Raw genomic sequence first — 144,179 nt, 5'->3', positions numbered from 1 at the left:
GAAACGGAACAAACGTTTCGTCATTTAATGGATTGATTGATGGCGTTTTGGTCATTTTTTGTAGTATGGATAAATTTCGAAAAATCGGGGATTTTCGTATTCTTTTTTTTAGGTTGAATAATGATGGTTAATGTTGATTAAGATAAGATGTAACGAATATTGGTTGCTTTTTATGGATAAATTTGGATTAAAGCTAATGTGGGTTGCTATTGGGGTTCTTGTATATATCTTGTTTTTGTGCCAAATTTAGGTTTATCCAATTGTGGATAGTAGCATATATAGTAGGAAAAAGTTTACATAAGTTGTTATTTTTATTTCATTAAAGAAAGGTGCATGTAGAAAACCCATAGGGAAAAGTTGCTTCGATCAAATACATTCGCTCCTCTTTTGGCCGAAGAAGCCCAAGTATTTGGATTTTTGTTGGATCGAAGCAAAGCGAAGCCCGGATGCATCCACTTCAGCAGCTTCGATCCAAGCTCGGATGCATCCCACTTCGGCAGCTTCGATCCAAGCTCGGATGCATCCCACTTCGGCAGCTTCGATCCAAGCTCGGATGCATCCACTTTGACAAAGCTCCGGGGTGTCCAATTGGGCTGGCTTAGGATGTTTGGGTATAATTTGGCCCCTTTGTTTGAAGCTTCCGGTGAAGCATCGAATTGTCTTTTTAAAATACCATTGTGCTTTGGCTCACTTCCATGTAATTCGGCCTCTTAAGCCAAAGCACATAATTGTCTTTTTCATTGACAATATTATTATTTTATTTTTTGAATTTTTATTCTTTGAATATACTTTTATATATAAATATATCTACTATCATCATCATTTTAGCTTTTTTCTCATTAATTGAGATCGGCTACATGAATCATGGTTCTCCATTCAATTCTCTTTATTAAATGTCCTTATATCTTTTTAGACTTTTATATATAAATATATACTTTATTTATTTTAAAAATTTTCAAAAGTTCCAACGTATTCATTAGAATCGGACAACATCGAATTTCTGTCCAAACCAAAAAAGGCTCCAAAGCAAATATGACAATATTAGTTTCGATATTCGAAAATGGATTATTTTTTAAAAAATTAATTATTTCTATTTTTTATTCTTTAGATCTGTGCACCTTTTTAGAGCTTTAAATTGGAGTTATAATTGATTTTCATGCCATCACACGATTTTCAACGCCAAAGCTGTATTATTAAGAGACGTTGGTTTTGCCTTCTTTATGGATCGGTAATTAATGGGGTAGCTGGTTTGAACCAATTTAGACATATCATCAAAATGAATTTATAGTCATGCATCGACGTAGGAAGAAAAGCCACCATTAACTTCCTTGATGTTAGGAAGAATATAAAATTTGATTGGTTCTCTTGTCCTTGCCCCAAAAATAAAAATTCCATTTTAATAGGTACAGGAAAGATTCTCTCGATGAAAATTAATAAAATAAAATTCATCGATCCTATTCAGAATTGTCCCCGTCAAAAATTGCCCGAGTCCGAGTCCGGATCACAAGGTGCGTTTTTCTAACTCAAAGAACCCTGTAATTGCCTCGGTTCTCTTGATTTTTTATTTTTTTACGTTCTTGGTTAACTATCTATCATTTGTTAAGTCTCTAGAATTACTGATAAAAAAATTCCTGCATACCTGATTGAGAGATAGAGTATTGGAAATTATATTGTTTGTAGTCTTTTAGAAATGTCATTTAAAATAATAGTTATGTTATTGGGCAAGTGGTTAATATTATATCAAAGTGAGGTCCACTTGTTCTTCAGAAAAGTCATTAGAATAATGAAAAAGATAAGAGACATTGATTGGATGGGACGATATTGGCCATAGAGTCAAAATCAGACAAATCTGAAGTCTAATACGAATGTAAATACATTCACCATCTTTATTGTGTTGGAAGCCTCCTAGTCAACCTCATGATATGGAAACGCTAAATAAATAAATAAATAAATAAATAAATAAAAAAAAAGGGAAGGAAAAGAACAATTTAGTCTTAGAAACAATTCTGTCTCTCTAGGCAAGAAAAATGTGAGCTTGGGCTTATCCAATTTGCATATTTTCTTGGTAGTAGGTAAATATGGGATAGGACTCCATAGTTTGAATTCAAACAATTATTTATTCATGTTCGCGAGGAAGCATAGTGCAAACTAACTCTCTCATGATAAAAAGGTACTTAGATGCTTTTTTTGGATTTAAAAGTTTGAAGTCCATTTAAAATCACCATATAATTATTTCCAAAGTAAATGAATTTTGGGTTTTGAAAGATTTATATCCACCCATCCCCCATTCAATATTTTGACATTAATCTTTTAGCCGGTCTGCATTGAAGTATTTGTTGTTATTATTATTATTGATTTGCCATTAGGTTCGATATATTGCGTCCCAAAATTTGGGGTCCTAGAAATACTCTTACCTTGAATTTCATTTGGGGAGCAAATAGACAGTACAGTCAGTCAGGAGCACAAAATCGATTCAGTTATTCATGTTATTTATGCCATATCTTCTTTGTCGTACACGATAAGGTCGAATCTTAACGTAATAAATACTTTGTTGAGCCAGTCCATCCCCAACTGTTTTCCTATTATTTTGTTATTTAATGGGGTTGGATTTGGAAATAGGGTGGAAGCCAGGAGCTTCAACTTAGCCATGCACCTAGGCTTGGGTCTATCTTTCCCTTTGGGTTTGAGCCAACTATCATGGACTTGGCACAGGTCTTGGCTGAAGAAAGGCCATGAAAAAGTAGGGTTGCCCCCAAGCTAGAATTGACCTGGGTCCCAGGGTTGGACCTAACCCGGTCGGGTCTAAATGTGTGTATTTATCTTACAGGACTCGGACCTAGCTGAGAGTCCTACCTAGCCTTAACCCATATATTTTGGTGGGTAGTAGGTGCTTCATGTGTTTAGGTCCCTAGAGCCCTTGAGCTTGGACTTCGGTGGTTAAGTTGTAAGTCAAATGGTTATATAAAAAAAAAAAGGAAAAAAAAGAGTCAGTAGTGGGAATTTAGGCCCTTAATCTTTGGCGATAAGGGAGTTATAGACTTCATCAGGCTAGTTGGTACTACGGCCAATTCTTTAAACCATTCTCAAAAGGCCATTGACTTGAAATTGGGCTCAAGGCTAGGTTAATATTTTTATCCTTTCACTTAGTTCTCCGGGAGCACCTACCAGAGCTCTGTTTTAAAGTTTCTTTGTCAATATTGATTCTTATTTTTGTGATTAATTTTATTTGTATCCTACAGGGTGTGGTTTCTTTTTAAGGTTGCAACCTTAACAATCCAATGTGCACCTCCAACTTTTATCATAATATGTAATTTTGGTGTAAAAAAATTATTAAGATTATCTTAAAATCTATTTTCATCTCTAATTATAAAATTTTAAATTCAAGAAATGATTAAAAATCAAGTAGATCTACAAACATATGGAAATATTGAAAATGGACGATCTAAATAATATGTTGCAAGAGCACTATTTTTTTTTTCTTTTTCATATTCATATATCTCTATGTTAAGATGACAAATTAGAGGGTTTTTCAACATTAACACAACATTGTCCAATAGATTTTTGAATGTGAGTACACGGTAAGGTTATTATAGAAACTTTATCTTAGGGCATACTCTCTATCCCAATTGAGTTAAGTATTTTTAGATGTGGTTTGCATATGGTTGCAAGCTTAAACAATCAAAGAAAGGTGTACCTCCAAAGTTTGTCATGAAATGCAATTTTGGTATCGAAAATTTTTAGAATGGGGAGAGATCTAATTTAATCTTTTTATAAAATTTTAAACTAAAAAATGGTTCAAATCAAGCAGATCTATAAACACATGAAAAAACTTGGTCTGTCCAGTTAATTTATTGCAAGAGGTACTAGTTTTAGGATTTGAAATCTCTTTTTTTCTCCATATATATATATATATATATATATATATATATATATATATATATATATATATATATATATTGATATCGAGATGATGTTTTTCCAACGTCAAAATAACATTTTTTTAGAAGGATTTAAGACGTGACCTTAATTCGAATGATTTATGATGTGACCTTAATTCTACATTAAGGTGTCAATCTTATATAAACTTTTTCCAATTTATAAAGTCATATTTTAAGTTCGAAGTTTACATAAGGCATCAACTTTACTATATTAGAAGTACGTTATTGAAAGAAAGACTCGTGTGATCTAGTCAAAGTATATAATTAAATTTTTTTCTTTTTTTTTAAAATTTTTTTTCATGGCTTAGATCACTTACAAATAATTATTTTACAATAAATCAACTTCAAATAAAAAAAAAAAAAATACAACTAGGATCTTAAGAACTTGAAGCCATTCGAAATCTTTCTTTAGATGACAAAAAAAAGATACAACCTACACTTGATAATAAAGAAACTTATGCTTGGGAATAAATAAAGCAATAAATAAATAAGTAAAGAGGGTGCCGGAGATTATCTCAACAGGACTTCTTACACCCCACACCTACCTTCCGATGGTGCAAGAGGTCAACCTTTAATCTCAACTGGAAAAGCAAGTTTTGGACAAACCACACCAATGGAACATGAACCCTTGATAAACTAGTTTGAGAGAGATGCTTATCTTTCTACTACACCCAATAAACTCCGCCCCACTCAGCCCCAATGTGAGATGAGAGATGATGAGAGACAAGAGAGCAACCATGAAAAGGAAAGATTTTGTAGCCATTCAAAATCTTTCTTTCAATAACAAAGAAAAGACACAACTTATGCTTGATAATAAAGAAACTTATGCTTGGGAATAAATAAAGCAATAAATAAATAAGTAAAGCGGGTATTAGAGATTATCTCAACCAGGCTTCTTACACCCCACACCCACCTTCCGATGGTGTAGGAGGTCAACCTTCAATCTCATTCGGAAAAGCAACTTTTGGACAAGTCACACCAATAGAACATGAACGCCTTTGATCATCACAAACTCAATAGTTAAGTGAACCCTCTTAATAACCTAGTTTGAGAGATATGCTTATCTTTCTACTACACCCAATAGACTCCACCCCACTCAGCTCCAATGTGAGATGAGAGATAATCAGAGACAAGAGAGCAACCATGAAAGAGATAGAGTGGGGTGTGCCCCCGTTTAGGGTTTCTTCGAAAGGAGAGAGAGATTTCTTTGAGAGGAGAGAGATAAAACTCAAGTGATCGGGTGTGCCCTTTCCTTTTTCTATAAGAGAGAGAAGAGAGAGGTTTCAGGTGTAAAGATTTGGGTAGGGTACTCCCATTTGTATAGGGCTTAAATAGATTTATAGTTTTTTAAGGTTTTTTTTGGCTTGCCACTCATGTGAGATTGCATATGCACCTGGGGTGAATATGAGCTCTTAATTCCATAGATCGACCATCAACATCCTATGAATGGTGCAAGAACCATTATCCTCCACTTCCTAAACCATTTTCCCATCAATTAATTCAAATAAAAAATTAATATATAACAATATTATCCTTTCTAATTTTATGCTCAAGCATTCTCACACATACTAAAAATATGATTCAAAATCTCTACAAAACTCAAGTTTTCCAAAACACACAAGATAAGAGCTTGTGCTCTTTAAAATAGTAAGTTTCCTAGGTGGGGCGTGCCACCCATTCTGGCACATAATGGGCCCCACCTAATTTGCTATGGTGGGCAGAAAAGTCCTATTGGGTCTCCCATACAATTTTTTATTTAAAAAACATATAAAATCATTATTTGAATATTTAAATCAATATAAAATCAATATCTTTATTTTTATAAATCCAAGTTTAATAAATAAAATATCTAGAGATTTAAAAAAATTCAAATAACAATTTTAAAAATTATATATTATTAAAACAAACAAAATTAAATACGTTGATTGGAAAATGATCCATATGGTCTAGGAATAAATATCCACTAGGGCATTCCATGTCTAACTGCAAATTACGAACCATACCTGCTTTCTCAAACCGACCTAGCATTGCCTATGACCTACCGTCCATGTAGGAGATCATTAGTGGGTCACTAAAGTCTAGTTAATGGGTAAGGGGTTGCAGTCCCAGTATATGGATTTCAAGTCCCCTTGGAGACGAAACTTAGGTCATCCTGACCTAGTGCAATCCATTACCCGTTGGTGCACAGGGGGTATTTCTCGCACATATACATGCTTTACCGTGAAAGATGGTTCGCTTTCCCGAAAACAACGCTTTACCCTAAAAGATGGTTCGTTTTCTCGAAAACAACTATCAATGTACATGTCGTGTGATGGTACAAATGACGAGGCTTTGGCCCCATCTCTGAAAGCATCCATCACACATAAGGGTCACATAATCCCTCGACTCACTCTTCTGGGCATAAAGATAACCCATCTAACCATCATTGGTTTGTTTCTTGATGCCCAAGTAACATGGTTTTTTCTAACCAGATCGGGCTAACACATTAAGCACATTTCGGTATCAACAAACATCTTTTGCTTAGTATGGTCCACATGCGACCATACTCCTACTGAGTTTATATTCATCTATATCAATAAGTTCATGTACAAGCATATATAAGGCCTTTAATGGTCATACACACCCAACAATTACACCTCAAAAGCTCATCGGAAAAGGTTATTCTTATAAGGACCAAAAAATTTCAGCCACGTTGAAGTGCGTCGGCAGATCATCGGCGAGTGGACATCACAAGAGAACTGCCGCGTGTGGCAAACCGCGCATGATGTGTTATCGCCATACACAATTGAATAGGGTAGTCCAAGGTACTACCTCTTTTTCTTCTTTTCCTCTCCCTTGTTCACCACTTGCCCCACCTTGTTTGCTGGCTTGTTGCCACCTCTCCTCTCCTTACCCATGTTAAATCCCCAACCTCACTCCAAGTGCTACACTCTCTCTCTCCCTCTCCCTCACGCCACCTTCCTTGGCCTTAGAATTTTGAGGCTTTCCATTCAACCACCATTGGAAGCTTGGGTAAACCTGGGGTCTCTTGGCACATGTAAGTAGATTATAGTATCCATGCTTTCATGGTTTTCATTTGGTTATTTAGTTTGGATTACAAGCTTGAACATGTATGATAATATGCTAGAATAAGCCTTGATTTTCCAGAACTGTGCATCTTATTTGCATGATAGATTGAGCATTAAAGGCATTTCTGTTGACTACGAAAATTGGTGGGGAAACACCCTTGTGAATCTAGTTTAAGAAGAAAACAACCTTGCATTAATGCTTATTTTGGTTTGGAAGTTACTATTCACTATTTGAAGTGTGCCAAAATTTGGATTTGAAATTCTGAAAATTTTCAGAAAAATGCATGCTCTGTAAATTGAACTTTTTATTGACTTATATGTATCCAAATGAGCTCAAACCAATTTTAAATGAAAGATGGGTAAGTTCGGGTGGAAGAGTGAAATTCCCTGTAAATTGGGAGATAGGTCCAAGTTTCCAAAATACCTTCACCTGAAATTCTGAAATTTTCCAGAAAAATGCATGCCCTATAAATTGAACTTTTCATTGATATATATATATATATATATATATATATATATATATATATATATATATATATATATATATATATATATATATATATATATATATATCAAAATGAGCTCAAACCAGTTTTAGATGAAAGATACATGTATCTATTGTGATTTTTCTGTTTAAGCTTAGTTGAAATTCCTTACAGATTGGGAGCTATGTTTCTATTTGTGAGTGCATGTCACTATTATCAGATTACAACAGATTTCAAAATTTTCGTTCCTATTGTACTGAGTCTTTGAGTGGTCAAACAAGGTCCAAATGTTTTCAAACTACTCCATTAAAAAGATATGTGTGTCTACTTTGAAATTTGTTTTGAAACCATATCAAAATTTCTTATAGATTGAAAGTTACGCCTCTGTATATGGGGATATGTTATTGTAAGAAATTACAGAAATTTCAGGACTATAGTCCATTTTGCACTGAACCCTTGACTGACCAAAAGTTTCCTTTGATTGAAAGATATACATGTTTATTTCAAGTTGATGTTGAAATTGAGTTGAAATTTCTTACGAATTGGATACCATGCCTCCTTTCACATATGTATATCGCTTATGGAAATGGTAGTGAATCCCAAACTGTTGTATGATTCATGAAAAGTGGTGCACTGATTTATCTGTTTTTGAATAAAAAGCTAAAACATCATAAAGAGATCAAAATTTTCTGTCATGAGGCACTAAATATGCATGGTTGCAACGAGACATGCTCTTATGATATAGTGTATGCTTACGAATTATTGAATATGCATGATTGTAATAAGACATATCCCTGAGATATGAATGAGCATAGTTATAATAAGACATGCTTATGAACTATTGAATGCTTATGAAATGATGAATGCTCATTTAATACTGAATGAGCATGGTTCATGCCTATGAAATAGTGAATGTGCATGGTTGTTATAGGACATGCTTTGGAAATGATGAATGCTGAGGAGATAGTGAATGTTCAAGAAATGAGACATGACACAGATGTGATTTGATATGATAAGTAATGTGATATGAAGCACTACGCAACGGTTCATTCGTTGGTAGTGTATTGTGATGTGATTGTAATGTGGTATGATAAGAATGTGATATGTGATAAGACCTATGTGATCAGCTATGTGACATGTGATAGGTGATTGATTGGCATGCTTTGATCGTATTACATGACCACATTGTGAATGTGATTGATGGGCATGCTTTGAGCGTATTGCATGACCATACTGTGAATGAGATCTCTTGGCATGCTTTGAACGTATTGTATGACCATGAGCTGATATGGGATTTGTCGGCATGCTTTGAACGTATTGCATTGTCTGACTTGTGACCTCTGTGACTCGCCCAATAATAGGACGGGAGTCAGGGTAGATGATGATTGGGTGGTCGCTCCCCCATTCATAGTGATTTTGTCACCTAGAAGGTGTAACACTTCTAGCCGTGGTGGCATAAGGGGTAGTGTCTTGCAATGTCATCGCCTATCGAAAGCCTCAAAGCGAGCTGGGGACTGTACGTATGCGTGTGTGAAAGCATTATGAAGTGGGTTACCCACTTGTCATTGTTTTCCTTCCTAAGTAATGGTAGAAATCCTAAACACTGAGATTGGCTTGGCCTGATGAATAAGGCTTCTACTTCGAGAGTAGGCAAAGTAGGGAGTGAGTTAGTGGAAATGGTTGTTATTCACCTCAATATGTTAATTGCCAAGATTTGTATAGTTGCATGATTTGATTGACCCTCGCATCATATCATATATGATTGATCTGATTTGTTATCGCTTTACTATGAACCATGCACGACACACTGATGAATATGATTATGGCACATGACTCACGGTTTATAAGAATGATATAGAACCTTGTACATTCTTGTAAAATGATATTTATAGGCTGGAAATCATGATGTTTGATCTATTTACTGGGCTTTATAACTCATTCGGTTTGCTTCCATCCTTGTAGATTACTAACTGCAGGTCGAGGATGGACAGGTGGCGTTCGTTACTGGCTGTTGAAGACCAGAGCTTGGTGAGATAGCTCCCTTTATATTGTAGGTGTTAGATGGTCATTGGCCATATAATTGTTGTTTGTGAAGGGATGTATTTTGTTGTTGATGCCTTGGACAATTTATAATATTTGTATATATCAAGTTTGGTCTTAATTTATCCAGTGTTTGTTATGGTTTTCTCTTATTTCCTTCTTTTCAAATGCGTTGAGCTCACTCTTACCTGAGTGGTATTTGCTACCTCACATCGCGGTCTCGCATTAAGTCGCACAGTAGGGTCAGGGGTCAAGGGATGCGGTCGTGACAGTTCTAATGATAGAAAACCCTCCAAATGATCATCTCAACATCAAGTTATGCTCGATATATAAAAAAAAGGATGAATCTAAAAAAGTGCATCTTGGCATATACTATTTGTACAGTCTATTTTCTATATTTTCAAATGTTTATAGATCTACTCAATCTGAACCACTTTTTGAGCTTTGATTTTTTCATAGTAAAGGCGGAAATAGATTTTAGGCCATATAGACATTTTTCAAAAATTGCACCTTACAAGATATAGCATTTATAGTATTATACGTGCAGTCACATATTTAGTGTCAAGACATTTGCCATGCACGTGCTTGTGTATAGCAATGGATCAAGATTTTACATATTTATTTACTGTGTGATGAATTTTCATAAATAAGGAAATTTATCAAAATACCTATAAGATGAATTATTTAATAATTTATCATTATAAAACTATTTTGACTCAAGACTATGTGGCTTTTTATAGGTATTTTGAAATTAAATGAAAAGCTATAACTGAAGTGTCAAATTACTAATGACAATTTGATAAATGATGTATGAACGTGTTGTGCCTGAAATATCAATTTAAGTTTGAGTTTTGATGTTTATATCCATGTCAAATGCAAACACTAATTTCTACCACAACCCTATAATCTAAAACCTCAATGAGAGATGAGAGTTCACGAGAGATACCATGAGAGAGATGACAACTCTCAATAGCCTAAACCCTTTAGGTTCTTTCACAATTTGAGAGAAAAAGAGATCTCAAATATAAGAGAGTGGGGCGTGTCCTTTTTGGGCTTTCATGAGAGAGAGCGAAACTTTTCTTAACAGAGAGAGAAAGATATTCTAAGTGGGACGTGCCCCATTTGGTTAGTTAAGATATATATATATATATATTATAAGTGGGACGTGCCCCATTTGGTTAGTTAAAATATATATATATATATATATTATAAGTGGGACGTGCCCCATTTGACAGGTTAAGAGAAAGAGTTAGAAAGATAAAGTGTAGATATAATCATTTTTTATATGCTTTGAACAAGATTAGAGTTTTTTAAGGTTTTTTTTGGATTGCCTCTCATGTGAGATTGAATATACACCATTGATCTTGAGTGGCCTATAGGGTGAGCGATATGAGCCGTCCATTTCATAGATGAGCCATCAATAACATATGGAAGATGCTAGAACCATTATCTCCCACTTCCAAAACCATTTTCTTATTAATTAATTCAAATAAAAATTAATATATGATAATATTATTATTTCTTATTTTATGCTCAAGTCTTCTCACACATACTAAAATATATGATTCAAAATCTCTACAAGGCTCAAGCTATCCCACAATACAAGAGCTTGTGCTCTTTAGAAATGGCAAGTTACCTAGGTCGAGTGTGTCACCCTTTGTGGCACATAATGCGCCCCACCTAATTTACTACGTTGGGCCCAAATTTCCTGATGGGTCTCCCATGCAATAATAATACTTTTATATTGTTAGAAGATCATAAAATAATTATTTGAATATTTAAATCAATATTTATATTTTTATAAATCCAAATTTAAGAAATAAAATATCCAGATATTTAAAAAAATTCAAATAACAATTCTAAAAATCATATATTATTAAAATAAATAAAATTAAATAATTTGATAGGAAAATGATTCATATAATATATGAATAAATCAACGCATAGGAGCATTCCACCTTCAACTATGGACTACGATCCACACTAGCTTTTTCAAACTGACCCAGCAGTTCCCATGACCCACAATCCATTACAGGGGCTCATGATTGGACTGCCAAAATCAATACTGCAGGGGCTCATGATTGGACTGCTAAAATCAATCAATTGGCCAAGGGACGTAATCCCAGTTTGTGGATTTCAGGTTCTCTCCTAGAGACAAACCATGATCTGCTAGACCATGATGCAATTATGACTATATGGTGCATAGAAGTAATCTCTCACACATGTACATGCATCACCCTTAATGGTGGATTACTATCTCAGTACGGCTATCTATGTACATATCATGTGATGACATAACGATGAGGTTTTAGTCTTGTTTCTATAAACTATACATCACACACAAGGGTCACACAGTCCCTCGTCTTTCAATCGAGCATACTTCGACCTCATCAAGGCCTAACCCATCCACTAAACCCTCGTCGTTTTTATCGTTATGCCCAAGTACCTTGGGTTTTCCAACTCTATTGGCCTAGCGCGTCAAGCCAAGACCGAGTATCAACAGATGACATTTGCCCAGTATGGTTTACAAGAGGACCAAACTCCCACTAAATTTATATGTTATTATATTCAATGCTTATACATGCTCTCATAAGGCTTTTAAAGGCCATATAAACCCAACATTTTAAGCTCTTCAATGGGCTTAACCCTCTGCTAATAGTTATGGTAGCGATGGGATATCACAGCTTTTTGTTGCGGATGGACGGTTTATATGATTCGATTGGCCTTATTTTTTATCTGGCCGTCCATTTAACTATAATATCTTAGAAGCCTATCACCGTCAACAGCCCATTAGGCTTTATATAAAGTTAAAAAGAAAAGGTGAGGGAGGAATACCCTTTTGTTTAGTTAGAGTACATACATGATGCACCCATGGGAGCATATTGTTCATTTACTCCCTAGGGAATAAAACCTAGGGAATTTTTTTTAATCTAAAATTTTGGGAACTATCTAAATATTACTAGATGATTATTGTCAAAACGAAAGTTTTAATTTGAACCTCTCTAGCACATATCTCACCTTGAAAACATTGGAGAGTCTTTGTTCAATATTGAGGCATTATTTTCTCAAGTGCATTTCTTTTTTAGATTAGTTCATGCCTTGAAGAGGTCACATCTCAACAAAAAAAATCTCAGATCTAAAAATACTCGATTAGATTTTATCTGAGGGAGCAAATGGATAGTATGCTTCCATGAGAGTATAAAATCTTTGCGGTCAAGAATTATCGAGCATAGTACGATGAAATTTAAGATACTAAACTTTTGGGCCATGCCATACTTAACAAGCAGAGTTAGAAAAAAAAGAGGATTCCGGTTGCGACTTGTTGGACTCCTGCGACCGAGTCAGGTATAACACAATCGGTATTGAGATTGAGACTTGCGAGGTTCTTGAGCCCAAGTCAGGCACGTCACACTCAATCGAGTCAGTAAGAAACGTATTTGACAAAACAATAGCGGAATGTTTAGAATCAACAAAACTAAAATGATGATGATTCATAACCAACCACACAGTTCTCATGTGATTTGGTTCTAAATTAGACAGCCTCCCGAGCCCGAGTTACATGGCTGACTAGGAGCAAGACTCGCCGAGTTTTTCACCATTGTAACTAATCTCCCTCATTATGATTCTATGAAGTATGGTGAAAATTAATTGGAAATTTAGATACCCTGATCAGATATCAAGAACACGAAAGGAAGAAGCATGGAAATTAGGCACTAATGCATAAACTAGAGAAAAGTTGGATTAAAGTTACAAGGAATCAGCCCCTTTCCTCTTTCTAAAGCAAAATGGGACCTTCCAAGCACCCACACAAAGCACCCCTTTTATAAAGCCAAAGCTCATGGTCCAAAGTCTCTCATCAATTTGCATTCTCTCTCATCCATTTCAACATCTCCAATTCTCTCTCTTCTCCATTTTCTCTCCTCAATATGCCAACCCCGAAACCCGAATTCTCGCCAGTTTTCCTCGACGACCTCCTCTTTCCGGCGCCCTCGGCTCGGTCTCGACCTGAGAAACCCGAGGGAGTCTGGCACACCGTGTTCATCGCATCGATGATTCTGCTGTCCACGGCCATGGGCGCCATCAAGTTTTCTCGAAGTCATGGAGAATTTCCTGTGAGGGTACAGGTTGCCAAGATGGTCTTTTGGGCTAGCAACACTGGAGCCATGGGGTTGTGTGGTGGGGTGGTGGTGAGCTTAGTGGGCTTGACATACATCGGTGATGAGGCGAAGTTGGTCGGCATGGTCGACTTAGGCCGGAGACTGATTATGGTTGTCGTAATTTTTCTTCAGCTCTCGTATACGAGTGCAGTTTTTGTTATATGTAATGGGGGACTATAGTTGGTGTGTGTGCATGTGTGTGTGCCCGCTCCAGAGGGAGATCATCTTACATATATGAGTGCAGTTTTTGTTATGTGGAAGAGATAAGACTTTAGGAAATGTGCGTGTGTATGTGCGTGTGCGTGTGCATGTGCGTTTGCGTGTACTCGCATTTGTGTGTGTGGGTGTAAAATAGGTTGTTGGAAATACACACACAAACAGGATGTGTAATATCTGACGTGCACATGAGTGTACACATTGGGGATGCTTTTTTAGGTTAGGGAAATGATTGTAGTCCTCATGACCACATGAGGTATGACATAATGAGGATTATCACCGTTCGATCGATGAATTGATGGTGATGGGTTCGATCCATGAATTGATGGTGATGGACAGAGAGTAGGACTCACCGGAACAGAATATAACCGATTTCGCCCCTCGCACTCTTTCTGAATATTCTATATAACCTTTGGAGGGTGATGAACCTCTTGACCACAAGATTGTAGTCATGAGGATTACAATATATGGACTACTGCGTCATAGTCACCAGGAGAGTACATAGTGGAAACAACCCTTGCACTTGTATATGACTTTTAAGAAGTTATCACAATTTTTCTTTCTTTTATTTTCAGTTTGTATAGTTTTGGTATGTAAATGTATGTGTTCATGAAATATTTCATTTGTTAATAAATATTTTTTAAGTTTGTAACTCTGTGTTTTGTAAGATGCTGTTTGATATCACAGTTCATGAGATGTTAGAAGATTTTATTGTCCGGTGCCATAGAAGCTCATTGCGTTCGAGAGAGAGAGAGAGAGAGAGAGAGGGTGAGAGTGAGAATGAGGGATTCCTTCCGAGGTAAATTGGAAGGAAAAAGAAATATCTCCTAATCAATTCACAAAAATTTCTACGTCTAAAAAACCGGGTTGGGAATAAGGGAGTGTACATTATAAGACCATTTACCTATGATACAAGAAGGTTACAATCACTGCTAACCATTGGAGTTCGAATGGAATGATTTAGGATTTATCCCAAAGCTCAAGAAATTTTTTTCTAAATTTAGAGCTCAATCAATTATACATCCACAACCGCTAGATTTCACATCTAATGGCCAGAGGTAGTTATGATGTCCTTGTGCCAAACATAAACAGTATTATCATATACTTTTCCTAGGGATAAAAAGGTCAATATAATAAATTGGGAAAATTTTATATGGAGCCGAGGCTCTAAACAATCAAATTAGAGCGTACATCAAAATTTTCACTAAAAAATGCCGTTTTAATGCCCAAACATCCTCAAATTGATCATCTGGATATCAAGATGCATAGACATGAGAGAAAATGGATTTCAAGCTTTAGAAATAATGTATTTTGTAACGCATTTTTGGACCATCAATTTTCAAGATTTTCATAGATATGTCGATCTACACTATTTTTGAAGTTTTGAATTTTATAAACAAAAATAAAAATATATTTTAAAGCTATCACAAATATTTACAGTATTGAAACTACATTTTTCGATACTATTTGAAAGTAGGCTCTAATTTGATTATCTCCACATCCAATTAGCCAAATAGTTTGTGGAAATGTTATTATAACAAAGTAAATATGAGACTCGTGACCACTAAATCAGGAGTCCAAACTCTAGGTCACATTGGTCTCCTATATATAAAGATGTATTGATTTGTGTGGAGAATATAAGTTTCTGGTTGGATAAATGGCTAGGAGATAACTACCTTCAAAATCCACATCCTCGACTTGTTCCAAAGAGCAACTCGTTTGGAAGCCAGTGTGTAGTTATACTATCCCGAGAATGTGATCAGGTAGTGTGGATCATAAATTGCCTCTACATAAAAGTTGGTTATATGGTTATTGAACGGTGTACATCTTTTACTAAAGTTATTATGTCTGACTGAAGGGATGACCCTTAATAAAGCAGAATGGTAAAATAGTATACGTATAATCGAAATCAATTAGTTGAAATAAGACTGAGATGATGACAATGATATTAAATGACATGTAATATTATTTTCTTATAAGTAAATCAGTAGAAAAAGTCGGTCCCCTCCCTATTTTCATTAATATAAAAAATAAGATGCATGAATCATTTACTATTAGGTCCTTAGAGGATTAGAGCGACTTCAAATGGGGATTTTTCAGTGACCTCATCATATTGGCTCTTGTATAGCGATAGAAAAGGAACACAATCAAAAGAGTTACCATCTCCTCATAAAGTTCAAAGGATTTATGTGATTAACGGATCATGGGAAGATCCTTATCGTTGATAATTTGAGAAAGAGAGGTAAGTTTCTACAAATGTTTGCTTAATGTGCAAAATAGATGAAAAACTATTAATCACTTGTAACACTAAAAAAAAAAAAACCTAAACTATTGATCACTTGTTTGTTCCAACAACTGGTTGATCAATGGTTAAACCATCCATTAACCAGGACAGGCAAAACAATGTGGAGGACAATTATTATGGTATTACTGTGGAGTGGGGGAAGGTGCAAAATCCAATAATTTTTTGCTTAATCACTCATATAAACAAGGTCAAAAAATCCATTCTAGCTAATGAGGTAGGCCGAAGAATATTGGGGAATATCGAGAGATGACATCATAATCAAGAGTCAACAGATAATTAACCTGATGATTTATAGAGGCAGATATGGTGTTGAGAAACCCCTCCCCCTATTGAAATGGTAAAGTTTAATTTTGATGGAAGTTCTACTGAAAACCAAATGTCAGATGGATGGGAGGAGTAGTAGACATTCCAATGGTGATGTCATAGTCTTGGTTTTTAGTTTAGATGGGATCTGTAAAGCAAATAAGGGAGTGATAAATAGAAGGGGATCCAAGTAATGTCATTAGATGGATTCAAGTAATGTCATTAGATTTAGTAAAGGAGATTAATACATCCCATGGACATTAGCCCCTATTTTTTTACCAAATTTGGTGGAAACTTGGTAGGATAAATGTTGAATACACATATTGTTGCTAGGAAAGTAATACCCTGACAGATGCCCTTGCAAAATAGGGGTCTAGCAATACAATTTTGTTGGTCAATACTTATTGATACATTTATGATTACTTAGAGCTAGCAATGGGCCCCGCGAGTCAATCTTAAATAGGGCTTGGGCCACAAAATTCGAGCTGAGTGCTTGTCTAGGGATAGCCACCACAACTCGTGAGCTGGACTAGGCTTGGTCCAAGGCCGTGAGAGGGCCGGGGCTCCAACAACCTAGCCCTGTCTATGTTTTTTTAGGAATTGTTTATAAGAAGACTATTTATCTTTTGTACATGGAGGTCACAATCCTTCCCGCTCAAATTGGATAACTTACGGTGAATCATGAAATCCAAGAATTAACTTTTTGGAACTTTTTGTCTATTCGATGACATTCATACAACCACCAATTTTGAAATTTAAAGGACACGAATGATTGTTACCTCCATGTACAAAAAAATAAAAGGAAAAAATTTATAAGAGCCGAGGTTCTAAACAATCAAATTAGAGCCCACCTCAAAATTTTCACTAGAAGAAGTTGTTTTTGTGACCAAATATCCTTAAATTGACCATCTCGACATCAAGATGCATGTACATGAGAAAAAAAAATGGATTTCAAATTTTGGAAATAGTGCATCTTATAACACATTTTTTTACCATCAATTTTCAAGATTTTCAAGTTTTCATAGATCTGCTCGATCTACTCTATTTTTGAAGCTTCGAATTTTATAATTAAATATCTATTTGAAGGTGGGCTCTAATTTGATTGTTTTGAGCCTCGACTGTATACAAACTGTACCCAAAGATAAATGGTCTTTTGGTAGACAATCCCTGTATTTTATCGGTGTGGTTTTTATAAGGTTGCAATATTAAACAATTCAATTAAGGCGCACCTTCAAATTTTATTATAACATATAATTTTGATGTAAAATATTTTTAGGATTATCTTAAAATCCATTTTCATATCTAATTATAAAATTTTAAACTTCAAAAATGGTTAAAATCAAGTTGATCTATAAATATATGAAAAACTTGAAAATAGACTGGCTAGATGATATGTTGCAAGAAGCACTATTTATGGGACTCAAATTCTTTTTTTTTTTTCTATATTTATGCATGTCGATATCCAGATGATCAATTAAAAGGTTTTTCAATATTAAAACAATATTTTTCGATAGGTTATTGAGGTGCATTTTTAGTTCTACATTTTAAGGTTTTAACCTTATATAAATTTTTTCCTTATTTTATTTGTTTCTATGTGTTTTAGGGTCTATGAAGGAGATACTGTTTTCTCATAGTTATTTCGTTCTCCAAAAACTTATAAAAACCTGAGTGATTCTAAGTTCTCAATTTAACGTACAGTGATGAGTTTTTTTGGAAGATTTTTGTTAAAAAAAATTTTGGAAATTTTATTTTTCCATATTTTAATAAAGAAAGGGCGGCAAATTGTTATATTACTACTTAAATTCCATAGTCGAGTTTCTGGATTTCACAAACAGGTTTCACACAATCCAAAGTTGCAGACGATCGATTACAGTAAAAAAATGTTAATAAATAAAAAACCCTAATTCATTTCCTCGATGTATTCGCTGCTTTCTCTGTCCTTTTATCCACACTCTCTCTCTCTCTCTCTTCTCTCTCCCTCTCTCTCTCTCTCCCTCTCTCTCTCTCTCTGCAATGGCAGCAGCTTCGGTCCTGCATTTCTCCATTTCGACAAGGCCCAAGTATCTCATGTAACTTCTCCCCCACCTGTCTCTTGTTTTTTTTGAGTGCTTTCTTTTGATTTTTGTGAATTTCTGGCCAATTTTGTTGATTCTATGGAATGTGATTTTAAATGACAATTACGTTCTTGCTAAATTTGCTATGGAGGTTTATAGAATTAGTGATTACTTGAACCAGAGGATAGAAATTTGCTCTAGAACACCACTGCATTGTGAAACCTGCTTTGTTTTCTTTGTATCTTTATCTATTAGCTCTGTTTATAAAGGAAAAATTGCAGAATGTGTTTTGCTTTACTATGATTCATTTGTTTCTTATGTTATGAAATTTAGTAGTGATGTGTTTCCCAAGTATACTTGACTCTTTATTGTTGTTGCTGTAATTGAATAAATAAATATTAATTTCTTAAAAAAATAAAAATTTGAAATTGAATAAATGAGTTGAAAGTTGTTAATTGACATTGCAAATAATAAAATTGCTGAATGCTCAACCACCATGGAAAAAATTCAAATGGCCAATTTTATTGGCCTCCTATATTTTACCGTAGCTATCCTACTCCATTCAATTTCAAATTGCTTTTAAATTTGATCTTCAATAGATAGATAGAGCAGATTGGAGTCGCTAGGAGATGCTCACACCTGATTTGATTCATTTTATTTGTTGCAGTAAAAAGGAGAATGAGAGATGCATTGTTAATCAGAAATGATACTTCCACTTAGAGAGAACTACAACAGAGAGAAAATTCAGCCCATGAATCCATTCCTTTATGAATATGTCGGGAATCTTATAAAAAAGAACAACTATCTTTAGGATTTCATCGAAAATGTGTTCCAATCTCCTTGGACCTTGATGGTTGTTACTCCATGCAAATATACAATCAAGGGAATCTTCATCCCTCCAAATCATTGCTCTATGAGCTTATTTATGTGTAGTATGAAGATGAACTGATTATTCACTTAAGAATGTTTTACAGTCACTAACTGACAAGAAATTCGCTTTGAGCCTGCCCTTCCATCATGGAACCAGAGAAACATGTGAAACAGAGGCTTAGGCGACAATTGGGCTCCGGCTCCCAGCTTTATGGGGCCTATGGTTCCAATCAAGATCACAAATGTTCCAATCAAGATCACAAATACCTTCTATTCTCATTGGACTCAACTTAGCAGGCGAGCTTTTTTTAAATTTCAGGCCAGGGAGCTCAATGGAAAGCACCCAAACAAACTCCCTCAATACTAACCTTATCTTCCACTCTCACTTGTTTGAATACTTTGAGGAAAATAAGTAAAGATAAATAAAAGAAAAGCAAGAGAAATGAGAAGTGGGTGTCGTATGGAATACTTTTGTAGGCTTCATTTGGGACATGGACTTCAAGCAGACAAATGACAAGTATTCACCTTTTTATGGGTCTTCTTTGCTTCTTCCCTTTTTTTTCATCCCTTTGATAGTGGAAACATAAACCTTGAGCCTGATTCATTGGGCATTACTATTGATTTTGAAAGACCTGTTTAGGGCAGCATTTATCTATTCGCATATTGGTGTCTTATATGTACTTTGGGTTTGCAAACTCCACCAATGAATCATAAATCAGGGTGTGTGCATTTTCTTTATATGATCTCTCAATCTAATTTAGCTCTAGTATTTTTCATCTCATTAGTGAGAATCTCCCAGTCTCTGTCTTACGACACTCATAGCTTTCACCACTTGTAAGTGTGATTGATACATAGTGTCAAGAGTTCTAGATTCATTTTATGCTTTTTCTTGCCTACAAACTTGTTCTATAAAGCGTAAGTGATAACGTGGTTTTGTTTTTCAGATGGGTCAGTTTGTTTGAGTCACCTTTTACTTTCTTTCTCTGGCATCTTCTGTGTTATAATGTAAATTTCCTTTTGTTGTGTTGAGTTGGTTCATTGTTTTTTTTTTGATGAGGTGTTGAGTTGGTTCATTGTTGACTACGTAAGGCTGACAATTTTCACTTCTTGCTGCAGAAAATGGTGTGATGTGGACAACATAAGGAATAATTTGTCCAATCCTCCTGGCCTTATTTTTGGGATGCAAATGTGGAAAATGACTTGTAAAGGTTCAATAAGTTATGGTCCATCAAAGAAGACCATGATGCATTTCATTTCTTCATGGAGACCATTATCTACATTGTCTTTGGCTCCACATTGCATTTATGATAGAAACGTTTGCAGTTCCACAATAGCTCATGGGCTTACTATGGTAAAAGATGATAGTCACAAACTGGATTTCAACTGCATCGATATGCTCATCCAGATTGTGCATGGGTTTGCAGAATCTTTCTTTCTTGCCATAGGAAAGCATGAGACTCTTAATAATGGTCCACAGCTTTCTAAAGCATGGGTCGGCGTGGATGTGAATGCATGGCAGAAGTGTGTCTCATATCAGGTAAGAAAACAACCTGTTTTTATTTCTCATATTTATGTTCTTGACATTCATCTTCGTAAAGTTTTTCCATTGTATCTAGAGACAAAGTATACTAGGCCAATGAAGTGATGGACTATGGTGGCCCAATGGATATGTTTCTACATTGTGTTGGACATTATTATAATTTTCTATTTTTGTACATTTATTTATTTTAATTGGTATATCTATATCCATTTATTGTACCTGGGTTTTCTCTCAGAAAACATCTCCTTCGGCCACTATTATGAAGGAAAACATGTGATCCCCAAATACCTCAATTATAATTCCTTAAAGAGATGAAAAAATGAACACAATCTCCCTCGCTGAAAGCGACATGCCAAACTATTCAAATCATGAGTTAGTTTCTAGAAGGGACTATATCTTATTTGAACACCTAAACTATCCTATGTTTATTAAGGATGAATATGATGCTTTGAAGCTATTTCTATACCCATGGTAAAGCAATGGCCAGGCTGAGGGAGCAAGGTCATCGTGAGTTGTTTGTTTTGTTTCCTTCTTTTGAGGGGATTATTACGAATCTGCAGTTACTGGGACATTGAATGCCAGTTTCTTGGGTACTGGTATTGCATATGCATCTGTTCCAGGAGCTGTCCTATATATAGTTCCGAATTTTATTTTCATCTGTCCTTGTAATGGGATTGCATTCGAGTTCTACTCATAATTTTTTAGAATAACATGGGGAGTTAAATCCATGTGGTGCAGGTAGCTGTTTACTCCTTGTTACAAGCAGTGATAAAACTGGTCATAGTTGATGATGGAAATGGAGTTCCTGATCCAGTTCATGAAATGTGAGTCTTGGAAAATTATTTGATATTTTCTGTTTCTGGAAATAATGCTTACATGGATGTTTTATTTGAGAATGTGCTAAGCTTTTATTGATCGATATACTCTTTCCATTGATTTTCATCTTTTTTTATTTATCTCCTCCTTTTCAGCCTTACCCCAAAAGTAAGATTACTTGAGAAACACATCGAGAATGAATTGAAATTGAGGGACCCATACTCCGTGAATTGGTTGTATTATGAGCAGCTTCCAAGCTTGGTACAACCATTAACACTCCTACTAAAAAGTTGGTTGATGGAACTTACAAGGTTTATACTTACTTCTTTGTTCTGATATTTTTCATCCTTAGTTCTCTCATCTAGTCATTCCTGTCTTGTAAGGAAATTTACTACTATTCCCTGGACCATGGAAAACTCTAGTCCATTGGGGCCACGACCATCAGATGAAATGATGGCAGTGTTGGAAAGAGCAAGACCAACAATGGTCATGTCCTATTCCAGTGAAATCAACTCTCTCTACATCACCATACATCATTTTATTCGAGTATTGGATGATGATGAACCTATTGGACTATATTTTCCATATTCCCGACTCTATCATACTTACCCATCTTATAGTTAGGCTTATTGTGCTTAATGTATCCTTCCCCATACTAAAAGTTTACTTTTCCCATGGACATGGATCTTCTATTAGCTCCCCTCTACTCAATAATGATGAAATGAGTTTAAGCACCAGCAACAAGAAACCCAATGTGGTTGCAGTGAGTATATTGGCACTAAGCAGCATTGTGGCAATAGGGAAGCTGGGCTCAGGAAGAATTTGCTGCCCCATTCTTACCTCTTCTCTTCAAATTGTTATCGGCAGGCTCATGGATTTGTTGCATAGCTTTGTTCTATTGGAGAATGTGCATCAGCTGGCTTTTGAAGCTGGGGTAGAGCAAGAGTTTTTGGAACATTTTGGTTCAAAGATTCTATATTATGAACCAAACAAAGAAGTAACATTTCCAAACAAAGAAGTTATATTTTGGATGGAATTGGTCAGGACAAAATTAAGTACAGCTTTCTTGAGAGAGAGTGTAATCGCAAGCTTAGAAAGTTCCAGTAAAACCAAGGTCAGACCTCTTGTTTTCTTATACGATTCACATCCTGTGTGACAGTGATGCATCATGCCTCATCAATTCCAATTTATATAATCTGTGTACTCAAATTTGATATCTTGTACATTCCATGTTAAAACGATTCACATCCTGTGTGACAGTGATGCTCAATGCCTCATCAATTCCCATTTATATTATCCATATGCTCAAATTTGATATCTTGTACATTCCATGTTAAACAATGTGCGCAGGTCCTTGATGGGGATCTGGCTGCTCTTGGACTTTTCGCTTTGTTAGGAAGGAAGACTAGATATTTCTTGTCATCTAGAGGCATAAAGGACCTTGATGAGCCTGTGAAGGATTTCCTCAGGTTATATCTATCTTAGTCCAAATAGAGTATATGTGAAAATTACATATTAAAGTATTGAGATCTAAAGAGAATAAATTATATCAGGTTCAATGCTTAAATTGCAGCTGTATGGAGTGTGGAATCCTTTTTGTTTATCCTGAGATGTCTTCCTTGCCTCTCTATCAGCTCTTCATGGAGGTCAGTTTTGCTTATACCATCGAAGTCCTAGGATGTCTCTTAACGTTCGTTTATCACTATAGCTTGATTATCTTTACTCTGGACACTCTGTTTTCTCTTTATTTGGCTTCATAGGTGGTTTATCTTTCTTGCCTTCATAGGTGGTAACTGAAGAAGTGGGTTGGCTCGACTTCTATGGGGCCGTTCCTGGGGTAGTACATCAGGAGAGGAAGAAGTCAATTCAAGCCAAGAAAGAGATAATTCTTTCTACTGTTTTTAATGTTTGCTCGGGTTGGTTCTCTAGCTATGCCTACTACAGAAAAACTATGCAACAGTCTCTGGACACCAAAGTAGCAAATTTTTTCATGCAAAGGTAGCTATATCGACAAAATATTCTTCTCCTTTCCCCACAAAAAACTTCAATCTTCCTTTAAGTGCTTTTTGGTTTCCTTAATCCTTGTGCTAATGATATTTTCATGCTTTTCCTTTTTAACAATCAACACCACCATTCCTCTCTCTCTCTCTCTCTCTCTCTCTCTCTCTCTCTCTCTCTCTCTCTCTCTCTCTCTCTCTCCCCCCCCCAAATAAATTAAGAAAGAAAGAGTGTGAGCATCAACTTGTTGTAAATCGTCATTGTGCAGCCAGGATCTACTGAGCACTTGCCTAGATGATTATTGGGCTGCTTATGACAGAACATGGTGAGTTTGTTTCATTTAGTTATGTAGTCTACAGTTATGCGGGAATTCTTATGAATGCAAATTGAGGTATAAAACTTGTTGAAGAATCAAATTCAACTTTTAATTATTTTGTCATGCTGTGTCTTTTCTAATTATTGTTACTGAATGTTATAATTTACAGCTGTGGATATTTCAAAGAATTTCATGTTGTACTGATAAAAAGTATCACAAATCGATTGTAAATCATTTTCCCTCTGAGGAAAGAGAGTTGGCAATCTTGTGCAAGCATTTAAGTTAGCTTTTGTAACTCATATCTTTATACTCATATTTCATTTCTTATTTTCTTGTCATTTTATTACGTACACGATAAAATATCAATAATTTCCAATGAAACAGCTACCAGCCCGAGTCTTCTGCTGTTTTTCCAGAGCTACTGTCAACTTCAAGAGATGAGATCTTAGATTATGAACCCATGTCAGGCGAGGAGAAAGTAAGCCAACGAATGGAGGTTCCATTGATGAAAGGACTCACTGCATATTCATATCCTCAATGTAAATCTCAATTCAGCAAGGTATTCCCCCAAGACCTCAATGTTTCTCCTTGTTATCAATCTACGTCTGTCTCTCTCTCTCTCTCTCTCTCTATATATATATATATATATATATATAGAGAGAGAGAGAGAGAGAGAGAGAGACACACACACAATATATGCACATACATATATGTATATGTCCATGTGTGTGCTTTTTCCTTCATGGTACCATATAGAATTTCTGTAGCTTCACCATTGCATCTGTTCTCACTATTTTTTTCTTTCGGTGGATGAATTTCAATTTCATGTTCAGAAATTCACCATACAACCATGTTCAAATGCATTTGTTAGTAGTTTGGGTGGTTTATCAACATATATCAATTTCCCTGTGCATTCTTTATGTTCTATGGGCTTGTCATTTATTGCTTTTCTGTTATAGTAGTGCCTTTTGTTTTTCTAGATGTGTAATTTTCTTCGGAATTTTAGTCTACCATTTCAGATGGCACGGAACCAGTGACTCTTGAGAGACTTGCCCGTGTTCAAAAAACTATTCCGGTTCGTGAAAGCATGATGAGAAAAACTGGCAAAAAGATGATATCTGCGAGCATTGTAAGATTACCCATCTCTCTCTCTCTCTCTCTCTCTCTCTCTCTCTCTCTCGCTGTGTGTGTGTGTTTAAATACACATTGTCGTTGAAGATGAATCTTGATGGTATTGAATCATTCTGAAGGATATATGGATGGGGACTCGGCTACTCTTCGCAGATGTATCAGCTGCCTTCGCACTACTAATACAGAAGATTTGTGGTCGAGACCTTACTAATAGGGACCGAAAGAAGTTGACGAGGACACTAATCGATATTGCTACTGCAATTCCAGTTACAATTCTCATGCTGCTTCCTGTAAGTATCTCAGATGTTCATGTGGTCTTAAAAGGTTTAATTTTAGATGTTTCTAAACATAAAATAGGAAAATGCATGCTTTAGAACAATATTTTATGAGATTTGCTTAACCTTTTGGTCATGTACTTTGTGGGTGTACTCCTTTTCTTGGACTTGACTATCCACAACCTGAACTGCAAATCAATTTTGGATAGAATAAGTTTTTGCCTTATATTATACGCGCTAAGGCTGACATTCTTGTTATGTCAATGCTAATCAGTGTTCAAAAACTCCAACTCTATTGTCGACTCAGATTGAAATGAGTTTCTCTTCGCTGATGCCAATAGAGTATTGGACTTGCAGTAGAACTGATATTGGCATAATGTCAACTCTGACTGATTCTCATGAATTTTTTTTCATATTGCGATTGGCAATTACACCCACCAAAAATCTATTGCAATATTGTTAAATGAAGGAACTGCGTTAACTCACTTCATTTGTTATCCCATGTAACCACAAGGTATCTGCTGTGGGCCATGCTGCCATCTTGGCTGCTATCAAGAAATACATTCCTTCATTGGTAAATCAATGCAACTCTTACGCAACAAACTTTTCCAGTTGATGATAGTTAAACTGCACTAAACCAATTAAACTGTATGTAATCAATTAAATGCATTTAAAGTTTTCATTTTTGGTAATGAAACTCATAAAAAATGTAATGTGGCTAACTTGTTTATACTGTTGACACAGATTCCTTCTCCATACTCATCAGAGCGGCTTGATCTCGTAAAACAACTGAAGAGGATACAGAAGATGGGGGATAAGCCCAAAGTAAACCCAGATGCCCCACTTTAAGGAATTGTTTCAATTTTAACTTCATAATTGGTCTTCTAATGGATGGTGTTTCCCATGCATTCATTAGAACTTTCTCCATGTAGTCCATTGCCGTAGCTCTTATTAAATTGTACGTCAAGTTTGGCTTATGATCAGGTTTTGGTATCTAATGTGAACGCTCTCTCTCTCTCTCTCTCCACACACACACATTATATGGAAGTGTTGACCGAAGTGTTACAGTAACTTCTGCTTAGCTCTCAACCGTCCATCTCCATCAGATGATTAGGAGTGTGTTAATGAATTTTACCTGTAAAACTTTGTTTGGGCTGAAATTTTGATGGTCGGTGTACTTTATTTCTAAATCATTTTATATTTTTTATTTATTTTTTCAAGTGCCTAAGGGTGAGATATGTGCACGCCCCAAATTTTATTTTAATCCAGTTGTATGTGTAAACAAAAACTAAAATTGAAATAGTAACCCCTACCAACGTCCGATCAAGATTAAATGGCTAGGTCAACCAACATTTTATAGGGATTTGGTCACTGAACTATCAAGCTCCATTCGATATAGCGAGGTTTGTAAAGTAATTAGAAACCTCGCAAAACGTGTTTCGGAAAGCGCGGAGTACGAAATACGCAATTGTTGGGTCGATGCTAACTTAGGGCACATGGGAGATTCACAGGATGGCACCATGATTACTGCTCGTAGTAACAAAGCAAATGAAGGTTCCCCTCACCAAGACGTCCTTAAGCCACCATGCACACTTACAAAGGGACAACCTATCAAGTAGAGGGATGGCAGACTAAGGAAAATCTCAGAAAATGCGCAATTTGCAAGGGCAATTGACAAGACAAAAACAAATTGTACAATGCGCAAGGTAATAATGGTAACTGGTTTGAATTGTAATTCTATACCTTTTGAATTCTGCATATATGGTTCTATCATATAATTATAATCCTTTTGAATGCAATATGAAACGCTAAATCTCTTGCTTTTTTAGGGTTATTGATAATATTGGAGGCATGGAAGGGTCCCATAAGAGCATGGAACATGAGCACTGATGTTGAGGAACAGTATGGACCACGTGTTGTTTTGAATTTCCATTCACCACGTAAAAATTTGGCTTGTTGGATCCTATTTTTAATCCAGGGTAGGTTAATTCCAACCTTTGGATATGGTGCTGATGGGATTTTGTTTTATTTATGGGTAAGTTTCTAGTGGATTAGTGGCTTATTGAGCCTCACCTCTCTTGTTTCTGTCTTTCTTGCAAGTGGCGCACCATCTTGAATTTATTTGTTTGTTTTGGTTTACCATCTGGAATGAAAAAAAATTTGTTATGGTGCCGTAATTTGTCTCAAGAAATTTTCTTTTCTACGGTCCTGTAATAATTGGGATAAGACTTGGTCACTTGGATGATAATGATGTTATAGTGTTGTGAGCTGCCTGGAGAGAAGGCTGATACTTTTTAGGGGCTTTGGTAGCTAGCTGACCTAGACACAGAAGAATGGTGGAGAGGGAGGAAGAAGGGTGTAGTTAGAGATGAAGGGCGGAGAGTAATGAGAGAAAAATGGCGTGACTCTTTGTTGTGCTCATTTTGTTTCTCGTCATAAATATTTCCGAATTTCATCTACATACTCGATATTATTTTAGAAAACCCAGAGAAAAATATTATTTTTTGGCAAATTTATCTAAGGAATTTAAAACTAAAAAAATATACAGATCTTGGGGATCTCTTAACACATTTATATTGCAAAATGGATGGTCTAGACAATTGTTAAAATATGAGATTGTCAACCAAAAGACCATTTATTTAAAATGGTCTGTACATTTTGTTATTTTGGCAAATTTATCCCATCTTTAATTAGTATCAAACGATGTTTCAATACTGAAAATCTTTGCGATGGCCTCAAAATCTATTTTTATATCTAACAATAAAATTTTAAGCTTAAAAAATAATGCAAATCAAACGTATCTATGAATAAATCTTGAAAATTAACAATCTAAAAAATACATTACAAAATGCACTATTTTCAAGACTTGAAATTCATTTTTTTCATGGCCATACATCTCGAGGTCGAGATGATTGGTCTGAGGATTTTTGTTCATTGAAATAACCTCTTCTAGTGAATTTTTCAAGTGTGCTTTAATTTGATTGTTTAGGGACTTAACCTTATATAAAACTTTTAACCATCTGAGATCTTACTCTCTTTTTTTTGGAAAAATCAAGTGCATTTTAATCGGTATTTTAACATATGAATAAAATGTTAAAACAGTTTATCTCAAAGATGCATTTTAACAAAAACCTTTATTTTTCTATTCGACCTAAAATGCGCTCTCCGGGGAAGACCATACCAAATCAAAGCCTGGCTTACACACCCATCCGCCAACAAAATTAGTGGAGGAATGGATACTTTTCAAAATCAGGAAAGGGCAAAGTTAAAGCACTCAACTTAAAGTGATCTGCTGGCCTCAGAAGTGCTCCAGAGATCAAAGCACCGATTTCGCTCCGACTCGGAGCTCAAACACTTCACCTTCAAGCAATCTTATGAGTAAAGCCCCTGGCTAGTACAACAACCTCGAAGCAAAGGTGGTCGGGTCGGGGTAACACGACATCTAGCCAACTTAATATTTTATAGGATAGAAGCGCGATCCATGGCTGGATCACGATAACTAGCTGTGACCCACGGGTGGATCACAGTTACTAGTGTTTTGAAACCTGAAATGGTGGGACGGGTTGTTCACCCACAAATAGTCAGATCGTTGGATCAACAATCCTGATCGGATCTGAATCAATCCGAATCGGTAATTCAAAAATATTAAAATATAAATAAAGTAAATACAATAAAAATAGGATATTCATGGGATGGGAATTTAAGGACATTACACAAGCTCAATAAAAAAAAAAATAGGATGTGGGTGGGGTTTAAGAGGAACTGATTCCGGAACCGGTTTGAACTCAACCACTTCCCATCTAGATCAACGTTCTTGGATAAAAAATTGCTTAATTTAATACACTGATAGCAACCAAGGAGGTCGTCAGGCTTCCTTGGAAAGCAACTTGGTCAGGACTCAATCTTCATAATGTTCAAATATAAATCGGCAACAACCTACTTAAAGCAAATAAAGTCTATTTGGAAAATGGTTTGATAGGGTTGTAGTTATAATAAAAATAAATAAACCTTACCTTATAACCCAAAATTTACAATTCAAGCATTGAGAAACCTTTACATCGATCATTATTTGCATCGATCATTATGACTGTGAAACAAAATTGGGATTTCAAGCTCTTACAAAATTGGGATTTCAGGCTCTTAAAACGTGTACAGTGTAACAAATTATCTAGACCATCCATTTCAACCTAAAAGTAAGTATTCACATATCCACAATATAAAGTAAGTATTCACATATCCACAATATCTATACCATTTTTTGAATTTCAAATTTCATTAAATTGATTTTAAAACCATCATAGAGATTTTTCGTTGCCAAAAGTGCAGGATTTGAAGTGAAGCTTTACTTGGTTTTCATAAAGCCTAAAAGCCTTGTAAACTTCATCCTTTTGAAAATGCCATACTTTCATTTTGCACTCGTCACAAAACAATAGGGTTCACGTCTCATTAAACGAAAAGTGTGGCGTATGTCAGGGGATGCACATCTACATACGCATTCCCTGACGCACATCCACATGTGCATTCCCTTATGCAACTAACATCTTAAAATGTGTTGGTCCCCCACCACCTACCAATTAACTGTCTCAAAAGAATAGATTAAAAAATATCATTTTTTATTTTTTTAGAATTATTATTATTTTTTGTTACATTCACATTCATAAAAATTTTGGATCCAAAATGCATCATTAAGATTTCAGAGGGAGGACTCACATAAATAGATGAGCAGTTATGAATCATCAATATATCTTCTCTATTAATACTCAGGGGAGCTTGTAGTGTATTGAGGCACACACATTTTGTCCTGAGAACATATTTCCATCAGATATCAAATCCGGGAAGCATATAATCAACAATTAAGAGTGAAAAATGATAATGTGAGCCAACCGACTTATAGCATAGAGCCAAGATGGACGGAGAAAGATACACAAGTGAAATTCATCGATGAACCCCATATTTAGCAGACATGGTCAATTCACACAAAAAAATTGAGATAAAATCAGCTATACATTTCCATGGTATCCAGCCCATACCAATTCATGGTCACGTGTATTTTGATGAGTATTTTGAAAGTAAAGAAAATATAGGAAAACATCTTAAATAGTCAAAAACAATTTATGGATTTTGATAACTTCCCTAAAATATGGGTCCCTCATAACGCTGCATTACATAATTACCTACAAAGGGTTCCTCGTAACGCTGCATTGCATAATTACCTACGAAGGGTCCCTCATAACGCTGCATTACATAATTACCTACAAAATTACAACTTCCCATTTACTTTCACTTTATATTACAAACACAACATTCAATGCAGCCTTAACTCTCTCTCTCTCTCTCTCTCTCTCTCTCTCTCAAAACAGTCCAACCCATCCCAGAAATTAAAGACTGAGCAGCTAAATCTGCTCTTATAAAATCGATTATTAAAAATGAATATATGTCCAAGGCATAGGAAATAAAAGTACAGACCTTGTCTTGCCTCCAATTGGTGGACATTAGAAGCAGGACCCCCCCTCCTCAAACTTCAAACAAACATGTTGCATTGGTAAAGGCTTTTTACAATACTCTCTTTGGGTCACGAGCTGAACTAAGATGGTCCTGTCACATATATTCAGGTGCCAATGTCAAAATACATAAGAACATCTCCAAAAAAAAAAAAAAAGAAGTTAACATATTGAAGAATACACAATGCAGAATAATAAGTAAAAAGAATCAGGAGAGATTCAAGCAATCCTATAGCACCTATACAATGTTCAGAGATTTATATAACCATGCAATGCTGCTGATCAAAATACGTTACTGTTTTAATCATCTCCACCAAAATCCGATTCTTAGGAATTTTGTTTTATCTGTAAACAAAAAATTGATCCTAAAACTAGAACAGAATAAACTGCTTCACAACAACAGACAAACAAACCAAAAGGAAGAGGAGGGGGAAGAGAGAGTGTGTGTGTTCTGGATAACTGCTTCAGCAAACCTTCAAACAGAAACCAAAAACTACAAAACCATCCTAACCATAATGTAAATGCATCCCATTTTCCAACAAGAAAAATAAGCCAACAAAGGGAAAAAGCTTTACCGATATAAAGTCAAAAGCTCTAGTCTCCTCTTTCTTTGAACTATCAGCACCCACGAAACCCCGAGTCTGAACAGGATCACTCTGGAGCGTGAAGATATCAGGCATTGCCGAACCATAACCCCCTCCCTCCATTCCACCAAGAGATTGGCCAAATCCCATATTTCCATGCCCACTCACAGCCCCAAACTGTTGCAAATTTGCAAAATTTGCCATGGTAGCGAGTAGCTGCTGTTGTTGTGCAAACAAATTCCCCATTGCTCCATAATTCAATTGCTGGGAGGCCAAAGGCTGATTCACCATGATATTTGGAGGTAAATTGTATTGAAAGGGACCCGATGGGTATAAAAAGTTAGGGTTTAGGTTGATTCCTTGAGATCCCAAATCACTATTTAGGGAATGATGCTTTGTTTGGCTTGTTTCATTGATTTGTTGGTTTGGTTGGCCAGGTACACCGGTTGAAAGGTTACCCACTAATTTGTTCAAGTCTTTGGCAGATTCTGGCTGAAACTGTAAGGAATTTGCAGTGAAAAGATCAAATAAGCCTTGTGTCCCCTTGCTTTCAGGGATATTAACCCCATTGCTAGATTGCTTGTCATCTACAGTTAATCCCGAGAAAAGGTCATCAATATTTCCACCATCTATGACTGCATTATTGTGGAATGAGACACCGGCAAATGGATCAGATTCTTCTTCAGCTGTATTGTTGCTACTGCTAGGAACAGTCATAGAGTTATCTCCAAAGAGATCATCAATCATAGGGGGAGCTGCGATGGTTGTGTTTGGGATGTCGGAATTGGTTTGGTTTTGAGAAGAATTTAAGGTATCAAGAAGAATGGAATCAGAATTCCCAGTGTCGATCAAGTCGGGTAGCTCAACAGCTGGAGCTTTGGTTGTTATATCTTTGGATTGCACCCTTGCAGAACTTTTAGACTCCGGTACATGATCTCCATTGAGAAGGCTTAATACCTATTCACCAAAGATACCCAGGAGAATAGTCAGAATGCAATCATAATAGCATTTGAAAACAACCAATCTGAGAAAAAAGCTATCATTTATTGAAAAACTCAAAAAATTACATGAAATGAACTGTTATCTTATCAAATTACGTAATCATACAAGAGATGTGAGAATAGGAGTCCCAATGGAAATCAATTACCTCATTGCATTTTTTATTGGAAAAAAAAATTATCAGAGTGGAAAAAGAGTACCAATATTTATTTCAAAATTCAACGAGACAAAACATTGTATCAACCAAACTGAAAGTTGCCTCATAAGAAAGGAACACTTAGAACACGAGAAGTTCCGAAATCTCCTTAGAAAATCTGCCTTCTTGATGTTTTTGAATCCAAATTGCACCTCATCAATGAGTGTCACACATCAAAAACCATATCAAAGGTTCTTGAACACATTTCATCACTAAAACAAATAAAATAAAACATTTTTACTTCTCCCATAAAGATGTCCCCCCTCCCCCCCCCCCCCCCCCCCCCCACCACCAAATTCCAGTAACCCCTTTCTTATCTCAAGCAATATCATGTAATCCTTTACATAGCTGATCTACTAGCAGGCACTGGAAAGGATGTTTTGCCAGGCAACATATAGTTTAGATCAACTAACAAAAACATATCTAAGTGAAATGATGCACACCTTTGTTGCCTTTTCCCTTAAAGAATTTTGGGGAGTCTCACTGCATTTAATGATAGCATCTTTATTCTCACTAAAGAATGATGCCACTATAGCAAAACACGTTTCTTCTTCTTTGTTCCTCAAAATCGACTCAAGAACGCATGCAGCTTTCATGCGAACCTGCCACAAATTGCAAATCTAATACGTTAGTAAACCATCATATAGGTAAAAGATGATAAAAGTGACATCATGGAATATTGTCTACGGTAATGGACTAATTACAGAACCTAAACCATAAAACTAATGAGTGGAATTCAAAAATGCAATAATAATTTAGACAAAAATCACAAACATTCATATATGACAAACAAATAGGGATCCTAGATGAGATAACAGAACTCGATTGTTGATCAGGATATCTAATCTAGCTTCAAATGATTCAGAAATAAACACAGCAAATACATAGACTCACAGGTCATTATGCATCCCTGCCTTTTTATTTTGGTGGGGTTCCACTTCTTTTTTCCTGGGTTTGGGGGGAGGGGTCCTCTTTCTTTTGGTGGGGGTCTCCCTCCCTCTTGTGGATGGTGGCACAGTTCAGCAAATTTGACCCAGACCTCGCTTAAATGTAATTTGAGGAATATCAGATTGATGACATTCCTCGGGATCCAGAGGGGTTTCCATGCTTCTTAGGAGGGATAATAGATAGGTGTAGGCATGGGAGTTCAGTGCTGTGTTTGCATGAGAGTTTCCATTTTTTTCTTTTGGACAAGTAACATTATGTTGGAGGGAGAAGTATATATCAAGCTGCATTCAGGTGATACGTAGAAACACAGATAGGAAAAATATTTGTTTTGCGCGTATGGGCAGGGGGTAGGAGAGGAGTTGGAAATCTAAAGAGTGATGGGCCATTTGCACATTTGCATAAAACATTTCTAGCTGGCATCATGCAGCTGGATTCATGTTCTGTTCAAAAAAAAATACGGTAAAAGTAATGGCATATCTCCAAGGATGCTATTGAGGAGTATCGATACTCTGCCGTGGAAGCAGCATCCTGTAATTATGTGGATCAGGGCAGGATCCTTACAGGAAACAAGATTCAGACACGGCATTCTTTTTTTATAGCATTCAAACAGTGGAGTCCAGTAGCCAAACAATTGTGTGAGCAAGCAAGAAGAGATGGCAGATCAACTTCGTGTGAACATTAATTTCATTGGAGGAGTTTGAAATTGCCTCCAGAAAAGTCTTAGAATCCGTTAGGCAATACTATAGACTTGAGGCTTTGAGATTTTTGTGGACACCAGGCCTTTTTCGAAAGCAACGTTACATTTTATTTATTTTTGAAGTATTACTTCCAAGCCATTTTTAAATATTGAACATGGAGGGGAAGATTAATAGCAAACCTGAAAAAGAGTGATGAACGTCAGGCTGGAGGGGAACAAGAACATTGAAATTAGCATTGTCTAATGTGTTCTAGTATGAACAGAGTTTAGACGGATAAGGCTAGAGGAGTCATTAAAGAATGGACAATCTAAAAAAGTGCAGCGTCTCATAAGAAGTTTAAAGTTGTGGAAGTTTTAATTCAGAAAGAGGCTTGCTGGTAATCCAGAAAGGGTGGAAATGCAAAAATTGAGTAATATGACCCAGATCTTAGCAGACTCAATAGATACAACAGCCATCATACTTTTTTGATGGGCGATCATCCTTGGGGCCTTCTCTCACACCCTCATTATTATCAAAAGAAAATATCTTCATGTACTGAGATTTCTGAGCAGTGCCCTGAACAATGGAGGATTCTTTGTATAGGGGAGGAAATTCAAGATATTGGCAGCTCTCAAAAGATTTCATTCTAGCATGTGCAGAAGGAAGTTAGCGATACGAATATCTATATTTTTAACAGGATTTTGATGGCAGATTTAAGAGTGGGAATTATCTGTTCCATTGGACTACTTGTATATGTCTAGGCCACTGCAATTGTTACTAAAGAAGACAATACAAGATCAGAGTACTGATTGTCATTCTACGACAAAACAGCAAGAAGTCATATTTCTACGTGTTAGATTCAGATTTTAGGTGTGTACCTTTATAATACCCTACAAACAAGAGTAACAAAGGTACCTAACACCAGAATAGCACTGCTCCTGTAGTGGTTATTTGTCACCAAAAATGGATACACAACATAGTTTCATGATTAACACTTGGTACCCCTTCTTGTGCACTGCTACTGTTAAAATGCAATCAAATAACAGCATGGATAATGGACTAATAAACACTACAATACCTGAGCGTAAACAGACGCAGTTATCTTCAACTCAATCGACATCCATACATAAAAATATGATAATGCCATTGTGTTTGATACGTATGTGGAGCAAGTACTTCACATATTGTATGCAGGCATTCCAATTTAAGTTTTTTTCTTTAAGAAAAAAAATAGATGCATTAAATTTCAATACCTGAAGTAGAGATATTCATGAAACCTCATCACCACAAACCAAAAAGAGAAAATGGTGAAACTAAGACAAGAGACAATCACATCATAGTGATTTAGAGAGTTGACAATTAAGTCTTGCAAGTATGGGAACGAGCTCAAGGAATAGGTAGTCAAGGTGGTGGGAGCCAAAACATGATGCCTTGAGTTCCATTCCTACTAGGTCCCAAGATAACATTCAAGAATAATACTAGTAGTAGTAGTGGTAGTAGTAATCACAATAACAATAAAATAATAATAATAATTATATCATGGAACCATGAACAAACCATGAGCAAATGATTGCAAGAATAGGAAAGAATCCCAATATTCCTATCTATACATGAAGTAAAATGTATGAAGGAAAAAATGAAAAGATAAAAGTTAGCATAAACAATTTCAACAAACACATGCACATGGACATATGGGTGTAGAACAAAAAAGTAGTATCCAACCAATTTATAGAGAACATGCAAAAGAAATAAAAACAAGGAATGAAAGGATGGATGCATCATGCCTGCCACAAATGTGATTGTAGCTTTGCTTCAATTGCATGACTCAACGCCAAAGCATCTAGCTTAGAGGCCTCTACAAGAAAAACCTGAATTGCATCACGAGTTGGTTGCAAACGCACACCACCAGATGTAACAATGGTCTCCAGGAGTCTTTCCTCACGACTCTTTCCAACTGTTTGACTTTCACCATAATCACCATTTCTCGATTCCATTTCGCTTGGTCTTGAATCTTGGCTCCAAGTCCCAGATTTGTTTTTAGACGAATCTGAAGCACCCCAGTGTTCTCTATACTGTTCTTCTCTATCATATTTGTCCAAGGTATCCGTCTCAGTTGTCAGTGATCTTCGTAAATTTGGACTCCTGTAACTTCCATTATCCATTTTCTTTGATGAATGAGCTGCAGTGATTGTGTTCAGACCCTGTATAATAGAAGCACTTCCAAGGCCTACCACCTCACTAATGAAAGATTTCTTCTCTTCGGATGGCATTTCAAAATTAGTATTCCCAAAACCTTGTATTCGCCGGTTAATGTCTTCATTGAGGGGAAGTTTTTCATCTGAAGCAAAAATTGCAGAGACGGCTTCATGAGCAGTATCACGAACAGCCTTATTGAGGGCATCCCCCTTTAAAGGGTCAACCTGTCCTTTATAATGAAAAAGCTGGCGCATTGCAGCTGAATGTCGTTGCATTTCCCTTCTGAAGTCCACTCCAGATTTCCCCACTGAATACTTAATCAGCCTTAAAGCCTACATATATGATGTATCAAAAGCAATATAAATACAGTAATAGTTAGTTAGTTACCCAAAAATATATCAATATAGTGGATAGTGGAAGACACAGCCACCACAAAACTCCATTGAATGAAAAAGTAGCCAGAATCAGCAAAAGAGGAGGATGAAAATCTAATTGAACAATTAGCATTGCTTACAGCACATGGGGGCATTTTCAAAATTTATATTATTCAAAAAAATAAAATGATGAGAAATGTAATGTGATTCCAGTGACAAGGGTGGGTTCAAAACTCAAGTGCAAAAATAATGAAAAATGCAGGGGTCATCTAATAATTGATGGATCAAACACTGAGCCAAAATGACGGATAAATTCAGAAGAAATTAATTATGCATTCTATATAAGTCCTAGCCACCAAATGGCATTAACACATGAAATTTATTCGGTAGAATATACATAGTTAAGGCTCTTATTCTGATTTTAATCTTAATTAAACATGAATTTCCTAAATTTCAGTGATTCCTAAAAAGAGATTATGTGAGTTCTATATACACAGCCTACATTTATAGTATAATTTGCATTGTACAATATACCATAATTTTGAAGCTGTGAGGAGCCCATGGTTTTTGGCCCCTCCATATTACAATGCTATGTTAGCCTACGATTTCATTCTCCTAAAAATGAGACTGATGATGACTACCATTCATCTTATTAGTAGAATCATTCAATAACCATAAATTTGCAGATTTATGACCCTTTTTCCAATATGTTGAATACTTAGCATACTAAGATTGTGAGTCAGATCAGAATTTTAGACAGTTGCGGTGAGCATTTGTATATCCCTGCATCCATTCACTCAAAAGAATCAATCATAGTTTTTTAAGTACATACACATAAGCCCATAAATTACAATGAATATATCAGGACATATGAATGAAACTATAAAAATCATCCAAAATTATCACAATAATCACAAGCTAAAGAAAAATACATCAGTTTTCAATGAAACTACCACGAACAAACGAGGAAGAGATAAAAATACTAACTAAATAGTAGAAATTGAAGGAGATGCACCAAAGCAATAGGAGAAACATACCTTTTGCTTAACAATTGGGCTCTTGTGCTCTAACCTCTTCAGTATATACTCTGAGACCTCTTTCACTATAGTAAAATGAGAAGTACTCAATAGATCACAGATCTCCTCGAGCTTATACACAGGTGTGACCTTGTCTTCATCAGTTGTCGTATTATCAATCATGCGGGACCTCCAATAAGCTTCCACAGCTCTTCTGCTAGTATCCATGTCGATATAAAAACCTTAAAAACTCTTAATCCACCAGTAAAAACTCTAATCCCTTGATCACTACAAGAATCCCATCAATCTGCTTCACTTCGCCCAAAAAAAATTACCGCTATTTTCACCTCACCAATCCTCACAGAAGCTAAATCAAAGGGAGACCTATGGCTAAATTTTAACCTTGAAGAGGAATTGCAGAGTATTAAAGCATCAAAAAACTCACAAACTCATTAGCAGATTACTCAGATAGGAAAAACCCTTGATTAAACCTTACAAATTCCCTTGAAACTTGCCGTCTACAAATGAAAAACAGATTTCGATCAGGATAAACCCTAGAAAGCAGAATTGGACCTAAAAATTAACTACCAATTGAGGAATTCTAGAGAGAGAATCCAAAGGTTTTAGTTAAAGAAATGATAGGAAAATGGGGGGTGTTTAGGGCTGGATCTGAGAGAGAGCGCTCAGCAAAGCTCTCAAAACAACGCCTGAAGACTCTAAATTTAATATTTTAATTCAATTATGCAGTATTTCTTAGCCACCTCTAATTAATACAAATGACCAAATACGCCAAACATTTGTCGTAATGTCTATAACATCCCTTGTCATTTTAAAAATAAATGCATGGGTGTGGTTTGCATTAGGTTGCAACCTAGAAATCAAATTAAGGAACATCTCGAAATTTTATTTAATCTCGAAATTTTATTTAATGTAATTTTAGTGTCAAAAACTTTTGGAATGGCCTAATACTCGATTTTTATAATTAATTATAAAATTTAAACTCTATGGATAGGTGAAAATTAAGTAAATATATAAACATATGAAAATCTTGAAAATGGATAGTGTAGTTACTTTGTTGCAAGATTTACTATTTTTGTGATTCAAAATCTTCTCGTTTTTTTTATATTATACATCTTAATATTGAGAAGATCAATTAGATAATTTGCCAGCATCAAAACAACTATTTTCAATGGATTTCTCAAGTGCACCTTAATTCTACATTTTAAAGTTGCAACTTTATATAAACTTTTCCTAAATAAGTGACACACTTACAACCAACTACTTTAAAATTTGACACCCAAAAGTAATGGCAACCTCGTTGTGCTAAGAGTAAATAGTATTTTTGTATACTTATTATTTTTTTGGAAAAGTATATAAATAGACTATTTACTTTTGGATCAAGAAAGTCGCAAACACTCTTGTTCATAAAATTTTAAAACGGGTGGGTGCAAGAGTATAATTGACTAGACTCAAAATTTAAAAAATGATCTCGAACTTTGTGATACACCTCAAGCCATCCAAGTTGACATCTAATTATTAGAAACAATTGTGACTTTGTAACAAAGAGAAACCTATATTTTGGGTTAATCCAGAAAAGTGGAGAGATTGAGGACGATGATGCACATAGAATTAGAGTTTGGTTGACAAAATGGAGATGTGCAACTAGAATTTTATGTAATTATCATATACTAATGAAGTTGAAGGGAAAATTCTATAAGATAGCTGTGAGACGAGCATTACTTTACGGGGTAGAATGTTGGGCGGTAAAGAAACAACATACCCATAGGATGAGTGTAATTGAGATGAAGATGTTGAGATGGATGAGTGGTACTAAAAGAAGGGATAGACTTTTAAATTAATACATTCAGAAGAACTTAGGTATGACTCTAATCAGCGATTGGATGAGAGAAAATAGACTTAGGTTGGATGGGCATGTACAACGTAATCCCAGTACCGTACTTGTTAGGAAGAGCGAATTAATTCAAATAGAAGGCTCAAAACAAGCAAGGGGTAAGCCTAAAAGGACATTGTCTAAAGTAATTAAAAAAAACAAGAAGGGACTTATGGTCTCACAAAGGGTATGACCTTGATATTGTAAAATGACGGATCAGAATTTATGTAGCAAACCCCAAATAATTGAAAAAAGACTATGATGATGATGGTCATAATAGTGTACAATCCCTTTTCTTAACCATAAGCACATTATGTATTTCAACATGAGCATATAATAGTGTATTTCAACATGAATACATTTGCTCCTTTAGCTAAAAGCCTGGATAAACATTTGAGCAATGACACCATGAGACCCTCCCACACCCATGTGAGTGGGACCCCAAAGGATCACCATTAAATTTTGACACAGATCTCTAGAAAAGTTATCACTTGGGTGTGGGGCTTGGGTGAATGGGTTTATTGATAACTTTTCTAGAGATCTGTGTCAAAATTTAATGGTGATATTTTGGGGTCTTGCTCACATAAGTGTGGGAGGATCTCATAATATCATCACTCTAAACATTTTCTATTTAATACTTTGCAATCCACACAAGAATCATCACAATAAAAATTTTATTTGGTCGGTTAAATAGATCAAAACTAGCCAGCCTGACAAGTCAAATACAGGTTTTGAATCTAACCTAAGTTTTTGTTTTGGACCAATGTTTTAAAAAACGGATCGGTGACTCAAATCGGTCATACCCATACCTGTGTCGGATCCAGGGAATCAATGGATCGGATCGGAAGAATTGGCAAAAACAATAATTTTTGCCCCAAAATTACTTTAAAAATAATTCAAAAAACAATAATTCATCATTTTTTCTTTTTTCACTTAACTCGATGAAGAATATGTCAGACTCGATGAAGAATCGTTAGAATCAACGGTTCTGCAAAAAAAATCGGCAAAGTTACTATTCTGAATCAACTGAATCCCAATTTTTTACTGAATCCGAGACGGTCATGGCGCTTTTTTATTTGGATTGTCCAGTTCCAGACAAATCATCAATTTTAAGTCATTGGTTTAAACCATACTAGTCAAGAGACTCGAGGCACCGGTCGGTCCAACCAATCAAATTGGCCTGTTGAATCTTGAGAACTGTGAGTCCTAGCTTTGCGTGCCAAGAGCATGATGCCTTGGATTTCATATTTTCATATATAACATTTGGATTGCTGTGCTATTTATTGAAACGGTTGGGGCCCTTGGCTCTCATTATTTTGTCCTCTCATTTTTTTTTCTGAGGTGAACATCCTGCGCTTCTTTTACACGTGTGAATCATCACCACATTCGTAAAGCAGCATGGTTTTGTGACTCATGGCTGCTACACGTGGGTGGCGACAGTCGTCACGTACGTGGACAAAGTGACCGTTTTTGTCAAATTTAAAGCTCCAAATCTACATGAAAATTTTGAAGGTAGATGGTCTAGTATATTATAATATCCATTATTTTTAAAGATTTGAAAAAAAAAAAAAATTATATTCATATATCTCGAAGTCAAAATGATTAATTTGTGAGTTTTTCATAATAAAAAAATTAAAATAATTTTTTGAAAAGTACAAAAAAAAAACCATGATCCTTTAACCCAAAAAAGTCATAATTACTCTGACCTTTTAGATTTGAAATAAGTAGTTGTAAACAGGTAATTAACTCATTCAAAAAAAACTTCATATTTCAAGATATTCAATTTGATACGTAATGATTAGGAATAATTGGGACTTTGAGAGAAATATAAGTGGTCTCATAGTATACATTTCCTTTTCTTTTTTCCTTTTTTTATATATTTAATGTTAAGAAGGTAAAGTGGGATGTCATATTGAGGCATCCATCCCACAAAACATCAAACTATTTTTTTTTATGGGTTTTTGATGTGCACATCAGTCCTGACACCTTGTATAAATTCTCTCTCGTTGTAAATTGCATGATTAAATTGTACAAATAGCGGATAAAGAAAGGGGTTTACAATGAATAATAAAAAACAAATAAAGTCTCTCGTCAAAACCTCTGGCTCTCAATAGCATGAAAGTTTTTCTTAGCCCCTGATTATGTAATGCGTTAGCTCCAAAAATAGCATGCCTCTAGCAAATATGTGAAGGGATTAACTACAAAGAGACTATTTATCTTTGGAAAAAGTTTGTATAAACTTGCGACTTTAAAATGTAGAATTAAAGATGCACCTCAAAAATCCATCATAAAAAGTTGTTTGGATGTTGGAAAAACCTCTAATTAATCATATTGACATCGGGATGCATGAATATGAAAAGAAAAAAAGGCTTTTGAGTCCACAAAATAATGTAATCTTGCAATATATTATCTGGACCGTGCATTTTTACGATTTTCAAGTGTTTGTAGATCTACTTCATTTGAATCATTTTTAGAGTTTAAAATTTTATAATTAGATATGAAAATAGATTCTCAAGTCATCTTAAGAATTTTTTATATCAAAATTATATTTATAATAAAATTTAAAGGTGCGCCTTAATTTGATTGTTTAACGCTGCAATCTTATGCAAACCACACCTTTTATCTTTTTCTTCATGGAGGTTGTAATCATTCTCACTCATTCAATATCAAATTGGATGGCTTGGGGTAAGTCACAAAGTTCGAGAATATTTTTTTTTGGAACTTTGTGTCTATTCAATGACACTCATATAACCACCTATTTTTGAAATTTTAGGGACAAAAATGATTGTAACCGCCATGTAGAAAAGATAAATGATCTCTCTTTGTAGACAATTTCATATGTAAATGCTAAAAATTCGATGGTCTATACGACATATGCTTTTTTTAAGGCTATAAATCCATTTATTTTCATATCTATAATGGTCCAGATGGCTTGAAGAATTTTTTAATGCCAAAATTGCAATTTTTGTAACATTTGAAGTGCATAAAGCCAAGCCTAGGCATCATGCTAACCATTTCCTTAAGTAATCCATTACTTTAAAATATGCACTAAGGTTTGGATCAAAGCTAACCTACAAAAAATGAGTTTAAAATTTGTAAGTACGTGTCATAAAGCACCAAATGGGTTGTCAATGAGTATTTTCAACACAAGTAATGTATCTTATATCAGGTTGTTTATTGTGGATGGCAATGAGCCGGGTGGCCCAGCCCGGCCTTAAAAAATTAGGGTTTGGGCTACAAAATGTAGCCCATGGCTAGGCTGGGCCTGAGCCATGGCCATGATAGGGTTGGGTAGGGCCAGCCCAATCATTTTTCCTTTATTTTTTTTTTTATTTTTTCAATTAAATTTGGTATTGTCCCATCCTGCCCTGATAGGGCTAGGGCCAAGGCTTCTTTGGCCCTGATAGGGCTGGGCAAGGCTTAGGGCAGCCCTATGGAGAGTGGGACCAAGCTAGAGGCAAGGGTGGCTCAGTCCAAGCCCCACCCGCTGCCAGCCCTATGGGGACTCGGGCCGGGCTAGGGGCAAGGGTGGCCCACCCGTTGCCAACCCTATTCTTGGGCCAGCCCATGGGGTTTCAACTATTATGCTAGTCTAAAATATTTTTAGGTTGGGCTTGGGTCAACACTGGCCTAGTTGCATAACTTTTTTTAAGTACATATATCTTACATGTAGCAAATGAATGTTTCTATATTTACATAGGGTCCAGCCGATTCCTTTGTGACCAGACTGGGCTCAGATCTCATTATCATAAATTTGAGCCACGCCATGGCTGGGCTTATGGGTGGCAACAGGTCGTGTTCAGGTACGGGCTGGACCCAAGCCCAAATTCATTGGACCCAGATCCGATCAACCCAACCTACCATATCCAATTGTTGAACCCATACCTGGACCCAGATCGGGTCCATCCCTCGGATCCAAGGTCAGGTGCGGGTCCGGGTCCAATGCCACCCCTAGCTGGGATTGAGACTAAATTTGTAGACCCTGGCAAGGCTTGGGCATACCCTACATTGTTGAGGTCTAGACCAAATAATGGCATAGCAAGTTTCGGTGAGATTTGAAATGCAGTTTTACTTTTGATGATAAAGCCAGAGCTATCATTCTCCATGAATAATCAATTGCTTTAAAATAAATTATTATTCAAAAGTTAGTTTCCTGGGTAACCTACCAAAAAACAAGTTTATAAAATTTGTATGCACCTGTCATAAATCATGAGATGGGTTGTCAACGAGAATATCAAACATAAATATTGTATTCCTTCTACATTGCTGAGACCCCATATTTAGAGATCTAACCTTCTCAACCTACATGTCAGTAGAAAAATTTTCAAATCGCATTCTCCACAGGCTTGAAAAAAAAATAATGCCTCTAGATTGAAAAGAAACCATCTAATTTTTTTATCAAAATGTTGAAAACTCAAATTTTCAATCTTTTTAGTTCTTTTTAACATAGTAATCTAGTGGCTTTTAGGTAATTCCCAAAAAAAATTATCAAAAGAATCTTCCTGCAGAAAATATTTGATTGATTAAAAAATAATGATGTAGAACCTTTAAATCTACAAAATGAATCGACTAATTAGTCAAAAAATCAATGAAAATTCTATAAAGCAGAAAAAATTCAACTCAAGGTCTTCCAAAGGGGTGAATGAAATGGTAGAAGTTAGTTCGATTGGTTCAATATCGATGAGCCTAGAAAAGAGGGACCACAAGCGGGAGAGATTTTTTAGGTTATCAAATGATACATGCAAGAACTAATGAACGATTTTAACAACTATTGATTCTAACAAATAAGATAAAAATTGATAGTCTTTGATTATTATTTTTTCAGCACCTTTGGTTGCTTTGCTACTTAATCTTATAGACCAATGAAATACTTATGATTTTTGTTTGAAAGAGTAAGTGTATAGTATACTTCTGCTGGAGTTATGATTATATTAACATTGACACAAGTTTCTCTTTCTTTTTATTTTTTATTTTTTCAGAGAGAGCGAACCCACGATTGTTGAGGAGACAAAACCTTGGACCTTGCTGGCTCATTTCCTTTGCTTATTTAGTAGACTTGCTTGGGATGGTTTTTAAATTAGAATCACCTCACTAGATCATTATTTTTTTAAAAAAAATTAAATTTTGAGTTTTTTATACTTAGATTTCGCCCTTCAAAAATTATATGGTCAATCTTTAGACATTATTTTTTCAAGGGCATATAGAGAGCAATTTGTAAATTTTTAATAGAGATTAATCTATGGGTGAAAGAAATTACATCTCCAAAATTTGAGGTCATAAAATAACTACAAACTGTAGGGATAACTTTAATTACAATGTCATACCTAGTATTATTTTATAGAAAAAGTTTATATAAGGTGTCAACCTTATGCTGTAAAACTCATGGGGAAGATTGTTTCATCACGAAAAAACCCTCCAACTAGAAAACCCTCCAATTGATCATTTTGACTTTGATATGTATTGATATAAAAGAAAAAATGAATTTCAAACATTAAAAATAATACATTTTGTAATACATTATCTATACCATCCATTGTCAAGATTATAGAGTATTTATAGATCTGCATCATATTTGGAGCTTTCAATTTCATTATAGGTGTGATAAATATATTTTTAGACCATCACAAGAGTTTCCAACATAAAAAGCGCATCTTTTAACAAGATTTAGATGCGTACCTTACCGTGATTGTTTAAGGTTAATACCTTATAAAACCTTACCTTTATTTTATTTTTAAATTTTCTACAAATTATCTTGACGTGAAATCAGGGTATTCTCACTCCTTGCAAGGGCGTACTCAGAAGGAAAAAAAAAAAAAGCAATATAAATCAACTAAAATATCCTAAAAAGTTTTAGGCAAATATAGGTCGTTTGTTTGATCAAAAATATTTTTTATTAATCTTGTCAAGTGCACCCTATGAGAAATGGGCACATACCAAATTTTATGCCAAAATAATTTATAAAATAAAAATAAAGTATCATGAACCATCCGATCAAAATCAGATGCTAAGAGGCGAACTTGTGACATTGTAATTAAAGCTATTCTAACCATCTATTCAAATACGACGTATGTGCGGCCCCACATGCAAAGGATTCCAATTAATGAAGGGTGGCATACATTCCATGCATTAAGCAAATGGATCGATAAGTAACCTTTCGTCTCTTTTACTTACGAGTGAAGGCAACATGGTTCCTATCACCTTGTCTAAGCCAAATATCCAGATGTTATTCTTATGGAAAAAGTTTATATAAGATTGCAAGCTTAAAATGTAGAATTACATATGCACCTAAAAAATCTATCGGAAAAAATTATTTTAATATTAAAAAAACCTTTAATTGATCATCTCGATATTGAGATGTATGAATATAAAAAATAAAATAAAAAAGGTTTTGAGCCCAAGAAATAGTGCATCTTGTAAGACATTATCTAGACCGTCTATTTTCAAGATTTTCATGTGTTTATAGCAATGTTCGTAAAATCGAACCGAAACGGTTAACCGGTCATAAGGCTGGGAACAGTTTGAACCGGAACCGGAACCGGAATAACCGGTCAAGTAGATTTTTTTAAAAAAAAAGGGTCAAAATCCCCATAAAAATTAAAAATAAATAGAAAAACTTAGATTAAGTATACAACATCATATTACATACATTTATCTTATAAAAAATTTTGATACAACTTTTTATATAATTTAATAGTTGAATATTATGAAAATATACAAGACAATTTATAATTTCACATAAATTTAATGGGTAAAGTCCAACTAACAATGGATGATGCAACAATATATGCTTCTATATTGTTTTAATGTTGATGTTGAGAAATGTTATTTTAATGTTGAAAAACCTTTTAATACAGTTTAGAATTGGGTTTGAGAGCGGAGTTTTTTGTAGCATGACCTCATTTACTTGGTAACTTGGTTATCAAATGCAGGGTGTGGGCCAAGGTGTTCAGTGCTGCTTCCAATAGCCAAATCGCATATTTTAAAAAAATATGGCCAAGTCGATTTTCAAATGGCCAAATCGATTTTGAAATGGCCAAACCTCACTTACTCAGTAACCTTTTGAGTTGGGTTTTAACATGAAATAAAAAAATAAAAAATAATATATATATATATATATATATATATATATGATGGCAACTTTAAAATGTAGAATTAAGATGCATATTAAATAAAAAAAAAAAACAGGTTAAGCTTTTATCCATTTCAACATGACATGAGGGATGAGCAAAACACTTTTTAGTTTATACCTCTTTTCTTCATAGAGGCTAATAAACATATTTAAGGCGTATGAAGGTGCAACAAATGATAGATAGCTTGTAACAAATAAAAAAACAAATTAGAAGAAAATGTCACAACTAAACAAGAAGCTGAGAACACAGATATCAGTAACATACACCAAAAATAACCTTAAAAATAAATAATTTTTTTCTCATATTCATCACAAAATAATTTTTATAAAAAATACATAAAACATTAAAAACAATCCAACAAGCTCACCAAAAATGTATAACATTAAAAAGAAACAAATTTTTTCCTCATATTCATCACAAATAAACATATTTTTGTAAAAAAAAATATAACATTAAAAACAATCCAACAAGCTCACCAAAAATATATAAATTTTAAAAAAAATAATATATTCCTTTTTTCTCATATTCATCACAAATTTCATATTTTTATAAAAACAAAACATAATTTTATTAAAAAAAAATTGTTTTAAGAACTTTAAAATCGAGCCAAAGAATATAGAAACTTTAGAGTCGAAATCAACCCCAAATCTTTCATTTTTTGAACAAATTGATATGGGGATATGATAGATACTTCAATTAAGATTCAAATGCTCCAAATTTCATGAAAACTTATTCACTATTGAGATCTTTATTCAAAAAGTTACGAATTTTTTACTTCACAAAAATTTCAGGAAAAAACGCAGCAAAAAAAAATTGATATAAAAAAATTTAATCAATAGTTATTTGATAGATAAAGACTTTATGATCAAACTTCAGTGATTAATTCGATAAAAATCGATCAATTGATTGATTAGAAATCAATTTGTTTGGATAAAAACAGTTCATCGAGCAGCAGCACTTCAGGCCCAAAAAAACCTCAAATCTTCATCATTTTGGAAAATTTGAAATATGCAAACATTGAATCCTTAAACAATCAATCAAAGCCCTCCATTTTTATGAAATCTATAAGGTATTAAAGCTATATTTGATAGAATGATGGAAATTTATAATTTTCAAAAATCACCATTTCAATCCTCCAAGAACTCTTTGTTTTTCGACTTTTGATTCAATAATAGATAATCTATAGAAACTTTACGGTGTATAACATCAATATTTGATTGAAAAAACAAAAAAAAACTACAAAATGAAAGAAAAAAAAGCTGCAAAATCTTGATCTATGAAAATAACGGGTATGTGTCAAATAACGGCCGTTATGCCCTAACCGGATTCCCCACCCCACCGGTAACGATCTAACCGTCCGGTTCTGGTTCTTACCGACCGAATTTGCGAACACTGGTTTATAAATCCACTTGATTTTAACTATTTTTAGAGTTTAAAATTTTATAATTAGATATAAACATAGATTTTGAGATAATCCTAATAATTTTTTTCAACAAAATTGCATGTTATGATAAAATTTAGAGAAGCGCCCAAATTAGATTGTTTGCAACCTTATAAAAACCACACCCTATTCTCATAGCTAACCAACAGAAGACTACAAGTTATTTATTACTTCCATCGCATGCAATCAAATTCGGTCGGTAAGAACCAGAACCGGCCGGTAGACTTATGGATGGGCGATCTAGATCAACTTTGGATTGATCCGCATCGATGATCCAAAAAACATTAAAAAATAAATAAAAATTATAATAGGGATTTATAAGGTGGTTATTTAAGAAAACCTAAAAAACGTTAGATAATATTAAAAAAAATAAAAATAAAATTAGGGTATTTAGGGGAACACGGGGACCCATATCATCCCGAACCGGTTTTGGGTCCCAACTTATTCCCATCCAAATTGATGATCAGTTAACCACCTCCCCTGGTTTCTACATTCAACATCTCTGAGATTTCGTTCATAGCCATCTCACTTTTTAACAGAAGCTAAAGAGAGGCTACAGCTAAATTTAAAAGAAACAGAAAAATTACAAAAATACAAGAAACTCAGAGTTCAAACTTATTGATTTACTGCTGGTTCTAGATCCAAAATCTCTTCAGTTTCATCGGAAACCATCTCATTTTTAAATAGAAGCTTTAGATGTGGGACTACTTTAGGAAGCAATGGCAAGTCTGCAATGTTAATACTCATCATGTCAAAACCAATGCAAGTGGAGTGCATGTGGGTTTCGTCGAAAACTGGGATTTTGGGGTATCTTTGGCTGAAATGTGTTAATACAACCCTGTAAGCTCCTGCGCTCGCTCCCACTTCAACTGCTTCTTTTGTTGTGCTGTGGTTTCTAGCTATGGCTTCTTCAACCATGCCATCCTCAAAAGTGGCCTGCAAAAACCGGTAAAAAACACGATCAAGACCTCATTAGAACACATAATTGACAGTTTTCACGATTCAAGTTGTTTATAATCAATGGTTTCCACAATCCGAATTGTTGTATATCAAAAAGAGAATTCAATAGAATCCTGAGCTTGTTTCTATCAACGCAATGCACAAGTGTGCTCAGTGTGTGTGGAGGGAAGGATACATCAAGCGTAAAAAGTAGAGTACGGAAACGACTCCACTTCCAAAGAAAATCCAGATGATTCAATCCAAAAAATCAGCACAAGGCAAGGTTTTTGGGATCATGATCACACTACCCTAATAAGTTTTGCATAACGAAGGAAAAACATGTCATCTCCAAAACTAACTTGCATAAGTGATATCTTCTATGCGAGTATGTGCATGTGCAAGCACACACAAAAACACGTGCCGGCACGTGGAGGGGAGGGGGATGGGTGGGGGAGAAGAGAGAGAGAATCGAATGTAAATTATTCAAGGAAAAGAAGGAAAGGCTACTTTCTTTTTCCCTTTTTTTTTTTTTTTTTTTAATTTTTTTTTAGAAGGTTAAACCTCGGAAAGGCTACTTTTTACGGCTCAAATGCTTCACCACATCCTCCCATTTCTCGAGATGGGTTTCATGAAATTTTCCAAAACTTGAACAGTTTATAGTTGGATGATATTTGATTTTATCATATTCTTTCATGGATTCACCATTTCTTTCAAAATTCTGAAAGCTTCTGGAACCTTTTAAAAGTTAAGAACTACCTGAATATCCTTAACAACCAATCCCCTGCAGACAACACTAACTACAATGCAAAGAACCCAATGTTCTTTAGAAAGAAACAAGATGGCTACTTCCAAAGACGTACCTCGTGTATCAGAACAGTGGCTTCTTGAGACGCTTCAATCAAAGCTTGGCAAGGCCTCGTGTCCCCTGAATATACAAGCTTCCAACCAGGTATCATCTCTCCTAAGCTGTTTTTTCCATTAGCAGCCTGCAAAACCACTCCAAAGGCCTGTGGACAATGCACCACTGGGACACTGATCAAAGTATCCAACCCCAATTCACATAAAACACACTTCAATTTCTGAATCCCTGAAATATCAACAAAAATATTGCCCTGAAATCCCGGTCTTCTCCAAAAGCTTTGCATTTTACCACCTTCAAACAGTGTCGACTTTCGAGGTGATACATGCCCAACTTTGTCATCTCTTTCTGTTATTCCTCCCAATTCCATGAACTCTTCATCATCTGACACAAACTGAGAATTATCATTTTTCCCATTTTGCGTTTCAGGAAAATAACCATTTTGCCCATGTATTGTTTCAAGAAATTTACTATTTTGCCCCACATTCATTTTAAGAGGATCACCATGAGCATCTTTCATGGCCAATGTTGTTTGTCTGCAATCTAAGAACTGCATATCTAAATCCTCAAGTCTTGAATAAGCATCCAAGAATATCTTTAGTTGTCTTGGCCCTATAACAAGCAAGGGTTCATGGGGTTCATGTTTCAGCAAATTGTGACGCAGAGCAAGTATCCTGGCTAGGCCTGTGTGGTGATCCGCATGAATATGAGAAACCCAAATACATTTCAATCTTTTCACAGCATCATCTGCACCCTTTACACCAAATCTGAAATGAAAGGGAAAAAGCCCACCATCCATCAGCATATAACAAGCGAGAGCAGCATACATATATAGCAAGCGAGAGAGAGAGAGAGAGACCAGTGCACACTGTTAATGTGCAAAAGTTACAAGTTTTCTTTCAACCAATACTTTGCTGGAATTTGGTGTTAAAAAGAAATATTTCTTTAGTTAAAAGGTAAGGAAAAGACTGAAAATTCACAAAAGTAAACAATCAAATTTGAAATCTTTCAGTCCATGAAGGGGAAAAGAAGCAGAATATTTCAGACAATCACGGCAAAAGTTCCAAGAAAATCAAACAAGTATACCTTCTCTTCAGCTGCCCCAAAGTTCCCTCACCACAATCTAGAAGCATACTTCCTTTCGAGAAGAGATTCAAATAAATAGCACTGACATTGCGATATTTGGATGGCTGCGATGAACCAGTTCCAAGAAGAACAATTTCCAAATCTTCCCTTGTTATATGTTCCAGACATCTTGGTATATAAGAGTCATAAATTTCCACGTCACCATTACTGCGTATTCTGGAACTAAAATTCTCTGATCCTGAGGTAGTTAGGCAAGCATTTTCATTCATCCAAGGCTCTTCAACAACAGAGTTATTGGGTGCATGTGATATGGGTTTCACAGCCTTTTCAGCCCTTCTCCACAGTTGCCTAACACATTCCGTAGCTTCAACAATTTCGGGAATCTCTGAAAGTAGCTCATCAATAGCCTCTTTTGGGGTCAATGCACTTGGAACCACAGATCTATCCAACCCAAGCTGGGAAAATGGGCGCAGCTGAAACTGAATAAAATAAAATAAAATAAAAGTTCATTACTGCAGAAGTTCAATTGATGAGGAAAAAGATGTAAAAATCATTTAGAGGCCCCTTATAAACCCTAAAAGGCATAACAAAAATAAGAAATCGTTTGTTTTGGGTAATCAAGTCTGGTTCAATGTGAAAAGGAAACATGAATAACACAACAGAGGACACCATTTCTCTAATGCCTGATTCCACAGTCTCTCACTAGATCAACTGCCAAAATTATCAGCTGTCAAACTTTCTAAAGCTGATATCCCACGACAACTATATGAATCTAAATATATTCTTTCCATTCCTGCCCTCATTGATCTCATGAGAAATGTTTTTTAGAGAATCTCAAATAAGAAGTTATGTAGGTAAGTAAGATGAGAATATATCATTAACAAACCAAACAAAATTCTGGATTTATATAAACATCAACAGGATGATTAAGTTGTATTCACGTAATGTTCAAGATTACATCTATCACCTCAAGACAGTATTCCAATGGAAATTATGCACTAAAGAGAATGGCATCACCTTCATGCATCATTCTTCCTGAATTATAGTAATCAATAGAACACTTCTAGAAGGCACTTAAGAGAATGGCATCACCTTCATGCTTCATTCTTCCTGAATTATAGTAATCAATAGAACACTTCTAGAAGAAACATGAATATAATACTGTTTTGATTGATCAACAAACCTAATGAATGGGGCAAGAGAGAGAAAGAGAGAGAGAGAGGAACTTCCAAGGTTCTATGGCTCATCACATAGGACAGCATAATTATGTGCAGAGGATAGTAGAATTTGATTCAGTATATATCCTTCCGGCCCCCCAACCCCCCCACCACCAAAAGAAAAAGAAGAAGAAGAAGAAGAACGAAAAAGATGAAACACAAAGTAAAATCAAGTGACTAATGTCACAGTCAAAAATATATGAGCTTTAGCTCATACATACCTTTAGAAGATTCTCCGCAGGTATAGTTTTGCAGATACTTGATGGAACAGCCTAGGAAAAAGAAATGAACATCTCAGATGATTTGAACATGTTAAAAGTAAGTGCCAAACTGTACTCATAACAGGATATTTGTAACTACCAGGCCTTCCACTTCAAAGGAGAAACAACAGAACAAACCTCACTTGAAGTAATGGGGTCCACTGGATGGTAGTCAACTTGATTAAGAGACCAAAATCCTGGAGATGGGAACAGCTGTGGGCAGAGATAATTAAACCTAGAAGCGAATCGAGCACTGGCTAATAGAATTGGTACTTCTATGTTCTTTCTGCAGAGAAGTAAGAAATGAAAGGAAGGACAACACTGTATGTAAATTTGCACATGAAAATCAGCAAGATATGAATATATTCATATAGAAAATTAGAAATGAAATCAGAGATGCATGAAACAATCTTCAAAAGAAAGCTTGCATACACATGGAACAGTGAATACGCGAGTAAGGTGTAGTTAGAGCTAGTTTGGTTACTTATGTAAAGATAGTTTGGATGATTATGAAAAACCCAAGTACTTCAGCCACAACTAAGAAACCATGGGTACTTTCACGTCCATAAATAAAGGATATTTTGCCCTTTTCTGAATAATCATCCTTGATTCTACCACTTAAATGGATGTTATTTTCCTGATGGTTGTGCATACAAGATTCAAAGTTGCACAACACAGTTTGGCTTCATTTAGGTTACGAGAGATATAAGTGATCTCTGCCTTTGTTCTGAAAGCTTCTTATTTTTCTGCAATTTGTTCAGTCGAAGCAGTTCATACATCAATAGATATAAAACAGTCCCAGAGAATTAAAGGCATTTGATAGATAGCCAATAGATCTAGAGGCACATTTGATATAAAAGAAAGAGAATTTACGCTCATGTCAACCTACATAACCGTTATTATAGAAAACCCCATTTTATGTATTTATGTCCAAATTATTTCCCCTTTTTCCCCAAAATGTCCCCACTTTGGACCTTGAAAGTCCGAAGTAACAATGACTTTCAGACAGAAGTTACAACTTTTTTTTTACTATGATTCTTTTACTGAATTCTGACTTTCATAGTCTGAAGTCAAATTTTCTCAAAATGACTTTGTATCTTCAAAGTCTGAAGTCATTTCAACAAGTCTTGACTATGGACCTTGAAAGTCAAAACTTTCGCAATCTTTTTTAAGTCAAGTGAGTTCCGACTTAAGCCAAGACTTCAAGTCTTAGCTTCGGATCTTGAAAATCCAAAGCTAAAGATTGTCTTCTCCAGTGTTCGCAAAATCAAACCGGAACGGTTAACTGGACATGGGGCTGGAAGCAGTTTGAACCGGAACCGGACTAACCGGGGTGGTTAACCGGACTAACCGGTCAAGTTGATTTTTTTTTAAAAAAAAGGGTCAAAAACTCCCAAAAAATTTCAAAAAAAAAAAACTAAAAATATTTAGACTAAATGTATAATATCTTATTACATATATTTATTTTACAAAAAAAAAATTGAAGCAACTTTTTATAAAGTAATATTCAAATACTATGGTCCTGTGCCTGAAAATAGCTTAGGATATTTTTTTTGAAGATATTTTTGTCATATAATATAGAAAAAACTTCCCATATTGATAAAAAAATATATAATTTTACTAAGCAAAATGAAATTTTTCTTTTTTAGAAAAATCAATTTATCAAATGAGGGATGATTTGAAATTAAGATCTTTGTATAACTCTCTCTCTCTCTTGAATCGGGCCAGATCAGGATCGGCCAGTGACTGATCCCGAGTTAGTCGGCCGATTTTTTAAAAAATGGTTGATCTTTTAAAGGCTATTTCCATAACATTCCAAAAACTTGATAGAGAATGAACAAAAAAAATAAATAAAGAAAAAGGAGAAGAACAAAGCACATACAAGACAGTGTAGTGTTTCATTGAACATAAGGCAACCATAATTTTTACATGCACTTTAAAAAACAAAATATCCCATTTCCATAATTACAAGTATAAATATATCAACTTAAAAAAAAAAGATAACTAAAAAATCGAGCGACATTATCATGCACTTATCAAAAAGAAGAGTCAATTTTATCAAAAAAAAATTTTATCAAAGGAATAATTTTATTAAGCAAAATAGAAAAATACTTCTCATATTCATCAAAAAAATGTAATTTTATTAAAAAATCATAATTCTATTAAATATAATTTATTAAGCACAACAGAAAAACACTTCTCAATTTTATCAAAAAACATAATTTTCTTCAACAAAATATCTTTTTTAGAAAAATCAACTTTTCAAAAACCCAAAAAATGAAGCAACATTTTGAGCAAGAAACAACCCTCAATGTTTGGATAATCGAAAAAATAAACATACATGCATTGTAAAGGCTTTGATTATCTTTCAAACGCACCCAATATCATCAAAAAATATTCGTAATTTTTTATTTAATTGAAGAAAATGCGGAAATTCAAGATCTATGAAATTTTCATTATATGATGCAACGAAAAAATTGATATAAAAAAATTTACTCAATAATAAATAAACATAGTAATTTTATTTGAGCTATAAAGCCTCAATTATTGAAATACACAACTTTTTTTGATAACAAACAACCAATAAATGGACAAAAAATCCGCAATTTGGGTAGAACACAGGTTCTTGGAGCAGCAACCATTAAACCCTTTATTTTTTTGTTTTATGATCAAATTAAAGTTGAATCTAGTAAATGCTTCGAATAGCAATCAAACTCCTCAACTTTCTTGAAGAATCATTAGGTATTAAGGAAATTATTGAAAGAATGGCAGAAGTTTTCAAAAACCTAAAAAATCCGCCATTTCAATCCAAGAAACTCGTTTTTTTCAATGTTTAAATCCAAATTTATTGTTTTAGATTCATTATATAGTGATTTAAACCATTCAAACACGAAAAAAAACCAAAATATTGCCGCAAACTGAATAAAAAGTGGTGAAATTTGGATTCACAGTTTTCGTTCTACAAATAACGGTTTGAATTTTAAAATAACGATGTTATTTATAAGTTACTGTTATTTACCCTAAAACGTTGTTATAACGACGAACCGGTCTGGTAAGCTGAAAACCGGCCGGTTTTTAGAAAATATCGCCGGTTCAATATCGAACTGGCCGGTTTTTGTACCAATTTTTTTTGAAGATAAGCGTCTATTGAGTAGTACCGCAAAACCGGCCTTAACCGGTATCGGTACCTTGCCGGTACCGATCTAACCGGCAGGTTCCGGTTTGGACCGGCCGGTTTTGCGAACAATGGCCTTCTCACTGTGGACCTTGAAGGTCCGAAGTAGGGCATTTTTTGTTTGGGTGGGGGGGGGGGGGGGGAGGGGGGAAGGATGATAGAGAAAAAAATGGTATAATGTAATAACAAAAATTCGGGGCAGATTTCTATAATAACGATATTTTCGGGGGACATGTGTATAGATTTCTCTAAATGAATTTCTCTAAATGAAAATAGGAAAGAAGCACACTTTAATCGATGCTTAGGTCTCTAATCCAGTTAGAATTTGAAAATTGGTTTCAAGACAAACAACCCTTTTTTCAATTATGAACAACAATATTTTTTTCGATTAATTTAGCCAATCCTATATTGAAACTGGCTATTCATTCTCAATACTATAGATACCAACATAAATAGTAAGAAGACATACATTTCATGACCAGCCATAATATGCTGGGCCTCAGTAAACCTAGCCATCCACTCTTGATAAGTTGCAGTCTTTGTAACAGAAGAAGGACCCAAGTGAATCATACAATTCACAGTCTTCTTACTCCCTTTAGATGGATCTGAAGAATCCACATAATAATCATTAAGAGATGAAAGTGACACCAAATCCTGCACATGAGATAATGTGGGGCAGTCCACAAGAATAACTATGGGTCCAGGAGATGAAGGGCCGAGCACATCATTTGGATGGACCTACATAAGAAATAAAACTATTATTAAAACGAGTATATAAAAGTGAACACAAGTTGATTTCACTCGCTCCAGCAAATTTGGTTTGGAGCATGAATGAGTTTTAGAAAACTCTAGTTTGGTTATATTAAATATACCAGAATTTATATGCAGACACCTTTTAGGTTTCAGAATTTATATGCAGACAGTCAGACACCTTGTAGTTTTTGTGGTAGTAAGTACTCCACCCAACTTTGAAACTTGTCGATGACACAATATATTTTACCAGATTTGGAAAACTCACTAGTTTTTTGAAAGATTTTCAAATAAATACAAACTAAATGGGGTTTGGCTTTGTTCCAGTTGGGAATGGAGTTCAAGTTTTTAAAAAATTATTAAAAGCAACACATTATAGAATTAACAATGATCATCATCATCATCAGCCTTATCCCAGATAATTGGAGTCAGCTATATGAATCTTGGTCCTCCATTTCAAGATGTGGCAAAGTTTTATGCCGGCTGTCTACCTAACGCAGCCCACCTCTTTTACCCGGGCTTGGGACGGGTCAAGGGAAAGTTCAAGGTCCTCACCCTTCTTAGATCCTCAGAACCCATGGCATGCCTATAACTAATAGGTGCATCATATGTAGGGTATTATGAGGAAACAATGCATCAACTTTTTCTCCTCTGCAAAGTAGCTCAGGTAATAGTACGCAAGGACTTTTCAAGGTCAGAACCCATATTATGGTTAATTTGGTTTTGAAGAAATGCAACAAATTTTTAAGGTCAAAACTCTGGTTCAGCCAAAATCAAAGAAAAGATTTCGGTTGTGTTATTGACTGGTAAATCGCAAGAAAAGAGTTATGAGGCTATACACATAGAAATCTACATCTGCATTAGCAAAATATAGCTTGGACCCCAAAGTGCAAAAGATATTATTGGATCCCACCTCCCCCAAACACCATCAAATTGAATTTTGATGGCAGTTCCAGGGACAAACAAGCCCCAGATTGATTGGAGGAACTTTACCGAACTACCAAGGGGAAATATGTGGGAAATATCACACCTCCCCCAAACACCATTTATAGAATTAATAATGATATGATGTATATTAGGTTTGGCTTTTGGACATCACCAAAAACTGCATAGTTCTGACTGCACCAGATAAGTATGCAGTCCCAGGCAGTGAAGGTATGAGTCTTGTGTGTTTTATATTTCTTTTTTGAAACCTCTAGTAACCAGATTGGGCCTTTTAATTGGCTCTAGAGTGGGAGCCCAGAACAATCCAGTTTGATGTTAGTTTCATCAGTCACGGAAGGGATGCCCATAAGTTGCCAGCTTTGTCAATCTGGCTGTACCTAGAAGGCTAACCAGTCCAATTAAAAGAACCCAATTTGGGTTATTTCGGCTTCAAGCCTTCAACCAGGTTTAACTGGCTGCTCCAGTCTAATTTCAAGAATACTGGCCAATTCAAATAATAATAGCAGTGATGGTGATGATGATGACGACAATGATGATGAGATGATGCATAAAAGGAATGCGAAATTTTTGCTCACCATGATGTCTTTACGATCAGACATAACAGAATTCCCAAGCTGCAACTCCCTGTATTTTGGTCCAGCCTTTAAACCAAGGGCCACAGCTTTTGCTAGATCAAATTTTCCCTTAATTTCAGGCAATTCACAAACATAAACAACAGAAAGATCACCAGGCTTGGAAACCGTATCTTCCTTGGTCGGTGCCTTCGGAAAATAACCCAACTTCTCTTGTGAATTTGAACCCATAACTCCGATATTTTGGTCACCTTTGGAGCTTTTAGGTCTTAGAAGAATCGCTGATATTTTGATGACCTCATCATCAATAAGAACAATGGGCTCTCTATATAAGCCTATAGTTTCACTGGCATTAGCAGGTGGTCCAAAACTATGAGTGTGCACCACAGCAGACCTTGTAATGAATACACGCATGGCATCTACTAGATATTTGAGATCAGAAGGACCCCAAATTTTGATCTACAAGACAGAAATTACAAATTATAACAATGAAGAACGAACATATATATGTTGCCATATACAACAATGTAATGGACTATGGCATATCCAGAGTCCATTTGGGTTGTCACCATCTAATGCAAATTATGCAATGATTGGGAGAGAGGAGACCAGAACAGGACATGACCACAATTGTGGGTACCACTCTCTTCCTCCTTGCCACTCACATTTCATTGGACATCATGACACTATTGGGCTATGGTTTTCTGTAATCCATTGAATTCATAGTATACTTTCCTTTGCTATTACAGGAAGGAAAGAAAACCCATTTTTTGAATGGCTACCCCGTTGATTATGATGGCTCCAGTACAAAATTGTAGAGCTATCTAAGCTATCGACGAATTTGAAGAAAACATAGGCAAATTCATAACGTTTGAATTGATACTTATTACTTACAGTCATCCCTTCCTCTCCTATGCCAGCCAACGTCAAGAGCAGACCTATGCAACATTCAGGTAAACCTCTCATGTAAAAGCCCATTATAAAAAATATCATATTGATGAACAATGACTTTAATGACCCAAGTTAACCAATGGCAATATATAAATGAAGGTACATTATAATTCGACGGACAACGGAAACCATGACCCATGGGGATCATCAGCATTCAATGAAATAATGGGACGGTGAAGGAGGAGGAGACCCACCAGAAAAGAACAAGAACCAAAAGGTGAGCACCACTCACTCTTCATCACCATTGGCTATTTCATTGAATGGTAATGAACCCTGTGGGAACCCTTGGTCCATTGGATTACGCTATATTTGCCATTTTGCCTTATAAACAATCGATAAGTACTGACCTGGAAGGCCACCAGCAGTTTCTGAGCAAACACGAGTCATGAACATGTGATCAATCTGAAATAAGAACACAGCATAACTAAGGCTGCTTTTTTCCTTATACTTAATAACTATAATACAAAAAACAAAAAATTATCACAATCAAGTCAGTGGAAGCTATACAATTATCCATGTGTACCTGCATCAGTGTACTTGAATGGGTACACTTAACAAATAATCATTTTTTATCATTAACTGAATCCCGTTAATCAATTCTGTTTTTTTTTTTTTTTTTGAGAATCCAGTTAATCAAAATTGTTGTAATCTTTTTCTATTTTTGATATGTATCACTAGAAACAAATCTTAAAGAATATTCACCGTACCTTTGATAATCTAATCTTGTGCTCAGTGCAAAAACGCTGCAAACCCTGGTACACCAAATTTTTCTAGTAGTGAGTCAAGAAGCATCCTTTTAATCCTGCTAAAACTGTAAATTTCATGAAGGTGGTCGAGCAAAACTAATAAAAATTTCATGAAGGTGGTCGAGCAAAACTAATAAAAATTTCATGAAGGTGGTCGAGCAAAACTAATAAAAGAGTATATACTTTGGAAAAGAGAAAGATAAAAAAACCAAAAGAAATTCATCAGAGTTTATGAGCAAGAGTTCCTCTATCATTACCTCTCCAGCTCTGAATACGAACCTGCTAATACTCTAAATTTTATGAAGGTGGTCGAGCAAATCTAATGAATAGCATATACTAAGGAAAAGGAAAAGGAAATGACGAAAAAAATAAAATTAAAAGAAATACGTCTGAATCTATAGCAAGAGTTCCTCTATCATTACCTCTCCAGCATTGAATATGAATCTTTGCTTATCAAAAAACAGCAAAACAGATGGAGAAGTGTCTTGTGTATCCATTCCAGTCCCCAAAATCTATCCCAAAAAAGCAGTTATCAGTATAGAAAACCCATTAACAAAACCCACCAAATAACACCAATAAGGGGGAAAAAAAAAAAAAAGATGAAAAAAAAATTCGATCACCAAAACCCATTACAAAGGCCATTAATCAACACCAGAAAGTCCTAATGAAAAAACCCATCAAAGAAACGGAGAATACCATTGAGGGAGAAATTTAAAGTCCCAAAATATCTATTCCTCGTGATAAATCTTAACCAAAAAACCTAAAAAAAAAAAGAAAAAAAGCTTCAAGCCAACACCCACCATAACTCTATTTACTATTTCCATGCAGAATGATAAAAAAAAAAAACAAAAAAAAGGAGAAATAATGCAGACAGATAAAATTAGACACCCAAATATCCCTTAGCTGAGACATATTTTTACCAGAAAAAAATAAAAACCCAAAATTTCAAAACCAGACATTTCAAAGCAAAACACGAATTTCTATTCACCCCAGCAAAAATGTCAAAACACGAATTTCTATTCACCCCAGCAAAGCAAAAATGTCAAAAAAAAAAAAAAACTCAGATTCACTTACCTGAACATAACATATAGTATTAACGGGATTCGGTTTGCGAGTTTTCAACTGAAGGTTCTTCGGCTTGTCCCTATCGTTCCCTTCAGCTCGCTTCCTATTAAACACAGGTTCCATTTCCTCTCTCTTCTGCCCCTCTTCACCCTCCTTTTTATCTCTAGAAGTACTGCTTCTTCTCCTGACGGGGAGACCGCTATTTCTCCTATTTGAGGCAGAAGCAGCAGCAAGAACAGGGAAAGAATTTGAATGTTGAGAAAGAAAGGAGTGGGTGTTTTTGTAGAGAGAGAAAGAAGAGGAGGAGGTGTAAAAGAGTCTTCTGAGATTTGTAGAGAGTGAAGGGAGCCTCACATGGTGGGGGTTTAATCGGAAGAGAGTTGAGGCAGACAGGTAAGCCTGTGTAAGGGAGACCATGATAGTAGTTGAGACCTTAGGGGTATAGTGGTTTTTGGTGGTATTTATTATTTAGGGAAATTTATCAATATCATTTTATTCCTTTATATTTTGATTTCATTTCAAATAAATTTGTCAAATATGAAGTATTCAATATATTAACTATTTAATATCTTAACTATTTCTTCTTATGAAGTATTTAATCCTAGGTTTTTTTGTCTATTTAATTTTGAAAACCCCATCAAATGATACGTGATCATGAGTTAGAAATTTGAGATTTCATGTGTGTTTTGATGAATGTGAAATGTTAAATAGATGTATTTTAAAATGTGTTTTGATAAATTTCTATCATTACAATAGTTTCATCAAAGGACATGGGACATGAGCTAGAATAATTGATAATTTAGGTGTGTTAATGGATGAAATTCTAGATAGATGACATTTTAAGTGTGATTTGGCCCTATGATTATTTAAAATATGGAAAATTGTCTCATGGGGGGACACATTTCTACATTTGCTTCCCTTGAGGTTTTAAAAATGGATGGTCCATCTAAAAACAGTTAAAACTAATCGGTCCAACTGTTTCTTTATAAAATTATTATTTTCAATTTTTTTATTTTTTCATATTCATGATCTCTACGTTAAAGACACTATATTTTTAAAAATTAGGCTCAAAAATCTATCTCAAAAATAGGTACTCACTTTTACATGGACTCATACAAACAGTGTCCTTAGAATATTGGTAATTGAGAGTCCTATTTTTTGTTGGTAAGACGAGAAGGTAAGAACTTTCTTCGCATAATGGAATTAGGGCTTTAAACTTGGTCTTTGGACCCGATTTGAGGTGGACTTAGAGCCCAAGGGCTGAACTCATGTGATGTAGCCAATTGTGAGCAGTGGGCTTTCAAAATGTTTTTAACTTTCAAAATGCAGGTAGAATTAGGATTATTGGTACTCTATGAAAAGGTCTTTTAAATGCATGCATACAAAGTTATGATATCCAATTTTGTCAAAAAGCCAGAGTGAGCCATGTTTGTTATGTAAGCTTTGTAATAGGTGGCCCAAATCACATTCTGGTTAGGGTTAAGACTATAAATACTTATGATGCAAGAGAGAGGTTAAGATTTCTATCTCTTTCTTTAGGTTTTACCAGTACTCTTTTTTTTTTCTTTTTCTTTCGGCCATTGGAGGCAAGGATAGCATGGTCCTCCATCACCAGGTTTTGTATGCAAATTGTGAAAGTGAGTAACCAGTTAACCATTTGCCATCCATTTTCAGCTAAGCATGACATTGTCTGGCTCCACATTTCACTTCAAATATATAATTGGACATCAAATATGTATTTAACATGGCTTTCAATTATATTGAGGATGCAATTGAGAAGTTTTTTTAGATGAATTTATTTGATAGGCTTTCAAGTTTGTTTGCAAAATTATTCAGAGTTCGCTTTGATTTGGTACTGCTCTCATGGCCCGCAATAAAACTGTGCTTTACTTACCCCTAGATGTCCAATCAATTGCTACGATTTCAGGGAGAACTTAATATAACCAAAATATTACCATTGTAGAATGTAACAAGATTGGAAAGTGTTCAAACTATGAGAGTTTTGCTACCACTATGTTTAAGCATCCGATGTAAAAAACCCTAAAAGTAATCCACAAAAACAAGAAATAAGAAACAAACACAAAAGAAAGAGATGACCAACCAACACAAAGATATATATGGTTCGGTAACGTGCCTACGTCCATGGGAGATGATAGCTTATTTATTGGCAATAGAGAATAGGGTTACAATAGCTCTATTCCTCATGCATCTATGTTCACTCTGATTATAAAGAAATCTGTGTTTTTTCTTTAACCCTAAATGACCCCCTATTGCAACAATATATATCGAGTCTCAGATAAATGGTACAAAATACCGAAATACCCCATGTACGGATACAAAAATTTCCCTCGGGGCTACCGCCCCCGAACCCCCATAGGGGCCGAGTTCACCTAGTCTACCTAGCAGGACGACCCCTCCAGCCCTCAAGCCCTTCGGGCTTTTAACGGCCCTCCGGAGTCGTCTCCTTGACTCCACCTTTGGTAGATATTTTCTCTCAGAATACAAGACATCAATCATCAACATCTGATTATTTTATATTATGAAATTATACATCTTCTTCAAAGCCATGAGATTAGAAATCAGCCCTATATCTCTGATGAATACTCATAGATAAGTCAAAATATAGCCTTTGTTAGACAACAATTTTTTTTTTGGACGCAACTGACGTAAACCGAATTACAGAGGTAGAGGGAGAAACAACTTTAGTAGTCAACAGTTCTTCAACTCTCAAGGATCGTGGTTTTGATCAAATTAATCAAATAAAACATGTGAGTCATGGAGTGAACCAGAAAAATTAAGAAAGTGGTGATACACTTTCTCCACGACACATGGATCAAGCCTTCCAATAAGATTCCTAGATACAATAGTTTGCTCAGACACCTCGGGAAAAATGTCAAATTTGTGGGAAACTTGGACATACTGCATTCAAGTACTGGCATCGATTTAACCACAAGTACCAAGCAGGAGATATTCCTCAGACACTTGCTGCAATGACTATAGTTGATTCACAAGACTCATAATAGTTCCCGGACACAAGTGCCTCCACTCATATGACAGGATATCCAGGTAAGTTACAAAATCTTCGTCTCTTTAAAGGCACAAATACAATCATCGTTGGGAATGACGAATAATTAACTATTTCACATATTAGTGATGCAAATATTGCTATTGGATCTACAAAATTCAAGGTTCCTAGTGTTCTTTTGGTGCCTGTAATGAAAAAGAACTTGTTTTTTGTTAATCAATTTACAACAAATTTCTCTTTTATGTTTTAATTATCATCAAATGGTTTTTTGATTAAGGAAATGAGTACAAAAGAACTCTATCATCGATAGTAAAAAGGGAAAGATCGGAAAGTGTACACTATACCATTGTATTACCATTATATATAGAATAAAAGAACCAACACAAGAAAGTGTGTGGGGCACAATTATCTTTTCCAAAGTTCCCTTCTCGGTAGAGTTCTTTAGAACCATGTAGCTATAGGCATTTCAGCCGTAAACACATTCATGTAATTAATTGGTTGTGGTATATTTGATGAGAATTTCTAGCATATTGGAGTCATCGTATGATTTGTTTGAGATAAAATTATTTAATATAGTTATTGGGAGAAAATTGTATGTATGGAAGGGCTTTGAAATTCTCAAACTAGTTTATATTAAGCCTGTGGTCATATTTTAGATGTCTCATCTATCAACCGCATTAAAAGCCCATTGCAGTGACGGATGGGTTTCATGTTTGATAGAAACCCATGTCTATGAAGAGGTGAATGCTGTAAATAGCAATTACCAATTGAGCGTAAGAGTAAACCCAAACAGTAATTGAAAGATTGTCCAACCCAAACAGTGATTGAGAAATCGGCCGAGTAGTTTCTACTAAGCCGAGTTACTCAGGCTTAGGCCCTTGCCGAGCCTCAGTTGTCCCAAGGTATCCAACTCAAGGATATTAAAACAAATTAAAAATTATAAAAGATATAAAAAATAAAGAATTTATTGGGCTACGTTTTTATATGTTTTCTATCATTTTGGCAAAGATTGGAAAGTGTTTTGGTCATAAATACTTTTTTTACATTTTTACATTTTTTAAGTGTTTCAAAAACACCCCCAGTCACAATTTTTAAAAAAATTTATGGTTTTATTATTTTTTAACATCATTTTAAAATGTTTTTCTTCATCTTACTTCAAACGTACATTTCCTATTTTTTTATCTTTTTTTTTGTTGCTACAGTACTTTACACTAATCAGATCGAGTTACTTAGACTCGGCCCGAGTAATCGGCTCGGGCGAAGACTGATTACTTGATCCAAATCGAACTTTCTAACACTAGACCCAATTAATAGAAAACCAACAAAGGCATCCCGTGTGAGTGAGTTAGTGATTAATTGAATCAAGATTATTTGATTTGAACCATTTATTTTGTAACTAATACATAGTATATCTTATGACAAAAAAAATCTCATTCAATAGACAAACTTCAACCTCTAATCTATGACCTTTGTAACAAATATGTTAAGAGAAATGATCTTATAGGACCTTCTCCCACCCTATGTGTGTAGGACCCCAAGGAATCACCATTAAATTTGGCACGGATCTATAGAAAAGTCAAGTCACACATCCATATGATAATTTTTTTAGATATCCTTTAAGGTCCTACATACATGGGTGGGGGAGGGTCCTATAAAAACATTACTCATATGTTAAAATAAGCGGATTTCCAAATTCTCAAGCTTCTAATTTAACCAAACAAACAAAATTGAAATAACTTGTGAATACATACAAGTTTTTTTTCTTCCATATTTTTAGGTAATTTAGTGGGGAAAACTAGCCCCTACCAGTTTTTCAGGTAGATTAGCGAGTTAGTTTTTTTTAACGTGTCAATGGGTGATGTCAACAGGATTGGAAACCATAATGTGGTAACTAGGTATGAAGGTGCTACCACCATGACCTAGCCCTTCTCCTGGTACAAACGACGTACCAAACAAAAGATCCCAACTTTCAAAATTTCCATTTTCCAAGGCTCCTGGTTCCCGGGGACAACCTATTCAAGCGATGCTATCTAGATTTCCCCATATGATTCGACTCTATTCAATTTCTCCAAGATCCACCTAAAATACTCGATCTTAAGGAAAAAATAGCATAAAACAGTTAATGGGTTGGGTATTTTCCCAAAATCGAATGAAGGAAATGTCATGTAGGTAGCACGTTCCCCACAATCAAACACTTAGGTGTGTTTGGTGCGTGTGAATATACTTCTATAAAAATATTTTCACATAAAAAAACTCCCCCATGTTATTAGATGGGGGTTTTCTTTCAAACCAATTGATTACGGATGTGTGAAAACCTCTTGCACCTGAACTTCACGTGAAAATACTTTCACAACATTATTTTCACACGTACCAATCATGTTAAGGTTTCTTTGAACTAAATGCACGAAGAGAAATAAGTTTCTTTACCTGATTTGTGGAACAAATGAAGAAACTTCAAAAGTTGTCCCGCCTTGAAAAGCCTATTTGTCAGTGGAGAATCTCAAAATCTTTGGGAAAATGAAGGAATAATATGCTGAAAAGTCAGAATTACGTTAGAGGATGCTTTTATGAAGTTTTCTTTTAGAAGATTTTTCATGGCTAATTGTGGTACATCTAATTACATAGAATGGACAGAATAATCACCATGAGAAACCGATAAAACTTAAAGGTTTTAGGATTTTTCATTGATAAACACACACCCACGCACACGAGGGAATAGCCTCGAGAATTTCTATAAGGAAAAAGTTTATATAAGGGTGCAACCTTAAAATATAGAACTATGGATACACTTCAAAAATCCATCGAAAAAAGTTGTTTTAATGTTGAAAAACTTTCTAATTGATCATGTCGACATCGATGTATGACTATGACTAAAAAAAATGATTTTGAGTCTCGAAAATAATATATCTTACAATACATTATTTAGACCGTCCATTTTCAAGTTTTTTATATGTTTATAGATCTACTTGATTTTAATCAGTTTTAGAATTTAAAATTTATAATTAGATATGAAAATAGATTTTGAGATAATCCTAAGCATATTTTACATTAAAATTATATATTATAATAAAATTTAAAGGTGTACATTAATTTGATTGTTTAAGGTTGCAACCTTACGGAACCACACCCTTCATATGACCAACAAAGGTCATTTAGGTGAGCTTCAAAATATTTGGAGTACCCCTTTCTCCAAAATACCCTTACATGTACGAAGTGAAAGAAGGACTCATGTGATCTAGCCAGAGTATATAATTAATTTTTTTTTTAAATATAATAACTTCAAATAAAACAAGAAAAAAAAAATATAATAAGATCTCAAGAACTTGAAGCATTCAAAACCTCACTTTTCATTAACGAAGAGAATACACAACTTATGATTAGGAATGAAGAAAGCAACAAACATATAATCAAGAAACAAAAAGAGGGCGTTAGAGATTACCTCAACCGGGCTTTTTACACTTCACACCGAGTCACCACCTTCCGATGATACAGGATCTAATGGTTAACCTTCAATCTCAACCAAGAAAACAAGTTTTGAACAATCCACACCAATGGAAGATGAACCCCGTTAATCACAAAACTCAAACCCTCAGGTGAACTCTGATAACTTGGTTTGAGAGATGACAACTCGGAATAGCCTAAACCCCTTAAGTTCTTTCACAATATGGGAGAGAGAGATCTCGAAGATGAGAGAATGGGGTGTGCCCCTTATAAGAGTTATGAGAGAGATAGAAAGTTGTGGGTGTAGAGATTTGGATAGGGTACAACCCTTTTTATAGTGCTTGAATAGATTTAAGGTCTTTTAGTGCACAATTGATCTTGGGTGACTTATGGGGTGAGACATATGAGCCGTCCATTCTATAGATGGGTTATCAACTTCATATAGAATGTGCTAGAACCATTTATCCCTCACTTCTTAAACTATTTTCTCATTAATTAATTCAAATAAAAAATTAATATATGATAATATTATTCTTTCTTATTTTATGCATAAGTCTTCTCATACATACCAAAATTTCATTCAAAATTTTCTAAAGGCTTAAGCTTTCTTAAAACAACACTTTCTTATCCCTCAAGCTTTAGAGCTTAAATAGAAAGTATCTTAGGTGGGGTGTGCCACATATTAATGTACATAATGGGCCTCAGTTAATTTGCAATGGTGGCCCTATAAGTCCTATTGGGCCTCCTATGCAATATTTGAAATAAAAATATTTTTAAAAATTCATAAAATCATATTTGAATATTTAAATCAATATATTTATTTTTATATATCCAAATTTGATAAATAAAATATCCAAAGATTTAAAAAAATTCAAATAACAATTATAAAAATCATATATTATCAAAATAAGTAATATTAAATACTTTGATTGGAAAATTCATATGGTTTAGGAATAGATGTACACTGCGGTACTCCACCTTCTACTATGAACTACAAACCATACATGCTTTCTCAAACTGACCCAACGTTGCCCATGACCCACAATCCATGCAGTGGATTATTAATGGGTCACCAAAGTCTAGCCAATAGGCGAAGGGTCGTAGTTTCAGTCTATGGATTTTAGGTTCTCCCCTAGAGACGAACTAAAGTCGCAGACATTAATGCAATATATAACTCAATGGTACACATAGGTTATCTCTCGCATATACATACGCTTCACCTTGAAAGGTGACTCGCTTTCTCGATAATAACTATCAATGTGCATGTCGTGTGATGTCATATGGATGAGGCTTTAACTCCGTCTCTAAAGGCCTCCATCATACACAAAGGTCACACAGTCACTCGGCTCACTCATCTGAGTATACTCCGACCTCATCAAAGATGACCTTTCATAACCCTCATCAGTTTAGTTCTCTATGCCCATTTAACATGGGTTTTTCCCAACCAGACCGGCGTAGCACATTAAACACAGTCCAATATCAGCAAATATCATTTGCTTAGTATGGCCCACACGGGACCACACTTTATCTTTCTACCATATAAATTTATTTATAAGCACTCATAAGGCCTTTAATGGCTACACATACCCACGGTGCTCAAAATATGAAAATGGGTTATTTTTTGACACTAAGTCTTTAACCACAATGAAAAATAGCAAAGCAATAACGTTATTTCTTTTAAGTATTATCAATGCAGAGAAAATAATAAACGGGAAGTGGCAAAAATGCCACAGGATGCATTTGAATCAGCCACACCCCTCAACTTGAGCAATCCCTTTGTTACTCGATTTGAACAAATTGATTGCTCGATTTGAGAGCATTACTCATTCAAATGCCATTTAGATTATCATCATCATCGTCTTAGCATTATCCAACTATTTATAGTCGGCTACACTATCACAGGCCATACGTCAATCATGATTCAAACACCTTTTAGATAAATCTTAATTTATTATTGTTTGGCTTTTGCAGATTTGCAAATGGATACCGAAATAATTTCTTAGTCCAACATTCTTTTGAACACTCAAATCTTTTTTGTTCGGAGGTTCTCCTTTTACTCCTTCCATCGATGAAAATGGGGTGTTAGTAAATGTCATATCATGTTGAAATTATTCGCTTCAAGTATTATCAATAAAAAGAAGAAAAAGTTTTATATAAGGTATAAACCTTACACTATTGAAATGAGGCAGCCTCAAAACCAATCAGAAAATGTTGTTTTGATGCTAAAAACCTTCAAATATTGTCTCAATGTCAGGATGCACGGATATAAAAATAAAAAATAAAAATTTTCAAGTCATGAAAATTGCCCATCTTGTAACACATTATCTAAATAATCAATTCTAAAAAAAATTAATTGTTTAAAGATCTGTTCGATGTGCATCATCGTTGGAACTTTTGTGCACATACACATGAAAATTCGTGAGTATTTTCATGTGAAAAGCTCCCTCATGTGACTAGGTGTGGCTATTTTTTAATACCAATTAATTATAACTTATTTTTTCATACCAATAGGTAGCCAATCGATGTGCAAAAACTCCCATACCTGATTACATGATGGAGTCCTTTCACATAAAATTACATTCACGAAAGTATTTTCATGTGTGCCAAACATGCCCTTAAATTTCATAAATTGGGTTGCGCTTTTCTTGCTCACAAACACCCCCTTGATAAAATGCACAACAAAATAATCATTGTAAATCTCAAAAAAAAAAAAAAAAAACCAAAAAAAGATATTTCCATGACACATTTATGAAATCTCAAGAAAATAATTTAGTAGTCTTTCATCATTTGAGGGAGAGAAATCATGGGAATTATCAATGAAATATATGCTAGCCTCCCAATTATAGATTAAGAAATAGGGGGTTGGTTTTATCTTTTTAGAATCTTCTATTATTATTATATTTAGAGTCTTATATTATTTAGGGTAGGGTTTCAATAAGGTTGCAACTTTAAATAATCCAATTAAGACGCACCTCCAATTTTTATCATAACATATAATTTTAGTATAAAAAATTATTAGTATTATTTGAAAATTTATTTTTTATAGCTAATTATAAAACTTTAAACTCTCAAAATAGTCAAAATCAAAGAGATCTATAAACATATGAAAATCTTGAAAATGGACGGTCTAGATATTGTGTTGCAAGATACACTATTTTTAAGACTTAAAATATTTTTTTTTTTTATATTCATACATCTTGATGTCGAGATGATCAATTAGAGAGTTTTTCATTATTAAAACAATTTTTTCCAATATGTTTTTAGGTGGCAACCTTATATAAACTTTTTCCTATTATTTAACATGAAAAGTAGGTCTTATATTATTTGGTTTTTGAGTGGAAGGAGGCTTGTGTGGAAAATCTCATGGTCTAAAAAGATGCCCATCCAATGTGAATTATTGCAGCCCAATGTTAATACGGAAAATATCCCATTGTGCAGGGGCAATCCTAAAATAGATAATGTCGACTCTACACTTAGATTATCCAAAATACCCTCGTGGCAAAACCTTTTTTTGGAGAAATGACCCATATGCTCTTTAGCAGCGCAGCTATTGAAAAAGGGCAAAAGTTTATATAATGGGGAGATTTTTTTTACTGTCAATTTTTAATAGTTTGAAGTGTTTATAAATATATTCAACCTGCATTATTTTTAAGCTTTAAATTTTATAATTAGAGATAAAAATAAACTTTCGGATCATCACAAAGATTTCTAGTACTGAAACAACATATTTTGATACTCTTTCAAGGTGCGGCTTACTTTGATTGTTTAGGTCTTTAGCTTTATACAAGCTCCACCTTTGACAAAAAAGCATTAATGAAATTTGATGCAAAGAAATATATGCAATAAGACCATTTGTTACAAAGAGATCATAGCCATTATTGACTATTAGATGTGAAATCAAGCGGTTGGAACTGTGTCATTGATCATATACAATGTCCACGATAAAAAATTCTCCATTATTGTATCACATTTGAATTTGTTTGGTTTTAGATCCAATGACTAATAATGATTATGACCTCATTGTACAAAAAATGAATTGTCTTATAGTATACAATCCCAGAGTAGCTATTGAAAGATAGTGGATCTCTAAATTTAATTCTGAATATCATGTCAAAGAATTCGAGTAAAAATTGAAAAATACTAAAGTCTCTAAATTTAATTTTGAATACCAACTCAAATAAATTAAGTATAAATAAAAAAAACAACATTAGCTTGTTCTCAATTTTCTTTAGCACTTTATTAAATGCAGTTTTGGTACTAAAAACCACTATGACACTCTTGAAATTTTATTTCCATGTCTGATTATGAAATTTAAAGTAAGAAAGTTGGTGCAGATCTATCTGATGTATAAATATTTGAAAATAGATGGCCAACATAATGTTTTACTAAATGCATGATTTTAGGGCTTGAAATTTGTGTCGTTTGAAATCGATAATCGTCAAGGTTTGGGTTTTTTTTAAAACCAAAACAACATTTTTTTTTTTTTTTGATATTTGAGCTAGGGTCGTAGTCCCATTCTAGCTTATCTTTTGGAACTTTTAATGGACTCTAGAAGGATCGGTGAAATTGGAGACGTCACTATTTTCTTTGGCCAGGCATTCTTACTTCAGCTATTCATGCAGTGTATCCTCTACTTCAAGCAATTGAAATAAAAGAAAGAAAATAAAGATAATATTATTGAGAAATATAAGTGTCCGTATGGGTGCGGTTTCTATAAGGTTGCAACTTTAAACAATCCAATTAAGACGCACCTCCAAATTTTAGCATAACATGTAATTTTGTTGTAAAAAATTCTTACGATTAATTTAAAATCTATTTTCATATCTAATTATAAAATTTTAAACTCTAAAAATAGTTAAAATCTAGGAGATCTATAAACATATGAAAATATTGAAAATGCATGGCCTAGATAATGTGTTGCAAGATGCACTATTTATGAGATGCAAAAACTATTTTTTTTTTATATTCATACATCTTGATGTTGAGATGATCAAATAGAGGGTTTTTCAACATTAAAACTACTTTTTCGATAGATTTTTGAGATGCCTCTGTAATTCTACATTTTAAGGTTGCAACTTTATATAAACTTTTCCTATATGTATTGACCATTTACTCATTTGGTACAATGACATCGCAATCATCTTTGTTAGATTTGAAATTGATGTAGTGCTCAAAGTTAAAAAAAAAAAATTTCAAATTTATTTACATGCTCCGAACTTCTAGATTTGACATGAGATGATTGAAAGACATATTTGTACGAAAGGCAAATGGCCAATATATAAAACCCTATAATAAAATTTGCGGGGACATACATGCTAGGAATGGTAATGGGTTGGGTTTAGGTCCAGGTCGACTATGTCTTATATGAACATGGACGCAACCTAGACATGGGTCACTTGGACTCGAGCCCAACTTGATAAGTCAGTTGAAGGGTCCAAGTCTAAAAATTTTTAAAAATAAAAAATATATTTATATACTATATAATATTTTGGGATTGTATGCTATGAGATAATTTATCTTTGGTAAGGAAATCACTATTCGTACTATATATTACATGCTAAATTATATGGCTTGGGTTATCTTTGGTAAGGAAATCACTATTCCTACTATTTATTACATGCTAAATTATATGGCTTGGGTTATGTCGTAAAGTTCAAAAAAATTAGTCTAGCCAGTGATACATTCATAACCACCCGATTTGAAAATGAAAGTGATTGTGATATTCTTGTATTAAAAGTAAATGGTCAATTTGTATACTTTTTTGTATATATTTTATATATTTTTTATTGGATCGTGCCGACCTAGACTGGACCCAACTTGACCTAATAGGGTCCAGACAGACCCTAGTTGGGTCCAAGCATTTGGACTTGGACCTGACCCATCGCATCCAAATTTTGGACATTGACATGGACCTAAACCTAGCCGTGTGGGTCGACTTGACATGATTGCCACCCCTAATACATGGCAAATGTGTAGGGGCCTTCTACTAGGAATAGACCCCATGTTAGGTGTTAAGGTACTAGAGTACCACAACATGATGTTTTGAATTATAGTTTTGTTGTGGGATGATAATTCCTACCGCTGTGGGATGATAATCCTTACCTGGGTCGACTGCCAAAAAAAAAAAAAAAAAAAAAAAAAAAAAAAAAAGAGCATCCCCCAATAAAAAAAGTGGGCATTTTAATAACTTTTCCATTTTAATTTTTATTCCCTAATAGAGAATTGTTTGGTGCATCCAAGCCCATGCCTCTTACTATGCGGGCTTGGAGATTTACACCACCCACCAAAGAAAGTATAGATCAACAAATAATAGTCCTCTAAAGAAAAAGTAAAATCATTGGTTCAAATATTTTTTCAAAAAGTATTATTTATAGTTTCTAAAATTTATTTATTTTTACGAATTAATAATCTACTTGTTAAAGATTATATATTCTCTAAAAATTAAGATTAAATTCTATTTCAAAAATAAATTATTAAGATGGCCGCATTTATACATGCGAGTCTGTGGACTCATAGAAACCGTGTCGCTCCTAATACTCGTTGTTCAAAGACAAAAAACCAGTGGGTCCAAACGAGCGCATGGAAATCACATGCCAAATATTAGAAAGATCAGAAAAATCAATGCAGAAAATATTCCATTTATTTTAGTCCGAAGGCCGCTCGGTATTTTCCTTTCCAAAACCTGGGACTTTTTCTCCATTTCTCAACCCCACCTGCATTTTGACTCGTTGATTTTGGACCTAAAGTCTCTCTTGGACCTAAATTCTGCCTCTCTACAAAACCCAAATACCGAAATCCAGTTTCATGGCGGGTTTTTGGATTTATGGGGTTTTCAGGGCTTAATCTGCTTCAGGTGTGTAGCTTTACTCAATTGGAAAGCTTCTAAAAGTTGCAGTTTTTGATGTGGTTTCTGCATCTTGATGTTGGATTTGATTTGGGTTGCTGTTGATTTTCACTCTTTCCTTTTTGGTGTTTTTGTTTTTTTCTTTCTGTATTGATGTGAGTGTTGCAGTTCTTGATCTGTTTTTTGGTTCACAATATTGGGTTTTGATTTGGGCCACTGAAAATTTGACAATTTTTCTTTTGATGGAGGTCAAAATTGCAGTTATTGATCTGTTTTTTGGATCTTGATATAGGTTTTGATTTGGGTTGCTCGAAATTTCATACTTGTGTTAGGTTCATTGAGTTGGTAATCACTTTGATGGATCTGGCTCTGGTTTTGCATCTCTCGGTCATTAGTCCTTTTGGGATTTATGTCGTGGATTTGCCTTTTGTCTAGCTGAATATGTTTTGTACTGTGCTTAATTGCTTACTTGAATAGGATGCTATGCTTTATTTGGGGTTTTCTTTAGAAACCTTAGTAGTTTAGAACATTCTAGAATGCATATTGGAATTGGTGGGAATAGGGGTGATAGTTTATGATATTTTGTAGTTTATGATATTTAGTGTTCCAGAGGACGTGTGGTAAGTAGGTGCTTTTGGTGCCATTTTTCTGAATTTTATGGGATTTTACTAGTGTTTGTATTGTGATTTTCTCTGCTCCTTGTGATTATCTTGTCTTACTGATCTATTTTATTGGCTTTAACTTTGTGTTTGTATTGCGACTTTGTTTACACACCCTTTCTTGTTTTGATAATGTTAACGTTTGTAGAAAAGAAGAGGAGGTACAAAAGGGATGTTCCAGGGGACCCACAAGCCGGGTCGCCTGGCAAATATAGGTTACCCAAAGGAGTAACCCTATACAAAAAATGGGGCTTATATCAGTTGCCCTTTACAGCAGTGTACAGTGAAGGCCAAAAAGGCTCAAAGAAGCCAGGCCATTTGCAAAAGAAACCAGAGGAGCAGTCCTTTGGTGCCAAAAAGGGGGCCGGCCCCTGTCTGCTAAAAAATCTGTCCATGAAACTCCATGATTCACGGTCTGTGCAAGAGCCCCATCCCTAGCCAGCTGGTCTGCGAGGGAGTTTGATTCCCTCCAGGTATGCATTCATAAGACGGGAAGATCCCTGCATATGTGGGAGATTTCATCAAAGATAGATGCTAGCTACCAAGGAGCAGGGGCGCGGCCAGCAGCCCAAGTTAAGATGTTCTTTGTATCTCCTTCTACCAGCAAGGGAAGGTCCCAGCCAGATTGGAGTGCTTTGAGTCCCGACAGAAGAGCCAAAGACTCATCCAACTGAGAATCAGCGTGACCGATGTGAGTTGAGAAGGTTTCTAGAATGTGTCCAAGAGGATCTCGGAACACCCCCCCAATGCCTGATGGTTCGGGATTCCCAAGGGAACACCTGTCAAAGTTAAGCTTGATGTGATTTACCGGAGGGGACAACCAATTGTTTACTCTCGCTGTCTGTGCGATTGGAATTGAATGACATTTTCGCGCCTATGAATGAAGGCTGTGGCTGAGATGCCATTGAAGGCTTTGTGGTTTGTTGCCCAGAAGATCACTAAGGAAGTGATTCTATGTAAAAGGGCAAGGACCTCACTTTTGGCATCTCTAAATATCCTGGAGTTTCTCTCAGTCCAAATTACCCATATCGTTGCTGCTATGGAGGCCCTCCATAAGAGTCTACTTGCCTTGGGCCAAGGAGGGTCCGCAACGAGGAGAAGAGACCTGGAATAGAGGCTGGAGTTTCCCAGGTCAGATCGAAGAGTCCAAGGATTTTACTCCACAAGCTATGGGCAAGAGTGCAGTGAATAAATAGGTGCGGGTTGGTCTCTTCCTCGCAACAGCACATCACACACTTGTTGGGGATTGGGATACCCCTCCGTTGTAGGTGATCTACCGTGCGGGCTCTTTCAGAACCCGCTATCCAGTTAAAAGCCTGCACCTTTGGTGGGGCAATGGAAGACCATACCTTTAAGAGGACTGTAGATGGGGATGGCGGGGTAGAGGGCGGCAGCAGAATCTTGTAAAATGAAGAAATCGAGAAGAGTCTCAAAGGTGAGGGAGGCCAGATGACTCTATCAGCGACAGAGTGGGCCAAGAAGGTGGAATGAAGTAAGGAGGCAGCGAGGTGAATTCCAGGAATTCAGGATCCAAAAGGATCGTCTGAAACGAGGGTTCCAAACGCTTGGGCCCCCCTAAAGCTGGGAGCTCTTCAACTAAGGAGGAGGATGGATTGGAGGCCAGAGACAATAACAAGGGGAACCTATCCCTCAAGGGGGTGAGACCTAGGTCATACCAAAAACTAATTCTGTGACCAACCCTCCGGTGAAACCAAATATTTTGTTGAAAAGCAGTTAGGGCCGTAGGAAGGATTTCCATGCCCCAGAAGTTTAGGTGGGTCTTTTACCCTCCAGCAGCCAAGCATTATGTGGGATACGGTATTTGGAACGTACCACATTAGACCAAAGTAGATTGTTGTGGTTTGCTAGGCGCCACCACCATTTGCTGAGTAGAGCAGTATTCTGTTTCCTCAAATATCTAATCCCTAGTCCTCCCAAATGTTTAGGTTGGCAGACGTTCTGCCATAAAACAAGGTAAAACTTAATAGAATCAGAGTCGCCCGACCAGAGGAAATTTCTCATAAGCTGTTCCCGGCGATTGGCTACAGCCGTTGGCATGTGGAAAAGAGACATGAGGTAGACCGGAGTGTTCGACAAAGTAGCCTTTATTAGTGTAGTCCTATCGGCAAAGGATAAGAATCTGCCTTTCCAACCAGCTAGATGTCGGTCTACCGTATCTATAACATGAGACCACTGTCTCTTTTTGGGTTTCCCAATGCCCAACGGCATCCCAAGGTAGGTAGTTGGTAGATCTTCAACTTTGCATGACCAAAGGGGGATGAGCTTTTTGGTCTCTAAGGGAGAAAGAGCTAGCCCAATCATTGTAGATTTCCCCATATCTACCTTGAAGCGGCATATTCGAAACACTTGAGAAAGCGGCGTAAGTACTCAATTTCAAGTGGTACAACATTGATGAACACCAACGTATCATCAATGTACTGTAGATGGGTAACAGCAGGGCCTCTTGGACTACTCTTGAAGCTTGAAAGAAGGTGGGATTGGTACATGCGTGAGATAGAACAACTGAAATCCTCGGCTGAAATTGCAAACAGGAAAAGGGACAGGGGGTCCCGTTGCTTAAGACCCCTTGAGGAACGGAAGGAACCTCTTGGTGTGCCATTAATAAGCAAGAAGAAGAAGGGATGGGCGTAACAGCCCCTCATCCATTTTCTCCATCGGGCCCCAAACCCATCCTTGCCATTGTTTCGTCCAAAAGTGACCAGTCGACGTGGTTATAGGCTTTTTCCCAATCGATCTTTAAAGATCAGTCTAGGTTTTTTGGCAAGGTGTCTGGAGTGGGTGCACTCGTGAGCGACGAGGACCCCGTCAAGGATATACCTTTCTTTAATGAAAGTGCTGTGATTCAAGGAGATCACAAAGGGTAGCACCTCTTTAATCCTAGTGGCCAGCACTTTGGACAGAATTTTATATGTTGAATTGACCAAACTAATTGGTCTGAAATCCTTGAGTTCCTCAGCCCCTTCAACCTTGGGAACCAAAGCGATGAAAGTGGCATTCATCGCTTTGTGAAGAATACCACGATCAAAAAATTCATCAAAGAAATTGATAAAGTCAGGCTCAAAAGTATCCCAAAAAATCTTGAAAGGGGCAACAGGGAAGCCGTCTGGGCCTAGGGCTTTGTCTTTGCCCAGGTCAGTTATGGCGTCAAAGATTTCTTGCTCTGTGAAGGGTGTTTCCAACCACTAGGACTAGTGATTAGGTAAAGTAAGGAATTGGAGGTCCACCATCCTAGGCCTCTGTTCAGAAGGGGCAGCATAGAGGGAGCGATAGAAGGAAAGAATAGCATCTTCAATGTCAGCAGGTGGATCGAGAGCATAATTTTCCACCTTAAGCATCGAGATGGAGTTCTCTCTACACCGGCAATTAGCTATTCTATGGAAATAACCAGTGTTGTGGTCACCATGGCGCAACCATTTGACCCTAGAACACTGAAACCAGAAGATCTCTTCTATTTTGAGGATAGAGAAGTAATCAAGTGTAAGTTAGGTCTTGAGGTTCGACTTAGCTGTGGAGAGGGGTAGGGACAATTCAGACTGGTTTAGTGCTTGAATGGTTGACAGAAGAGAGCTTTTGGTTTGACTAAAGTTCTGAGGAATAGTTCTGCTCCAGTTTTTGAGAGCCATTTTCAGAAGTTGAATTTTCCATTGGAGAATAAACCCTACCCTACCCGAGACTAAGGGTGACAAAGAATCCCACCATTGAGGGATAAAAGAGGACAAAGAAGGTTCTTCCAACCACGCCAGCTCAAAACGGAAAGGTTTAGGGGCCCCTGTGAGCCTAGTGGGTTTGGAGTAGAATAGGGCAATGGTATGAAGAAGGTTTAGGGAGAGCCATTGCATGGGATCCTGAGAAGGCATCATCCCATTGCAGAGACGTTAGGATATGGATAGGGAGGGTTGGGAAGAATGATCACACCACGTGAACAGGTTGCCCTGTAGGGGGATGTCTAGTAGTTCATTTCGTGAGATGAAGTCTAAGAAATCAAGCATTCCTTGTGAGATATTAGAGCTGCTGTTGCGCTCGAACGACCACCTTGTGATGTTGAAATCTCCTCCAAGGCACCATGCCGGGTGGGGAAGATTGGCAACGAGATCCAGTTCTTCCTAAAACTCAAGTCCGAGGGACACTGTATTTGGCCCATAAACTGTTGTGAATTTCCAAGGAAAACCATCTGAGATCCTTGTGAGGATTGCAATCACTGAAAAATTCCTAAGGTGGGAAGAGCTTAGGGCGTGTTCAGTAGGGTTCCAAATGACTTGTATGCCTCTAGAGGCTCCGGCCGCAGCAATAGAAATCCACTGGCACGGGTGATGAGTTGCATGGTAGGGGTCGGTTGTTTAGTTCTTGTGCGAGCTAAGATGGAAGGGTTGTGTTTGGCACACAGATCCCTCGCTGCAGAGCGCTTGAGGTCTTGTCCTAAGCCCTGAACATTCCATGAAACAGCTTCATGAGGAACAATGGCAGTATGACGAAGAGTTAAGCCTAGGAGACCTACTAGGGAGGGGCTCCTGATCGGAGGGTGGAGCGAGGACCACCGCAGTTGGCACCGAGTGTGGTTGTTTGTCGTAATTGATGTTGGAGTAAAGGTTTAAGATCCCCCTATGGCCTTTGATCCTTACCTTGAGATTACTCTCAACCTCATCCTTGAAAAAAACGGTGGAAAGGCCCCTTAGGACCATGATATGGGAAGCCCATAACCCTTAGGATCTCCTTGAAGTCTCCTTGTCCCCGGTCAATAGCATTGACATAGTCTGAATCCACTGAAGGGGGCGATTGCGAGTTCGGTGACCAAGGGAAGGGGGAAGAGGCAGGAGAAGGCTGAGCGCAAAGGTCAGCAATAGGGGAGCGGGGTGTCTCAAAAGGGTTGCAGGGGTAGAGGTCAGTAGGTAGGTGGGGTAGGGTTCCACAGGGGGAGAGCCTGTCTGAGATGCAGGGGGGTGGAGGTGTTTTAGGTGCCGGGAGCCGTAAGAGAGGAGGGAGAGCGCAGAGAGGGGTATGCTGTGAGATCATGGAGATGGGGCTAAGACAACTCCAAAGGGAAGTGGTAGGCCGTCGCATGTTGTGAGGGATCGGAAGCTGCATGGGTTGAAGCAGGGTAGGGGATAGCTTGGACAGGTGGGACAAGGGGGTAAGGGTAGGTGGTGGAGGGCTGGAGGGGGGGGGGGGGGGTGTGGAGCACCGACTCAGGCAGAAGCAGAGGTCCGCAAGAGTCTGGGTACGAAAAGGTATGGGAAGCCATCTCTATCTTAGCTTGGTCCAAGAGCATCAAGTTTGGAGAAAAGTGGTGGTAGGGGAAGGGGCTAAGGCCTCAAGATTGGGTGGGGTCGGGTCGAGAGTCTGGGCCACCAAAATCCCAGCAGAGAGGGGAGGCCACTCCAAAGGCGCTGACGAAAGGGGTGGCACCGAAAGAGATAGAGGAGAGAGAGGGTTAAGGTTGGACAAACCAAACACGGATGTGCTGGGGGGATAAGAAGGGTCAGGGGTCAAAGTGGCAGTGATACCACTCCGGGATGGGACCCAGGAAGGGGGGGGGGGGGGGGCTGGGCAAGAGAGACGAGTCAGGGGGCCCCGTCGAGAACTGTAGAAGGAAAGGGGGACCAGAGAGGGGTGGGGAGATAGGGTCAGGTGGAGGGGGTGAGGGTTGGGGTGGAGAAGAGGGGGGGAGGTGGTGGAGAGAGAGGATCTTCGTCGAAGGGTGAGAGAGTGAGGATAGAGAGAAGGCTAGTTGGAAGAGAGGGTGAGATGCAGACTAGAGATGGTGAGAGGGCGAAGATGGGGGTGGGTGGAGATGATGGTAGCTGAGAGTGGACGAGGGGCTCGAGGATGGGGTTAGGTGGCTCAGGGGGTACGGTTATGATACGGGGACGCATGTCTCCAAAAGGATTCAAAGAAGGGTTGACATGGGTTGGGATGTTGGATGAAAAAGAGGAGAGAGAGAGAGAGAGAGAGAGAGAGAGAGAGAGAACAGGGACAAGTGTCACAACGTCATAGGTAAAGAGAGGCGGTGAAGGGAGAGACTCGACGACGGGCCTGTGGGCTGAGACAATGGTGGGCCGGCTACGAGAGGGTCTGCCTGATGGTCTAGCAGTATCATTAATGAAGGCTGCAAAGGTGGGTCCAATAAATCAGCGTCCACCTGAACCTCTTTGCCAGGGCGAGAGGTGAAACCCCTAAGTGACTGCAAAGTTGAGTTTGCCGGGGTGCGAGAAGAAAGGAGAACAGGTGACACATGCGGCTAGATAGGTGGAGTGGGCCATTGATAGGAGGAACAGTTAGGGGTTCGGCATGGGCAGCAGCAAGGTGGGCGGCTGTCGTGCTGTTGTCAGTTTACTCCTATGTTGGTTGTCACGTAACTCCCAAAGGCGCCAAACTTGCAAGCTATGGAACCTTGTACGAACCTCCTTCCCATGTTCTGAAACCACCAACGGGGGACGCCGCCCATGGCGGTGACGGCGGCCGGGCACCACTCTCCAGTCAGCGGGGGAGGCCTTGAGGGAAGGTTGAGCGACATCATGGTTGATGAATTGAGGGGATGGTGGAGAGGCCGAAGTCCAAGACACCGTCACGCGATAGAAAGAGCCATTCACCTCCATCCAGAGAGAAGAAGGGATGAGACGAGGATCCAAAGTTTCGAGTAGCAGGTGAATGGATCCACTAGGAAGGAATTCAAATGATTTCCAGTGGATCTCGACCAGGTCATCACAAGCTTCGGCTATCTTCCAAAAAGCGGTAGGGGACCAAGAGTGTAAGGGAATGTGAGAGGCCGTAAGCCAAATCCGCTGCTTCTTGAAGGAGCCTATTTCTAGCGACCATTTGCTGAGCTCAAGCTGTACTCCCTTGAAGGTGGGCAGAGAATCCGAATGGAGAGTGCAAAGGGCACTGGCTTATGAAGGGAAGTTGAAAAGGATGGTTCGGTTACAGAGACGAAGGCACCCCAGTTCCGGCTCCCCCCAAAGACTCTAACCCCATTTTTCGATAGCCCTGAAATCATCTCTCTTGGGTTGAAAGAAACCTACCAAAGATGAGCGAAGTTTGAATTTGAGGGTAGCAGAGATCTCGTTCGGAATATGAATGGTCTGCGAGAGATAAGAAGAGGAGGTTTTTGACAGAATGGTAGGCGGCTGAGTAAGAGGGGGGTTCACTACCTCTGCCGGACCACCTACGGGCTTAGAAAGCATCGCCTGTGCGTAGGTGGGATTTGGGGGATTGAAGACCAGAGGGCTGAGCCGAGGAAATGGAAGGGGGGAGATAAGTAGAAGAAGAATGTAACTGGCTAGAAAGGCTTTTCATCAAGATAGCTTTGGTTTTCTTTTCCACATATAATTTCTACTATTTCATTTTGATATTATCATAGTTCTTTTTCTTTCCCAATATGGACCATTATCTTATAGTCTGGACCTTTGATTCTAGATGTTATATGTGTTTAGATTTAAGAGCTAATCACTTTGCAGGAGTCATGTTTTACTAGCTGTGGTTTCTTAGCCATTTGCTAGAATGATATCCTTGAAGGAATCTTAAAACATGTTTGTGGGCAGAAGTGTGTGAAATCCTTTCCACTTGTTTGAGATAGTGCCCTACATTATCATAGTTTTTCCAACTAAAGTGATACTCATGAGATGTACATGCATTTTCTTGTGAGCTGCCTATTTTGTAGTCAACATTCAATTTTGAAAGACTAGATCAGGTTTAAGGCTTATATTGCTATTGGGTGTAGAAAAAGGGTCATGTCGGTTAGTAGGAGTTTGGTTTTTATGTATTATCGTGAATATTGATGGCAAGAGTTATGGAATGGATCCTTATCATATTTATAGAAAAGTAATGAATTGAATGAATCCTCAAAGTGCATTGGAGGCTTTCCCATTGTTATAACCATCTATGTGATGGGGCACGGTGAGTGTTTGGGAATATTTTTCCGATTTTTGTGACCTGTGTGTAATGAGGCAATGTACGATACTTCTGGTCATTAATAGCAGTTCATTGTTCCGGAAAGATCATCCAATGGATATAGTTTATGTTTATTCCCTCGGTTGATGGGCTGGATATATTTATTTATTTATTTATTTATTTTGTTAATCTCTCTCCCTTTTCTTGAGTATGGATCTAGTTGAAACCACTTTTGGTTTACTTGAATATGGGTCTCGTTGAATCCACATAGGGGATGCATGGAGGTCTTGATATGGGGTTTAGGGTAAGTTTGTTTTTGACGAGGGACAAACTGTGTATAAGTGATCCTCCTCATCCAAACTGTTGATAATTCTGATGGACCAACAGAGCTATGTCCTTCAAGATGCTATTGAGCTTGTGGATTGTTTTGACTATGATATATGCTTCTTCACTCCATGATAATTAGTTGCTAGCTTTCAGATAGGCATACAAGCAGCTGCATGAAAACTCTTTATTGTTCTTTTACTCGAGAATGCTGTTTAAAACATGTGCTAGATATCTGGTTACTTTCATTTTGAATTTTGATATTGGCATGTAGCTCTTACTTTTTTCTTTCCTCTTAATGTCCATTAGTATATTCAGGTGGGCTTTCCATCTAGGGGGGACCATGAACCATAAGTCTTTGTCTAACAAAGGAATATACGTAACCTAACAGTTTTGTAGTATAACAATGGAGGATGATAGTGGGATCGAGTTAAGCTTGGGTCTATCTTGTGGTGGTTCGTCTGGGAAATCAAAGGCTAAAGATGGTTTCTCAGAGCCTAACTCAGAGGAAGGAGGCAATCACAGACCTAAAGATGGAAATTTCACCATGGGTGATTTCCTTCAAAAAGGCATTGAAACCAGAGGTCCAGATGGTAACGATTCAGGTTCAAAGAACCATGAAAACTTTTTTACTGACCTTGGAAAGCGCCCTGCTCTCGATTCATCAACTGAGCTCCATGGAAAGAGTTCTCAGTTTACTGGTTTTAAAGACTCATGGATCACAAACACAGAGGGTGGTAACAAGAGAAAGATGCTCTTTGAGGATCCAAAGCAACAAAAGAAGGTCGAAAGGGAAGCCGAGAATACTGATAAGAGTCCTTTTGGGGTGAAAAACTCCACAGTTTCAGTAACAACTGAAGAGGTTTCTTCAGCTGATAATGAGGCCACAGCCGAGTCTGAGACTGAGGGCTCGTCATCAAGAACTCTTTCATCAGTGGAGAAGGATGGGATAAAACGTTTTATAGGTGGTGGTTCAGACAAAAGAAAGGATAAACAGGGGTTTTGTGAGCCTAGTTCAACAGATCCTCAAGTGCCCGTGGTTAAGCAATTGAGTGTTTTGGGAAATGATTCAAACCACGAGCTTGGAAACAGGCCCTATGGGATGCCCTATTCAATCCAACCTGTCGGTATCATGGCCATGCCCTATCCACTCCCTAAATTAAACCCTAATAGTGGGCCCCACCCATCTGGTTCGGGGATTCCCATGCCTTATCTTATGCAATTAATGCCTCCTGGTTCAAATGGTGAGCGCCCGACAATAAGGGCAATGAGCCCGGCAATGGGTCAGTTGGCTTTCGGTTACTCAGCTGTTCAGCTTCCAACACTGGAGCATGAGTCTCCTTGGGGTGCTCTATCACAGGCTCAGCAGTTCCCTCTCTTTGGTAATAGAGGTGGAATGGCTAATGGAGAACATGTCGACAACGACTTGAGAATCCCACAAGGTTTACTTCTTTTCCTCCTCACTCTCTTTTCTTTATTTTTCTTTGAATAATTAATCTTTCACAGAAGTATATTATAGTCTAATTGATTGTGGAAAACCGTTATTCATAGCTGTCATGACTATTCAACGAATTCTGGACTGCTGGAGAGAGACTGGAACCCCCATTAGGGGAATTTCTGGTTCTGCGGGGTCCTTTCTCTCTGTTACTGTGATATTTATTGGATTGTTGTGACCCTGATGGATTATGGTTTTTCATTTCCCTTGGAGTATATTATCCTCTCCCGTTTAAATAACCTTTCATGCTATGTAGTTTTATTTGTATATCTAAGTTTGTGGATGCGTGGTCGTGGGTCTGAAATATTAGATATTTTGATGAAACCTTTGGCTGAAACTTCTTGGTATTATAGCTGAAATTTTGACTTGCTTTTTGGTTCCAGAATTCATATAATGCTTCCATTTTCATGAGTAACTAAAACAATCAAACTTTGCATTTTAGCTGTTTTGGCTGAAATTCTCGTTATTAGAGCCAATAACTTGCTGCCATTAAATTGCACAAGGTGAGTCGTAGAATGATAACACAGATTCACATGGTACCCTTTAACTCGATCTGCATTGGTTAGTTGGTGGCTGCTCATTCTGACACAGTCCTTCGAAAATATAGCACCATGATTCATGTGCAGTTTTCCCACCTTCTATTTGTCATCAAATATTTAGCATGAAACTTTGACCATTCTTATATATGGATATCTTTTGCCTCTGTTTTAGCAGCCATGGTTCAGATGCCCAACAGTTCTGATTCTCTGTCTCGAGAAGGCAAGCCATCCGAATCCAAAAGCTCTAGCAAACCAAAGGACCTAGATGGGACTGTGGTGTGTACATCCTCCAATGCAGGCGATGAGCCAAAAGGGACTGAAGTGGGCTCGATGAGGGCTCCGGTTCATGAAACCACTGAACCTCCCTCACAAACTGTCTTTTCTCTTGAGGGCTCAGGCATAAGGCCAGGAATAGCACCTAGTGTTAAGTTTGGGGGAAGTGGCTCTTTTCCTGATCTTCCATGGGTCTCAGCTACTGGGTCTAATGGAAAGACAATTTCAGGTGTGACCTACAAGTATGACAGGAACCAGATCAAGATAGTTTGTGCCTGTCATAGCTACCACATGTCACCAGATGAATTTTTGCACCATGCCAATACTGAGGGCCTGAATTCAGATGGCACTTTAGGTTTGGCTGCAATATCGAATGACAATCAGGCAGCCTCGACCTAGAGCTGAAATGGTGGTCTCTTAATATCTCTCATATTTTACAAAGGTATTGAGCATCAACACAGGGCTGAAATGCTGCCCCCTCTGTTTTCTGTGAGCCTTGTTTAGCTTTGTGAAATCTCTCTCTCTCTCTCTCTCTCACACACACACACACTCACACACATACACATGTGCACGTGCATATACACACACCCACACACACGGTGTTTGGCCCTCAGTGCCAAGCTGTAATGCTGCTCCTATTTAAATATATTATTTGCTTACCAAAAATATTTCGATAGAATCTTATTAACTTCCTGAAACGGAATCTTTCTCTCTCTCTATATTTCCCCATATATATATATATATATATATATATATATATATATATATATATATATATCTGTCTATTTACGACTAAACCCAGAGCTTAAATTGTTGTCTTACCTGTTTTTGCATGGTTGAAATTCAGCCTTAGTCAAGAGATGAAGTTGTGGTCTCTCCCTCTTCTTTTTACCATGATATTTACAGAGCTGGAATGGTGGTCTACGTCTTCTTCTGACAGCCATATTCAGCCTTACCTGAGATCTGAAATAGTGGTCTCACTCTCTATTTACAGTGATACTGAATCTGAGTACAGAGCTGATATAGTGCTCTTTTGTTTTTTGCAGTGATGTTATAACCACTGTTATTGAACAATGACATGAATAATGTAAATTGATTATGGCTCAGAGCTGCTGAGCCCACTTGAACATGGTTTTCCTTGTGAAATGTCGTGGGAATTTCTAAATCTTGTATTTCCGTTATCTGATGCTCAATTTCAATGTAGCATACTATGTAAATCTTATAACTTGAGATGTAATATATACATGAAGCTCTTCTTTTATGTAAAATGTCGAAATGAAGATTCGTCTCTAAGAGTTATCTTCTCTCATTTTGGCTTTTGTATTCGATAAATTCTACTACTAGGAATTTTATAACTCTTCGTTCATTTTGGCTTGTCTTTGATAAATCCTATTATTACAAAATCTAGAGAGGGAGGGAGGGAGTTTAAGGTCTTGGGTCACTTTGAAGAGAGAGAGAGAGATTTTAAGGCCTTGGGTCCCGAGAGAGAGATTTTAAGGTCTTGGGTCCTGAGAGAGAGAGAGAGAGAGAGAGCTAGTTTTTATATTGTTTAATATCTCGAGAGAAAGAGAGCTAGTTTTTAGATTGTTTAATATCTCGCATTCATCACACTATATTCCAAAGTAACGTTGGAGCAACACATGCAACAAATCTTGTCGTCTTTCCAGTTCCCTGTTTCTTGGGAACAAAAGAAATCATCCATCCATCATGTTCATCAGGGCTTCCTGGTCTTGCGACAAAAAAATCCCAGAAAGATACTGGTTTTCCTCAAGCTTATATTATTCGACTTTCACCCTCTCCTTGGATTCCTCCACAACCATTTTCTTTGTGAAAGTTTGGATGCAGCGATGATACGGAACAAGAAAAAGGAATTGAAGAACCCATATCAAATCTCCATTGTAAAGCTGATTACTACCTACCTGTGCATGGCTTTCTCCAAGTTGCTCAAAATTTAGCTTTGCTATCCTATTATATTTGACATATCTGAGAATGAGAAAGAAAATCAGTAACCTCACATTTAAGAAATACAACACCCTCCCACCTATCTATATATCTAAAGCAAACTACAGGGTGTAAGTCCAGATGTTACCAATCCTTGGGCTTTTCTTGGAACCCCTGACTTGGGTATATCCATAGTTATTCTTTAGATCCATTGATAGCTGGGCCATGGAAACCTATGGTTCAGTAAGATACCCCTATTTACCGAAGCATCATTCATGTTCAATCTCCACTCATAAATAAGGGCGACTAATACCCCATCAATACCAAGACCTCCTCTTGTGATTGGGAAAATAGATGTGAGATACCATTCGCATTTGTTGACACCACAATCAGTGTCCAGTATGGCTAACCCCATGGGAGGACTTCCTATCACCACAACCTAGTTTTGTAACAAAAAGAATCATCAATATTATTGGAATATTGATATTGTCAATATTTATTATTATAATTGGTAACAGTTAACAAATTCAAAAAAATAAAATAAAATATTATAATTGGTTCTAGTTAAAAACTATATGATTAATAGATGGATTTGCATAAACAACTTTATGTAATTGGAGCATCTTTCCTAGTATGATACTGAAAAGCAGTCTCACCCCATCACCATCCTCAAAGGAGTTTATGATGTGAAAAGGCAGTGTGGTTCCACGTCGAACCAAGTGATGGAAATTTCATCCCCATACCTAGGCATCCTTCCAATTCTTGCTGTTTGATGCCTATCAAACTTTGTTAACCTGCAATGGAGTAGATGCTCGAGGGATTCAAAAGTCATTTTTTTTATGTTGTATGTGGTGGAAATTTGACAGAAGTAATGGATCTTCATCATGGTCTCTTCTTGCATCAATTCTAGGTGGATAATCCATTATGATGTTGAGGCTTAATTCCATGAAATCATTTCAATCATCAGCATGGAAGGTAAGCACCAATCTCGAAGTATTATTTTTTCATAAGTAGAAATAGAAGAATGAACACGGGATGCAAATCAAAAATCCATTCGACGAGATGAGCCGTAAAGTTTTGCACTACATATAGTTATAGCAAATCCTATATAATCAGAGGGATTCACAAATAATTTCTACAGGTTGAAATTGGTTTTACAAAAGCAATGCTCATTCAGTGTCAACAAATGGAATGAGAAAATGGAAAACTGAATAATAATTTAGATTTTATACAAAAAGTGAACCACAGAGAAATTGAGTGATGTTAAGCAATGTAAACGAAGCTCAAAAGCTCACTTTTTGGTGATGGCAAATCTCATGAGCTAATATGCTCTTTACAAGATTGAGTTTGATTTTATCCAGCAGCTTCTTCCCATCGGTGCAGAGAGAGAGAGAGAGAGAGAGAGAGAGAGAGGAAACCGTTAAAAAGTCAGGTAGCACTATGATTTTACTACTGTCATGGGAGACCTCGAAAAGATGTATGCACTTGCTTTCATGAAAAGAGCACAAGCACAAAGCTAGCATGATTTGTCAACTTGCAGTGTAACAAGTACCTGATATCATCCTAATGCATGCAATGGGGCCTTTCCACTCTATTCCTAATACAACCAACTCTCCAGGTTGTGGATCCTTCTGGTAAAATACATCACACACAGGCGTAAGATTCTGTAGTGTATCTTTAAATCTTATAGAGAAAAGTTAAAGCTTTTTCCCATAAATATCTTTGTATGACACGTAACAGGAAGATCCAATGCTCCATTAACATCCCATTCTCCCTTAGGGTCTATGCTCGAGACATTGATGTCATAACAGGTGAATCTCTTTGACTGTGAAGACCTTTCCTCCAGGTTCAAACACGTTAATATTGTTCATATCTCGATAATGCTTGCCATACCATTCTGTTAAAATTAAGAGCACATAAGGATTATATTTATGCATGAGAAGTTCTCATTTGAGTATTAAATTTCTTCTTTTTGTCTTTTTGTGTTGTTCTCATTTTTAAGTATTCATCTCTTAGGTGTAGTGTTATGATGTCTTGCCTCATTTAGGATTCCACCAATTATCATTGCAGAGTTTTTTCTTCTCTCTCTAAAATAAAGGACTCAGGCTCAATTTATTTATTCATTTATGAAAGGTTCCAGCTGCCTTTCATGTCCTTGTGGAAATACAATACATGGACCATTCTATCACCTTCTACACAAAGAGAGCTTGCTTTTCCATAGTCTGATTCTATGGCTGTCATTTCCCTGAACAAAGGATTAGGGCTTGTGTATACAGTAATGAGAAAGGTGGAAAATGACAAGCTTAGACATTAGGACCCACTATGTACGGGCTTACAAACCATTTCTGATGGAGACCCCTTCAAGAAAGTCATTTGGTATCTCTCCTTCCATACTTGAAATGGTGACTGCCTCACCAATTGGATCTACTGGTGCAAAATTGCCCTAAGATGTTTCCACAGATAAAATTGAAACCAGGATATGTCTAGGTGCAATATGTCTTTAACTTTTTCTAATTTCTAGGTGCAATATGTCTTAACTCAAGTACATTTTGGTTCCTTTTTCCTTTGCTTGGTGAGCAGAAAAAAATGTGGTCAACAGAAATAATTTTGGAAGTGGCAAAGTTTATAGTTATTAGCTCAAATATTACCACAACAGAAGAATTTGGGTGCTTGAATATGAATGTCTTATTGACATATTTTTTATATGTTGATGTTGTTTTGATGGATTGCCTTGAATATCAAATGGTTCCTAACGTTGAGCCGGATCGGGTGGCATACACATCGTACTATTCATGGGCAACACTAGGAATGCAATCCTATCTACTCGCAGGAACCAGATTTATTTACAGGTGCAACTTCGGCAACCTTATTTATTGGTAAAATGTGATCAATAACGAGGTTTTCCCATTAGCTTCCAGAAAGGAAAGGAAAACTACTATTTCCTGTGTGTGGGATACTGTAGAACCTGCTTCGCACGAATCACGAATGCCAATATTCACAGGTGCCCATGGAGGCAGGTAAAGATAAAGCATTAATAACATTATTTAGACATTAAAACAGAATAATGGCACCCTTGCCTGCTCTCTCTCTTTTCAATCCCATTCGAGCATGCACACACATATACATCTTTTAACAACATCAATTTTATTATCCTGACAGCCATCACAGTTGAAGAAAACAATACACACACATATACATCTTTTAACAATTTATTTTCCTGACAACCATCACAGCTGAAGAAAGAAAATAATAGGCTAGGTCAGCTTGCTTGGGCTCTTCGGAATAGACTTCAGAGGTTTTAACCTTTGACCTTTCTCGCCCAAACTGAAATCTCTACTACTAAGCTGAAGCCTGAGAGACAATATGTTAAAGAGAAGCTTTCACCATACCTGCACTAACATCGGAACACATGATCCACATAATGATTCGACATGACTTGAGCAAACTTTTGCATGAGATTTCGTGCAGTCTTAGAAATTCTTGCTCTTAGGGATACTTCTGGGCATTCTTTTAGACAATGAGACTATTACAATTTGCAAAATTACAAACATCAACTTTCTCAATTTCAGTTAGAATTAGAAAAAGAGGCTGTTACAATTTGGAAAATCACAAACATCAACTTTCTCAATTTTAGTCACAAGGAAAATGAACATGAGAGAGAGAGAGAAGCCAAAAGATTGGGCCAATGAAGGTTTTCCTTGTGATCCATAGACACGTACAGCACAAGAAAAATCCATTGGAATAAATAGTTTCTATAGCTAAGGGTGAACCATTTGACTAGCATGTAGGCATATTACCATGATAAAATGCATATTATAAGCCATTCTGACCATGAAAAGAACGTCGTGAACTCAAACAATCTTCGAGGTTTGAGAAAACAATGCCTTGAGCAAGGCTTAAGGTTGTGTCAGTGTATTACCAAAATGGTGCCTAACTTTTCCTTTCTGCCTAATTTCTATCTTAATCAATGTTTAAAAAATCGGATTGGAGCTCTGACTCACTATGAGCTTGAGCCCAGGTCCCTTTGGTCTGACTTGGGTGAGTCAAACTCAGACCTGGCAACTTTTATAAGAAAAATTTAAAGACCATAAATTCTAGAAAAAAAAAAAAAGGGAAAAATAATTATTGGGTTTTTCTGCTTGGAATCGCCTAACTCCCGTTGGATTGGTGATTTTCTGAACATTGAATTTAATGTAGTCCATTCAACACATGCTAAATGGCATATCAAGTTAGTGTTTTAAGATTCTAAGTTTGTGAAGTAATTGTTGGATTGCCCGGGCCCGGTTCTCTGGCCTTGGTGGCCTGGCCCTCGAGTCACATTTTGTAGCCCATTCCCTAGTTTTTTAGGGCCTGTTCATCCAGCCCAGTGCCACCCTTACTGCTATGAAAGCTCCTTAAATTCCACAAAACTCTTACTGCTATAAAAGCTCCTTAAATTCCACAAAACTGAGACATGTTCCATTTTCTAGGTGAGGTTATTTATGTATGGGCCATGCACCCATATTAGATATATATATACCTTTTTTATTCTCTTAATATTGAAACAATTTACATCAGACAGTTGAAAGTGATCTTCCAAAACTATTAGTCTACATCAAAGTTTTAACCGGACCGGCTCCAGGGCTTGGCCAATTACCTTTGGCAAGTCGGACTGTCGAGGGCTGTTTCTAGAAACCTGATTTTTTTGAAGGACATTGATTGGATTTTTTGTAATTTCAGACACACTCTAGTAGACTTGGTTTGGACACTGATAAGACGCAGTTCATCCAGTAACTCGGAATTCTAAGACGGATTCATGAGATTTTTTAAACTCTGATCTGTAGGAATTGACCTATTTATGCAATAAATTCCAATAAATTTTTAGTAGAAGTTATTTATAAGGTTAAAGGCATAGAATATAGAAACAAGCATTTGGAGTCTTATTGATCATGTTATATCCAATTAGGATGGTGGAAATATTTTAGCGGTTCTCGGTTTTAGCATTTTGTGCATTCTCGTCTTATTTATACACATGTGTTTTATTGATTACTTAATGGACTATGATTATCTATGATATATTTAGGAAGCATGGATCATGGTGGAGAGAGATTGTGACTAAGCATTTGGATCATCTCGAATTCTGTCTCCATCACCATACACATTCCATCATACCAACATGACCCAAGTGGATTATGGCTCATTTTAATAGCTTGTCAAGTCTAGTAGCTTTGGCTTTTATCTCTAAATTTGTGGATGGGTGTATGTTGCTATTTCCTTAATGGCTGATACTTATTAGACAAAGATATTGGTTCTCAGTATGACATATTGCCATGAACTTAGTTGAAAGCTCTTATTTCAGCTCAAGTTTTGGTGGCTTTGGGTTTACAATTCATTGCAAATAATGCTTCTATATAGTTTCATTTGTTTATTGATGTTGATAAGCTTTTTTCATGGCCAAAATCAGGTTATACAGGGGAGAACCCTATTAATCTGATAAATGAAAAGTTCTTGTATGTTTGTTGTTTTTATTTTTGGTGGATAGAGATGTTTCTGCACACATTTTTGTGCATCTAGCAAGGTTTATTTTAGCAAACCAATTATCAGACACTACCCCAATTGTAAATATTAACTCTAAACCATGAATCCAACAACTTTAGAAGGTCCACATTATGGATTACCCCATGGTCAATCTGACAGTATTGGTTACTAAGCACTCAGACTTGAAAAAGTGGTCTCTCTTTCTCTATCTCTCGCTCTCTCTCTCTTATATTTTCAAATGATATTCAAGCTGAGTACAGAGCTTCAATAATAGTCTCTCTACTTTTCACAGTGATATTAGAACCATTGTAATTTATTGAACAATGCTGTGAAAAATGTGAACGGAGCTGTTGAGACACCTTGAAGCACATGTTTCTTCCATGGGAATCTCTAAATCATGTATCTCTTCTTTATCTCATGCTCCATTCCAGAGTAGGCACTATCTAATCTTCATTTAAACCCTGTAGTAATATAGATATGAAATTCTCTTTTTATGTAAAGTGCTGAAACATGACTCATCAGCCAGCTTTCGTGCCCAAGAGTTTTCTTGTTCATTTTCTGTGTTGATCCTCTATTAAGATTATTATCAGGAAGTCTAGTTAGAAAATGCAGATTATATGCAGCGCTGCATTAGCATTTCATTACTTTTTGACAGCTAACAATATATTCTATTCATGATAATCTGTTCCAAATCGCCACTTTGGAGCAATGGTTGCACACTATGATTTTGAAGTCTATATACATTTGGAGAAATCGTTTTTGGTTTTACAAATAAAAGTTCCATGAAAACCATAAGGAACCCTACATGGTATAGTTGTTTTAGCAACAGGTGCTTCTGTGAATTTCTTTGCAGCTATCATCTGAACCTGCAGTACAACATTGAAACTATTAGAGACTGAAACCTTGTGGTCTTCAATGTTATGCCATTCTACTTTTTATTTTTCTTTCTTAGAGGGAGGAAAGGAAGAGGAATGAAGGAAAAATTGACATAGAGTTATAAGTCCTCAAAAAAAAAAAATAAAAGGAAAAAAAAGAAAAAAAAAAGGGAAATTCATACTTCAGAGATATTGGTATTCTCATTATGAGCATAGCAAACTATCCATCCATCATCTTCATCAGTGCCCCCTGGTCTTGACACAAATACAGCCCCAGAGCAATGCTGGTTTTCCTCAAGCCTATGGTATTCTATCTTAATTCTCCTCTCCTCAGCACCCTGCATTTCCATTGATTAGTATCTTTGGGAAAGTTTGTATTAAGCAATGGTATGGAACAAGATAAATATGATCTTACCTGAACATGGGATTCCTCAAGGTCCTCAAAATTTAGCTTTGCAAACATATTATATGTTGCCAAACCTAGCAGTGAAAAAGGAAAATCAGACACAAATATCAAATAGACGGATGACATACACACGCACACATAAGGCCTCGTTGTGTATAGTAAAAAAGACTTAATGGCTTAGAATTATGTTAGCGATTCTTGAGCTTTCCGTGGAATCCACAACTCAGGTATATCCATAGTTATTCTTTAGACCCATAAATTTGTTGTTTATAGTCGGGAAATCCATAGAGACATCTAATCCAGTGAGCTATCCTTCTTTTACTGAACCATTTTTCATGTTCAATCTCCATTCGTAAACATGAGTGAACAATATTCCATCAATAGAAGGATCAGATCCTTCTTCTCTTCCAAAGGGTATAAAAGCTCTGCGAAATGATTCAATTTTATTGACACCAAGATCAGGACCCGGTATGATGGATCCTTCAGCCCGGCATCCTCTTACCACAACCTTGTTTTATTGGAAAATGAAATGTTAATATTGGTAATGTTGGTAATTGAAAATTATAAAGTTAATGGATGTATTGCGCATTGCATCATTATCTAATTGTTGCTTGTTTTCTGATATGATAACAAAAATTAGAGTCATATTCTGGTGCTCACCTCATCTCCTTATGTGAAAAGTGCAAGGTGTTTTTACATCAAACCAAGTTGTGGAATTCACATCTCCATAGCGTGGCATTACTCCAATTCTTGCTTTCTGATGTTTCTCAAACTTTATTAACCTGCACTGAGAACTCATGAGGAATTTGTGGTTTCCGTTCCTTTTTGGGTAGGTAAGAATTCAAAACTCCATTTCTTTTTGCAATGAAAGTTTCAGAGAACTTACTGTCCTCCATTGATTAGTCTTTTTGGGTCAATGATAAGGGCATAATCCATTATGACATTAAAGCTGAAATCCATGTAGTAATTTCAGTGATTAGTACGCATCTATGCAATATGAGGATGCGAACTTCTTAAACTTGAACAATTGCAATGAATTGTCAATAATTGCATTGTTTATAAATCTATTAGTTTCAACATGGTTCTCAAGATATGTGCAAAAAACATGCTCATTCAACTCCAGAAATTGCTCGAGTATAGGCATCATTTCTCATCATCGTAAACTATTTGAATGAGAATAGTGACAATATAAAATCATAATCTATAATTGCATAAATCCAATAAGAACTATAGTAAATTAAGTGACGGAAGAAAAGTTGGGCAGAGCTCACTTTTTGGTGATAGCAATCTCATGAACTAAAGGGCTCCTTTCAAATTTAAGGTCAACTTTATTCACCGTCCTCTTCCCATCGGCTGAGAGAGAGAGAGAGAGAGAGAGAGAGAGAGAGAGGCATAAGGCAAGCTGAAATGGAGTGCTTATGGGTAGATTTGCATAGTGTCAATGTAGTAGGTACCTGATATCACTCCTAATACATAAAATGGCTTCTTTGAATCTATGCCCATCATAACCAACTCCCCAGTTTGTGGATCCCTCTAATAATACATTGTGGAAATAAGTATAAGATTCTATCGTAGTATAGTCTAAATAATTTCTAGGACTCTCTTGTAACCAAAGCTCATGTTTAACTGTTATAGAAATAATTCAGGATCACAAGCATTATTAACAAAGTTTGCTTATGTATACCTTCGGATGGCTCGTGAAAGGATGATCCCATGCTCCATTGATGTCCCATGCATCCTTGGTGTCTAGGCTGGAGATGTCAATCTCATAAGGCAAATGATTCTCTGCAATTGAGAAGACCTTTCCCCCATGTTCGAAAACGTTAGTATTGTTCATATCTCCGTAATGCTTTGTTCATATCTCGGTAATGCTTGCCGAATCTCAACTGTAGAAATCAAAAGAAAATAAGACTGATAGACAGGCCTTTCAAGGTTGTTCAGGTGGAGTTCTATATTAATTCTCTCTCTCTCTCTCTCTCTCTCTCTCTCTCTCCATTCTAGGTATTTCTCATTTAAACATGTTGATCTCCTTGATCAAAGTTATGATGGTTTGCCTGATTTAGAAGTGTACCAACTAAAACTGCAGCAGGTTGCCCTTCTACAATGGGAAGAAACAGGGGTTTATTCTTTTCCCTCTCTAATGTAACGGAATCAGACTCAATGTATTTGTTTTTATATGAAAGGCTCCAACCCCCTTTGCTGTCCTTGTGGAAATACAATGCATGGAGCATTCCATCACCTTCTACCCAAATAGCACTTGATCTTCCAAAGATGGATTGAGTTGCAGTCACTTCTCCAAATAAAGGATTGGGGCCTGTTTATATACATCATTGAGAAAGTAAAAGAGAAACTAATAAAGAGTGAGTTGAAACGCAAGGAAAACTTCAAAATCTATCCATAGTGCATGATAATACATATCATTTCTAATGTAGACCCCTTCAGGAAAGTCATTTGGTATCTGTCCTTCGACACTTGAAATCATAACTGCCTCATCAATTGGATTTACAGGTGCATAGTTGCGCTAAAATGATCCCAAGGATGTTATAGAAATAAAGTTCTAAAAATGATAAGATATAACTCATTTCTAGATGAAATATGATATACACCCAAAAGTCGGATCAGGATGTTGGCTAGGTAACCAGGTTCCTCTTTTAATTTCTTATTGGCTTCTCCTTTTAATTTCTTTGTTAAATATGGACTGATCCAGCGAGGGAATCACCCAAGTCGAATGGGATTGAATCAGAATCGATCCCTGGCGAGTCGGGAACCGTCTCCAATATTTGAAACAATGCTCAAAAGTACGTCTTATGACTATTTTTTTTATAGATTGGCAGATGATGTAATCTAAAGGATTAACATTCAATGGCCAAAGCTTCTAACTCAACTACTATGTTATCCAATCGCACACTAATTCTTTTAACCTGACAACCATTAAACTAAACATGCTACAAATTTAGTTATAAGGGAGAATCCACCATACCTCCTGAACCAGCATGGGTTGTTTGACGAAATGAAAGACATTGTCCACAAAAGCATCCAAGAAAACTTTAGAAATACTTTGTAGAGTCTTAGTAATTTTTTCCTTCAAGGAAAGTCCTGAACCAGCATGGGTTGTTTGACGAAATGAAAGACATTGTCCATAAAAGCATCCAAGAAAACTTTAGAAATACTTTGTAGAGTCTTAGTAATTTTTTCCTTCAAGGAAAGTCCTGGCCAATCTTTTGAAGGATGAGGCTATTACAGTTTGCAAGATCACAAACATGAGCTTTCTCAATGAACAATCTCCATTGAGAGAGAGAGAGAGATTAAAAAAAGGGTAAGTCGAGAGAGAGAGAGAGATTACAAACACAAATGATGCATTGTACCTAGACGGTCACATGCACAGTTGACCTTAATTGAGCATGAGATGTGGTCGCTGAAGGTTTTCTTCGTGATCCATAGGCATGAATGACACGGTGACTTAAATCCATTTTCTGATAAGAAGTAGTTTCTGTAGCTATGGTTGAACCTTGTACTGTATTACAAAGACATGCCATGAAGTATTATGCTGTAAGCCATTGTGAAGAGTGTCGCAGACTCGAATGATCTTCCTCCAGTGTTGGATTTGGACCTATGTTTGTTACTTCCATGGTGAAACTTCTTTTTCTTTAGAAGAGAACTCTAAATATCAGCAATTTGAATTTAGCATGGACTGCCAATTTTATTTTGAATAACTATTTTATCCCTGTCCATCTAACAGATGCTACTGAAATGGGGCCCGATATTATATTTCGTACGTGCATGGTGTTCGAGTATTTTACCCAACATTTACCATCCATGCAGTGGAATTGAGTAACTGTTCTGCCAAATCGGTGGCGATAAAAAAGTGGGCAGTAGCTCATCACACATTATGTTGGATAAACATGGATAGTGGATGTTGGGTATGAATTCTGAATAGAATGCTTTCCTCTACTAAAACATGTGGTTTAGGAATTTCATTTTGAGCATCTATGTGACATTTTCCATTATTTTAAGCTGTTTTGTTCATAAATCAAAAGCATCAAATATACTTCTTTGGAAAAAAAAAATGTTTGGCAAAGTTTAAAATTTGAATAATATTTGGGAAATTGTTATATGTAAAGGAAATATTAAGAAATTAGTTTTCGCGGCGCCAAAGGTGGTAAGAAAAAGGGTGAATTTACAGTTTTCACAATGATAAGTTCTTGAAGCTTACAGACAGGGTGCTTTCACTTTTTGAAAACTCTGTAAGAGAATGCCTACGAGCTCCTATATGATTAAAAAAAATGCAAGTAACATTGTATCATAACAAAATGACAGTGAAGCTTTTCTTTTAAATGAATCCCATAATTTGGAAATAGAATTAGATCTGTTTTGCCTCTACCTTTCTTTGACATTAATGTCCATTTGATTCTAATGGAGTTTTAGTTCATTTATCCCCTCTTTTTCTATTGATCCTTATCATAGAGCCAAAATTTTTTGGCTTACCGAGCTATACAGCTTGGTGGCAAGTTTTTGGGTTTTCTTGGACCATTTTCGGGCCGGTCGGGTAGAGGCCCGGCCTAGTGAAGCAATATTTCCTAATTGAAAAAAAAGGCCTATGTGATCTTTTACCGGGGAAATACAATTTTTTTTTATTTTTTTTAATTATAATCACTCCTTATAATTTTGGCAACAATATCACTCACAGATGGTCTTATTACAAACAATAGAAATTCTAAAAATAAATAACACATCAATAAAATAAATCTCGACTACTTGATGCCATTCATACAATCTAATACTGTGCTTGAGAATATAAAATAAAAGAACAAACAAATAAAAGAAATCTACCGGAGATTACCTCAACCTGGCTTTTTACACCCTACACAGAGTCACCACATCCAATGGCGCAGGATATGTGGTCTAGTTTCAATCTCGAACCGGGATAGCTGATTTTGGCCAAACTAGGTAACCACCCCTTAAAATCTCTACTAAACCTTAACCCCCAAAATTAACTTATAACCCTTAAAATGAACTTAGGTCTAGAGAGGAGAGAGGGTACTATCTCAAGTTTTGGAGAGAGAGAATTAGAGAGAGAAATATGGAGGAGAGAGAGTGGGGCATGCTGCTCTAGGAGAGAGAGGTGAAAAAGAGGTTATCGGAGAGAGAGTGGGGCATGCTGCTCTAAGAGACAGAGGTGAGAAAGAGGTTATCGCAGAGAGAGAGGTTGTGTAAAGATTGGGGGGGGAGCAGCTCTATTTATAGTGGATATTAGGTTTAAGGTTTCTTAACGTTTTCTCATAGTTTGCCTCTTTCATGAGATTGAATCTAGACCGTTGATCAAGGTGACTTGTAGAGTGAGAGATTTGAGCCATCCAGTCCACAGATGGGCCATCAACATTATGGAAGGTGTTTGAACCATTATCTCTCTTTCCTTAAACTATTTTCCCATCAATATATTTAAATAAAAAAAATATCATGCATTCCATAAAATTGCATGATCCATGTCACATGTTCCATAAGGATATGTCAAATATTATTAAATAAATAAATACTACCAAATATAAATAAGATAATGTCAGTATTTACTATCTATTCAAATTGACCATATCCCTTTAAAGCAAACTTGCTATAAAATAAATAAAGCCATGGTCAATATTTTCCTTCCAAGATTTGACCACATGCCACAAATCAAACTTACCTTAACTTAAAGTCTTGAACATAAAGCAATTAAAGAGAATCCAAAGGGTGGGGCCTGCTACCCCTTTGTGGCACATGTGGGCCCCCACCCACATGCCACATGGTGGGCCCATGTGCACTTTGGGCCTCCCATGGAAATTTATAATTTTTTTTAAAATTAAATAAAACGAATTAATATATTTTTGAATGTTTACAACTTTGTAAAATCAATAACTGTATTTTTATAATTCCAAAAATCATAATTAAAATATTGAGAGATTCATAAAAATTCAAAAAAATTCAAATAATAAAACTAAAATCATTTCAATAATAAAATGAACATAATTAAATTAATATGATAGGAAAAGAATCCATATGGTTTTAGGAATTCAATCTGTCATAATGGGGTACTCCACCTTCAACTATGGACTACAGACCACACTAGCTTTATTGAATGGACCTAGTGTTTCCCATGACCCACAGTCCAAGCAGGGGTTCATTAGCGTGTCATCAAAGTTATGTCGATGAATCAAGGGGTCACAATCCCAGTTTGTGGATTACAGGTCTTTCTCTCGAGACGAGCCAAGGTCACCACGACCTGATACGACCACAGCTCTATGGCGCATAGGGGTATCTTTCGCACATGCATACGCTTCACTCAAATGTGAATATCTAACTTTTCCGAACGATCTATTAATATGTATACCGTATGATGAAATATGGATGAGGTTTTGGCCCCCATCTCAGTAGGCCTACCATCACACACAAGGGTCACACAGTCCCTCGGCTCTCTCATTTAGGCATAAGCTCCGACCTCATCAAGGGCCAACCCAAAACCCTCATCGATTAATTCTTTATTCCCAGGTACCTTAGGTTTTCCAACCGACTGGCCTAGATCGATAAGCACAGTCCGGTATAAGCAAACTTCATTCGCTTAGTATGGTCTTCGAGGGACCACACTCCCACTGAGTTTATGTTTCACTATAATAAAAGTATTGCAATACACACTCATAAGGCCTTTAAAAGGCCACATAGACCCAACAATTATGACCTGGGCCCATAATAGGCCCAAAATGGCCTTGCCCGAACGCCCGAGGCCTGACCCAAACCATTGGCAGCCCTAGTGACAATGGATTTTTCAGCCATTGTAGTTGTTTTACATTGTTAACTTCCCATTGGATTTGGAGATGCGCTTTACTTTGATTGTATAAAGCACACTCCTGTCATTCCTAAATAATATATTAAGGGAATGGATGCGGTCAGCCCACGGGCTGACTGCTATAATTGTCAGCCAATGGCTTAGATTAAATTTGGGCCGATTGATGGTCACGACCTTGTTTCATATTTGAATTTTTTTTTTCTACAATTTAAATCACTTGAAAATTTAGGCGTACATTATACTCATTAAGATGTACTTAAATATAAAAATATAATTCATAAAATATAAATTGACCAAAATACCCCCAAAGCATTTCAGGGGTATTTTGGTCAATTTATATTTTTTGAATTATTTTTTAAATATTTTTAGTAGATTCTACTATTTTTTGAAAATAGACGTTCTAAATTTCAAGTGATTTGGATTTATATATAAAAAAAAAATGAAAATTCAAATAGAAAATGAGGTTGTGATAATTGGATTGGGCCCAGATTCAATTTGGGCCGTTGGCTGACACTGTAGTTGTCAGGCGGTGGGTGGACATGATCTTTTCGCATATATTAAATCTCGTATATAATAAGAACATTCAAAAAACCAAAACAAAAAAAAGAAAAGAAAAAGAGTTTATATAAGGTTGTAACTTTAAAATATAGGATTAAAGATGCACCTAAAAATTCCACAGGAAAATGTTATTTTAATGTTGAAGAATCTTCTAATTACGCTACGACCTAGGCTCAATTCCTACCAATGGTAGGGGCCCTCTCCTCACTGACTCACCAAAAAATAAAGAAAAACTCTAATTGATCATCTCAACATCGAGATGTATGAATATGAAAAAACAAAGGTTTTGAGTCCCAAAAATTGTTCATCTTGAAACACATTATCTTGACTGTCCGTTTTCAAAATTTTCATATGTTTATAGATCTACTTGATTTTAACCATTTTTGGAATTTAAAATTTGATAATTGATTGTCAAAATGGATTTTAAGATAAAGAAAAAATTTATATAGAGCCTAGGCTCTAAACAATCAAATCATAGCCTACCTCAAAAGTTTCACTAGAAGAGGTGGTTTTGAAAGTATCGTCAAATTGATCATCTTGACACCAAGAAGCATGGACATCAAAAAAAAAATGGATTTCAAGTTATGGAAATAGTGTATCTTGTAATGTATTTCTGGACCGTCAAATTTTAACATTTTAAAGTTTTCATAGATTTGCTCAATCTACACTGTTTTTTAAGGTCTACGTTTTATAATTAGATATGAAAATATATTTTAAGGCTAGCATAAAGATTTCCAGTATTTAAACTATATTTCTCGACTCTATTTGAAGGTGGGCTCTACTTTGACGGTTTAGAGCCTCGGCTCTATACAAACCGCACTTGATAAGATAATCCTTATAATTTTTTACAACAAAGTTACATGTTTTGATAAAATTTGGATGTGCTCCTTAATTGGATTGTTTAAGGTTGCAACTCGTAGAAACCACACCCAAAAAAAAAAAAAACACTCATACACAATAAGGGCACGTTTGGTTCGCTCGTAAATATTCCCCGAAAAATATTTACATATACATTCTTTGTATAATGTTTGGTAGCACATTTAAAAAACATTGCGTAAACAAATTCATATGTTTGGTAGCGCTTGGTTGGTGTGAAGACACAAAACCTTGAATATATAATATAATATATATATATATATATATATATATATATATATATATATATATATATATATATATATATATATATATATATATATATATATATATATATATATATATATATATATATATGAGCAATGATCAATGCAACAGTTGTATCATAGTATAATGCAACGACACTTCTAGAAAATCATGTTTGTGTATATGTATGACCCCAAATTTATACACACACTCTCTTCATCTCAATAATCAATCCCTCAAAATATAATAAAAGTTCAATTTGAACCCTAGATATGGTCAAAATGAGTCTCCTCCAAAAGCGAATCTAGACCATTCATTTTGTGAATTTCAAGATCTTAGCATTTATAAATTCAAAATCAATTTTTAACATTGTTCATCTAATGATAATAAAGCCATCCAAAAAAATTCGAAATGAAAAAATCATTATAAGGCCTAGATCTAAGTATCTTACCAAAATGAACGGCCTATGTTAATTAGACTAAAAAAATACTTTCTAGGTAGTGATTTCAATTTTTTTTTTTTTTGTGATTGTTCATTAGAATGAAAAGAGTGCGTCTTTCAAAATTTGGATCAAACAAATGGTCATAAGATGGTTTTTTTAATGTTGTTGCATCATATTACTATACAACGGTTGCATGAAATCATTACCTCATATATATATATATATATATATATATATATATATATATATATAGGGGAGTGATTTCATGCAACGATTGCATAGTAATATAATGCAACAACCTTCAAAAGCTATGTTATACCCATTTGTTTAACCCCAAATTTTAAATATAAGTTGTATTCAATCTAAAGAATGATCATAAAAAAGGAAAATTTGAAAATACACCCCAAAATATGTTTTTTGAGCCCAACTAATATAGGCCATCCATATTAATGAGATGCTTAGATCAGGGCCTTGGAATGACTTTTTTCTTTTCAAGATTTTTAGATTGCTTTAGTATCATTAGATTAACAATGCTAAAAAATAAAAAATTGATTTTGAATTTGTAAAGGTTTAAATCTTGAACTTCATCAAATAGATGATCGAAATTCATTGTTGGAGGGTGCTCCTTTTGACTATATCTTGGATGCAAATTGAATTTTATTTTTTTAATAATGATTATTAGGATGAAAGGAGTGGGTGTGTAAAATTTGGGGTCATACAAATGTATTAAATATGGCTTTCTAGAAGTGTGGTTGCATTATATTACTCTACAACCATTGCATGAAATCATTCCCCATATATATATATATATATATATATATATATATATATATATATATATATATAACATAATATAATATAATTTATATTTATTTTATTATATATAATATAATATATGATATTTATATATTATAAAATGTGAATAATATAAATACATATAATATAATATAAATATAATATAATATATAATATAATATAATATAATATAATATATAATATAATATAATATATAATATGAATATATAAATATTATATATTCTTCATATTATATTATATTATATATTCTATTATGTTTTATATATTATATAGATGCATAGACATGAGAAAAACATGGATTTCAAGTTTTGAAAATAGTTCATCTTGTAATGTATTTTTGGACTGTCAATTTTCAAAAGTTTCAAGTTTTCATAGATCTACTTGATCTACACAATTTTTGAAATTTTAAATTTTAAGTTTTCATAGATCTACTTGATCTACACAATTTTTGAAATTTTAAATTTTATAATTAAAGATGAAAATATATTTTAAGACTATCACAAAGACTTTCGGTATTGAAACATTATTTCTCGACATTATTTGAAGGTGGGCTCTAATTTGATTATTTAGAGCGTCGGCTCTATACAAACCACACCCTTCATAAAATAGTTCATCTTCGGTGTACAAAAATTCCCCTCAGAATATTTTCTTGAGGTGTGGTTTTATTTTACCATGTTGTGGCCCTTTCACAGTAAAATATTTTACCATCGTAAAATATTTGCACATGCATTTAGACAATTTATGTAAGTAAATATTTGAGAAATTATCAGAAATATACTTTAATTGTTGAAAAAAAAACCTCAACTTTCATAAATCTCGTCCACACATTTTTTTTTTCTCAATTTTGATTTTCTTTTTTAACCAAAATAGCCTTTATAGTAGACGCATGACCGTAATTACTATTGCATTACGATACTTTATGATAGGGCTTTCACTGTAATACAACTACCGTTAAAGCTATTTTGATAAAAAACAATGTCAAAATTAAATATAAAAAAAAAATATAAATGAAATTTATGAAAGTTAAAAATATCTTTCCAATTAAATAAAAAATTAAAATATATTTATGATAATTTCCCTAAACATATCCTAAGGGCAATATGTTTTTGCTGAAACCTTACGTTACCACAGCTGTTTGATGTATCATTCCTTCACTTAAAGCGAGTAATTCATAAGCTAAAACTGGTACTTTTAGCACGATCCATCCCTGCTGTCCGGTTTTGGCATTTAATGGCTGGGGCATGTGAAGTTCCTCGAGAACTTCCATTGTACCATGCAGTGTTTAAAAAAACGCCGAGTCGACTCGGGAATCGCCATGAACGGATCGAATAGGCGAAAAAAATGGGAATCGTCCGGTTTTAGAGAGAACCGGACGATTCAGTGCAGTGACTCGGGCGATTCACTGTACTGAATTGGCGAGTCAGTACAGTGAATCGGCGAGTCCCGTATGGAACTTTTTTTATTTTTTTAAATCCACGATAGATTTTTTTGTAATACTTGATCGATTTTTTTGTAATCCATGATCGAATTGTTTTTTTTTTTTTTTGTAATCCATGATCAAATTTTTTGTTTTTTTTTGTTTTTGTAACCCATGATAGAATTTTTTGTAATCCATGATCGAATTTTTTGTAATCCATGATCGAAATGTTTGTTTTTTTTTTTCTTGCAATCCATGATTGAATTTTTTGTTTTTTTGTTTTTTTTTGTAACCCATGATAGAATTTTTTGTAATCCATGATCGAATGTTTTGTAATACATGATCGAAATGTTTGTTTTTTTTTTGTAATCCATGATCGAAATGTTTGTTTTTTTTTTTGTAATCCATGATTGAATTTTTTGTTTTTTTTGTAACCCATGATAGAGTTTTTTGTAATCCATAATTGAATTTTTTGTAATCCATGATCGAATTTTTTGTTTTTTTTTGTTTGTTTTTTTTGTAATCCATGATCGAATTTTATGTAATCCATGATCGAATTTTATGTAATCCATGATCGAATTTTTTGTAATCCATGATTGAATTTTTTGAAAATTTGTGATTTTTTTTTTTTAATCCATGATCGAATTTTTTTTTGTAATCCATGATAGAATTTTTTGAAACTTTGTGATTTTTTTTTTTAATCCATGATCGAATTTTTTTTTGTAATCCATGATAGAATTTTTTGAAAATTTGTGATTTTTTTTTTTTAATCTATGATCGATTTTTTTGAAAATTTGTTATTATTGTTTTTTAATCCATATTATTCAAAGAGAAAATGAAAGAGATGATGATTCTGAGGCCACCCTATTACAGCCATATTATTCACATATCGAGTCCCAACAACAACAGTGTAGGGATGAGCACGACAGTGCAGGTGAGCATGAAGGATGGACAATCTTCGGGGATTTTAGATTGAAAACACAACAAAACACTAACACTCAGGGATTTGGGAATAGTCAGACACCTGCTAATATCGATAATTCGTTTTTAGATCGAATAAATGAATTGTTAAACGAATTCAATCAATGGCACCAACGTGACCAAGAAGAACAATAACGTCGTTTATCATTTTATTTTTAGATCATATGTTACTAATTTTATGCTTTATTGTAGTCCATGTATGTTGATATACTTATTCCATGATAATTCTATATTTATCCTTTTGTGTGATGTAAATTAAATGCTGAATGGCGGTTCATGCAGGGAAAGAACATATCAATATTCGCATATTCATTCAAAAACATGAAAATTCTTAATGGAGTACCCTCATTTCTTATTGAATTCCTAAAAAACAATATTTATAATGAATTTTAATAATTTTTTTGGATTTTTTTTAAGCTTTATTTTGACCGATTGACCCGATTCTCGATCCGAATCGCCGATTTGCCGATCCGGATCGGTTTTTTGGAAGCCCGATCCGGGTCACCTATCCGTTTTTTAAACCATTGGTACCAAGGGTCGCAATGTATCGGGAATAGGTCGGATCCGGCTAGATCCAAACCCCAACCCAAACCCAATCTCAAATAGGTATAAATAGATCTGTATCCAGACACGGACACAGACACTGACCCAACGGATCCAAAATTAATAAAGTAATAATATAAAATCCCTGAGCTGGAAGACTGTTTTGGATAAAAAAGAAGTTGTGGTAAACCTAGTGTAGTACTTGAGAATAAATATATGAGCACAGCAAAGAGCAAGTATAGCATAGGCAAAAATTATCCCTTGCCTAATAAAAAGTGTAGGCAATAAAGCAAAGGGGCAGAGAGAGAGAGAGAGAGAGAGAGAGAGAGAGAGGGAGGAGATGGCAAATAACCAACATAATCGCAGAGCGGGAGATAGGGGTAAACCTTCATAATCTGATGATCTGCTGCAGGGGAGATTAGGGGTAAACCTTCATAATCTAATGATCTGCTCTGCTGCAGGAGTATGTGGACAGAAAGGGGAGATTAGGGGTAAACCTTCATAATCTAATGATCTGCTGTGCTGCAAGAGTATGTGGACAGACACTATCAATGGCGCTTCTAGCAGTGGATAGAGACTGAGAGAGAGTTGGTGATAATGCTTGGAACCTTGGGAGGGGTGGGGTATTTGGGCATAATTGTAATGTTATGGCATCCTTCCATTTATTTTTTAGGTTTTGTTAAGTTTTTTTTTTTTTTTTGTGGATAATTTAGTGGGAAAGATAAACCTACCCGTTTTTACAAGTAGTTTAGGACTTAGTTTTTATTCGTGGTAGTGTAGAGCCTCATCATGCGTAACAAAAGATTGACCAAACTGTACAAACGATCCAATACTGTCTATATTGTTTACGAGGGCATTTTAGTCCTCTGTAATTATTAAGATTTATTAAAGCATACGGTTTCTATCAGTCCGTGTAGAAATGAACCACCTCTAAAAATTATATTTTTAGGATGGATTTTTCGACCTAATTCATACTGATATATAATCTTTAATATGGAAATCATGAATATGAAAAGTAAATGTTTTAAAAATAAAAAATATTAATTTTATTAAAAAATTATTTAAACTATTAGTTTCACTTATTTTTAAATGAACCACTTATTTGCATCCATCTTTAAAATAGATGCTTTGTACTTCGAAGATTGTAAATATAAAAATACGGTCCCCGTCCTATAAAACAAATTTTATTTACCAAAATGTACAAAAAATCAAATACTTTATATGAAAGAATTTTAGTGCTGTATAACCATTAAAATTTAAAGTTGAGAACCTTTCCCCAAAACTCGCCTCAAGAGAGGAGGCCAGTCGGAGTGAGAAGCAATCTTGAGAGAGAGACTATTGCAAGAGGCGGTCATGAAAGAGAGAGGCTCTATCGATGGTAAGGAAAGGGAGAAGTAAACAACTTCTATTTGAGGATGAAGTTTTTAGAAGGCCTAGGTTTTATGAAAATAAAATAACGTCTTACCTCAAATCTTTGTCCGAAAAGTACTTTTGACAACGGAAATCCCTATGATGACTCAAAAATCAATTTTGAATGCTAACAAAATAAAACTTGAAACTAAAAAAATGTATATATCTTGCGGATCTATAAGCACTTATCTCTAATGCTAAATGGATGGTCTCGATAATTTGCTACAATATATATTATTTTTAGAATTTAAAATCCTAATTTTTTTTGCAGCCCTAATGTTGATTAATATCAAAGTTTTTTAATGCTTGAATTGTAAGTTTCAATGAGTTCTGAGCCCGTTTTCCTTTATTTAACCTTATTGGTTTTATGGTCCAAAGTGTTGGAAGACTTTGCATTTTACGCGATGAATTTATGGTCCTTAGGGATGTAATTGTTTCACATGTTACCCGTAACAGGACCCACGTGGCAATCATACAAAAAAGGGGCTGTGGATTGCTAAAGATAAAAGCGTTGGGGTTTTCTTTTCTTTTTAAATTATTAAAAGAATTTATACTCCCTCGAGAGTACACTGTTCAATGACTGCCTCAAGTAAAACCAAACCTAGGATTACCGTAAGGATCCTAAATTTTTGGGATGTAACGTTTTTAACCCATTGATTAACCTTGCTAAAAATATTCCTAATTGCACCTCTACACACTTGAAAAACATAGTGTCTCACGATGGGATGGAGACCGTCCAAGTTTTAGAGGGTGTGGTCTAAGTGTTAAAAAACTCAAATTTCAAACTTTCACTTTTTGAATCTAATAATCTAGTGATAATTAAGTGGTTCCCAAAATTTTAAATTGAAAAAAAGCCCTCCAAGTAAATGTTTTTACCCAAGTAGTATATTTACACTATACTCCTACATGAGTACGTCCCTTTTTGGATTTATCATGATGTATTAAGGAGCGTGTGGGGTTTATCACTTGTCCCTGTAATTTTTTACAAGAAAGAAAAATGAAAAGAAAAAAAGAGCTCCCAAACGAGTTATGCTTATAACAATTAATATAAGGATTGTCTATAAATAAACCATTTAGCTTTTGTGTATAGTGGTCATAATCATTCTTGTTCTTTAAATTGTGAAATGGATAGTTGTAAGAGCGTTTTTGAATAAACACAAAGTGCGAATTTTTTTTTTTTTAAATTTCGCGATTCATTCAAAACCAATCCCTGTTTAAAACCCATGCACCAATATCTTTTCTAAATCTCCAACACCATAGTTGGTGGGGGTATAAATAGTTCATAACACTTATTAAAATAAAAGAGAGGGGAAAGGGATCATTTTTTCTCGTATGGTTTACGCTTGCAGTTAAGATGAAAACATTGGGGAACGTGGATTTTGATTTGTGCAGCTATCGATATTTTAAAGGGAAAAGTTTACATAGAGCCTAGGCTCTAACAATCAAATTAGAGCCTATATCAAAAATTTCACTAGAAGAAGATGTTTTGATATCCAAAAATCATTAAATTGATCATCTCGACATCAAGATGCATGAACATGAGAAAAAAATGGATTTCAAGTTTTGGAAATAATGCATCTTGTAACACATTTTTTGACCGTCAATTTTCAAGATTTTCAAGTTTTCATAGATCTATTCGATCTACACTATTTTTGAAGTTTTAAATTTTATAATTAAAAATGAAAATATAATTTAAGACTATTACAAAAGTTTTCAATTTTAAAACCATATTTCTTGATACTATTTAAGGTAGGCTCAAATTTGATTGTATAGAGCCTCGGCTCTATATAAACTACACCCATATTTAAATGGAAGAAGAGATAGAAGACTAAATAAATATTTAAATGTAAGAAAATATATCCCATGTGCTCATATAGAAAGATGCGCTCTTTCCAAGACGCTTTTTACCAGCAATAATTATTGATTTCTTATGTATAATATCGATACTATTATGGAAGTCATTTTTTTTTTATATGATTATTTTTTATTGCTTTTATAATTAGGTGATAGTCAGAAGCATGGACGACGAAATTTGAGCTCAATATAATTTATAGAAAAAAGTTATATATTATGAGACTATTTACTTTTGGTAGGAGATAACAATTGTCTTTAGCCATTGAAAGTGATATCTAGTATATTAAGGTGTAGAAATTTTATTTTGAACTTTGTATCTAATCAATGACATTTCTCTATCACTTGATTTTATATCGAACAATCAATATTCATTATGACTTTCTTATGTATAAAAAATAAATAATCGTTTAAATTTTCTTATAAAAAAAAGATAAATTTGAGAATGAACATAAAAATATTAAACATCAAATATAGTTCAAATAAAAGGGCCCTCGTAGCTTTCCTCTCTTGTTTTACTAGTAACTGGGAGGCCCTCTTTCATTCTTCTCTCATTTTACACTGGCCTGGTATACTGTCAGGCCCTCTTTGCTTTTCTCTCGTACTCTTTTTTTCTCTCTCTACATTGTCAACCCCTCTCTCTCTCTCTCTCTACCTGCTGTCACCACGCTGTTGTCGCTTCTCTCTCTACCCTGCCCATCACCACTCTCCCTGCCATGCTGTCATCGCTCTCTCTCTCTACCCTTTTCATGGGATCATATTCGAAGGTATAAGGGCTTTTCTTTTCCTGATTTGCATGTTTTTATTTGTAAAAAGTAATGGTTTGCAGAGTACAAAACAACTAAACAAATGGTATGAGGTTTCTGTTTTTAGAAATGAGGGGAGAGAGAGATGTACCCTGTCAGGAATGTCTCAGAGTAAAACGGGAGAGAGAAAGAGAATAGGAAAGAGGGCCATAGGATTAAGATGAGAAATTGAGGCCGTTTGGCTTACATGAAATCCGTATGTGAGCTTGCGTTTCTCATTTTTATAAATAAATAAATAAACAAACAAATAGATATAGACAAACTTTTTATGTTTTTTCTACAACATAAAGCTTATATACTTCTCCTTATCGAACTGTCCATTCTGAATAGAAGGTTAAGATTGTCCCAATCACAATGTCATGTCTCTATATTATTTTATTTTTAATTTTTTTTTCTATAAACTATTTTGACATCAAATTTTGGATGTCCAATCTTCTATTAAATTCGCACTAGCAAAAAATATAAAAATAGTTACTATAAAATAAAATGACCAAAATGCCTCTGAAAAATTTAAGGGGTATTTTCGTCATTGTATTCTATCGATAGATTATTTATAATATTTTTTATAGGTGTACCTCAATCAGAAGATGGGACGTACAAAATTTCATATTTATACAATTTGTATAAAAAAACTAAAAATAAAATACTTTGATACGTCGGATCTAAGATCAAATGGTTAGTGGCTCTCTTGATCAAAATTGGACGGCTGGATGGTAGGAGAAGCATAGATCTTCTATGTTGTTGGGGAAGTATAGAAACCTTTTCATATATATATATATATATATATATATATATATATATATATATTTATTTTATATTTATATATATATGGAAAAAGTTTATATAAGGATGTAACCTTATAATGTAGAACTACGGATACATCTCAAAATCCATCGGAAATGGTAGTTTTAATGTTGAAAAACCCTTTGATTGATCATCTCGATATTGGATGTATGACCATGAAAAATAAAAAGATTTTAAGTCTAAAAAATAGTGCATTTTACAACATATTATCTGCACCGTCAATTTTTAAGATTTTCATATATTTACAGATCTACTTGATTTTAACCATTTTTGAAATTTAAAATTTTATAATTAGACATAAAAATAGATTTTGAGATAATCCTAATAACATTTTACATCAAAATTACATACCATGATAAAATTTGAAGCTGCACCTTACCTCTATAGCTACGGATGCATCCGTATGCCAAGTGCGCCATATATATATATATATATATATATATATATATATATATATATATATATATATATATATATATATATATATATATATATATATGAAAAAAATTATGTATGCCCATGGGCGTACTGTTACAGTAAACGCTGACAGCCCAGATTGAATCTGGGTTGATCTGACGATCACGGATGTCTAATAGTGTTTGAATTTTAATTTTAATTTTTTCAAATCTACATAACTTGAGATTTTACGCGTGTATTTTTAAAAAATAGACGAATATACGGAAAATATCAAAAAACCATTTTACATGAAATAAATTGACCAAAATACCCTTGAAAAGTTTTGGCTGTATTTTGGTCAATTATTTTTGCAAATTATTATTTTTTATATTTTTATTAAGTGAGCGTTGACGAGACAAACACACACCTAAAATTTCAAGTGATTTAAACTTTTATAAAAATAAAATTAAAATACAAAATGAGGTCGTGATCGTCAGATCGGCCCAGATTCAATCTGGACCATTGGCAATTACTATAGCGGTCTGCGAGTGGGCGTACAGAATCCACTCCCATAGTAAACCTTGGATAACTATAATGAATAGTAATATAGGTGGAATCCCAGCCGTCAGATCTTTATCAAGTGGTTCAAAATATATATTACCATTTAAATTTTAATTTTTTACTATAAATCTGATTAAGATGAAATTTTGGGTGTATATAATTAATGTTATTGTGCACCATATAAAAATATAAAAAAATTATTTTCAATAATTTAAAATGACCAAATTACCCCCGTTATTTTTTAGGGGTATTTCAATCATTTTATATTTTGGGAAATACTTTTTTTATATATTTTTAATTGTGCACCCTATTTTTTAGTACACACGTTTAAAATTTCTTTATGACCCAATTTCTAAAAAAAATATTAAAATTTGTATAGTGATATACATTAGGAACCACATGAAGAAGATATGATAGTTGGGATTCTACTTATATTATTATTCATTATAGTTGTCTAGCTATTGTTAGTTTTTTTCATATTATATATATATATATATATATATATATATATATATATATATATATATATATATATATATATATATATATATATATATATATATATATATATATATATATATATATATATATATATATATATATATATATATATATAGGCGAAAAGGAACAGTGATTTCGCCTACCCTCATCACCATCCAAACTTCATCGCACGGTCATAGTTATCTAGTACTGTTTTAATTTTTATTTTTATTTTACAAATTCAAATTACTTGAAATTTAGAGTGTATGTACATCTAATAAAAATATAGAAAAAATAATTCACGAAATATAAATTGATCAAAATACCTCCCAAAATTTATGGGGGTATTTTGAACAATTTATATTTTACAAATTATTTTGGTCACATTTTTATTAGGTACACATCACTAATATGTACACACGCTCCAAATTTCAAATCATTCCGATTAGTAAAAAAAATGAAAAATAAAATTCTACTGAACAACTGTGACCGTGCGATGAAGTTTGGATGGTGATAAGGGTAGGCGAAATCACTGTTAATTTTAAATTATCAAAAATAATTTTTTTATATTTTTATATGATGCACAATAGGGTTAGATATATACACCCAAAATTTCATCTTAATTAGATTTATAGAAAAAATGAAAATTCATATAGTGATATGCATTCTAAACCACATGATGAAGATCTGACGGCTTGGATTCCACCTATATTACTATTCATTATAGCTGACCAGCTATTGGAAGGTTTACTCTATATTCAAGTATCCATATTACATTATTAAACCAGAATTAAGGAGTGTACACATGTTGTCAAAAAAAACTCTTATAGGGCATGTAGGACACATTCCCATCTTTAATAGGGGAAGCGAAAATAAGAAGACACCTTTATAGAGATTGTAGAACACATTCCCATATTTAGTATGAGAAGTGAAAATAAGAAGAATTCCTTATAAAGATTGTAGGACACATTCCCATAGGAGAAGCTAAAATAAGAAGGGTCTCTTATAGAGATGGTAAGACACATTCTCATCTTTAAAGAAAAAGAGATAGAGTATGCACTTAATTTTAGAAGTATCTATATTACATTATTAAAATAATTTTAGAGATAGTCACTTCCTAAAACTAATGTACGTAGAGAGAAATGCATAGAGAGTGAAATAGAGACGTGGAGTGAAAAATGGACGAGAAAGATGGACCTCATCTAGGAATAGACTACCTAAAAAATTGAAACATATATACCTTTGAAATTTTTTAGAGATTTATAGCGGGCAGATGATTAAGTAGTATTGTTAATCACGTGAGGCTGAAACACTCCCTAACAATAATGCATGGAGATCAAGCTAATAGTATGGCTGATGTTTTAGCTAAGGGTGGTGTCTCCTTATCTTCCTTTGTTATTTTTAATGATGTATTATTAATAAAAAGTAAAAATATTTGTCGAAAAAAACAATAATGGGTTTCCTTGTTATTTTTAATGATGTATTATTAATAAAAAGTATAAATATTTGTCAAAAAAACAATAATAGATAGAGATAGAGATGTCTAAAGATTTTTAGAGATAATTAGTTCCTAAAAATAATCTATTTAGAGAGAAATATATAGAGTGTGAAGTAGAGAGACTACATTATTAAGCCAGAGTTAGGGTAGACACAATAGAGTGTGAAGTAGAAAGACTATATTATTAAGCCAAAGTTAGGGTAGACACATGTCGCAAAAATTAGAAAGGCCCTAATTCTATAGAGATTGCGGGACACATTTTCATCTTTAAGAGTGGAGAGAGATAGAGTATGCAATTAATTTTAGAAATATCTATATTACACTATTAAAATAAATTTTTGGAGATAATCACTTCCTAAAAATAATGCGTCGAGCAGAGAGAGATGGACCTTGGAAGAGACTTCCTAAAAAATTGAAACATATATATCTTTGAAAATCTTTAGAGATTTTAGTGGGTAGATGATTACAATATTAGAAGTAGCATTGTTAATCACGTAAGGCTGAAACACTTACCAAATATAATGTGTATAGAGATTAGAGATGTCTATAGAGGTAATATTTCCTAAAAATAATGTGGGTAGAGATAGAGATGTTTATTTAGGAAAATAAGAAATAAAATTACAAGATTAGAAGTAGTATACACTTCCTAAAAATAATAAGGGATAGAGATGTCTATAGAGGGAAAACACTTCCTAAAAATAAAAATAATGATGTCTGTTTAGGCAAATGGGAAATGAAATTACAATATTACAAGTAGTATTTGTTAATCACGTGAGGCTGAAACACTTCCTAAAAAAAATGCGTGTAGAGATAGATATGTCTATAGAGGGAGGATTTTATCTAGGAAGATGACTGACTTCCTAAAAAACTGAAACATGTTTATCTTTGGAAATTTTTAGTGGGGAATAAATGGAAATCTTTAGAGATTTTAGTGGGGAATTGATGGACAGAAATTGAGTCAGAGATTTTAGGAAATAAATAGCTAAATGAAAATTAAAACTTTGACAATTAATAAAGAAAAAGTCTACTTCTATGTTTTCATGTTTTCAAAAATTGTTTATGACAATTTTCATTTTTTACTGAGAACATATAAATTGATCAAACTAACATACCAACTTTTTTTTATATTCTTAATTTCTAATTTATGAATTGTTGTGCTTCAAAAATATTTCTGATTAATTTTAGATTACAATTTTTATTGTTTGAAACCAATTATGCTAAATACAAAAAACAAAGTCAATTTTTTTTATCTTCAGTCATTTATGATTTTTTAATGCAAAATTTATGCTTTCGAAATAAATCATGACTAATTAATAGATTTTTTATTTTGGATTTTCAAATTTATTAAGAAATATTGTCCAGTCAAATTTTCTTTTCCCATGTCTTTATGCTTTCCTTTCTAATTATAATTTTAGATTGTAAAATCAATTTTAAATGTCCAAGTTATGAATTTTTAAGGCTTTTAAATTTAATTAATGAAGCAATTTTTAAGAGAAATCCCATTGGTAGATGATCTAGAGTAACTTGAAGTCTATGCTAGGGACATAATTATAAATTGTTTTGTCACTGGTTCTAGTATAGTTCGATTAATGCTCACTTTCCCTTTGGGATGACGCATAGCGACTTTCTTTGGGCTACATAAACGCATGTTTTGTATGGCCTTCGTACCTTGAATTCAAAGTGTATTTTTTTCATGGTTATTGATATGAGATCTCATACATTCTAATAATTGTTGTACCTTAATTATATTAGTCTTTCAGTTCTGTATTTTTTTTTATTATTGAGAATTCTGGTATTTGATTGGTGGGGAACTACTAAATATGGTTAGAGGCTTTTTGGAGAGTGGAGAGAAACTTCATTGTGTGAAGTTCTTGACTCGGCTGGATTGCTGACTGTTTCTTTGCACCATATTTATTGAATCCAAAAATAATGTAAATCAAGCAGATCTATACTCACTTCAAAATCTTGAAAATTAATTTTTTCCATTGCATATTTATGCAATTATTTATGTGACCATTTATTTCATTTTTATGTGCAACGCACATAATTCAACTAGTATTATATTATATTACATTATATATATTATATATTTATATCTTTTCCAGTTCCTCTTGTCAGGGTTGATCCCACAAAGGCACGAGGAAGACAATTTTACTTTGACTGCACCACAGCCTCGCTATAGTTCTTCTTCCAAAAATTCTACATTATATATCAGAATATATACTATTAATATATATATATATATATATATATATATATAATATAATAAAATATTATATTACATTATATTAATATATTCTGTATTATATATAATATACATATTTATTATATTATATTGCATATAGTATAATAAAATATTATTTTATATTATATCACATTAATTATATATTATATATATATTTATTTTATTAATGTAATTTGTGTTGTATACTATATATATATATATATATATATATATATATATAATATAATATAATATAATGTGTATATTTATATTGTATTGTATGTTATATTACATATATAATATAAATATCAAAGATTATATTATCTATTTATATTATAAATATATATTTCTATCATCTAATATACATATTTATTATATTATAAAACACAAGTACTCAAACTTCTTTAAACTTTCCAAAATATAACATTCCACTACCCAGAGAAAAAAAAAAACTTCTTTTTTCCAAGGAACATTTATTATCTTTAGGATTTGCAACGCACTTGATAAAGATCTTAATCTATTCCATATTAATCCATACAATAGATAGGCTTCTTAAAATAAATAACTTATACCAAGCTTAAGATTTATTTTTCTTTAAAAAAAGCGAACCTCCCTAAAATCACTACAACAAAGAAATACAAAAATAACCCTAAACAAACAAAAACTCAAATAACACCAATTAAAAAAATATATAAAATAAAAAAATCAAAACTCTTTCTCTAAATTTCTTGAGTTGGTTGAGCAAAAACTGCTAAGCTTTTTTGAATTGGGAGAGAGAGAGAGAGAGAGAGCAGGAAATCAATTTTCTCTGCGCATTTTTTCAGTTTTTGCTCGGGCCGAGGTAGGGCTAGAACATGGTTGGATTGGGTCGGCCCTATGTTTTAATTCCTTTCTCTTCCTCATCTTGAATCTATTAGGCTCCTATAAAGACCGAGGTCAACCTCGGCTAGGTTGACACGGCCCAAGCCCAACCTATTGTCACCATTATTACTTAGGCACCTCCTCAAAGATATCTAAAAAAACCCAAATTGCGATTTTTCATGGTTAATAACCCTAAACAATAAAAGGCATTTCAATAATTTGACTTACTTTAAACAAATACAGGATACTTTTGGCATTTTATTAGGGCTTCTTAGATGGATTAAGTGATTATACCTCTACTTGTTTAGGTTTTTAATCCTACACGCACAATCGAGTATTTTTAAGTTAGGGAAAATTACTATAAACACCTCAAAATTGTACTTTCTAAACACTTTACTCCCACCTTAATTTTTCTTCATTAAAATTTCTCAAAATTTAACTTTTATAACTAATACCCCCAATCTCAAAAAAATTGAAAAAAAGACAAGTTTGCCATCTCTTTTAACCTACCAATTTTACACTCCGGTACGTATGGAATGCACTCTGGAAAATAGTTCACTGTTAACTAGCAGTCCGGCACCTGTAAAATGTGCTCTGGCATCTTTAGAATTCACTCCGGCAATTGATGAACTCGCTTCGGCGAATAGTTGACTGTAAAATAGGCACTTTGGCACCATTCGAATGCACTCCGGCATTTAGCGAACTCGCTCTGGTGGGTAGTTCACCGTTAAATAACAACTTCGGCACTTGTGAAGAGCGCTCCGGCATGTGAAGATCATCGAACCGGCAGTTTCCTCCCTGGAAATTTTGCAGTCCGACGATTCACCGCATCACCCCGGCGATGTACTTCCTAGAAACATAGGCACTCCGACGAATACACTGAAGTTGTCCGACATAGTTGAATATGGCCATGTCAAATAGTTCGGAGTTTTGGAGCTTCAATCCGGCAATTACGCTCCTGGAGGTCAGTCCGATCATGTCTTTGAGCGGTTTGGCAATTTGCTTAATGTGCAGACTGATGATTTGCAATATAACTCCGGTAACATTACTACTAGAGTGAGTTCAGTCTGATGTTTTAGATATTCGATTAGGCATATTGTTGTCTAATAAGCACTCCGGTAGTTTAGAATCTTAGTCCGGTGAATGGTTTATTGGGGTTCGTCCGAAGGATTTGGTCGTACGTTTAAGATACGGGAAGGGGTATTTTTATTAAACAAAATATACCTTTTTCAATTGGGGGGTATTAGATAGAAAATATGGTTTTTATCAAAAAGAAGTGAGAAGAATTGGGGTGGGGTTAAAGTGTTTGGAAAATGCAATTTAGGGTGTTTTTAGTAATTTCCACTTTAAGATATTGTTTAAGGAGGTATTTGATTGCAATGGAAATTAAAAAGGATACTCCCAAATAGTAAGTGGGATGTTTTGACCCTTTTGTAAGGGGTTTTATTATTTTTCAGTAGTAAGTGGTTTTATTACTTTTCAGTAGTAAGTGGGATGTTTTGACCCTTTTGTAAGGGGTTTTATTATTTTTCCTACAAAGCAAGGGATCATATTATACTCTTATTTTTCCTACAAAGCAAGGGATCATATTATACTCACCACGGGTGTAATGCGGGGTGAATAGATCAGCCATCCACCATCCATACTTATCAATGGATAGTGCATGTAAGTCGCCGATCGGCTGACTAAATATGTCTGACATAGAAGTAAGTAGCATTACATCTCCACCATCAGTTGGTGAGTACGGATGGTGTATGGTAAGTGTATTCTAGATTGTGTACAGGATGTGTTGCTACATCGGGCTTAAGAAAATAATTGGTTTATGAATGAACTTTCGTTTTTTTCTACAACGGCCGTAACCTACACTAGGCCAATTTTTTTAAAGAGAAATTTATCCAAATACCGATGAGAGATTACACTATTTAATATGTGACTCGTGGCTTTTAACTTAGTTCCAAAACCCCATCAAATAACACATAAGCATGAGTTAGAATGGTTGCACTTGGAGAAAGTGTTAGTGGGCATCTACTATGGGTATTTTGATAATTTTTCTTTTTTAAAAATGACAATCATTGAAATTAGCAGCTCATAAAATATTTTAATTTGAACTAAATTAATTATCCAAAAAATATTCTACTCCCTTGCGAATATATATTGTCCATTTACTCCCTCGGTAAACCCCACTTGGTTTTAGGACCCCAAAATTTTCAGGACATAACATCTTTAATACATGGATTTACCTCTAACTTTTTTTCTTCTAATTGCATCCTCTAAGCATTTGAAAAGGATAATGTACTGTTTAATTTTTAGAGGGTGAAATCAAAGCGTTGAAAACTTAAATTTCATTCTTTTTTTTTGAGAATAAGTATCTAGTGTTCTAAAGTGATTACCAAAATTTCAAATTGAAAAAATCCTCCCAAGTAAATTGTCTGGCAGAGAGAGTGGAAATAAACTATAATCCCGATAGAGCATAGTATACGTGCTCGATTGATTATATAGCCATACTCTCACATTTAAAAGAAATCCATGCTTGAAGTATTTGAACATCATAATACATCCAAAGCTGAACTACCCCTAAAACAAGAAAAAAAAAAAGAAATAAGAGAAAATAAAAGAGTTGGCTCGGTTCTTTAGAGGAGGCATGGCATTTGACTAGATGCTCTTGGTTCTTTGAGGAAAGAGCCATGAAAACCGTAAGGCACTCTATGTGGTATTTTTATTTTGGCAACAGGTGCTCCTTCAAATTTTTTAGCATCGATCATATGTACCTGCATTTCATGAAAAAGGTCAGGGCTACCTACATAGGACTCCTAATGGGTCGGGTTGGACCTGGGTCACCCCGACCCTGACTCATCTTGACTAGGTCCGAGATGGACATAGAACCCATGTTGGGTCCAGGTTATTGGATCTGGTCTGGGTCTAGAGAACAGAAAGAGAAAGGAATAAATTTTATTATAAAGTACTTCATGACATTGAAATAATTTTGTGTAGAATTTTTTCACCCAAAAAAATGTTATAGGTAAATATCAAGTAGGGTCGATAAGGTCCATGATGCACCTAGACCTAGACATTGATCCAGTCCTGTCCCTACTTGTACGGTCTAGGATCTATCCAAACCTAGGCCCAACCAAGTCGGGTTGACCAATTGACGTTATTTGGACTTGGACACGACCCACCAGGTTCAATGTTTGGGTCAAGACCCAAACCCGTGTCAGGTAGACCTGTTGGGTTAGTGGGTCGACCGACCTAATTGCCACGCCTCCTACGACATCTAGTATTTGAAAACTTGACGAGTTTGAATTAAACTCGCGAGTTACTCTGATTCGGTAGGCTGAGTCTCGAACCACAACCATGGGAACCAGCCAAGTCTCGTTGGTTCCCATGATTTTATTTTAAATATATATTTTTAAAGACTTAACCGAGTCTCCTTGAGACTCAGCTGAGTCAAGTTTCTGACTCGAGCTAAGGCCCTGGCAATCGCAATTGGAGTCCTTGCTTTGAAGCAACGACTGCACCTATTGGATGTTCAGTTCTTGTTTTGGTTAGGAGCATACAACCCGATCATGTGTAGGAGACATGCCAAACCTTCCAAGACCATTCTTTCAACCTAGAAAGCAAACACAGAAAAATAAAAGAGAGGGGACAAAAGCACAGAAAGATATGAACCAAATTACATGGGAAGTATTAGTGTTCTCATTGTGAATGAAACAAAGTATCCAACCATCATCTTCCTCTGTGCTTCCTGGTCTTGCAACAAATACAACTCCATCGCAGAATTCATTCTTCTCAAGCCTGTGATATTCAACTTTTATTCTTTTCTTCCCACCTTTCTGTAAAATCATTAAAAAATTATGTTAATTTTTATGATAAAACATCATGTGAAACAAGGATAAGAGGACTCCTACATGGTGAGCCTGATCTACCTGAAGATGGCTAGCCCCCAATTCTTCAAAATGTAACTTTGCGAACATATTATATTTTGCAAGACCTGAATGCAGAAATGAAATGGGTAAAAAGGAACAAATTTGCTGCAATCTATACTTAATAACACTCATTGATATGCAAAGTGTTTCTTACCGATTTTAGAACTTTCTGCCGAGTCCACAACTTGGGTGTATGCATACTTATTCTTTGTACACACAAAATTGTCATTGATCACTGGAAAATCCATGGAGACTTCAGGTGAGGTAAGATATCCCTCTGTTACTGAACCATTTTTCATGTTTAATCTCCATTCATAAGCACGTGTCAGTAATATACTGTCGATTGAAGGATCAAATCCTTCTGCATCTTTTCTGATAGGTGAAAATGCTCTAGAATACCATTCATGTATGTTGATACCAAGATCTGGACCAGGAAAAACCGCTCCATTTGCACGACAACCTCTTATGACAACCTAGAATTCATGCTAAAAAAGTCATATTCATCCTCTTACAACAAGCTAAATCAATCAACTCCATTCCAAAAATGGTCTCAATAAAAAAGAAAGAAGGGAAGATTTGGCATTCCAAAATGCTCCAAATCTAATGCATCCCAAGAACTGTGGTAATGGAGATCTACAGGTTTTCTGGTGCTGAAAATCAAATCTTATTAAGAGGAGACGGATTTGAAGCCCTTAGGGACTCTCACGCCCTTCAAAGTGGTTCCTTGAAGTGAGGGAACACCAATTTTTAGATGGTCATGGAGGGTAACCAAATGTTTTCATAGGTTTGGAAACAGAACTTCCTGATTTGTGACATCCATATATCCTTTGGAGCTCACCTCATCTCCATCCTCAAAGGAGTTTATGATATGAAAAGAGCAATGTGTTTGTACGTCGAACCAAGCAATGGATGCTGCATCCCCATACCTTGGCATCACTCCGATTCTCGCAGGTTGATCATGCTCAAACTTTAGAAACCTGAATTTTAAGCATACTGTTGAATAATACAAAGTTTCATTGGTTTTGTAACAGTTTCATTGGTTTTGTATGATTAATGCTTTAAAGAAATACTTACGGCCCTCCATTAATGAGTCTTCTTCTATCAAAGGTGAATGGATAATCCATAATAACATTGAAACTGAAAACCATATGACAAAAGCCATATTAATATCTGAAAAGCAATACGATGCAGAATACAGATGATGTGATTTGAACTCACTTCTTTGTGATGCCAAGCTCATGGGGGAACGAGTTCCGTTCGAACTTCAGGTCAGCTTTATGCACCAGATTCTTTCCATCAGCTAGACCCAAAGATGAAAAGGAAAGAGGTGATAACCAAGGCAAAACAAACTTGTATTGATTACGAATTACTTATTAGTATGGTTGCACTTGGTTGTGGATTCTTAGTTGAAATCAAGAGCATAAGACATGAAAGAAATATAACTGATTGAAGTTATAGTTTATGTGATAGGCGTGATGAAATCTTAGCATGATCCTTCCAAAGGTTTACTACAGTTAACATTTCAAAAGGTACCTGATATTACACCTATAACATAATATGGCTTCTTTGCGTCAACACCCATGATCACCATTTCTCCTGTTAGTGGATCTCTCTGGTACCGACAAACTCCAAATAAGAATTATAATAATCACAGTCATTAACTAGAGTTCATTGCCTGAGCAAGAACTTCGGCAAATTAAGATTCCATAAAAAACAAACCTTTGGATGACTGGTGAAAGGACGATCCCATGCTCCATTAATGTCCCAAGTATTCAATGTGTTCAAGTCTGAAAGCTCGATTTCGTAGGGCAGGTGATTCTCTGCAATTGCAAAAACCCTTCCACCATGTTCAAACACACTAGTGTTGGTCAAGTCTTTGTTTATCATGCCAAATCTCATCTGTCAGAAAAATGAAAAAAGGATAATGTATATCGATTTATGTCAGTGCTGGAAATTGAATCTCTATTCTTATCTTTGCACTAGAAGAAATATTTGGCTTGCCTGATTTAGAAGTGCGCCCATTAAAACTGCTGGAGAATAACCTAGCGTTGCTGGAAGAAACGTAGGCCTGTTTCTTGCTTTCTCTATTTTAAAAGAATCCGACTCGACGTATTTATTTTTGTATGAGATGCACCAGGTTCCTTTGTAGTCCTTGTTAAAGTACATGGCATGGAGCATTCCTTCACCTTCGACCCAAACAAAACTTGATCTCCCAAAGATTGAAACAGTTGCTGTGTTTTGTCCAAACAAAAAGTTTCCACCTATGGTGAACCCGTCACAATTCAAAAACAAAATTCTCCATGTCAGAATTGGAATCAAGTTGCTAAAACTTCAATACTATAGCTGCATGATGAACACATAATAGTGAACCAGAACTCGGCGAGACCAACTTGGATATATCCAAGTTACTGAGCAGGCTGCCTGAGTCAGGAACCAAACCTCGGGACTGACAGAGCTAGCAGTTTACAATATTTGTATTGTTTTTGTAGGACTCGACCGAGTCCGAGTTTCCTGACTCAGGCTCAAGACCTTGGCAAGACCTGAACCGAGTCATTGTTTTAAACCACTGCTACGTACCATTTCTGATGTAAACCCCCTCAGGGAAGCCCATTGGAATCTCTCCTTCAATGCATGAAATTTTGACTGCCTCCCCTATTTCTTCTACAGGGGCAAAGTTACCCTGAAATTTGTTCAAAATATAGTAAATTATTTCATTTATTGTTGCACTACAAAAAGGTATATTCACAAGATTTTTAAGGAAAACAATCAATATGAGATGTATGTTTCCTTAATTTAATATGGTTCAAAATATAATGGGCCTGCTACTAAAACTGGAAAAATGAAAATATATTAAATTTACCTGGACTAGCATGGGTTGTGCCTCGAAATGGAACAAAGTGTCCACTAAAACATCCAACAGGGAAGTAGTAACTCTTTTGATGGTTTTTGAAACTTGAGCCTTTAGAGGAACTTGTGGCCATTCTTTGTAGAAGGGCTATGTAAGAGAAAACGTTTATATAAGGAAGCTTAAAACTGGATCGGTAAATATTTGGCAAAAAGAGTGTAAGAAATAAAATATGAAACACATACAACAACAACACAAATATTTATGTGGTTCACCCTATAAGGGCTATATCTATGGGTATGGGAAACTGAAATCTACCATACCAATGGAGTTACCTCTCTAACATCGATAAAACCAAGTCCAGAAAACTCTTTTAAACCTGTTCTCCCAAACGACACCATTGGCGATTTCCCATCTCTATTTCATAACTCGACCACTGTCTAGGAAGAGAACTTTGAGATCAAACGAAACTTTCAATCCCACATAATATGCATCAATCTCAATCAATCCCACAAAATATGAGATTTTTTTATGTGGGTGATTTTGGATAGCACCAAATCCAACAATCTCCACCTTGAGGTTGGGGTCGTGGTGTAGCACCACTGGTACCCAAGCTAAGGTCTAGATTTCTATTATCATCTAACGTATTAAAAAACACTAATGATTTAAAAAAACAGGTAGGGACTCGTCATCCCAACTGAATTACCCAAAAAAAAATAAAAAATAAAAAATTCACCTGCTCACTTTACCAATATACATTGGATAGTTTCACAAATTATTCATCTTTTGCCAAATAAATTTCTTCATCATTCTTGCTGAAAAATAGTGTTTCAATCAAATTTCTTCACCTCGAACTTTGCATTTGAAAACTTTACTGCCATACCGAAAACCCCAAACCAGGGCTCTAATACCACTTGTTATAAGCGGAAGCTCTAAACTCGATGGGTTAATAATACTTGTCAAATAAAGTATGAGAAATAAAACTTGAAAAATAAGAAAATATCTCAATCCCACATAATTTGGGAATATCAAGCCCACATAAAATCATATTATCTCAATCCAACATAATATGGACCAATCTCAATCAATCCCACAAAATATGTGATTTTCTTATGTAGGTAATTTTGGATACCACCAAATCTAACATCTTATACTATAGAAGTAAATTGCACTTCAAAAAACTAGTAGAAAATAGCATTTAGATGTTGGAAAACCTTCAATTTATCATCTTGACATCGAGATGTATGGATATAAAAAGATAAAATTTTAAGTTCTAAAAGTAGTGCATTTCTAGACCATCTAGTTTTAAGATTTTCAAATATTTATAGATCTGCTGGATCTGCATTTTTTTACAATTTTAAATTCTATAATAAGAGTTGAACATTATTTTCAAGTCATTGTAAAGTTTGATGTCAGAAATATATCTTCCAGAAAAAATTAGATTTGCGCTCTTTCTTGTATAATATTAGGAATTCACCTAATACAAACCTCACCCAAATGCAAACGACTCACATTTATCTCTCTTTTTGGTATGTAAATGTGAGGCGACAACAAAACAGTCAAAGAAAGCAAATACCGTGCACCTGAGGAGCACAATGTATACTCACTCGCATGGGCGAAAAAAAAGCTAGTAGGAACATTTTTCTTTTTTTCGTTCGTTTTCATTTTTTTTCTCTATTTTCTTTTATTTTAATTTTAAAATTTTAAATTCATCTAAGAATTCCTAAATGTTTATTTTCAAAAAAATAAAAATTAAAATTTGAGTTCTTAAACACTAGAGCTTGCCCTCCAAAAGTTGAATGGTCTCCCCTCAAACTTGCGATGATACATATATTAGGCACATAGTATCTATCAGAGTGTGCAATTTTTTTTTTTTGGTTTTGTTTGAGGTTAGTTGCTAGGTTTACGGTGTTATATCCCCAAAGTTTGGGGTCCCTTAAGTTCTCCTAAGTCGATTTTTTGCCTAAGAGAGTAAATGGACAATATGTTTTTATAATGACGTGAAATCCTTTTGCACGATTAAAACTAGTGTTACGAGAATCACGTCTGGTTGATTTGGTCGGATCAGAAAAATTGCTTAAAAACAATATTTTTACAAAAATAAATTGCTCAACCTTCTCAACCAGTCAAGGCCTGTCGAATTGGCCAAAATTAATCATACTAAAGTTGACCAGTTTATCGATCAAACAATGTTTTGATCAGTTTTTGACCAAATATTTTTTATTTTGTACCATATTAGCCAAGATATCAGTTGGTAGTCTGATTGATCGGACCCGTGCTCAAATCTGGATAGCTATGGTTAAAACTGCACCGCATGTGTATGGCAGAGAGAGAGACTTCAAAAAAATTATTTACCATGATTGGTAGGGGAAGAGATGCTTTGGTATGGACCACAGGAATCCCAGGCTTTTGAAATGATCCGGTGGCACGTGTAAGACTTGCTTTGAGCACCATCTCTGGAAAGAAGCACGCAAACTTATCCCTTGCATACCATAGAGTCATCCATATATAACATCTATTTATACCCTCGAGGGGTGGGTTTCCTCAATTTTCTCTTTTTTTTTATTGGATATGATTTTTAATGGAAAAGATTGATCCTACCTATTTGGAGCGTATTTAGTGTATTATTAATCATAAACAAAAACAAGTGTGCACTTCACCGTATGTTACTTTAAACCACGGCATAACTCGTATTATTATTTTTTATCTTATTTGGAAAGGTTTGTTAAATTCTTACTTTCCTTTCTTAGGAGGGGACCAAGGTTAAGTAGTAGAGTGGTGCACAACCAGTTTGGTGTTTTGAGTTTCATTCTTACCACGGGTGGAGATCCCTTCCTTGCGGAACTGTTAAAATAAACAAAGACAAACATAATTATAGTGTCTAAATATTGCATGTAGATCGAGATACATACATATGCTCATTCGTTCACACTTGTCCACGTGCACACATTTGAGCACACATGTGATTATTTTCTTTGTTGCTCATCGATCATTACATTGTTTTGCAAAACCCCAACCGGAAGATCCATGACAATGTAAAACGAAAGAAAAGGAGATACAAAATAACCATCACTCAAGGTAAATAGGTTGGAAAGTCATAGTAGCAACATAGAAGAACATCAATATTTGTGTGGATGGTCACTGTTATAACTATGTTCATGGGAGAAGACGATTAATGATTTCACTGTCGCAACTTTAAAGATCCAAGAGGACTCTCCTATAAAAGAACATCAATATTTGTGTGGGTGGTTGCTACTATAATTAAGTTTAAAGAACTATGAACTCCTCTGATCACAAAACTTAGGTACAAGCCTCACAAGACCTATTTTAAGTAAGATATCATCTACTTACTACTACCCAACCCTTAGGTTTAACAAAGCAAGATGAGAGAGATAACACCATCTAGGTTGGGTGTGCTCCTTACTATAGAATAGAGAGAGAGAGCGTTTCTAGGGTTGGGGCATGCCCCTTATATTTACCAAGGAGAGAGAAATATTTAGAGAGAAGATAGATAACACCATCTAGTTGGGGTGTGCCCCTTAGGTCAGCCTAGAGAGAGAGATAGTTCAAGAGGTGAGGCATGCCCCTTACTATAGTTTAGAGAGAGAGAGAGAGAGCACTTCTAGGGTTGGGGCTTGCCCCCTATATTTATCAAGGAGAGAGAAATATTAAGAGAGAAGAGAGATTTTGGTGTAGAGATTTTATGGGCAAGTGGTCATCTATTTATGGTGCAAAAATATAATTAGGGTTTTCCATGACTTGCCTCTTCTTGTGAGATTGAACATGAATTATTGATCTTGGGTGACTTGTGAGGTGAGAGATTTGAGCCCTCAATTCTATAGATAGACCCCCCTTTCCTAAAACATTTTCGCATCAATAGAAATTAAATAAAATAAGTTTAAATATAATATTGTGCGTATCAAAATAATGCACAAGCCATCTCATGCTTTCCAAAAAATCCATTCAAAGCTTCCTTAAGCCATTAGCTTTCCAAAACACATAACAACTTGGCCTTCAAGCCAAAGTCACTTATCACAAAACATAGAAAGCCCCTAAATGGGTGGGGCGTGCCACCCATGAGAGGATCTCATGGGCCCCACCATTTAGGCCATGGTGGGCCCATGTGCACAATGGGCCCTTATGTAATTTCAAATATTTTTAAAACTCAATAAAAGAATTTTAAAATTTATTTGAGTATTTAAATCAATGTAAAATCAATATATCTGATTTTATAAATCCAAAGTTGATAAATAAAATATCCAGAGATCTAGAAAAATTCAAATAATAATCCTAAAATAATATATACCATAAAAAATATATAATTAAATCCATTAGATGGAAAAATATTCCATATAGTCTAGGAATTAAATCAATAAAACAATGGGGCACTCCACCTTCAACTGTGGACTACGGACCACACTTGCTTTATCAAATCGACTCAGAATTTCCCATGACCCACAGTCCATATATGGGCTCATCAGTGGGTCACCAAAGTCTGGCCGATGAGCCAATGGGTCATAATCCCAATTTGTGGATTTCAGGTTCTCCCCTAGAATGTCATCTAGAACTGATGTGACCATAACTCCTATGATATATTGGGGTATCTCTCACACATACATGACCTTCACCCTGAAAAAGTGGTTTGCTTTCCTGAAATGACTTTCATATATGCATGCCGTGTGATGCTACTTGAATGAAGCTTTGGTCCCCGTCTTTGAAGGCCACCATCACACACAAGGGTCACATAGTCTTCGGCTCACTCATCCAGCATACTCCAACCTCATAGAGAGATGACTTATTAGAACCCTTATCAGATAGTTTTCTATGTACAGGTAGCATAGGTTTTTTCCAACCAACTGACTTAGTTCATAAAGCTCAGTTCAGTATCAGCAAATGTTATTTGCTTAGTATAGTCTATGAGGGACTACACTCCCATTGACTTCATATTCCATTATATCAAAATGTTTTATTACAAGTACTCATAAGGCCTTTAATGACCACACTCACCCAACACTAGGAAACATGATACTATTCACTTTCAGCATTTGTATTAAAGATAACTTTGCTGAGAGTTTGAAATGTGCTACAAGAGAAGTATCCACATATTTTATGTTCTCCATCCTTAATATTATTAGAATCTTATCAATGTACTCCTTTGAAAGCCACGATGAGCGCAAAATTTGTAGTGTAACTACTTCATTTCAAATTCTTTGTCAGGCTTATTTCCGAATTACTGGTACACATCATACAACTGTTTTTAGAAGCCAAGTCCATCTCAAAGTGGTTTTCCTTTGATAGTGAAAATTGATTTGGATCACTTTTGAGACTTCAAATCGTTTAATCGATTATCACCGTCCAAAGTCTATAAAATGGTCATGATTGTCTGATAGTATTTAAATTTTAATATTTTTTTATAAATCAAATTAACCTGAATTTTTTTGAGTAGATGCACCTTGGTGAGGTGTGCCTAAATAAAATATAAAAAATATTTTACATAATAAAATAACCAAATTGCTCCTATGAATATTTCAAGGGTATTTGTATCATTTTATATTTTGATAATTACTTTTAATATTTCATTTAAGTGCAAGTTGGTTAGATATATACGTGCTTTGAATTTCAAATAAATTTGATTTGTAGAAAAATGATTAAAATTTACTAGACATCCATAACTCTATTATGAACTTTGGATAGTGATGAGCTATGATTAAAATACTGTAGAATTTGTTTATACTTTCGATGGTGATGAGCCATGAGAGAAATATTGTAGAAACTTGCTAATGACACACACACACACACAAACACACACACACACACACACACACATATATATATATATATATATATTTGAAAAAGCTTCTTACTCTTAATAAAAAGAAAAATAACAGAATTCATTTTTCATTTGAATTGAAGATTTCTAAATAATCTATTTTTCTAATTTTATAGCAAAAATATCGTGCAATCATCACCATAAGCAGTTATTTAAATATAAAAACATTTGTTTAACATTTCATTAAAATAAAATACAAAAAGCTGACCCACTTTTTTCACATAATTTTATGAAAGAGAAATTGAAGTTTGAATACTTATGTTGCTTTCATGATCGAACTACATGAGGATATTCTCAAGGCCTAATGCCGTTTTTGTAGGAGAGCCACTCAGTGTCGCCACTTCGATTATGAAAGATCAATCTCTTTATATTACAATATTTTATTGTTCAAGTTGAAATAAACTACTATACTTATATACTTGGAAAAAAATAGGAACTGATGTTGAACATTTAAGATTAGGAATCTTTGATGAAGATGAACACTATATGCGCCAAAAGATGCTCTTAACAAGTTGGGTATTGGAGGACAAAAGAGCAAGTTCAAAAAATTCCTCAACTTGACTCCAAGAGCTTCAAAGTTAGGGGTGCATAGGGACTTTTGAATTGTACCAACTTATTACTATAACAATAAAAGAGTGATTATTTGATTTGACATTGTTGTTTTAAGGCAGTTTTTCTAATTTAGAATCGGTCCTCACTTTGGATTGAGTGGAATAAGCGATTCCAATTAGGATTCCCTGATTCGGGGCAGAACAAAGAAGAAAAAAGAGAGTGAATTTTTTTTTAAAGGGAAAGTATATAATGAAGCCATTTAGCTTTGATACAAGGCGATCACAATTAACTTTGACCATTGGATGTAAAATTGTGACCTCCTTGTACTAAAGATAAATGATCTCATTGTATAAACTCCACTTTTTAAATTGATTTCTCTTTTTAATTTAAAAAGGAACCCATAAATTTATTGATATTTTTTTGTTGTTAAAAACATATTTAGATGTTTAAAAGTAGTAAATAGATTATAAATCATTTGCTATCAGATCCGAGGCTATTATTGACAGATTTTAGCTTAGTTTTTTTTTAAAAAAACTCATTTCTTTAACACTTGATTTCTATCAAAAGGGGTTTCAGTCCAAAAAGTAATTATGTAGATTATGTAGAAGGCGCAAAGATAAGGATTTTGAGACAAATGTCTCATAATGGACGTGAAATCAGGGATAACAAGCCAAAAATGCAAATTTTAGAAAAAAGAATTCAAAAAAATCTGTAGAAACAAAAAACAAAGCATGAAAAATCCAAATTCATATAACATTATTGAAATGATAAAATAGCTATTAGATAGTCGCTGAAAGAGAAATTCATCAGAAAATCGTGGATGAAAACTTCGGTTCGAGGCTATTTTTGACAATTCTGAGCTCAGTTTTTTTTATGAAACTCCTAATTTTTTAGCACCTGATTATTGTGAAAATTTTAAAGCATTGTTTGAGGCCTTGGAAAAAGGCCAACCTTCCAAAATGGCAAAATGAGTATCGCTACCTTTGACAGACATGTTCTTCAGGTGAGATATTTTGGTACAATGTTATCGAGTCACATTGCTTTGTTGCAGATGTACGAGTTTTATCCTCGAATCAAAGTGAAGCGAATCTTAAAACACATTTTTTGAGGTGATCTGGCCCTTCTTTGGCCTCTTCAAGCTTATGTGGTCGAGTCTAAACAATGTATAATCAATAGTTTTCATTAAAAAAAAAAGACATATATCCCCCTCTCTAGAGTTCTGACCTGGGGTCCTCCTACCCTCTAATCCTGATTAATGGGTGGTGGGGCATGCCCTGATTAATGGTAGTAGGTGGAATGATGTCATGACTAAGTATGATAATGTCATATTTAAGTGATTTATTGATGGTTCCGTAGTCTTTTTGTTGCTCTTTATATAGATGATATACTTATTGTTAATAAGAACACGTTTGACATCAGTGACATGAAAATCAGCTTGGCAAAGGATTAGAAATGAAGTAGTTACCCATCAAATTTTGGGTAGATTGTGGCTTTCAAAGGAGTATATTGATAAAATTTTCACAAGAGTTAAAGGATGGAGAATACAAAATATGTGGATACTTCTCTTGTTGCTCACTTCAAACCAGTGTTTAAAAAATCGAATCTGCTTTCGAAACTGGCTAGGGGCCAGTACCAAATAATTGGTAAACCGGCTGGTTCAACCGATCTAATCGAGTAGGTCCCGACCGGTCTAAAAATGCTAAAAAAAAATAATAATATTTGAAGTATGATTAAACAAAACACATCCAAATAAAGTTGAAAAGTAGTGAAAATTTGGATTTTAAAAATGGATTTTGCCTAGGGGTATTTTTGAATTTAAAAAAAAATGGAAAATGTAAAAATAAATATTTATGGCCAAGAATCTTCCCAATTTCCAATCTTTGTCAAAATGATAAAAGACATTCAAAAACACATTACAAACAAATCTTTTATTTTTTTAGATTTTATATATTTTTTATTTTTTTAAATATCAGGTCGGACCACCAAAACCAGCCAAAATCAGATCGGCCAGTATCCGATTCAGATATGATCGGCTGGTTCCGAGTTGGGCCAAACGAGTTTGCAAACACTAAACTCCAAGCGATGTTATCTTTAATACAGATGCCGAAAGGGAATAGTATTGCACTTCCTAGGTAAATACAGTAGAAAACATCATGTCATGTGAACAATTACAACAAATTCCAACTGTGGTTTACTGTGGCAGTCAAAAGGACGAAACATATTGATCTCGAATACTACTTTATCCATGAGATAACATTAGATGGCGATATCTCTTAATATAAGATTGACAAGAAGAATGCAAAGAGCATGTTAACAAAGTCGGCTCCTCCACAAATGTACAAGCTTTATTTGGACATGGTTGATATGACTTACTATCTTTCAGATGTAGACCCCAAGCCCACATGTTCCTTAGCTCTAAAAACTTTGGAGCTCTTATGGGTGTATTTTCTGCATATGGATATATATTTATTTGGAAGTTAGGCTTTGAGACTATTTAACATATTTGGGTGATTTTGGTTTTGAGAGATGTTTATGTAGGAGAGTCTTCTTGGATCTTTAGAGTTGCAACAATGAAACTATTGATCGTTTTCACCCTTGAACATAATTATAATAGCGCCCACCTCAACAAATATTGAAGTTCTTTTGTGCTATCGTTTTCCAACCTATTTACTTTGAGTGATGGTCATTCGTCATTGTTTTGCAGTTTTTTTTTTTTCTTACATTGTCACGAACCACTCTGGTTTGGGGTTTTGCAAAACAATGTAATAGTAACTAAAAACATAATTATGCATGCTCGAATGTGTGGATGCGAACGAGTGTTAACTTATGCACGAACACTGATTTGTGAATATCTATATACATGCATGTGTATCTTGATGCACATACACATATTCAGATGTTACAATTATGTTTTTTTTTTTTGTTTAAGCCGTTCGGTAAAAAAGGGTTCTTTTATCCATAGTAAGAATGGAATTCAAAATGTCATGTTGTGATTTTCTGCCACCCAAACAACGATACTATAAATATAATTATGTCAATAATGACTTTGAGAATAAGAAGTAATGAATTTCACAAACTTTTCCTAATAAGAAAAGAAAGTTAATAATAGCAATGTAACATGTGTTTAGATTACAAATGGTGAAGTGCACACTTTTATATGATTAATAATACGCTAAATGCACGAGACATCACTTAATAAGTACTAGTGGTATTCACATGGGTTGCACATGTATTAAATATTAGTCTTAAACTTGCATATTCGATATAGAAAGAGAGAATCTGTTGGATCTATCTTTACATTCAAGGTCCTATTATATAATATTTTTATATTTAATTATAATATTCTATAATCAACTTTAACATTATTATTAATCATATTAATAAATCTGTTATTTACTTATAAGTAAAAATTATTTTAGAGAATTAGGAAGCACATTTAGAGAATTAAGAAGCACAAAAATACTAAAACATATCAAGTAGATTTTAAAATATGATTATCATCCTATTTATGTTATGCATTTTGAGGAAATTATTTTTTAAAAATAATTTATATTGCATTATTTATATCTCTAATCTGCATTTACAGTTAATTAAGTAAACTCCCAAAAAGAAGCATCTATTTCTTTAATCGTTAACTTGAGACTTGGTAGAAATGAGATTCTAGACATCAAGTTGTGGCACCTAACACTTCAACCATCTAAGAGTTGCGGCCATTCCGAAAGCATTCATTTGTCATTTCAAAGATAATTATCATGCTGAATTAAGTATCATCAACAACTAGGTTGGTGGATAGCCTTTTGTCTCATGCTTTGTAATTTTACTATATGCATTGGGCGGCCTCGATCTAGAGCATAAATCAATCTGGACCGTTCATGTGCATTCGACAAAAGGGGCCCAAAAGAGATTCGGAAGTTTGCTGACCAGTCGACATATGCATTGCCAAAATCAACCAATGCTCATTAGAATACCCTAGATTTACCGTTCTTTAAATTGGATGGCCCAGATCTTGCTTTGGGGTGACAATGAATTTGGGGCGTTCTTTGAGCTCCAGGAGCCTCTATCTCTGTTGTTTTTTTTTCCTTCTGATGATATGGTTTCCGAAATGGGCTCTCGAGAAAAGTTTTGATTTGTAGCCTTAAAAAGCTCTAGATCCCTCAAATCAATTGGATGATGAAGAGCCATCAGTGAAATAATATACAAATTTGTTCATGATATACATACATACATATATCTAAAAAAGCTTTTGACTCTTAAAGAAAAGAAAATGTTAGTATTCATTTTGCATTTGAATTGAAGATTTTTAAAATAATTTTTTTTTCCTCATTTCCCAGACAAAGTATCGTGCAATCGTCCCATAAGCAGTTATTTAAATATAAAAAAAAATTATTTTAACATTTCATTGAAATAAAATACAAAATGCTGACCCACTTTTATCACATATAATTTCATGAAAGAAAAATTCAATTTTGAGCACTTGTGTTGCTTTCATGGGCCAACTACATGAGAGATGATTCTCTAGGCCTATTGTTGTTTATGGAGGAGATTCACTCATGTCGCCATTCAATTATGAAAGATCAATCGCTCTATACCTTAATATTTTATTGTTGAAGTTGAAATTAATTAATATACTTGGAAACACATATGAACTCACGTTAAACATTTAAGATTGGGACTCTCTTGTTTTCTTTATTTATTTATTTTCTTTATTTATTTATTAAGATTAGGAATGAAGATAAACACTTTATATCCAAAAGATTCTTGTTAGCAAGTTAGGCTTGTTGGGGGTGATGCGGTTGTTGCAGAGAGAGAGAGAGAGAGAGAGAGAGAGAGAGAGAGAGAGAGAATGTGTAGTTGTATCTCTCAATAATAGGTTGCTAGATGTTCAAGCCTTTCAAAATTGGGTGGATAAGGCATGGTCCATAGGGACTTTTGAATTGCACCAACTTGTGATTACCATAAAAATAAAAGAAGTGATGGTTTGATTTAACATTGTCCCAAATTTGTTGTTTTAAAGCAGTTTTTTCAAAACTAGAATTGTGCACAACTCGGTCCCCACCTAGATTGAGTTGGATAAGTGATTCTCATTCGTATCACCTGATTTGCTGCCAAAAAAAACAGAAAAAAGAAACAGAGTGAAAAAAAAGATTAAATTGATTTTTCTTTTTAATTAAAAAAAGGAACCCATAAATTCATTGATATTTTTGTTGAAAGAATATTTAGATTTTTTTAAAAGTAGTAAAATAGATTGTAAATCATTTGACTATCAGATCCGAGTCTATTATTGACAGATTTTAGCTGAAATAATAATAATAAAAAAATAACAAACTTCATAACTTGATTTCTATCAAAAGTGATTGCAGTCCAAAAAGAAATTATGTAGAGGGCTCAAAGAAAGGGATTTTAAGACAAATTTCTCATAATGGATGTGAAATAAGGAAGAACAAGCTAAATGCAAATTTTTGAAATTTTTCTTCAAGAAAATCACCAGAAAATAAAAACCAAGCATTAAAAATCCAAATCCATATAAAATTATTGAAATGATGAAATAACTATTAGATTTTCATCATTTTTACAAAGACAAGCCCATATGAAAACTTTGGCTCAAGGCTATTTTTGACAAATCTGAGCTCAATTATTTTTATCAAACCCCCAATATAGAAAGGGGTGTTGGGTTTCGTGATAGCCAAATTCCCATATCTATATTAAAGCTAGAAAGGAAATGAACTTTCTTAGGAAACAAGTAAAAAATGATATTTATAGAAGGGAGTCAATGAAGATGTAATACTCATCCGTAGAAAGGAAATGAATTTTTTTAGGCAGCTAGAAAAAAGTGATCTTTATAGAAGGGAGTCAATGAAGACATAATACTCATCATTTTGAAGGTGACCCTTTTGAGGGTTATGGTAAGGGATCTCCAAGATGAAGATAGGCTTCCATGAGAGAGAGACATGAGGTCCAAGAGATGCGGTATTCCCATGGGTTTTGGGTTGGTAAGACTTCCACTTTTAGAGAAAGTAAATCTCTCAGTTGCTCTCGAAATTATCTTTGTTGTAGTACTATTTTGGTGGGAAAAAAGATATTGATCCACGGTGCTGTGCAATCGGGAGAACGGGTTTAGAAGAGTAGATCAGTGAGAGATTTATACTGATATTTAGAGAGAGAGCTCTCTTGTAATCCAAAATTGTAATCTTCATTGTGATAGTGGTTTTTTACTTGTCGAAGCCGTAGATGTAGTCTTATGTGGTGAACCACATAAATCATGTATTGTTATAGTATGCTTTTTATATTTGCTTTATTCGTTGTACTTGATTTATAATTGTATTCTTCTACTTCGCATTTAATCAATTGTGTACACGATCTTGGGTGGGATCCTGGTATTTGGGATTTCATGTTTTGTAAGCGAGGGGTTCCCGAGGGCTATACAATTGGTATCAGAGCAGAAAGGTGTGTACAGGATGAAGAAAAATATGAATTGCAAAAGCTAGATGGATACATGGCACTACATGGATACATGGTTTGTGTGTTGATCCTCTTTTCATTTATTTTCGACAGCTAACAATATATTCCATTCATGACAATCTGTTCCAAACAATCACTTTGGAGCTATGGTTGCAGTTTATGATTTTGATTTCTACATACACTTGGAGAAATCGTTCTTGGTTTTACAAACAAAAGTTCCATGAAAACCATAAGGAACTCTACATGGTATCGCTATTTTTGCGACAGGTGCTTCTGTGAACTTCTTTGCATCTATAATCTGAACCTGCAGTACAACAACCAAACTATTAGAGACCGAAACCTTGTGGTCTTCAATGTTATAGCATTCTATTTTTTATTTTTCTTCTTAGAGGAAGGAAAGCAAGATGAGTGAAGGAAAATTAAGAGAGGGTTGTCAGTCCAAAAAAAAAAAAATCATACTTCAGAGATATTGGTATTCTCATTATGAGCAAAGCAAACTATCCATCCATCATCTTCATCACTGCCCCCTGGTCGTGACACAAATACAGCCCCACTGCAATACTGGTTTTCCTCAAGCCTATGATATTCTACCTTAATCCTCTTGTCCTTAGCACCCTGCATTTCCATTGATTATTTTATTTCCATTGATTATTTTCTTTGTGAAAGTTTGTATTAAGCATTGATATGGAACAAGCTATAGCAATTGACAAAAGAAAAAAGGGGCCCTTGTTAAATCGCTTAATATGATATACCTGAACATGGGATTCCTCAAGTTCCTCAAAATTTAGCTTTGCATACATATTATATTTTGCCAACCCTAGCAGTGAAAAAGGAAAATCAGTCACTAATATCAAATAGATGGATGATATACACACGCACACATAAGGCCCAATGTTACCGATTCTTGAGCTTTCAATGGAATCCACAACTTGGGTATATCCATACTTGTTCTTTAGACCCATGAATTTGTTATTGATAGCCGGGAAATCCATGGAGACCTCTAATCCAGTGAGATATCCTTCTTTTACTGAACCAATTTTCATGTTCAATCTCCATTCGTAAACACGAGTGAACAATATTCCATCAATAGAAGGATCAGATCCTTCTTCTCTTCCAACTGGCAAAAAAGCTCTGCGAAACCATTCAATTTTATTGACACCAAGATCAGGACCCGGTATGGTGGATCCTTCAGCCCGGCATCCTCTTACCACAACCTTGTTTTATTGAAAAATGAAACGTGAATATTGGTAGTTAAAAATTATAAAGTTAATGGATGTAGTTGCGCATTGCATCGTTATCTAATTGTTGCTTGTTTTCTGATATGTAGCAAAAATTAGAGTCATATTCTGGTGCTCACCTCATCTCCTTCCTCAAAAGAGTTTATGATGTGAAAAGTGCAATGTGTTTCCACATCAAACCAAGTTGTGGAATTCACATCTCCATAGCGCGGAATTATTCCAATTCTTGCTTTCTGATGCTTCTCAAACTTTATTAACCTGCACTGAGAACTCATGAGGAATTTGTGGTTTCCAGTCCTTTTTGAGTAGGTAAGAATTCAAAGCTCCATTTCTTTTTGCAATGGAAGTTTCAGAGAACTTACGGTCTTCCATCGATAACTCTTTTTGGGTCAACGATAAGTGGATAATCCATTATAACATTAAAGCTGAAATCCATGTAATAATTTCAGTGATTAGTATGCATCTTTGCAATATGAGGATACATACTTCTTAAACTTGAACAATTGCATTGAATTGTCAATAATTGCATTGATTTATAAACAATTGTATTAGTTTGAACATGGTTCTCATGGTATGTGCAACAAAGAATGCTCATTCAACTCCAAAAATGGCTGGAGTATGGGCATGGTTTCTCATCATTGTAAACTATTTGAATAAGAATAGTGAAAATGCAAAATCATAGCTTGTAATTGCATAAATCAAAGTAGAACTGTGGTAAGTTAAATGACGGTAAGAAAGTTGGGCAGAGCTCACTTTTTGGTGATAGCATTCTCATGAACTAAAGTGCTCCTTTCAAATTTAAGGTCAACTTTATGCACCACCCTCTTCCCATCAGCTGAGAGAGAGAGAGAGAGAGAGAGAGAGAGAGAGAGGCATAAGGCAAGCTGACATGGAGTGCTTATGGTAGAATTGCATACTGTCAATGTAGTAGGTACCTGATATCACTCCTAATACATAAAATGGCTTCTTTGAATCTATTCCCATAATAACCAACTCCCCAGTTTGTGGATCCCTCTAACAATACATTGTGGAAATAAGCATAAGATTCTATCGCAGTATAGTTTAAATAATATATTGGACTTTCTTGTAACCAAAGCTCATGTTTAATTGTTATAGAAATAATTCAAGATCACAAGTATTATTAATAAATTTTTGCTTATGTATACCTTCGGATGGCTTGTGAAAGGACGATCCCATGCACCATTGATGTCCCATGCATCCATGGTGTCTAGGCTCGAGACATCAATCTCATAAGGCAAATGATTCTCTGCAATTGAGAAGACCTTTCCCCCATGTTCGAAAATGTTAGTATTGTTCATATCTCGATAATGCTTACCGAATCTCAACTGTAGAAATCAAAAGAAAATAAGGTTGATAGACATGCTTTTTAAGCTTATTCAGGTGGAGTTTTAAATGAAGTCCCTCTCTCTCTCTCTCCCCTTTCTAGGTACTTCTCATTTAAACATGTTGATCTCAGTGATCAAAGTTATGATGGTTTGCCTGATTTAGAAGTGCACCAACTAAAACTGCAGCAGGTTGGCCTTCTACTACCGGAAGAAACAGGGGTCTATTCCTTTCCCTCTCTAATGTGAAGGAATCAGACTCAATGTATTTGTTTTTATATGAAAGATTCCAATTTCCTTTGTTGTCTTTGTGGAAATACAATGCATGGAGCATTCCGTCACCTTCTACCCAAATAGCACTTGATCTTCCAAAGATGGATTGTGTTGCAGTCATTTCTCCAAATAAAGGATTGGGGCCTGTTTATATACACCATTGAGAAAGTAAAAAAGAAAAACCTAATAAAGAGCAAGTTGTAGAACAAGGAAAACCTCAAAATCTATCCATAATGTACGATGATACATACCATTTCTAATGTAGACCCCCTCGGGAAAGTCATTTGGTATTTGTCCTTCGACACTTGAAATCATAACTGGCTCACCGATTGGATTTACAGGTGCATAGTTGCCCTAAATGCTCCCAACGATGTTATAGAAACAAAGTTCTAAGAATGATAAGATATAACTCATTTCTAGATGAAATATGATATAAACCCAAAAGCAGTGATTGAAAAATCACCCGAGTCGGATCAGGATGTTGGCTATGTTAGAAATAAGCTTTATTCTGCTCAAGGGCATTTTGGGCATTACATTCGAATATAAGGGACATTTTGATGGAACTTATTTGAAGGGAAATTTTGAAATGTTGTTGGAAAATTTTGTAGAGTTCCAAGGTTCCTATTCCAAGATTAAGAGAAAGGAGTAAAAAACATGCAATGCATGCAAATATGAATTTGGAATGAGTGAAGTCTAAAGTTTTCTTGTATCTTCTTGTAACTTCGTCCAAGAAAATAGGGTGTATGCTAAGAGAGGGAAAATTTTTACTAGAAAGGTATATAAATAGTCTATAAAAGTCCTAAGAGGTCTATATATCTGTGTACTATGTATTTATACTTGAAGAGTGAAAAAATTGTATTGATTTGATTTCTTTTGTATACATAAATACAAATTCACATTCCTTCCCACTTCAATAAAAGACTCCGCTTTTAATTTCTTATTAGCTTCTTTTAGTTTCTTTGTTAAATAATGGATTGATCCAGCAAGGGGATCACCCAAGTTGGATGAGATTGGATTAAAATCGTACCTTGGCGAGTTGAAAACCATTTCCAATTGTTGAAACACAGCTCAGTAGTACATCTTATGACTATTTTCTTTATAGTTTGGCGCATAATGTTTTCAAAAGGATTAACATTCAATGGCCAAAGCTTCTAGCTCATCTACTATGTTATCCAACCGCACACTAATTCTTTTAACCCCACAACCATTAAACAAAACGTGCTACCAATTTAGTTATAAGGGTGAATCCACTGTACCTGAACCAGCATGGGTTGTTTGACGAAATGAAAGATATTCTCCACAAAAGCATCCAAGAAAACTTCAGCAGTACTTTGGAGAGTCTTAGTGATTCTTTCCTTCAAGGGAAGTCGTGGCCAGTCTTTCGAAGGATGAGACTATCAAAGTTGCAAACTTGTATGAACTTTCTCCACACAGAGAGAGAGAGAGAGAGAGAGAGAGAGAGAGAGAGAGAGAGAGAGAGAGAGAGAGAGAGAGAGAGAGAGAGAGAGAGAGAGAGAGAGAGAGAGAGAGAGAGAGAGAGAGAGAGAGAGAGAGAGAGAGAGAGAGAGAGAGATTATGAACACAAATGATGCATTGTACCTTGACAGTCGCATGCATAGATGACCTTAATTGAGCATTAGACATGGTGGCTGAAGGTTTTCTTCGTGATCCATAGGCATGAATGATACAGTGACTTAACTCCATTTTCTGATAACAAGTAGTTTCTATAGCCATGGATGAACCTGTTACTGTATCACAAAGACATGCCATGAAGTAATATGATGTAAGCCACTGTGAAGAATGTCGCAGACTTGAATGATCTTCCTCCGTTGGATTTGGACCTATGTTTGTTACTTCCATGGTGAAACTTCTTTTTCTTTAGAAGAGAGCTCTAAAAATCAGGAATTTGAATTTAACATGGACTGTCAATTTTATTCTGAATAACTATTTTATCCCAGTCCATCTAACAAATGCTACTGAAATTGGACCTGATATTATATTTCATAACAGCATACTGTTCGAGTAGTTTATCCAACATTTAATGTCCATGCTGTGGAATTGAGTAAAGGGTCTGCCAAATTGGTGGCGATTAAAAGTGGGGAATAGCTTATCACACATTATGTTGGATAAATATGGATAGTGGATGTAATATTGTTTACCTATTTAGTGTAAAATACTTTCCCCTACTAAAACATGTAGTTTGGGGATTTCATTTCGAGCATATGCATGACATTTTCCGTTCTTTTAAACTGTTTTGTTCATAGATCAAAAGCATCAAATATACTTTTTTTGGAAAAAAATAAATGTTTGGTAAAGTTTAAAATTTGAATAGTATTTGGAAAATTATAAAGAAAATATTAAAGAAGTTTTCGCAGCACCTAAGTCAATAAGAGAAAGGGAGAATTAACATTTTTCACAAAGACTAGTTCTTGAAAGCTTATAGACAGGGTGCTTTCACTTTTTGAAACTCAAATGCAAATTGCCTACGAGCAAAAAATTGCAAGTAACATTTTAACATAACAAAATGACAATTGAGATTCTCTTTTAAATGAATCCCATAATTTGGAAATGGAAATAGATCTGTTTTGCCTCTGCCTTTGACATTAATGTCCATTTGATTCTAATGAAGGTTTAGTCCATTTATCCACTCTTTTTCTATTGATTCTTTTCTGCAAAGAGATAGCTTGAGTTTGCCTGCGGGCGTGTGTTAATGTGTGCGTATGCATGTGTGCATACACGTGCATGCACGTGCATGTGTTCATGTGTGCGTATGCATGTATACACATGCGCACGCCTGCGTGTGTTATGTGTAAGTGAGGGAGAGAAAGCGAGAGTGATTATGACCGTAGTTACCGGGAGTGCCCAACTAGGGTGGCACTCCCACTCTGGAACCCAGCTTTGACGTTTCATGATTGGGATCGGGAGCTGGCTCTTATTTAAAGGATTCTCAATCTCATACACAAAGGATCTTAATCCTACTGTCGTACGGAGCGTGTTCCTTAAAATTGTAGATCTTGTTCCATAATAAATTAGATCCTCGCTCCCAGAATTTTAGGAGCGCGATCGCTATGTTCCCGAAACTCCATCCATACGTTCCCGGAACTTCCTAAAAGAAACTTTTAAAATAAAATTAGCTTTTAAAATAAAATAATTATATTTCAAGCCAAATTGTCATACAAGTTGAGTTCTACGATGGGAGTGCATACTAATCATGCACAAAATGCAATCCTTCCTTGAATGGAACTCGATCCTTTCCAAATACGAACGTGGTCATTCTTAGATAGGGGCGTGTTCCTGTTGTCGATGGGAGCGCGATCCTAATGAATATGGGAGTACGATCCTATTTGACATGGAATGCGCACCTTTTAAATAAGGATCTAGATCCCGATGTATTGAGATCGCTCTCCCTGTTCATACGGAATCTCAATCCGCTACTTTTTCCCTCACCAGAACTTGTTCCATGAGATCTGAAGCTTTGGGCAGCCAATGATCTAGCGCTCCGGGAACCGGAGCTGTTGTTGCTCTTGCTCCCGGTAACTATTATTATGACACACTATTTTTTTGGAAAATAAATATAAAATGAAAATTTTCTCCAACATAGAGAGCCATTGATTCACATACCTGATTCCTGTGAACTTCGTTAACATACACAAACCTCTTAGGCATGTTCCACTCGCAAGTTGAAGTTCTATATATATAACCCATGATAGAGATATCAGATATTCGCTGGTTCAGTATAAGCAAATTATATATTTTAGTTTCACCAAAACGTTGATAGTGATGTATCAATACTTATAAACTAATGAATGAGATTAAGGCATAAAATATGGAAATAAGCTTTTACTTGTCTTATTT

At 35.2% G+C, this 144,179-nt stretch overlaps 7 protein-coding genes across 56 annotated transcripts; 2 read left to right on the top strand and 5 right to left on the bottom strand.

Moving 5' to 3' along the window:
• Window positions 1-18,105: 18,105 nt before the first annotated feature.
• LOC18443351 (uncharacterized) lies at window positions 18,106-27,713 on the top strand. Of its 17 annotated transcripts, none has more exons than XM_088866826.1 (16): window positions 18,106-18,581; window positions 20,553-20,973; window positions 21,715-21,800; window positions 21,948-22,103; window positions 22,660-22,906; window positions 23,143-23,261; window positions 23,366-23,438; window positions 23,579-23,790; window positions 24,059-24,115; window positions 24,491-24,665; window positions 25,113-25,235; window positions 25,357-25,527; window positions 26,027-26,086; window positions 26,257-26,337; window positions 27,024-27,218; window positions 27,342-27,713. In XM_088866826.1, the coding sequence occupies exons 1-15, from the start codon at window positions 18,526-18,528 to the stop codon at window positions 27,129-27,131; spliced, it is 2,145 nt and encodes a 714-aa protein (XP_088722952.1). In that variant the 5' UTR covers window positions 18,106-18,525; the 3' UTR covers window positions 27,132-27,218; window positions 27,342-27,713. The 17 variants fall into 17 exon arrangements, with proteins under 17 accessions (XP_088722952.1, XP_020528604.2, XP_020528609.2 ...); XM_020672945.2 differs by having other exon boundaries at window positions 22,489-22,906; XM_020672950.2 differs by lacking the exon at window positions 21,948-22,103.
• Window positions 25,934-38,708, bottom strand: LOC18443350 (ENTH/VHS family protein). Of its 4 annotated transcripts, XR_016055590.1 has the most exons (7): window positions 38,025-38,708; window positions 36,202-36,945; window positions 33,236-33,394; window positions 31,589-32,554; window positions 30,979-31,107; window positions 30,223-30,313; window positions 25,934-26,139 (listed from the first exon to the last, which is right to left on the bottom strand). XR_016055590.1 is itself a non-coding variant. In XM_006853543.4 (5 exons), the coding sequence occupies exons 1-5, from the start codon at window positions 38,229-38,231 to the stop codon at window positions 31,066-31,068; spliced, it is 2,118 nt and encodes a 705-aa protein (XP_006853605.1). In that variant the 5' UTR covers window positions 38,232-38,708; the 3' UTR covers window positions 30,498-31,065. The 4 variants fall into 4 exon arrangements, 1 of the variants encoding a protein (XP_006853605.1); XR_016055589.1 differs by lacking the exon at window positions 25,934-26,139 and having other exon boundaries at window positions 28,549-30,313; XR_966955.3 differs by lacking the exons at window positions 25,934-26,139; window positions 30,223-30,313 and adding an exon at window positions 30,498-30,764.
• A 10,217-nt stretch (window positions 38,709-48,925) lies between these two features.
• TRZ4 (tRNAse Z4) lies at window positions 48,926-61,471 on the bottom strand. Of its 3 annotated transcripts, none has more exons than XR_016055587.1 (12): window positions 61,040-61,471; window positions 60,388-60,477; window positions 59,927-59,971; window positions 59,567-59,621; window positions 59,163-59,206; window positions 58,272-58,727; window positions 56,471-56,739; window positions 52,970-53,112; window positions 52,788-52,838; window positions 51,350-51,828; window positions 50,265-51,030; window positions 48,926-49,401 (listed from the first exon to the last, which is right to left on the bottom strand). XR_016055587.1 is itself a non-coding variant. In XM_006853542.4 (12 exons), the coding sequence occupies exons 1-12, from the start codon at window positions 61,445-61,447 to the stop codon at window positions 49,081-49,083; spliced, it is 3,132 nt and encodes a 1,043-aa protein (XP_006853604.3). In that variant the 5' UTR covers window positions 61,448-61,471; the 3' UTR covers window positions 48,926-49,080. The 3 variants fall into 3 exon arrangements, 1 of the variants encoding a protein (XP_006853604.3); XM_006853542.4 differs by having other exon boundaries at window positions 52,965-53,112; XR_016055588.1 differs by lacking the exon at window positions 48,926-49,401 and having other exon boundaries at window positions 52,965-53,572.
• Window positions 61,472-74,218: 12,747 nt separating this feature from the next.
• On the top strand, window positions 74,219-86,803 carry NINJA (Putative interactor of JAZ). 12 transcript variants are annotated; one of them, XM_088866817.1, is made up of 4 exons: window positions 74,219-74,349; window positions 83,620-84,670; window positions 85,438-85,977; window positions 86,582-86,803. In XM_088866817.1, the coding sequence occupies exons 1-3, from the start codon at window positions 74,320-74,322 to the stop codon at window positions 85,932-85,934; spliced, it is 1,578 nt and encodes a 525-aa protein (XP_088722943.1). In that variant the 5' UTR covers window positions 74,219-74,319; the 3' UTR covers window positions 85,935-85,977; window positions 86,582-86,803. The 12 variants fall into 12 exon arrangements, with proteins under 12 accessions (XP_088722943.1, XP_088722942.1, XP_020528661.1 ...); XM_088866816.1 differs by having other exon boundaries at window positions 86,383-86,803; XM_020673002.2 differs by having other exon boundaries at window positions 85,435-85,977.
• Window positions 86,804-93,638: 6,835 nt separating this feature from the next.
• Window positions 93,639-107,619, bottom strand: LOC148781897 (carotenoid 9,10(9',10')-cleavage dioxygenase-like). Of its 12 annotated transcripts, none has more exons than XM_088866811.1 (8): window positions 107,357-107,619; window positions 96,329-96,588; window positions 95,959-96,160; window positions 95,729-95,807; window positions 95,546-95,627; window positions 94,284-94,348; window positions 94,051-94,206; window positions 93,639-93,859 (listed from the first exon to the last, which is right to left on the bottom strand). In XM_088866811.1, the coding sequence occupies exons 5-8, from the start codon at window positions 95,565-95,567 to the stop codon at window positions 93,728-93,730; spliced, it is 375 nt and encodes a 124-aa protein (XP_088722937.1). In that variant the 5' UTR covers window positions 95,568-95,627; window positions 95,729-95,807; window positions 95,959-96,160; window positions 96,329-96,588; window positions 107,357-107,619; the 3' UTR covers window positions 93,639-93,727. The 12 variants fall into 12 exon arrangements, 11 of the variants coding, with proteins under 11 accessions (XP_088722937.1, XP_088722938.1, XP_088722940.1 ...); XM_088866812.1 differs by having other exon boundaries at window positions 96,346-96,588; window positions 107,357-107,606; XM_088866814.1 differs by lacking the exon at window positions 107,357-107,619 and adding an exon at window positions 99,115-99,482.
• Window positions 107,620-118,333: 10,714 nt separating this feature from the next.
• LOC18443346 (carotenoid 9,10(9',10')-cleavage dioxygenase) lies at window positions 118,334-127,133 on the bottom strand. Of its 4 annotated transcripts, none has more exons than XM_088868471.1 (13): window positions 126,985-127,133; window positions 124,645-124,779; window positions 124,362-124,464; window positions 123,786-124,045; window positions 123,504-123,683; window positions 123,318-123,396; window positions 123,003-123,084; window positions 122,859-122,921; window positions 122,623-122,761; window positions 121,939-122,257; window positions 121,785-121,849; window positions 121,536-121,691; window positions 118,334-118,819 (listed from the first exon to the last, which is right to left on the bottom strand). In XM_088868471.1, exons 1-13 carry the CDS (start codon window positions 127,129-127,131, stop codon window positions 118,775-118,777), a joined length of 1,773 nt encoding a protein of 590 aa, XP_088724597.1. In that variant the 5' UTR covers window positions 127,132-127,133; the 3' UTR covers window positions 118,334-118,774. The 4 variants fall into 4 exon arrangements, with proteins under 4 accessions (XP_088724597.1, XP_088724596.1, XP_020528636.1 ...); XM_088868470.1 differs by lacking the exon at window positions 118,334-118,819 and adding an exon at window positions 120,374-120,629 and having other exon boundaries at window positions 126,985-127,132; XM_020672977.2 differs by lacking the exons at window positions 118,334-118,819; window positions 126,985-127,133 and adding exons at window positions 120,374-120,629; window positions 124,965-125,309.
• A 10,262-nt stretch (window positions 127,134-137,395) lies between these two features.
• LOC18443345 (carotenoid 9,10(9',10')-cleavage dioxygenase) lies at window positions 137,396-144,015 on the bottom strand. 4 transcript variants are annotated; one of them, XM_088868464.1, is made up of 14 exons: window positions 143,946-144,015; window positions 141,924-142,072; window positions 141,581-141,718; window positions 140,576-140,678; window positions 140,209-140,468; window positions 139,875-140,054; window positions 139,644-139,722; window positions 139,462-139,543; window positions 139,071-139,133; window positions 138,828-138,966; window positions 138,369-138,684; window positions 138,223-138,287; window positions 137,930-138,085; window positions 137,397-137,774 (listed from the first exon to the last, which is right to left on the bottom strand). In XM_088868464.1, exons 2-14 carry the CDS (start codon window positions 142,056-142,058, stop codon window positions 137,643-137,645), a joined length of 1,848 nt encoding a protein of 615 aa, XP_088724590.1. In that variant the 5' UTR covers window positions 142,059-142,072; window positions 143,946-144,015; the 3' UTR covers window positions 137,397-137,642. The 4 variants fall into 4 exon arrangements, with proteins under 4 accessions (XP_088724589.1, XP_088724590.1, XP_088724591.1 ...); XM_088868463.1 differs by having other exon boundaries at window positions 137,396-137,774; window positions 138,223-138,684; XM_088868465.1 differs by lacking the exon at window positions 137,397-137,774 and having other exon boundaries at window positions 137,998-138,085; window positions 138,416-138,684.
• Window positions 144,016-144,179: the final 164 nt, after the last annotated feature.

The sequence above is a fragment of the Amborella trichopoda genome, chromosome 5 (assembly GCF_054954075.1).
Source record: "Amborella trichopoda isolate Santa Cruz 75 chromosome 5, AtrichopodaSantaCruz75HAP2 v2.0, whole genome shotgun sequence".
Taxonomy (NCBI): Eukaryota; Viridiplantae; Streptophyta; class Magnoliopsida; order Amborellales; family Amborellaceae; genus Amborella; species Amborella trichopoda.
Note: the sequence above shows the minus strand (reverse complement) of the source record. Positions and strands in the feature narration are given on the sequence as shown.

What these genes read in the sequence shown, in the direction of transcription:
- NINJA (XM_020673002.2), top strand. Translation starts at nt 74,320, where the DNA reads ATGGGGTTTTCAGGGCTTAATCTGCTTCAG. An exon ending in CAGGGCTTAATCTGCTTCAG is followed by an intron (nt 74,350 to 83,619) that starts GTGTGTAGCTTT and finishes GTAACCTAACAG; the next exon opens with TTTTGTAGTATAACAATGGA. An exon ending in CGACTTGAGAATCCCACAAG is followed by an intron (nt 84,671 to 85,434) that starts GTTTACTTCTTT and finishes CCTCTGTTTTAG; the next exon opens with CAGCCATGGTTCAGATGCCC.
- TRZ4 (XM_006853542.4), bottom strand. Translation starts at nt 61,447, where the DNA reads ATGGTCTCCCTTACACAGGCTTACCTGTCTGCCTCAACTCTCTTCCGA. An exon ending in CTGATCGTAAAGACATCATG is followed by an intron (nt 56,740 to 58,271) that starts GTGAGCAAAAAT and finishes TTTCTTATGTAG; the next exon opens with GTCCATCCAAATGATGTGCT. An exon ending in TTGGGGCAGCTGAAGAGAAG is followed by an intron (nt 51,031 to 51,349) that starts GTATACTTGTTT and finishes CTTTCATTTCAG; the next exon opens with ATTTGGTGTAAAGGGTGCAG.
- LOC148781897 (XM_088866804.1), bottom strand. Translation starts at nt 96,111, where the DNA reads ATGAACAATACTAACGTTTTCGAACATGGGGGAAAGGTCTTCTCAATT. An exon ending in CTTTCACGAGCCATCCGAAG is followed by an intron (nt 95,808 to 95,958) that starts GTATACATAAGC and finishes ATGTATTATTAG; the next exon opens with AGGGATCCACAAACTGGGGA. An exon ending in GAGATTGCTATCACCAAAAA is followed by an intron (nt 95,224 to 95,545) that starts GTGAGCTCTGCC and finishes CATGGATTTCAG; the next exon opens with CTTTAATGTCATAATGGATT.
- LOC18443345 (XM_088868463.1), bottom strand. Translation starts at nt 142,058, where the DNA reads ATGGCTATAGAAACTACTTGTTATCAGAAAATGGAGTTAAGTCACTGT. An exon ending in GGGGGTCTACATTAGAAATG is followed by an intron (nt 140,469 to 140,575) that starts GTATGTATCATC and finishes GTATATAAACAG; the next exon opens with GCCCCAATCCTTTATTTGGA. An exon ending in AGAATACCAATATCTCTGAA is followed by an intron (nt 137,775 to 137,929) that starts GTATGATTTTTT and finishes GTTGTACTGCAG; the next exon opens with GTTCAGATTATAGATGCAAA.
- LOC18443351 (XM_020672945.2), top strand. Translation starts at nt 18,526, where the DNA reads ATGGCAGCAGCTTCGGTCCTGCATTTCTCCATTTCGACAAGGCCCAAG. An exon ending in CCTGTGAAGGATTTCCTCAG is followed by an intron (nt 23,262 to 23,365) that starts GTTATATCTATC and finishes CTTAAATTGCAG; the next exon opens with CTGTATGGAGTGTGGAATCC. An exon ending in AGATGGGGGATAAGCCCAAA is followed by an intron (nt 26,338 to 27,023) that starts GTAAACCCAGAT and finishes GGAGATTCACAG; the next exon opens with GATGGCACCATGATTACTGC.
- LOC18443350 (XM_006853543.4), bottom strand. Translation starts at nt 38,231, where the DNA reads ATGGATACTAGCAGAAGAGCTGTGGAAGCTTATTGGAGGTCCCGCATG. An exon ending in TACAATCACATTTGTGGCAG is followed by an intron (nt 33,395 to 36,201) that starts GCATGATGCATC and finishes AATTTGTGGCAG; the next exon opens with GTTCGCATGAAAGCTGCATG. An exon ending in TAAGGGAAAAGGCAACAAAG is followed by an intron (nt 32,555 to 33,235) that starts GTGTGCATCATT and finishes TTTGGTGAATAG; the next exon opens with GTATTAAGCCTTCTCAATGG.
- LOC18443346 (XM_088868470.1), bottom strand. Translation starts at nt 127,131, where the DNA reads ATGACTCTATGGTATGCAAGGGATAAGTTTGCGTGCTTCTTTCCAGAG. An exon ending in CACAACCCATGCTAGTCCAG is followed by an intron (nt 124,465 to 124,644) that starts GTAAATTTAATA and finishes AACAAATTTCAG; the next exon opens with GGTAACTTTGCCCCTGTAGA. An exon ending in GGGGGTTTACATCAGAAATG is followed by an intron (nt 124,046 to 124,361) that starts GTACGTAGCAGT and finishes GGTTCACCATAG; the next exon opens with GTGGAAACTTTTTGTTTGGA.